At 42.9% G+C, this 100,933-nt stretch overlaps 2 protein-coding genes across 2 annotated transcripts; one reads left to right on the forward strand and one right to left on the reverse strand.

Annotated features, from left to right (window-relative positions):
- Positions 1 to 2,220: 2,220 nt before the first annotated feature.
- RDX (radixin) lies at positions 2,221 to 42,024 on the reverse strand. Its single transcript, XM_084520169.1, has 14 exons — positions 41,814 to 42,024; positions 33,953 to 34,024; positions 23,909 to 23,992; positions 19,140 to 19,235; positions 17,207 to 17,481; positions 14,627 to 14,710; positions 13,995 to 14,141; positions 12,442 to 12,538; positions 11,647 to 11,810; positions 10,882 to 11,012; positions 7,975 to 8,135; positions 7,215 to 7,307; positions 5,613 to 5,855; positions 2,221 to 4,628 (listed from the first exon to the last, which is right to left on the reverse strand). The coding sequence occupies exons 2-14, from the start codon at positions 33,962 to 33,964 to the stop codon at positions 4,464 to 4,466; spliced, it is 1,752 nt and encodes a 583-aa protein (XP_084376295.1). The 5' UTR covers positions 33,965 to 34,024; positions 41,814 to 42,024; the 3' UTR covers positions 2,221 to 4,463.
- Positions 42,025 to 62,647: 20,623 nt separating this feature from the next.
- FDX1 (ferredoxin 1) lies at positions 62,648 to 78,436 on the forward strand. Its single transcript, XM_084520175.1, has 4 exons — positions 62,648 to 62,991; positions 67,668 to 67,792; positions 71,297 to 71,426; positions 75,966 to 78,436. The coding sequence occupies exons 1-4, from the start codon at positions 62,819 to 62,821 to the stop codon at positions 76,078 to 76,080; spliced, it is 543 nt and encodes a 180-aa protein (XP_084376301.1). The 5' UTR covers positions 62,648 to 62,818; the 3' UTR covers positions 76,081 to 78,436.
- The last annotated feature ends 22,497 nt before the right edge of the window (positions 78,437 to 100,933 follow it).

Raw genomic sequence — 100,933 nt, forward strand, 5'->3', positions numbered from 1 at the left:
GCAATCTCTACTCATAAGGCAAAAAAAAAAAAGCAAACCAACTCAAAGTTTCACTGATCTCACTTCAAACAAAAAGTTTATCAACTCCAAATCTGCAGAGAGTAAAGTGAATGCAAGCGACAGATTCCAACAATCAGAAGAAAAATCAGCTGGCCTGCGCCTACAGATCTGGACTCAGCTCTGTGGAATGAGAAGTGCATCACTTTCTAATGAACCAGCTGCTGAATCTGCTACACAACGCTCAGAATAAATTTCTGGATGCTGTAAGAACAAACTGATGAGGCCCTGACAATAAATCTGCCAGTTAAGGACCCTACCTCACCACGTGGCATTTCTTTTCTAACAGCCCCCTACCACCGTGAACTTTCACTATCACACCGCCCCTCCCAGCCCTGAGATGCTGCTGGCAGGGTCCCCAAATTGGGCAACAACCCCGTGGTGTAAAACCCACCTGCTTGCAGACCAACAGGCTAGGGTTGGAGGGGTGCTGCCTGGCCTGCCTGGGGGCAGAGCGGGCAGACACTAACCTGGGGGGCACCCACGGCAGCCAGAGCCAGCCCCTTGCCCAGCTCCCAGGTGACAAAGCAGCACAGCGCCCCAGCCGGGAGGCAGCTCCGCTCACCTCTAAGCACAGCTGGAGGAATTTGCTCTGACGTGTCAAAAAAGTATCAGTTTGTATGTTGATCCATTGACATTTACTATATTTTCAAAAAAAAAAATCTTATCATCCAGATACTTTATGTACGTTGTGCATATGGGAAGGCTTCTAGTAAGAAGTGAGCACTGCATCAGGCTCTTTTGAAAGGAAGCTTCTGATTTTCTTGTGCTGACAACCCTACCCAGAAAACACCCTTATGAAGGTCAGTCTCAGCCACCTCACTCCGTGGGAACACATCACCTTTGTTAAAAACCCCAGTTCTTGAAATTAATTTGAACAAGATATTTTGGATGATCCACACTTGAAGACATGGAAAATGCTTGGATAGAAGTTCCTTTTCAAAAGCAAAAGGTTTTTAACTGATCATTTTAATCTCTATGTTGTCACAGAGAGAGAGAGAGAGAGAAGTATCTTTGTAAGTTTAGTCTTCTGTTTAGAACAGCCGTCCTTTCTCCTCAGAGGTGGTTAAGCAAGTAACCTGAACAACCCTGGAGAACATGTTCCAAGAAAAAGGCAAAAGCGCAATACTGCTTCCAAACTCTGCTTAAAAATGCAGGCACAAGTTTTGTTACATTTTGGGCAAAATAAGTGGATTAAGAAACACTTACTTGAAGACCCAACTAACAGAAAATCCAAGTTTCGATGTGTACAGGGACCTATTTTAAAAAGACAAAATCTCTTCTTTTACGCTGAAGCATTCGAAGTGATTGTGTTAGTCTGGCCTTTAAACAGCAACACTTTTTTTCCTCCATCTCAAGAGCATGTTTAAAGAAACCACTTCCAGCACACTTACCTCCCCTTTCAAGCACAATACTCTCAGTTACATAGCTACGGCAGAAGCTAACAAATGAGAAACTTCAACTTAATCTCCAGCAGAAGGGGCTTAAAGAAGAAGGAAGTGTAAGCTAAAAACACAGAGTTAAAAGCATCAAGTACAAGTGTTTTAATTCATGATAATAATTCTACCATACAGAGTAACAAAATTGAACAGAACGTCACCTGAGAGGAGGCCTCATTTACGTGACAGCAGATTAATTTGTAGACTTATTTATGCAGGACTGCTCCTGCCCTTCTCCTAGCACAGTAGAGGGGTGAGAAATTACAAACTTGCCATTACAGAAAATATACAGCTATGCATGTGTTTGACAGCATTGTCTAAAATAATGTGTAATATCATAAAAGTTTGTTCTACTGTTTAAGACTTTGACTTAAAATTAAATTTCACTTATCCTGGGGCTAAGCAATATGTAGGCAGTGATTGAAAGTTCTTACATTATGTGGCCAAACCACCCTCAGCTCAGAAGAACCAATATGCTCTGATGTTTAAATCCCATTCTGAATCGACAATCACCACTGCTTTCTCCCAGCTGCCTGTGGCAATTTCATGAGTACCATTCTCTACGGACAATTTAATAATTTATTTTTAAATTTCGATTTGACCATCCTGTGAAACAAAAGACTGATTACCAGCGTTTGTACACTGCTCTGAAAAAAGCCTACTACAGTGCATTTAGTGACAGAAAAAAATGTGCTGTAAATAACAACAATGGACCTCGGAGAAATTAACTGTATCTCTTTATTGTTAACCAATGAATGTTATCCAAAATAGTAGATGTAATTGTAGCTTAATTGTACAACACAAAACAGGATGCTAAAGGAAAAAGCATGTGGAAAATTACTTCACCAAGTAATCATTAAATGTATTCTTAGTACTTCTGCACCAGTAAGTGTTCCCAAATGCTGGTGACAGCAGCTATTACCACTTTGTTCATTGTGAAAATCCATAGTACAAATGGTTGTTCCTGGTTTTTAGAAAAAAAATCACACAGCTTTATAAATGGATCTAATCCATTTACCCCTATTCTATATACTGTAGATTTATGAACAGCAAACTTTACTGGTATTTTTCCCCAACACTGAACCTGATGTATCAACGGTAGTGCACACTTTCCAGGAAGAAAAAAGAACTCCTTGGAAGCACAGTGTTTCACCTGCTATGGCAAACTGTTCCAACACCTCGGAAATTTGCTCGTGCTTCAGAGTGTGAAGCCTGTGAAACAAGAACTGTTCTTACAACGCACCGCAAGCAGAAACACCAGCTTCCACCAAGCAGCATCTTGAAGCACGTGTACACCATCTGCACATCAGTCCTCAAGGTTAATGAGATATGTTTAGCCCCACAAACCAAAAATATATTAATGTATCTTTATTTTATTTTCATGATGTCACCCCACATAGCCAACCTTTAACTGCAAAATAAAAAAAAAAAGCCTTAGTCGGACTGTTCATAAGAAAAATTAAACCTATTGTGCATGAAAAAAATGTTTAATAAAATGGCAAATTTTAATAGATAAGTGTAAATTTATGAGTGCATAATATCAAACAGAAAAGAGCTGAACCATCCTCAGAGAAAGCAGGGTTCATCCATTGTACATATTTACTAGGGTACTGCAACAGAAGGAACAACTGCAGCTCACATTAACTGTGAAGGTATCTCTAACGTTCATTTTCTAAGCAGGTTTCTCAAAGAAAAACACATGAAAAAAGAAGCAAGTCTCCTTCTCAAGAGAGAAAGGACTTAATGATTGACATCAGATATGACAATTACAATAACAGCTTCAATGAAAACTGAAGCTACAAATACTTTTACTCCAACTCTGGGAACTTTCATTTTTATTTGGAAACCTAAAACCAAATTAACTCATCAGCACCTTCTACACCCCTCCCAGAAGATAGTATACCAGTGACAGGTCACAGTTTTAAAAAACACACGATGTTTTTACAACTTAATCTCAACAAAAGGCAGTTAAATAGCATTTAGCACTGTAAATCCATCTTGAATTCAAAGAAAATCCTAGGAGTGAGGGCTCCTAGCATTTGTGATATGACTGAGTAGTGACAGTCAGTTTAAAGAGAGCTTTTTCCCTGGTGTTTGAAGGACCAGTCATCATGTATGTAGTAGTGAGGTAGGATACTGTCCCCTCCCTGGGACTGATGTTTTCATATGCTCCCTTGCCAGAAAGGTCCAGGTCTCCCTACTGCAAATAAAATAATTACAAGCAAATAGCTTACAAAGCTTTTTTTTATTATTATTATTATTTTATTTTGCTGCGTTAGAACATTTTGCGCATCTAAAATAATCACCTAGGCAAAGCAATACTTATTCAAGCCTATCCGCAGCCACGTGCTGCCCACAGGTAGTGTTCCATTTAAAAAAACATCTCCTGGAACTACCACCTGCCATCCAGACCTTTGTGAACAGGTAGGCAAAGAAAACCATCAATGATGACAGGACATGAAACACCAAAGAATTTGACTTGGGAGGGGGAAAAAAAAAAGAAAAAAAAGGAAACTGAAAGTCAGTGATATCAAACTCTTAGTGGTGTAGCTACATTGGAAAATGTGATTTCAAACTTCATCATACTGAAATAGTACCTATCCAGTTTAGGTTCAGCTCCATTATTCTTTCTATTCCTTAAGGTTCAAGCAGTATGTACACTTGTCAGTCAGTATATACTTCACATCAGTTTTCAAAGAAAAAAAAATATAAAACAATAAAACTGAAGACGTGATGGGGAGGAAAAAATTGCTATTATTCTCCATACCCTCCCCCCGCAGAAGTTAGGATGACAGACTGCCTTACTGTTGAATAGCTTCCCATAAATTTGTCTTCTGACCACTGTAGTCACACTGGTATTAAGTGCTTTGGCAAAGTGGGGTGCAATCCATCAAATCTGCAAAGCCCTGCTTTTATCTCTGTTGGTGGTTCAGCTTTACGAGGAACATATATGCAAAATAACAGCTCTCACATTGCTTCAAACTCATCGATACGCTGCTTTGTATTGCCTTGTCGGATTTGTCGAAGTGTCTTGTACTTATCACGGCCTGCTTTAACATTCTCAGCATGAAGGACATCATTTTGTGTTTTCTTGGTTTCGTCTCTGGCTTGAGCCAACTCAGAACTTAAAGCCTGTTGAATAAAATATTTGCATTTGAGTGCTTTCACTAATCTTTTTAATGACTCTGGAATTTCTGATAACATCTATTTCGCAGCTTGGAATTTCTTGAACGCCAACTAATGAAATACTTCCTGTAATGTTCAGTAACTAAAGTTGGGAGGTCTATCAGAAAGACTGCAGAAGGAAGAGAAGAGCAGCAGCAGCAGCAGAGGATTCTTTCCTTACAGAAGGGTGAACATCAAACTAAAAAGAAGGCCTCATACCCTAACATCTAAGAAAAGAGGGACCAGCAGGAAAAGGCAGCAGAATGATCTTATTTCTATTTCTGCTTGACTAAAGACAGCACAGTCATCTCCCTGATTCTGTCAGTGACTGTTCAAGCAGAAAAGATAAATTACCGAATCACACTACTAAGATACTGCTGCCAAAAAAAGAAGCAACTTCTCATTTATTTCCTTTCCAAGCAGACATTTCTTAACTCAGCAAACTGTTACCACTGATATTAGATTATTATACTTTGAGAGATGCTTTTAGAGATAGACTAGCCTACAAGTAAATGCTCTTTTTCAGGGAATTAAGATTCATCCTAAATGGGCATATTTCAGTTTTTGCATTTACAAAGTCTGAACAACTGCAAATAAACCCAAACACCATTAAGGATCTGTTCATACTGTTCATACTGCTTAATTTCAGTAATTTAAAAAGGAAAGCATCATGTCTTAGCATTCGGTGTCCTGGGCATTATAATAATTACTAGAAATCTTTACTGTCCAACATAGTAGCACTTCTGACAACATAGTAATACTTTTAAGCTATAATCTTACATCCAGCCTTCCCCTTTCTTCTGTTGCTAGAGCACTATGAAAGATATTGGTTAAATAGTAATAAACCAAAATAAGTAAGAGTGTTTTCATAACTTCAATGAGATTTTTGACGAATACAGAATGAAAACCCAAAGCCTGAATTATGTCGATGCAACTGTAAGTCTTCATTACCTGGAGTTGTTTCTTAACACGTTCGTTTTTCTGTGTTTCTGTTACCCGTTCTTCCTCACTCCTGTGATTCATGACACCATCAGAAGACAGTTCTGCACTGGCTTCAGCATTGTTCTCATCATGTTCATCGTGTTCGTTCTCTGTTGGAGGAATAACTGGTGGGGGAGGAGGTGGAGGAGGAGCAGACATCACAGATTTCAGTTCTTCTTTGGTCTTTTCCAAGTCCTCCTGGGCTGCAAAAGCCTAAATAAAGTAAACACCACTTAGCATCTTTAAAAATGATTTACAAATAGTCAGAAACTTAGAAATAAATATTTGAGCTGGTTTTAGATACATGGAAACCGCCTCTATAAATGACACAGGAAAAGATTAGAGGCTGAAAGCTCTCAGAGAAAAACAGGGTAAAAGAGGTACGACTACAACCAGCTTTACTATAGGTCCCTTCAGTCCACCCAATTCCAGCAGTAGCCATAGAAGAGGGAGAGAAGAGTCAGAGAGGGCAGGAATATATTGATTACAACTTTTCCAGCCTCCAGAAATTTGAGCCTCAGGGACTTCCTAAACAAAGGTGATGTCCTTGAATTTCATATTCAACCAGAACTTTTATAAGAAATTGTTCAATTACTTTCTGAATCTGTGTATACAGCTAGTATTCACAATCCACAGTCAATTACAAACTGTGACGAAATATTTTCACAGAATCACAGAGTGATAAGGATTGGCAAGGGCGCCTGTAGGCCACCTGGTGCCAGCCCTGCCCAAGCAGGGACACCCAGAGCAGGCTGCCCAAGCAGCTTTTGGAGCTCCCCAAGGAGGAGACCCCACAGCCTCTCTGGGCAGCCTGTGCCAGGGCTCCGTCACCCGCCCAGCACAGCAGTGCTGCCTGGTGCTCAGAGGGAGCCTCCTGGGTGCCCGGCTGTGCCCATGGCCTCCTGTCCTGGCACTGGGCACCACTGAGCAGAGCCTGGCTCCGGCCTCTCTGCACCCTCCTGTCAGGGATTTAGGGACACGGATGAGATCCCCCTGAGCCTCCTCTTTTCCAGGCTGAGCAGCCCCAGCTCTCCCAGCCTCTCCTCACAGCTCCAGTGCCTTCATCATCCTGGTGGCCCTGCCTTGGGCTCTCTCCAGGTCCCTCTGGTACTGGGGAGCCCAGAACTGGACCCAGCACTCCAGGTGTGGCCTCACCAGTGCTGAGAATATTATCTTAAAATGAATTTTTATTTGATGTACCTTTGTTCTAATTCTGGTTCCTCTTTTTCACCACCACTGATAGTGTTTTATACCTCTCTTGATGTGCTTCTTTTCCAGCACAAAGCTCCGATCTATTCCATTGCCACACATACAGAAGCCACTTCAAATCTTTGATCACACCTTTGTGGTGAGAATTCCCCCTCCCCCCTTTTATGTCTATCTACTACTAAGAGATGACATATAGAAGTGTAAACTGACTTCAGAAGACTGGAGAACAAAAACCTTTAAGAAAAGCTTCTCTGAAGCCTAAGGGAGTAACAGACCCAACCCCACGGACTTCCACTGGTATTCCTGCACTCATCTCCCTCAGTTTCTTTGAAGTTCTGACTTCACACAGCATGAGCTCATTACTTTGTGTTGCCATTCTGAGGCTTCCTCCTCTTTTTTTTTCTTGGCCTCCTCTAGAAGTGCAATCTTGGCAGTGAATTCAGCAAGTTCTGCTGCCTGAAACAAAAGCAAACAAGAAAATTAGTTCAATACTATTTTGGTTCTGCCTTTGACTATTTTCACGTTGGATCACAGCAGTTAGCCATCACTTCTCTGCTTATTCTAAACAGAAATTTTAAACATACATGACAGAGGGAGAGAACCAGTAATTTGCCTGATAGGATAAAGTCCAGAGACATACATACATACACACACACGTGTATTTTCTGCACTTCCAGACTAGTTGGGAAATAAAGAGCTGCAGTTACAAATTACCATTTGGCACTGTTTCAGTTTAGTACAGCTTTAAAGGTTCCACCAAAAACCTGGTGACTCTGGATCACATTCTCAGCCCTATCAAGCTACACCTTGCCTTCAGCATCGTGTGCTGACTTCACAGACTTTTTTTTAACTGTTTTATAGTTGAAAAATACTCAATACTCTCCTGAAATTTGTGCCTCTCAGTTAGTACGTGCAAATCTTCAAACAGAAGCCATCTAGCACAGAATATAAGGCAATGCTGCAAAATCTAACATAAGGGTTTTATTATTATTTAATACTAAGTCCCACAACAATCTGTAACAAAGCATAGAGCATTTCACACAGCTGTCCATTTTCCAAAATAGACGTAACCAAAATCAACTGTATTTTTCCATTTGTTTAACGTAGGGTTAGAGATTCTTACTAGTTGCTCCTGGTTCTTCATTTGATCAGCTGCCTGCTTGGCTAGAGCAGCTTTAGCTTCTTCAGCTGCTCGACGCTCTTTTTCCAGGCGCTCTGCTTCTTCTTTTGCACGCTTTCGTTCTTGATCCAGTTCTAGAGCTCTTCTGGTCTGTTCCTCTAGCTCTGCCATAGGGAAAGTTTGCAGACAATACATGGTTACTTAACTCCTACTCATACGTAACACAGACAACAGCCGCAACACTCAAAGATAGAAAACTGACAAAGATTTACAAGGCTGCCTCAAGTTAGCCTGACTGAAGCCAAGAAGAGTTGTTATCACGTTCCCCAGGGCTACACTCCAAGTCTGATTTTTATTCTCCATTTGAAACATATGTTGGCTATATTTCATCTCACTTGACTGACAGCCCAATGTTTCAGAAAAGTATCAACTCATCTTTATTAATTTAGTTCTATCACTAAATGTATACTCCCTCTCACTTGTGTGAGAGGTTTTTATACACAATAAATCATCCCTGTTGCCATAAAAAAGCCAGAAACTCACCTACTCCATTAAAATGCTTTGAACAATAACTGCAACTGATAATTGTCAGTTTAGGCATGCACCTCCAAAGTGACCCACTGGAAAGGTCTGAGAACAGAGCCAACTTCAAAAAGATGCAAAGAGGAAAACCTTAATTCAAGGAAGGGGTAATAGTTGTCTAGCTGCCTGGTTAGCAAGACGTTGCAAGCTAACGGGCAAAACCCTGATGTAAGAGAAATAAGAGAAAACAACCATCTACCAGTTCTGTAATTTCAAAGGAAGATTTGCTCAGGGAACTTTGTTTTTTCTGATAATCCAAATTTGAAGGCCAGAATCAGGGGCACGGCATTACAAATATGCTGAGTTGCACAAACGCAGTACTTACAAGATGAAATAAAATGCATGAACATTTAAAAATACTATTCAAAAGGACAAAGTCTTCCAGTGAAGATGGAAAACACTTAACTACCCTATCAACTACAGAACAAAGGCACCATTCATATAAACACTAGTCCGTATAGGAAAAGAAGGCTAAGGACACATGACCATTATGTACTGTATCGGAAAATAAACTATGTCCTATTAAATTTACCAGAATATAAAATAATTTGTTCAGAATCGTGGAATTGCTTTTTGAAGGTCAAATATATGCTGTTTAACTCAATATAATGAGACGATTCCAGGCCAAAAAAAAATAATCCTGATTCCTATCCCTGAATGACACAGACACACTCTGAACAAAGTTAAACTTTGTAAGTTTTCTTTGCTAACACAGCTCTCAAGAACTCTAACCTCCAGTACAATTCCTGTCAAGTTCTCCAAAAATTAATGGTTGTGATATGCTTAACACCAATTCTGATGTCCTGTCTTTGGAACGTGACCTCCAAGTCAGAGTAGCTCTGGACACACTGCTTATTTTCAAGGTTCCCTGATGTCTATACTTTCACAAAAAAATATTTCAGCTGACATTTTCCCTGCTGAACATTCTGCCCAGGATTGCTTTTTTGTTCATTTAGAATTTAGACCCAAACATCAGATATATTTATTTATTTATTTTTTAATAAATGAAACATGAAACTTATTTCATCAAATCATCAAAAAACCCAGAACACAAAGCCCACAGAATGAAAAGGTTTTAACCTTTTCTCAGAGCAGCTCTGTCACACTCATGAATTTAAGCAAGGGTTGGAATGTGCAGAGGGCACCCGTTACACCAACAGCAGTGCCTTTTCAGTGCCTGGTGAAAAGTTTCTGGGTTTATTCAAATTACAGACGTACACACATCTTTCAAGGACTTGCGAGGCGTACCAGCTACTCACTGCTGTTTACTGAAAATGTGCCTGTGGGTTTTTTTTTGCCCTAGCAGAAGGGCAAACACCTGACGTCAGCAGTTGATTTAGTGATGGAGACACAATAAGATGACAGTCAGGCGAGCAGCTCACCGTGCTGCTGCTGCTGGTTATTTCCATGATACCAGGCAAAACAGCACCAGGAGATGCTACCAAGCACTGGAACTCACTATCCACACAATTAAACCTTCACAGTCACCCTGACACTGTGATGTCCTGGGCTAAAAAACTCTCCTTTGAACAATTCCAAAGCCCAGCTTGTATGTCAGCTGCCTGGGTGTGTCCAGCCTGTTCTGCACTGAAATACTCAAAAGTACGGAGGTTAGAGCTAGAGAGCAGTGCCAGGCACACGCGATTTATTTGCAAAGATGTAGCCAGAGATTCTCTTTATCACACTTGAAGACACCAGTTGTCAACAGAAGAGAGAAGAATGGAACTTTTATGAATATGAACCAAACCTTAAGCAGAAAGAGAGTATGGAAAGCAGCTGAGGCAGACTGTACAGAGTAGTTCAACACAGAGAACCACGGTAATTCACACTAAACATAGCTTATTCACTAAAATCTGGTAAGATTTTAGGTTTTAAAATTCTCAGATCTTACAAGGGAATGGGAAAATAAAGGGCTAATGAACTTTTCATCTAAAAGTTCAATTCAACAAAATCCTAGAGGAATTACTTTGAATCTTCACCCCCCCTCCAGCCTCAGGTTTTCAGCATGCCAAGTACTTCACAGGTTGGAAGTAAACTGTATACTCATTAAGTTCCATTTTATTAAAAAGCACTTGCTAAAATCAGAAATTGCTTTCATATGATGCACACATACCCACACACCCCAGCTTGCAACTTTTAACATTGAAAAGAAGAACAGCTCTTCTTAAATCATAAACACACCACTATGTCTTGCTGTTATTAAAATAAGTTGGAAAAAAAAAAAAACAAACACAAAAACATACACCAAGAGAACTGTGGAACCTCACTACCCAAATAAACTAAACAGTGTAATCAGCTATAACAAATCCAGGACCAGTAAGAGCTCACCTTTCTGAGCTTTCATTGTTTGCTCTTCAATTTGTCTTAAGCGTTCCATTAATTCTTCCTTTTCACGCTCTATTCTTTCCTTTTCCTTTTCTGCTATCTCCCTTTTCTTCTTCTCATTTTCTAGCTGTGCCCTGAAAATAATACAAGTTTTTTTTAACCTCAAGCAGATTAAATTCTACTCTTAGGATTTTGGTAGCATATTATTTTAGTTTACTCAGCTAGTATAGAAGTACAGAATTCTAAACGTTTTGAATTCATTTTACAGTAAAAACAGAGGAACCAAGTTTCATTATTTCAAAATGCTGTACAGAAAAAGAATTTAGGAACAAGAATTGCCTAGCAACCTTGGTTATGGTTCAGCCAGATAAATCCAAAACTAGTTACATTTTTACACAACTGATGTTTCATCTGGGCTAGAAATAGCAACCGTCTTTATTTTTAGAGTATACAAAAAGTAAATCACAATATTCTTCACTGAACTTGCTTTAACGGTTCACCTGTAGAGGATAAAAGTCCCTAAGAATCAAGCGACAGAGACTTAAAAGTGTTTCACAAAAAGACCTAATGAGAAACAACGGTACAGCTACTATTACTATGCTGAAAGCTCAACAAGGAGACGGCTTTCTATTAAGACAGGTGAAGCATGTTACAGAAAGAAAAGCAGACATCCTTTCTAGAATGCTAGGATGCCTGCTATTCCATGACTTAGTTTTCTTAAAAGGATAGAAGAATTTGTCTTCCGTTTCATGAAAGTTTGTTAATTACCTTTCCAATTGTTTCTGATGTTTCTCCTCTCTAGCTTGGGCCTTCATCTGTTGCACTTCAATTGTATCAGGTTTCCTCCTCCTCATGTACAATTCATGATTTCCCATACACAGTGCCAAAATCCGCTTGTTAATTCTCAGACGAGGTGCATAAAAAACAAAATCCTAGAAAAATAATTGCAGCATATCCATTAAACACTCAGTTGTGATGAGACTCAAAGTATCACTGCACACCTGCAATTTTTAAATGTAAATTTACAAACATTTTGACTTTTCTCCTGTGAGCAATTCAACGCATTAAGCCTATAAACCTAGTTCCTGCAAGGAACCTGCAAGATAAATTCAAAATCCCATCTGGTTTCCTCTACGTAGAGGTCAGCTATTTTACCCAACATTATTTATTTCAACTTCTAAATGTAACACTATTCTCTACTCTATTTCAGTAAGTTAATGTTTTGCCCCAGAGTTTCATGAAACGTGCTACTATAATGCAAGCAAAAAAAAAGAGGGTACAGGGATTTTAGCATGCTACACTGCAGCTTTTCAATTCGTCACAAAACGTTAGTTGGTTTAAAAAGGAAAAGGAGAAAAGAAGAAGAAATCTTATCAGACTGTCAGCCAGAATGAAGAGAAGGAAAATAAGCATACCAAACTTCGCAATTAAGACTTGTTATTGATTACCAACACAAAAAATAAATGCCATACAAATATTTACTCTTGCCACAGTGCCAGAGCAGGCCCCTTAAGGCTTAAAACTCTTGATATACAAAGGCATGCTATTCTACAGAGTACTTACAGGGGCCTTTTTGTCAATTGGCTTTATGACAAACTTTTTGTCATTAAAAGAGATGTTTCTTATTTCACTCCATGGAAAACCAATCTTGGGTGTCAACCTTCAAAGAGAAAAAGTTTTCATTAAAAGAAGTGCATTTCATTTACATCCATTAATGCGTAAGGTTTAATTTTGTACTGTTTTGACTGCCACACAATCACATGCACAACAGTTTAAGGACATTTTGGTAGACAATGCCATATACTTCTACATGCCCATCAAATTAATGTTTCATATTAATGCAGCACTTCAACAGGAGGAATTCAGAAATCTTAACTGGTGATTTGTTCTACAATCATTAAATACATGCTAAACATCACAATCTCACACTGCTTCTTTATAAGTCATTGACAATTTCCCCTTCAGTATGGAAGCTACCTATTTTGATGTGCATATACTCTTAGAAAAGTCTGACATCCCAAAGACTGAAATTAAATTAGCCTTCAGTAATGCTGCACTTTGTTTTTAACTCAGCTCTAAGATACATGTTCTTACATTCCCAAAGTTCAAACTGAATTTCATCCACTTGCGTTTTAAGCAGAATTAAGTTCCGGAACAGTTCCAATGCTTTGCACCAACTGCCTAACTAAATATTTTTCTCCATGGGCACAAAAAGGTTTTTTTCAGTTTATACTAACTACAAATATTTAAAGATGTTTAAACATTTGATTGCTAACTATCAGGAGTAAAATAATTCCAAAAATTAGCTGATCATTCAATCTGACCTGAACATTTCCTGAGTATTTTCTTCATCTTTCAGGAGTTATGTTGCCATCTAATGGCAATTAAGGCTTACAGAATTCTGATAGGGAGTATATACATCAGAGAGCATGAAATTACAGTTCAGCTGACAGCTCTTATCTGGTGTTGATACATCATGTTTTACTTCAAATTACTCTGGAAGTACTGTTAACATCAGATACTAATAATAGAAGCGTCTGGAAAGAAACAAAAGAATGAGTCTGTTCTTCATTTTTAAGACTCTTAAGTTTTGCACATTTTAGCTTTATCCACCTTCAAATAGGAAAGAATTTGATCTCTTTATCAGAATCCAAGATCCATCTGTTTTCCCTGATGTCTAAAAGGTTTTGCTTTTAGAGCATGAAAAAAACTTTGAGTATCTAACAGCTCTAATCCTAATAGCTGTTCTTGCAAAATGTTTCTCAGACATATTGTTCAGCTTTTTGGTGTCCTTTTCATTCTGACTGAAAAGGAAGACTTGAGAGAGTGAGAAGTACAGGAAGAACCCATATAAAAATGCTCAAGCTATCATAAATTTATGTTGCTAAATATGGATGTAGGTTTACACAAAATTGTTCTGCCGTTCCCTGCTTTTGCATTGCTATTTCTTCTTTAAAATTCAAATATTTCAGCAGATAATTTCTATCTTTTACATAGATTAGAAAGTCTTTGAGAATCTGTTTTGCTGATGTTCCTGAAACATGATAAGGTATTTTTTGTATAATCTCAGATAGGATCTCCAAGGACAGAATGGAAAATGAGTATTAGCCACTTACTTGTCATCGTGTTCATAAATATTCAAACCCAAAGCATCAACTCCTAACCACAACTCAGTTCCTTTTTTATTCTTTATTTCAAAATAGTTGACTCCATACATTTCCAAATCTTGTGCTATCTTAAGGTATTCCATCATAGAATCTTCCCTGATGAAAAGAGGAGAAACAAATGTAAACACAGTGTGGACAAATCAGAAGTACACTGTAAGAATAAGGGAACTGCAGAGTAACTAGTGTGATATTTTGTTAGGCACCAAACCTCCCTTCCTTGAAATTCACATCTAAGTTGATTTAGGTACTTGTAGAGGTGGACACCCTAATACTCAAGTACAGTTTAAATAACTGTACTCTGTATTTTCAGACTGTGGACTAATAAAATACTAAATATATTTTAGAGGTAGGCAACTGCAGACAAAAGCAGTTGACAGCCTTACCAGAAGTCATGTAGGTAACCAATAATCCAACTGGAAACTCAACTCTGACCTAAGCTTTCATGGAAGTTTTTGATAACTGGCTATACCAGCCAGAAGAGAATAAGAAAGACGTTTCCAAGCAAAAATAGCACCTCAAAATATATTCTAATAATAATAATAACGAAGTCCTAAAAGGTCTTGGAACATTTAAGCAATTACCTTAGCATTCCCCTGTGCTCTTCGTGCCAGTTCTGTATTCTTTCTTCCCACTGTTCTTTTGTCAGTTTGTGCTGTTCTAATACTCTGTGAATAGAAATTGTTATTAAATTACACTGGCAACCTTTTTTTTTTTTTTAAACCTTGTGGACTAACACATGCTTTAACTGAGTAAGTTTAAACATTACTTCCTATATACTCACCTTTTTAACCCAGACCCAGAAGTTTTGAATTTCAAAAAATACGTATTTTAAAATAGTGTGAACTCACTTTTTTCATTGTATTCTACTCTTTGAATTATAAAAGTGACAGCATGGCATGTCTCAACTTTCAGTAAAGCCATAAAGCGTAATGCTGGAACTCCCCAAAACACAAACCTATAAAATCCTCATAGAACAATACCACAGATTAATCTCTATATATTCCCAGACACATTCAAGCTTTCATTCTGCTGTCATTTGGAAGAAAACGTAGCACATTTAAACAAGTCAGCAGGCTACATTTGTTTTTTGTTTTTTGTTTTTTTTTTTTTTTAAATCTACTAAAATCAGTAGCAAAGCAGTTTCAGGAATTTGATTATAGAACTACAGCAGGCTGCAATGATGGAGATGTATTTTGACCTACCCAGAACTTGTAACATACGACTGCAGTAAGAAATCAAACGTGTATGGTAACTTTTTATGCTTTTACTCTATGTGGCTAGCTTCTCAAGCTTGCCTTAGAGAAATTATTTTTAAGGGCTATTAAATAAAAGGAAACTAAGACATTCTTACTAAAAGAAGTCAGAACAGTTGTTTTTTCCTTCCTTTCTCTTTACTCAGGAAAAAAACAATTTACTACTTTTCCCTACATTTTTAGGGAACTACAATAGGGAATAAACAGGGTGATGCAAAATATACTGATGCAGTATTTCTATTATAGGATTTCTCTCACTCATTTTGCAACTCTATCGCACATCTAAGTACACATCATTTGGTCCCCTCCACTCTTTCTTCACATGCTCCTGATGAAACATGGCTAGCAGGTAGGCAAGTACTACTAGTGTGACAAAAATAAATCAACAAGGAATTTCTGTCTTGTTGCTACCCAGCTCATTTCTTTTGAGCCAAGAAGCATGATCACTGGTCAAAACACTTCACAACTCTATAGTTAAGGAGAACTGCAGGTCTTCTCACCTTTTGCAATAAAATTTTGCAATGCTAGTCTACTTCTGGAAATGAGTATTTTTGTCATTACATTGTTCTGAAGTACCTTAATTATGTACCTGTCAGTTTTCTGGCAAATCTCTGGTGACAGGAGGCAAAACAGGAATAATTGTTACAATGAATACAAAAGATGTGTGTTCACCCGGTGCAAACTGGCAAACTATTGGTTGAAAACATGCTGGGAAACCACCTGAACGATTGTCTACCGAAAAAGAGCATCCTAAGCATTTCAATTTGTGTTGTACACAAGCACTCCGGTGTTCACAGGCAGTCATCACAACTAAGCAAAGACCAAGATCTGTGAACTACCACATTCAGCACGGAGTTGTATTGGTTCTGAATCTCCTTGCCTTCCTAGTACAGTGTATTTTTCCAGAAGCGTGTAGACCTCACTGTCACAAGAAAGTATGCAACCGACACCAAACTCTTACCCAGAATTTTTAAAAACCTGAAACGTTTTCAGAAATATTTTTTTCAACACTTCACAATCCTTTGAAATGCTTTTTTGCTAGCTTGAGAGTTCAAAACTTAGCTAATGAGCTAATTCCTACTGTAAGTTCTCACAAAAACAGAGCATACGGATTTCAAAGAAAACAAATTATTCCATGGTTCTCATCTCTTTGAAGAGGCACTCGTGTTACACATTTAGTAAGTACACATTTGTTGGCAATACATCATCATGGAATAATTTACATTAACAAAACTATCTAACTTTGTGTATTTGTGTTGCAATGCTTCTCTTGCTGCCAACACATGTCAGGAGCATGGTTTCAGCTGTGAGGGGGAAAAAACAGAAGTATAATCTTGGTGCTTACTTTTCCTAGCTACTTAGATGTGTGAGTAATACAAAAAGGTTCGTGCTCAACAGCAATGGCAACAGTTGATTTTCTAAATTTTCTCCCTAGTCATTTTTCTGCTCTGTATTTAACTTATAATACATTTTAATGATTTTCAGGAATTTATTATTATTTACCAGAACTTGCATAAAAACATCAAGAACTGAAGAAAAAGAACAGATATTAAATAAACCTTAATGACTTATATTAAAGGACTTTGATTTTAAGCCTTTGGGAATGATAGATCATTTTATCTATTTTGGAATATTTTGGAAATTTTCCACTAAAACTGTGCAGCTGGTTGTGGACAGGACAAGAAATAAAACCCATGAAAATCTCATGAAACCATTGGCTGAAATACTTTGATATTTAGTCAGAACTGGGATATCATTTCCTCCTAAATTCTACTACTGCAACATGCATCTCTTTGAGAAAGTTACCATTAAATGCACATTTTCACTTAATATTCTCACAATAAGAAGAATGCTGCAAGTTTATATATGGCAGATGATGCAAAAGCATATATTTATGGTCTGTCTCACCGCTGAGGGAGGAGTCTGTCATTGGCTAGGTAGCCTAGTTTATGTATCTCCTTATTGTAATCTCCATACTTGGACTGGACAGCGTAAGAAGCCAGAAGAACTGCAGTTTCTGGTGGACAATATATCTCATCGTTTAAGATAGCTTCTTTGACTTGCAGAAAGAAAAGTCTCTGTGTTATTTCCTGAATTAACTCTTCAGATACATCTTCTGGAAAGAACTTGGCCCTGAACTTGAACTGCAAAGGATTCTCTTTCCTTACATCCTGCTGTGTTACCTAAGGGAGGAAAAAGAAAATACAGTAAATAAAAACATAAAAAGACCAGTAGGTGCTATATTAAATACAAATAGCTTGGCTGTAAGCTCCTGTGCACTGAAATCCAGCACTTCTTGACAAGCCCACAGTACAACTCATTAAAGATTCACAGGGCACTGCATCAAGTACACCAACTTGCAGAAATTAGAAAATTTTGAAACATTACTCAAAGGCTGTGGAAGTGTTTCTTGTAGTCTTGTGTGTATTTATCACAGTAAAGATATGAAAAAAAAAGCTGTAAATACATACAAAAAAGCTATATCCATGGACGAATTGTAATAAATATCAAATTAGGTTTAGTAAGATTTCTTTAGCAAGAACTAGGGCACATTAAGTATAAAGCTGGATTTTTTCACAAGAAGTCTTTGAACTATTGAACATGTGCTTTGTGCCAGTGGAAAAACCACATGTATTCATCACATTTTTCTAGAACTTAATTGGTATGCCTTATCAGGATTTTGGTGAAGAGATCAGATGTGGTCAGCTTACAAGTTTTAAACAGCTGTCTACTTCAAGATGTCATTTTTCAAATTTCTAAATGAAAAATAGGTTTCCTGTTTTATTTGAGCTCAGCCTTCAGGACTCACTGTGACTAAAACAAAAAAATCAAACGTTACAGTAATCCTAACAGTGAATACTGTGGTTATTAAAAGGTGCATTGAGAATAAATCTCAGACGTCTCAATTACACAAGCACTTTATTATGCATTTAATCTTACATGCACAAGTAGTCCTTTTAGAACTTCACTACGCATGAAATCGTTTGTTTGCTCAACTCACAGGAAGTACCAAAAGTTATAAATAACAACCATTGAATCACGTACCTAAGGCAACTTAAGCACTACATTTCAGATGTTAATTTTAAATCTTTTGCTCGCTTTCATTCTTCCCCATAGAGCTCTGATTTACATGTACTATATATTACTTTAAACTCACCAACAATTAGGTGGTTTGGGAAAAATTTGGGGAAAAAAAATGGGAAAAAATCCCAAATTATTTCCTAAAATTCAAGGCAACAAAGGTATTCTTGATTAAACTTCAAGAATCCCTTTATTCAGCAGTGCTGCTAATAATCTGACAGCCAATATTAAAAAGTGACAATCAAACCATAGATAACATTTAAAATAAAATGACCTGGCTACCAATAGATGTTCTGTGCTGTTGGGGAAAACAAAATAGAAATTATCCTACAAATTGAATGTTGGATTTTAGATACCTAAACAGAAGATTAAGAACCTATCATTGGTGCCTTGTTCAAAAACCTACAGCTATATACATGCCAATTTCTGAAGTTCAAATACTTTTATAATTTGCCACCAGAAAACAAGACAATCATATGAATGGAAGTTTTCTTAAATGCATACATCACCATGGTCCTGGAAATACAGAAAGTGATTTTCAATCGTTCTCAAATTAAACACCGATGCAGCTTTGCAATATGATTCTGTTCTTTTATAGCTAATCAAACTGAACACTGCATTTTGTCATTTGAAGCAAATGAAAAAAACAACTTTTTGACTAGATTTGAAGCCAGGTATCTCACTCACAACATCGGAGCATCAAGTCTTATAAAAGCCTATTTAAAACTATCCATTTGTCTAAGTGTCGGGAAAACATTACCTTTTTATTTAGCTTCAGCCAAGTTGAGTAGCCTTTGCTGTCCACATACTGTAGCCCAAAAAACCAGACTTCACGAAGACCAACGGTTTTTACCACCTAAAGATAAGCGACCCAGAATCATCAGTAATCTGTACAGCAGGAATCTCTTATGGTTAAGCTGTATAAACAACCTCAAATTGAAATACAATGAAGTGTTTAACATAAAAAACAGTAACAAAACATGTTCTAGATAAACTCAAATACCATGTTGCCAAACTACCAGCTGGAGCGAGCAGCTTACTGCATGTATCAACCTCAGCACCTAAGGAGTAAGGCAGCAAACAGGACCCTGATCTTTGAAATCAGGTCTGGGAAGGGATTTGCAGACCTACAGACAAGTAAGTCCACTTCAACAAAAGACAATCAGCAAAATTATATTGAAGAATAATACTTGGGGACAAGTATGATGTAAAGAGGATGAATCACCTCCTTCAAATATTTTTGAGATCATCTGAGTTAATGATAAAAGGGATAAGAACAATCTGGCTGACAAATCATAAGTGGATTTCCTGTAAGATTTCTGATCAATCCTATCACCAATGGCTATTAAAGAAACAAAATGTCCTTAAATAGAGGAAAGGCTTTTTTATGGATACACTAATTAAAAAGAAATAAGCAATTCCAACAACAGACACTTGTAGTGCAACCATGAGGGAAGTCTTACAAGACTTCATATGTGATCCTGGTATGGATCACATATGGAAAAAAAAAAACACACCTGGTATGACAAAAAAAACACCTGGTATAACAAAATCTGCTGTAGAAAACCTCCCATAAAGATCTCTGAATGAACAGTGGGGAAAAAGATTAACTTTTATCAAAGATGATATTTAATAAAACTAAAATACTGTGCATTGAACACAACAATTTTAATCGTGAACAGAGTACTTGTTGCAAAGGAAAAAAGCTACAATGATGTCGTGTTGTTATACAAATCTGTGGTTTCCCACATCTCTAATACTACATACAGAGTGGTCGTGTCACTTTATAAAAGGATGTTGCAGCACTGGAAATGTTTCAGAAATGTTGAAAGGAATGATCAGTGACATGGAACATCTTCAGCATAGACGAGACCAGAACTAAATCTACAGACATGGAGAAATGAGGCAGGGGGGAAGATGATGTGTGTCTTTAACACTTGCATGGCACGTAGAAGGAAAACAGAGAATGATTATTCATTATTTCTCATGATGTAAGAACAGAATTAATGGAATCAACTGAAATCATTAGACAGCAGGTTCAAAGCAAACAAAAAGAAGCACTTTTACTACACAGCGTATAATAAAACTGTGGAACTATCTTGCAAGTCTTTGGCACAGTGAGAGTACACATGGATTCAATAAGCAATCAATCAGAAAGGTCCAGCAAAGATTATTAAACAAACTGTAAACTCTGGCTCCAAAAGATGCAGTAGGGCAGTACTTACGTATGTTCTCAGGCTGGACCATGCTGGCAAGCTGGTTTACTGAAGGCTGTTTTATGGAAGCATTCAGATGCATGTGAAATAGAATTTTACACATAGATCCTCCTCCACTTTTAAGTAGTACTAGCGGGTTGCAAAATTAAGATTTGGAAAATTAGAAAAATGTCACAATTAAGGCTGCTGTGCAAACTTACTTCTGATCCCTTGCATGTGTGTATTATTACTTAACAGTCACTCAAGTGCACCTTTTCTTTTTTCTTTTTTTTTCCATCCTCTACCCTTCCACCTTCAAGCTCCACCAAGGCACAGAATGGACAACGTTCGTGGATCCAAACTGATCCCTTAGTGAACAATTCTTTGCTGTAAATTCCTACATTATACTCCTGCTTTGGAACAACCGAGCAAGTTTTTGTTTCTGCCATTGTCCTGAGCTAAATCTGGTGTCCTGCTGCTTCTTTTGGCACAGATCTTCAGTGTGAGGCTGATTAAACTACTCATGGCTTTCGCAGATGACTCCTAATGCTCTTTATTTTGCAGCTGTCCGAGTCAAACCTCGGTACCTACTCAGCACTCTGAGCTGCAACATCAGTCAGTAACAACTGCAGATGTTCAACAGCTCTGCCCGTAAGGCATAAGGAGACAAGTGCTTATGCTCCTGTCCAAACATTTCACTCTCACTGCTAGCTGCTGCCCTTCAGCTGAGAAGCACACTGCACATTATTCAAATACACACAGGTTGCCTTCTGCAAAGTTACACGTGTTTGTAGATCAATACTGAGCACAGCTCACATATGAGCTTGTTTTACCTCAGGACATCAGGAAAAAGCATGGTCTGTCGCTGCCTCTCAGCTCAAAGAAAAGGCTTTCTGAAACTTTGCACCACGATAATACAAGCACTTATACACAGCAGTGGTGTGATATGAGAAGCACGCAATGGGAAACTTAGGAGTTTGATTTATAATTCAGGCTCAAAAGATTTATTAGGTAGCTTCAGGCAAATTTTCATCACATCTGTAAAACAGATTTATCCACCATCGTATCCCACAGCTTGACAACTAACAGGTAATAAAACCTCTCAGAGAAGAAAAGTGACTAGAAAACAGATACGTGTTTTGGCAGATCAAAACATTCACATGAAGAAAACCTAGCAAGATTTCCATTTAGTCCACCATGGAAAGATCGATCTAGAGGAGGTTTCTGAGATACCCAGAAAGGAGAGCTGGGGGTTAACTTGAAATAAAGGATACAATTCTCCCATTCCTCCTGAATGGAAGCTACGGGAAACCAGCCCTGCTGCTTGGTGCTAACACCCTACTGGAAAGAACAAGGCAACCCCCACCTCTGCCACCAGACTGGACAGGCACCCACCCCAGGATCCTCTCTCCCAGGAAAATCAGAGATGATAAACTGGTTGAAAAAAGGAGGACAGAACTTGTCCTGCCCATCCTAACCACTGGCAGGATGGACAAAAGGACTAATGATAAATATGTTAAGGCACCTCCTGAAATAGCATGAGACACTAAAATAAACTGGTTTGTGCAGTAAGAACTTCACTACGTTTCACAATGGAGGAAAAAAGAGAAATAGCGTAGTTCTTCCTAGAGAAATAGCGCAGTTTTTGTATGGAAGTGCTATGCTAGGTGTGCAATACAGTTCACCTCTTGATGTTACTCTGTGGAAATCATGTACGGATTTAAGATCACGCTGAAAATATTTCCCTTGTTACACAAAACCATGCTGGTTGATTTTGGCTGACTTAAATTTTCAAATTCCACCAGTTGACTGTAAGAGCTTGTGAGATGTCAAAAGCCACACAGGGAGTCAAGGAACAAAACTGCAGAGAACACGAAATGTGCCAGGGCAGAAAAAAGAACTCCCAGCTGTATCTTTGTTCCCTGTCTGCAGAAGCCCCAATTTGGATGAAGCTGATTACCTGGGCACCAGACATTACACAGCAGAAGGCCACCCCACCCAGAGCTGCAGGGCGGCAGATAGCAAAGGTTGGCAAAAGAGAGACAACAGTTTTCAGGCTGCTGTGCCACAGAATACCACCCTTTTTATTTAATGGTGGGGTTAGACAAAAAGCAGGACAGCTGCCCATGCATCTGCCCCCCTTCCTTCAAGATGATTTGCAGAGTCACGAAGTCTATGTCCAAGCTGATGCTGCAGGTAGACTGCTAACAACGTTAGCTAAAGGAGCAGGGGGTAGAAGTGGGTCAGATTTGTTCCTAACAAAAATGGCAAATAAAACTAATAGAAAGAAAAAAGCTCAGTGTTACCAAACTAAGAAGTTATCTACCTTACATACTAAGACATTTAACTGACCCATTAAAGAACTCTCTTTATACACATCACTTTCTCTAAAAATGCTTCGTGCCACATACTCTCAGCATCTACAGTGGAGTGGACAGAAGTGAAAGTCCTGCCAGACCAGATATTTGATATATGTACACTGCTTTTGAAAAATAACTTGGAATATTTCTGCATTTTTAACTAAATGCATGCATCTTCTGCCTAGATAACGTACAGTAATTTAATTCCTCACTGAACAAAGAAATGACACAATGACAAGTTTCAGTTCTCAACATGATCTAGAACACTCCACAACCTGGATCAAAAAAATAATAGTTCAAGGTTCTAATGGCTAGCAACACACAGAATGAATGCAAGAACAACCTTTCTAAACAAATCATTCACTTAGCTGGTTTAAGATAAAAGCACCATCAAGTGAGAATGCAGTGCTGATGGGACTGTAAACCTAAGGCACATTAAAGGCCATCACTTGCACTTTTGCACTCTGAAATTCAAGTTAAAAAAAAAAAAAAAAAGAGAGAATGGATCATAGGCCAGCATTACTTTTCAAACATTTGAAAACTGAAATAGCATCTACAGATTCAACTCCTGAAGAAAAAAGATTCTAGCTTTGCTTAATTTTTGTGTAACGTTTGTTTTCAAACAATAGTGAAGGCTATTTGAGTTTCTCATACAAGTAACTCTAACACTTTTATTGCAGCTGTAACCATCCTGCAACACAAAATACCGTTACTTAAAGCAGTGCTACACACAAGATTCAGCTGAGGCCCCATTGTTCATCTATGTATGCAGAACTGTCTTTGAATTTAGTGCACTCCATTAGGATGAACAACAAAGTTCAAACTAATTGACTGTTTGGCTTAGATCGTTACAGAAAATGATGGAAATCTATACAAGAGAACACTTCTGCTTTATCAAACGATGCTTCAATAACCACAACAGCTTTATCTGATGTGTTTATACAGATGGATACACACAGACACGTGTAAGTTACCTGATCAAAGAGCTGCTTGCCTGTTGTATTGGGTTGGATGGCAAATTCCAACTCTGCATCCATTGTGGTCACTCGGACGTTGATCTAAAGAAAACAACAAAAAAATATTTATATCACAGTGTACCAATGTAACGCTTCTGTATACTGCAATTACCTTGCAAAAAACAACCTGCAGAAAGTAAATTCAACAACTGCAATGGTCTTGTAGATGTGCAGAACACATCAGACAAAAATGTAAGATTTCAATCCGAAAAAAAATCTTACCATTAATTTTGTATACAAGCATACTTGACGTAGTACTTAATGTTGGGTTGGAAGGTCAAACCATGGAATAAAATTCAAATAAAATCAACTTAATGGGATGGCTGACGCTACTTCTAAACACCTAAAAAGCACTCTGGCATTCATCTGTGGGGCACTACCTTCTGATGAACTTCCCAAACACATGCAAAATAAAGTTTAAGTCGCACATCATTATTTCAAAGTATTTATATTAGTACAATAGGCAGTATAAAAAGCAAAGCAGTCCCCTGCCCGACCGTTTCCAATATTAAGAGGCTCAACTTTTTTTAATGGGTCTGGGACCAGTGGTTGGGACAGCCTAGTAGCAGCTTTTACATCACTGGCAGGAAGAACTGTAGAGGTTGCTCCCCTTACACTGATCCCATCTGATCGCTTCGCTACGAGGCTGGAAAAACCACCGGCACCCAATGAGCTTCTTCCCCCTGCTGGAATGGAAACCCATTTTCCAGACGCCTCCTGACAGGCACTGTTTCTATCTGCTCCAAAGCAAGCAGTCAAATGCTCTGGCTGGATCTGGAAGCCTGCCTTCCTTGGAAAAAGTGTCTGTTCCAATTTCTCCTCAACTGGTACATGCAGGAGCGGGGATTTTCACAAAGCAGAACCAAGCACTAAATACACAGCGCTGGCTTCTCGCTGCTAGAATGGCCCTCTGTCCTACCGCTAGACCTATATCATGTTTTATTTGTCTTTAGTGAATTATACAGCATTAGAGGTCAAATTTATTTTGCTATAAATGCAAAACCAGAAGCACAAAACTTATTTAAGTCACACACATACTGTAATTTCTCTCTCTACTGTAAAATACGGAGCAGGAATAAATTAGGGCTTGTATTACAGGTTCTCACACTACTTGACCCATGCCTGTGTAAATCATTTCCATTAGCTGTTTCCCTAATTTTGCCACCAGGTGGAATACTTTGAGAAGTGAGCCTGGAAGAGTCTCAGTAAGACAGAGCACAGAAGACACGTAAAGTGTGAAAAAGAAAACCCAAGAGAAGTTTGTCCCTGTGTAGCAGTTTAATCTTGTTCACCCCTTTCTTTCGTGTCAGGGTAAACAACTCTGGGCACGAGCTGGATACGCCAGACAAGAGTAGCGGGAGGCAGAGGACCTCTAGGTTATAGACCTGCAAACAAGGAAGATAGCAGGGGGTTGGCAAAACTTCTGCATGCAAGGACTGATAAAGAACAAGAGTTGAAGGCTTCGGAGGAAAAGATAGTAAACTTTTATTGGAAAAAAAATAGAGGGTGTGCGTGTCAAGAGGAGAGAAACGAGGTGGTTTCTGCATATTCTGCTCCTCTGTTTCAAGATAAAGCTGCTTTCTTTTAAAAAAACTCTTCAACTTTTAAAAAAGGAAGCCTCCTGCTTTAGAGCAGCTACAAACAAGTTATAAAGGATAAGGCTAAAACGTAACTTTATTAAACGCCAAAGCACTCTTACATAACAGCAGCAATGCCAAAACACGAAGTGCCACAGATCTAGAAAGCACAGAAGGGTGAACTAATTGCAGCAGACTTTTTAAAGTTGCAGCAAAGACTTCTTAAATAAATATCCTTGTAACAAGTGGTATTTTACAGAAATGGAGGACTTACTACCTGAAAGTCTGTACCCCTTGAAAGCTAAAACATTCAAAATAAATGGTAAAATAATAGAGAAACAAAATATAGAGGCAAAATGAACACAAACTGTAGACTCTGTTTCCTTCTGGATATACTAGCTGAAAAAAAAAAAAAAAAAAGGAGCAGAGTGCTGTAAGAGTGTTATGAAGAGGCCTACAAAGGCAATCACACTCTTGATTTGAAAAAGAAAATTGTCTTCCTCCTGGATATACTTAGACCAACTTTGATTTCGGTGTACAAATACTGAGCTTGTACAACCTTATAACGAATGCCTGAGGTGGGAAGGGCCCTCTGCGTCCATCTGGTGCCCCCCCTGCCCAGGCAGGGACACCCAGAGCAGGCTGCCCAGGCCCACGTCCAGGCGGCTTTTGGAGATCCCCAAAGAGGAGACCCCACAGCCTCTCTGGGCAGCCTGTGCCAGGGCTCCCTCACCCTGTCACAGCAAAGAGGTTTTTCCTCATATTCAGAGGGAACTTCCTGCGTTTCAGTAACATTGTTTCAAGGCTTCAGTTATTCTGTCCGTGGAAAACACAAAAGTTATGCTGGCAAAGCCTGAGACTGAACCCAGAAGACCCCGCAGTACTCAGAGAGCTGACCGATGTCATCACAGAACCTCTCTCAATTATTTTTTCAGCAGTCTTGGGAACCTGGACAGGTCTCAGTTCACCAGAAGCTGTCAAATGTGGTCACAGTTCTCAAGAAGGGCAAGAAAGAAGATCCTGGCAATTACAGGCGTGTCAGCATTACTTCTTTTACTTTTCTGGTAAAATTATGCAGAGAATTATTCTGGGAGTTAACAAAAAACACCTACAGGACATTGGTCAGAGCCAACATGGGCTCACGAGGGAACGTCATGTCTAACAAACTTTATTTCCTTCTATGACAAAATCACCCAGACAGTTGAGCAAAGGAAGCCAGTCAGTGTAATCTTTCTGGATGCCAGGAAAGCTTTCAATCCTGTCTCTCACAGCATCCTTCTGGACAAGATGCCCAGAACCCAGTTAGATCAAAGCACACTAAGATGGGTGAACAGCTGGCTGATGGGTCGGGCCCAGAGGGTTCTGGTAATGGGGTTACAGCAGGCTGGCGACCTGTCACTAGTGGGGTTCCCCTGGGCTCCATTTTAGGGCCATCTTTTTTTCATAAATGATTTAGATGAAGGACTTGTTTTTGGAGCAAGTTCACAGACGATACCAAACTGGGTGGAGCTGCTGACTCTGCTGAGGACAGGGAGGCCTTGCAGAGGGATCTGGACAAATTAGAGAGCTGGGCAACCACCACCAGTGTGAATTTTACCAAGAGCAAGGGCTGGGTTCTGCACCTGGGCAGGGGCAGCCCTGGCTATGTGTACGGCCTGGGGGATGAGACGTTGGAGAGCAGCCCCACAGGAAGGGATCTGGGGGTTGTGGTCAACAGCAAGCTGAGCAAGCACGACATCCACAAATTATGAAGACAGGCACTAGTCTGAACATAACTGCACGGTGCCAACTTTATCACAGCAACACGCAAACAGGGTGGACCTTTCACAATGGTGAGAAGTGTGTGAAAGCACATGGTGGAGCACCACCACTCCTGGTACCACAGGGCTCTTACTATGCTGTTTCACTCTTGCTCTCACCAGGATTACACTTCTTCTACTCTTCAGGAACTCCCACAGAACATTTGACAGGACTTGGGTGATGATTTCAGCTCCTCAGTTGTTTCACACATCCAGTTCTGCTGTGCACAGGCTCACGGCAAGAGCTGCAGCAAGTCTCAGGACACCTGCATACAGGGCATCTGCTCAGCTCCCACTTCAGGTGTACAACTACACTGATCTCCACCCAGTAAAGTTAGCACAGTTCTTGTCCTCTTGTGCTGGGAAGGGGGGCATTTAAAAAAAAAAATAAATAAAAATCCCACAACCCATAGGCAACATACAAATGCCATTGGGGTTTGCCTTTTTCTGGCAGAATTTCACCCTGAATGTATTGCCTCAATGTAATTCTACATTAAATTACATAAATATAAGGGAGACCTCATTGCTCTCTGCAACTGCCTGAAAGGAAGCTGTGGGGAGCTGGGGTCGGCCTCTGCTCACAGGTAACCAGTGATAGGACCAGAGGGAATGGCCTCAAGTTGTGCCAGGGGAGGTTCAGGTTGGCAATGAGGAGACATTTCTGCTCAGAAAGAGCAGTCAGGCACTGGGACGGGTTGCCCAGGGAGGTGGTGGAGTCACCGTCCCTGGGGGTGTTCAAGGAGAGGTTGGACGTGGTGCTTGGGGACATGGGTTAGTGGTGACATTGGTGGTAGGGGATGGTTGGAGCAGGTGATCTTGGAGGGCTTTTCCAACCTTTGTGATTCTGCGATTAAGGCATTCTATGATAAATCGAGCACCTAGACAAGCACAGGCTGTATTTAAAAAGTAATACCAGAGAAGATAAAAAGGGAAAGTTGAAGAGTTATTTTAAAGTCTTTTTAAGATGCCTAAGAAGAAAAAAGCATTTAGCAGTAAGTTTCCTTCAACTGGCTACTTGTATAAACAAAGACACTGCAGGAAGGTATAAAAAAACCACAGTGCAGATTAGCATACCGTAACATTTGCTGGACATTTCTCTTGCAAAGCTCTACCTTGGAGCACTAAACCTCTAGTTAGAATACCAAGAGTTATCTCACAGCTTCTAAAGAAACTAGGTTGGCTCACTCGCCCACAGGTAACAATGTAATCAAGTGGCCAGGGACAGAAACCTTTCACCAGAAAAAGAATGGCCAGACTTTTGGAAAAAAAATTCTGCAAGTATGATTTTCCTTTATTCTCACAAAACGGCTTTGCCACAATATCTTTTTATTTGTTTATTTAAAGTTTCAAATCCATTGAAGCATTGCATTCTGACAGGGATTCTCACCTTGGCATCAGAATTAGTTGACTGAGTTTTTCTGTATTTTACCCCACTTGCTTTACAGCATAAATACGGTCAAGGAGAAGGGAAGACTGTGTATGTAACATGTACAGGTCAATTATTTGAAGAATAATGCATGGAAGTATTAGAATGAGCACAGGGGACACGGAAGTAATAGAATGAGTGCAGAGGAGCAGGGCCATGAGGATGATCAAGGGGCTGGAGCAGCTCTCCTATGAGGACAGGCTGAGGGAGCTGGGGTTGTTCAGCCTGGAGAAGAGGAGGCTCCAGGGAGACCTTACAGCGGCCTGCGAGTACCTAAACAGGCCTATGGGAAAGCTGGGAGGGACTCTTTGTCAGGGGGTGTAGGGATAGCACAAGGGGGAATGGCATTAAACTAAAAGCAAGTAGGTTTAGATAGATAAAAGGAGGAAAGTTTTGACTCAGAGGGTGGTCAGGCCCTGGCACAGGCTGCCCAGAGAAGCTGTGGATGCCCCATCCCTGGAGGTGCTCAAGGCCAGGCTGGATGGGGCTTTGGGCAGCCTGGGCTGGTGGGAGGTGTCCCTGCCCATGGCAGGGGGGTGGCACTTGAGCTTTCATCAAGAAGCCCAGAACTGAGTAGGCAGCAGTATTTAGTAAGAACAACATTTAAAATTATACGGAAAAGATTTTCTGTGGTTGTGGTCTGTTTTAATGAATACAGTATGAGTCGGTCACATGCAAAAGCCAGAGAAACCAGCCTAATTCTTATCTGTAATCAAACTGCATGTAGCAAAAAAGGGGTTTTCCACAGTAAACAGCTGATTATTATACTCTCTTTACGTTATATTATTTGTGTTAGTGGAGGAGCAGCATGTTGGTCCCACGGCTTTCTGCATCACACAAGCACACACGGCACACTCTGCGCATCAACCTCAGAGCAGACACATGAAGAGATGCAAGAGAACAATCAAAGAACAAGATAAGGTAAAACGCTGAGGATTAAACAGCATTAGGAACGGAACAGGCTACAGAAAAACAGCCCACAGATTTTGATAATACTGAAAGACAAAAAAAAAAACACCAAACCAGTTCTCCAAACTGACTTCATTCGTCTATTTATGCTGCAGCGATAGATCATTTATTGAAGCTGTAACTCAAACACTACATTACACAGCTCAAACATCGCCCCGCAAAACAATAACATTCTGATAAAAACTGGATTTATGATACACAGCATCTCAACACCACCACTTCACTGAAATTAACTTCATCTTGTAAATATTAATTTGAATTTTAAACACCCAAATAATTCCACAATCTGACAGCTCTGGATACACAACACCACAAAATGCCAAAGTAGTCCAAAAAAAGGATTGCTTTTAAGCTTAGCAACGTTGACATTTAGTCCCGTTACTCCATAGCATAATGCTTTCTCTTTCGTGCCTTGCAGTCTTGCAGAGAAATGCTGCAAACTATCAGCAAAACAGCTGGGAATTTTAACTCCTCTTACACCCTATAAATGCAAGTAAAATTTCAGTCAATTACACCTAATCTTCTTAGCCTATGAAATGATTAACAGTTATGCAACTAATGATGTCTAATTTTAGTCCCCAGGTTTCTATTTTTGGTGAAGATCTGGGAGAATGGCACACAGCTAAGAAACATTTTGTATCTGTTCTTTTAGGAAGAAACTACCAAAAAAAAGTTAAGATTCAACAAATACCCTATTCTTCTCTAAGCAGAGAACCAGGCACGTTGCAAATAGCCCTACCTAGTAGCAGCTCCAATTTTGATTACAGCAACGAAGACCTAATTAAACAGCAGAAGTCAGCATTTATTTATTATTATTTTTTTTTTTACATAAAGACCAGAACAAAAATTAATTGCGACTTAATTTCACCCTGACAGACAGAACTGAGAACATGAAAGTCTCAATATTATTTTATTTTGAAAGTAGAGGAGCTGCAGAAAAAGAACGGAGAGCTACTTTGTTCCAAATACAAAGTAAATAGATTTTTCTGCTGAAGCAACAGAACAAGAAAATGTTTAATAGTAGATATTTTTCAGACACTTATTACCTTAATATCTCAGGACAATGCATTAAAATCATTTTAACCCTTTTCAAAGCACCCTTTCTTACTCATGCTATTTAACCCAGTAGCCTCAGAGAAAATCCCAAACACTCACAGAAGAACAAGGTCCTTTTACTACCACATCTAAGATCATTCACAGTGGCACAAACCTTATTTCAGACAGAGGCTTAACCTCCAGGAAAACTGAAAAAATTGTTTTAAAATTCAGCTATGCTAAGATGCTTTACTGGTCCTCATTTACTTAGTTTTGATTGGCATACTGCATAAACTTTCAACATGAAAGCAAAAAAAAAAAAAAAATCTATTCCATTGATTTTCCTGTGATTAAGTGTTTAGTGATTTAATTTAAACTCATCTTTAACTTCATTATTTGTTACATACAGCATCAAAACAAAATCCATTCCAAGCTGCAGTGTTTAGTTGTATGCACTATTCCCTTGTTTATACAAACATCGGATTTCGGATTTTCTGACAACTATCATTACCGCAGGACCTGGGAAAAAGGAAATATCTGACCATGTCAAAGTAACACAGGGAAGAGATCTACAAAATAACACCAGCCAAATTCTCCCCAATTATGTTAACGGGTTTTTCCCAGTTCTATACAACAGCTTATTCACAATTCCTTCATTAGTTTTCAGGTTAAAAGACATCTAAAAATAAAGCTACAGAACAGTGACAGTTTTATTGCACAGCTGTCAAAGATGAAGAACAAGGAGTTTAAGCACCAAGTAGTTTCTGGGCTACATTTTCTTTAAAAGACTGGTAAGAGCTGTAATCAACATCCAGAGCGAGAAACCTTCCATGGCCCAGTGCTACGGAGCCCTGGCAGAACCCAAGCAAGGGTCTTCAAAGAACAGTGGCAGATTTATTGACCAAAACCTAGGACTGGGTTGTTAAGAGTCCCCAAAGGAGGGTAAAAAAATAAAATAAAAGGAAAAGCTTCAAAGCAGTTTATCATTTAAGAAGCCACCAGAACAAAACCTGAGGTTTGAGTTTTACAGGTAAAATCAGTTAATCTGTGGCACGTGCACTACCACTGCATACACAGATTACAACTGATAACCACAACAACCTGAAGTTTACAGGAAAAAGATCCCTTTGACATTTTTCCTGAGCAGTAATCAATTTAATTTCGCTTCATGGCTCCTTTCACTTGGTTTTCTTCTGAGATCTCACATTGTCAGTAGGAAAAAGAAACAACACATAAAACTCATATAAAGCCCTTCAGAAAAGCATGGATATATATTCTCTCACTTTTGGCATGACTCCAGCTTGCTTCCTAAGATCCAGTAGCTCGTTTCCATTCCTAGGGTGGACTGTGAGCCCTTTTAACACTTCTGCAATCTCAACTCTAAGGAGAATTCTTTACTTTGAACCATCCTAAAACTACATTTTCTGTGATTGTCTCAGGTCCCTAAAGCAGTGGGAGCACTGCCTGCCTAAGTTTCATGATTTTGATCCCAGAACTTAAACAGAGAGAACCTCACACAGACTAAAGTGTTTGTTTTTCCTACTGATCAATTGCAAGGTCCTGCATCTGGGCTAGGGCAATCCCAAGCACAAATACAGGCCAGGAGGAGAATGGCTTGAGAGCAGCCCTGAGGAAAAGGACCTGGCCGATGAGAAGTTTGACATGAGTGAACCTTATCCTGGGCTGCATCAAAAGCAGCGAGGCCAGCAGGGTGAGGGAGGGGATTCTGGGATTCCTCCCCCCTGCTCTGCTCTCCTGAGACCACACCTGGAGCCCTGTGTTCAGCTGTGGGGCCCCCAGCACAAGGACAGGGAGATGTTGGAGCAAGTCCCAGAGGAGGGCCACAAGGCTGGAGCACCTCTCCTGTGAAGACAGGCTGAGGGAGTTGGGGTTGTTCAGCCTGGAGAAGGCTCTGGGGAGACCTTACAGCAGCCTTCCAGGGACTCTGTCAGGAGGTATAGTGATGGCACAAGGGGAAATGGCTTTAAAATAATTACTCATTCTAGAAATGAGTAATTGGCTACAGACTACTCATTCTAATTTCATAAAGTGCTAAAATACTGTCCCAAATCACCTGGGGGAGGGTCACACGTGGGGGAAGAAAAATGACAGAAACAAAATGCTATGGCCAGGCTGCCAGGAGCTCTGAAGCTCCAAGCAGAACTCGCAGCCTCTGGAGAGTCCTGTGCTCACATCACTCATTCAGCTGTACTGATTCCAAACACTGGGGTGCAATACTAACTACTGTAATTTCTAATTAATAGCAAAAATTTTATACATCCACAAATATATATGTGCACACAGACTTATGCTCAGCAGTAGACAACATTTTGTCCTGGTCCTGATCTCAATGAAACATCAGTAAACAAAGGAAGCCCGCAGGCTGTTACGTAAACCAATTAAGAAGAATAGAAATAATCTCCTCTGACAATTCAGTTCCCTTTCTGCATACTTTGCTCGCTCAATGTAAGTGGAAGAGACAACCAAAAATTGTTTAACACATGGCAGACAAAAACTCAACCATCCAATATTCCACCACCACCAAAAGATCAAGCTGCTGAATAGTTATATCCTTAAAGAATTCCAGAACCAGGATGGAAACAAAAATCTGAGGTTTCTTTTTTCCTCTACAGAAAGTGGATGAGCCCTTATTTTAGCTGAAATGAGATGAATAGGAGACCACAAATATTGCTCGTGTCCTTCCTTCACACTTACCTTCCAAATTATACCCCCAATCACAGTAAAAATACCTCCTAACAGTCTTGTTGCTGTCACCGACACTTCATGTGTTCTGCCTTTCCCTGACAAATCCTGCAGCAGATCCTTTCACTGATTCTAACAGATGTTGAGTCAGGCCTCCATCACCCACTGCATGCCACCTCATCCCAGAGTCTGCAATTCCTGAAAAGTTGTTCCTCCTGCCAGCCAAACGGGCCCTCAGTTCTCTGCAGCTTGAGCTCTGCCCCCTCTGCAGCTGTACACACACAGCCGTGCTGCACACAGCTTCTAGCACCAAGATTTCAGGTAGTTTAATACCAACATGTGGAAAAAAAGCTCAAGAACTCTGACTGTACCTTACCAGATCTTATGAAACCTAATAAGGGCAGAGTCAAAGTAACTAGAGCTGTTTTAAGATAACTACTCTGAAAACTGAAAATCCCATTACGTTTTAGGGAGTAAGAAAAGAGCTACTTACTGGTTTCGGCATTTTGCTGGTTTTCTTTAGTCTCTCGTCCAGTGAAGTCTTCTACAATCTCTTTGTCCCCTTCTGTCAAAAACAAATGCAAAAGGCTCGTTTTTAAATTAATCATAACAGAGTTCACACACATTGCAGCAAATAGTACAAATTCCAACACAGATAAACAAGAGCTCTACATGTGCAAAATGCACTTTTCAGTAGATAACATCCATTTAAAAAAAAAAAAAAAAACAAGTTACCCACTACCAGAATCTACAGGTGTCTAAAAAGTAACCTCCTTCCCAGTTTTTACAGAATACTAACCCACTAACATTAGGGAAAAAAAAAGATCCCCAAAAACATTCTTTTAAAAAACTTTGATATTAGACATCTTCCAGTACTGAAAGATTATACATTATTTGAGAAGCAAAAATTTGAACAAGGAACTCCAAAGCTTCAATTTAGTCTGTTGATGCTAGCCAAATTTGAAGCTTCATGCAAACAAAGAAAAAACTAACATTATTTTTTAAGCATCAGACTGTATTTCGTATCCATAGAAGCATCCATTTGTCTCAGGGAACAAGTCATGAACTCAATTTTCCCTAATGAAGAGGAATTCCAGTTGTCAGACCATTACAGTAAAAAAGGAGAAAAATCTGTACTGCTTATTTTTTATTTTTAAGCAGAAAGGCTCTAAGTTACATCTGTGCGGTAATGAAATTAATTACTATCATCTTCTGCAAGTTCAAAATAGTCTTTATGCCTCGAAAAAAGAAAGCTTGTAATTTCCTTGGTAGGTTGCATCCTGCCTTGACTCAACTCATGTCAACTCAGAAAGCAGAAGAAACCAGTCACCTTCTTGCATGCTTTTAAAGTAACAGAATCTATGAATCAGTTCTGCAGCGTACCAAAAGTGGCATTGCCTCCAAAATAATATAACTAATTACTCTGAGTAGTATTTGTCTTGGTGTGAATATAATCTGAGATTTCAGTATTATAATTCCATGACTACATCAGACAGATAAAATGTTCAGAAGTGCTTGAGGAAAAAAGTATAGGCACAAAATCAAAATGTTTAAATCAATTTATTTATCAAAAGCAAACTTCTGTATCATTTTTTTAATTCATCAAAAAAAGTGTCATGTATTGTTATGTTACATATATTTAGAAAAGTTCTTTTTCTTTGCTTCTTGGCAAAAAATACAGTAAATAGATCAACAAACATTTGCACGGCAAGCTAAGGTACACTTGCTTTTTTCTTCTACTCTGTAGAGATTGTTTGAAAAGAGGGACTGGAAAAAAGAGATAAAGCTTGAAAATAACTTAAGAAATATCAATATTGTTGGCTGGTAAAGAAGAATGAATGACTAAACGTTACAGAAAGAGATCCTACGTCATACTGGGGATACGGAACAAATTTTGTTTAATCACAAATCAGCCTGAAATTAAAACAGTGTCTTTAAGGTATATTCATTATGGCACAATTGATGTAGAACAATAAAGGTATAATGCAATACATCATAGTTTGTCCAGCATAATTACAAATACATTCAAGTAGGATTTTTTTAAAAAAACTTGCTTTAGGTATGAATTTTGAATTTTTTTACTTCGGTTTTGAATTTCTGAAGATATTCTGAAGCATTAGACAGTATCAGTAAGTCTATTTTACCATTTGAATATATAGTCTGATAGAATTTGTAAAATATGAACTCACTTTTCCATAATCCCCTTTTTTTTTTTTAAAAAAAATATTTTTACCCAAAAAACTTTCGAGGGAAAAAGAGATGAAACAAACGATGTTTCTACCAGGTTTCCTGAGACCTTACAACACTGCCCTTTGATACAATTCCATGGCACGTGTTCAGCTTGCAGAAGACACTGCTGCCTCCCCTCCTTCCTTTCTCTAGCTCAGAGAAACCCAAGAGCACTAAAAAGCAGAACAGGCTTGGCTCTGACTCCTGCTACCTGTACGCAGGGCCCCGAGCTGCAGCAATCCCCGTGCCCACCTGGTTGCCAGCAGAGGCTCATTGCCCGTACTGCTGAAGGCAGGCAGAAGCCCTGGAGTTAAGCTCAGTTAACAAACAACATAAAAGCTAAACCAGGTTCCCATCCACCATTTTAGAAGTGTGCCAAGTCAGCAGTGCTACAAGGAGTGGGAAGCAGCACAACTGCTTTTATGTGCCTGTAGTAACATTTGCATTGACAAGAGGAGGCACGGGGAGAGGAGCGACACCGCCTCAGAGCAGCCGCTGGGAAACAAACGGGAGCAGATGGCTCAGGGCTGAGTCCGGGGCGACCAACTGGCTCCTGGCTCAGGGCTTCCCAAAAGGCAGCGTGTCGAGCTTTCTGAAGGGGCTGCACCAATCCCTCCGATGGTCTGTCCTTGCCAGTTCTCCCACAGATGTATCCTGATTTGGTGGGATTGGTTTTATGGAAACAATTCGTTAAACTCCTATCAACCAACCCTAAATTATGATTTGAAAACATGCTCTTAAAAAAAAAAAAAAACAAAAAAAAAACTTCAGGTTTTAATCAAAAACATCACTACAAAAAACTATCCTGTAAAATAACAAGTCATCAAATCCCAATTAGGAGACAAATAATTTAACCGAATTTACAGAATTGACACATAGCTGATGTGCAATGAATCAAAGTTATCAGCTAAAATAAGAATCCTCTTGTCCAAAACCCAACCCAGATGAACTGTGCCCCTGACAGCCCCACAGATCTCAGGGGCCTGGGAAGTGACCACAGTAAGTAAACAGAAAAAAAAAATATGGAAAACAAATATAAACGATATTTTTCACTGGATGTGCTGCAGTAATTTTAAGTCTGTCATTTCATTTATTTAAAAGGAAAATATTTCCTAAATTTACTCAACTAGGCTGAAGGTCGCTTCTATTTCAGATGATGAAAACCATGTGGTTATTACAAGAAAAAACACACTAAATGTTACACCAATGTTAGTTTAAAAGTTACATTTGTAAGATGGAAATAATCTGCGCATAAAGAAAAACCAGCCGGTGTCTATATGCTTTCACACTCGAGGTGCTAGCAATTTCAGCACAGTATGCTCGCACAAAAGCACTGCAACCAAGCGTGATCTCTACAGAAAAATCAAGAGCTTCGCAGACCTTAGAACTGTGCAAGAACTGAAATCAAAAAGTAAATAAAAAAATAACACCATCTTTCCTGAGCACTGGCATCAGCTAGCATTAAAACACAGCAAACATGGAAACATTTGTCCAAAAGAAACCAAAACCTCACTGCCAGGGGAAACAGCGTGCGCCTGCACTGCTGCTGCTGGAAGGGGAGCTCACTTCTGCCACTCGCGTGCCCAGCAGCTTTACACTCGGTTCAGTTTTACTCAGCTTTTAGCTCTGACACAGTCCATTACTTATAGCTTTATCTTAACGCCCACGTCAAATGACGCTGTGAACAGAAGAGCACATCCAAGGGGATGGGGAACGACTTCCCGTATCGCTCCCGCGGTTTGAGGCCTGCCTGTGACCTCCTGCACGCCGCGGCGACCCCAAAGGTGCCTCCTCCGAGCCAGGAGGATTAGCAGAGCAGGTCGTGACTCTGCAGAGTTCCTGCTGCTACAGCACTCCGCTCCTCGAGACCTTCGTGGCAAATGCTAGGAAGCTGGACCAAACTGCCAAAATATCAGCTGGCTCCACATCCCAAACCAAACCAAAAAGATCCGCCCAGAAGTACAAAAATTCTCTTAAAGCGAAGGATTGCAATTCCAACTCCTTCCACGCCAAGGCAGCTAGATTTTTAAATCATCATCATCATCCATGTTTCCAGTTATGCCACAAAAGGCAACAAATAAAGCAATTGTTGGAAGGCAACAAAGGAAGCTTTATGCAGAAAATGATGGTGCACAAAGTGCTCGATGCCAAAATTCTGTCATGTAATTTATGCAGCAGCTGTTTTCAAAAGAAACATTCATGCACACAGCCCTGGGGCTGAGGTCAGGTGAGGAAGGCGACTCGAGCAGGGCACCCGGATGGCAGAACCCAACTCTGAAAAGCAGCAGGGTCCCTGTCCAGCTTCGGACCTGTCCCCAGAAGCAGCCTCTTAGCAGCGTGCCTCTCCAGCTCTGTGAAGAGGCTCACCCTCAGCTTTTCTGCACACGGATGGCAGGGACCCCACAGCTTTAACCAAAGCAACGCCACCCTCTAACTTGTGTATTTAGAGGAATCACCAAACAGTTTGGGTTGAAAGGGACCTTAAAGATCATCAAATTCCACCCCGCCGCCATGAGCGGGGACACCTCCCACCAGCCCAGGTTGCCCAGAGCCCCATCCAGCCTGGCTTCGAACACCTCCAGGGATGGGGCATCCACAGCTTCTCTGGGCAGCCTGTTCCAGGGCCTCACCACCCTCTGAGTAAAGAACTTCTTCCTAACATCTAGTCTAAACCTCCCCCCTTTTAAAGGCATTCCCCTTGTCCTATCACTCCACCCCCTGACAAAGAGTCCCTCCCCAGCTTTCCTGTAACCCCCTTTAGGTACTGGCAGGCTGCTGTGAGGTCTCCCCGGAGCCTTCTCTTCTCCAGGCTGAACAACCCCAGCTCCCTCAGCTGGTCTTCACAGGAGAGGTGCTCCAGCCCTCTGGTCATTCTCAAGGCCCTCCTCTAGACTCCAACAGGTCCCTGTCCTTGTGCCCAGAGCTGAATGCAGGGCTCCAGGTGGGGTCTCACAAGAGCAGAGCAGAGGGGGACAATCCCCTCCCTCACCCTGCTGGCCTCGCTGCTTTTGGTGCGGCCCAGGGTACAGCTGGCTTTCTGGGCTGCATCAAAAGAAGGAACTTCTTAAAACTAAACGCACTTTTTCTTTTCAGTCTTGTACCGTTCCAATTTTTGAGGTGCCTAATAGCTTTAGAGGCAGCAGCAGGAAACGTACAGGCCACTGTACCTGACTGACTGGTCTCAGCTTTCTCCCAGAACATTTTACTCCAAAGCCGCCTGCGAGTACCTGCAGGGCAATCATCTTTTCCACTAAGCCTAACAGCTCCCTAATGACACGCTTGCAGAAGTCCAATAAAGAAGTTAATTCACCACAGGCTCTACCTCCGCATACATCTTTTTCAGACAGCCGAGGAGATGCGGTCTGCACAATTGTCTCGGAGGTAGGCAAACCCGCAAGCTATCTCACAAAAAAGGGGAGAAAAAGCTGAGTTCTGTAACAATAAAATAGAGACGTGACCATTGCTGGGTATGACAGAGTTCTCCATACCACCATTTTGAGTACTGCACCTACACCTTCCTAAGAACACCATTTCCTCCCAATTCTTCCCCCCAAGATACTAGAGACGAGCTTCCTGGGTCTCTGATAGATAATTCCCATGCAGCCAGTGCAATTGTTATGCCTTGAATGTATTTATAGCTAAATATATTTTGAAGAGGCAAGCGTTTCTTCCAAATGGGAGATCCTGGTAACTTCAAAAGCACAAATGGGAACTTGGCAGCACCGCAGTCAAATAGAAGGGAACACAGCCCAGCCAAGGAGTATTTATGCAATGCTTGCAGTTTTACCAGTCCGTGACAGATGTGCTGTATAACTTACATACTAATCTGAATATAAACTCCCATCCTCACATTTTAAAGTGCTCACAACTGGAGCAAACGAAATAACTGTAAGATTTTGAAGAGTTCTACAACTACAACGTCCACTCTTCCCACATATTTCTGACAGATGAGTAAAAATGGAAATTGCAGAATGTGGCCAGTACAAGTACTCTGTTGTTTCAATAAACTTCTCCATGGAAATACCACTGGCAGGTGACTGTCAGAAGTAAAATCCTGGTTATATCCCATTCCAGGAGCAGGTACTGTGTTTTCTGAATAAAGCAGGTAAGTCTCTTAGCAGCAGCTCCACAAAATAAAGAAAACTGCTAACACGAACTTGCCATTCGCATCAGCCTCCACGTGAGCTGGCTCGAGTTCTTGAGTCCAACTGTTCTCAAGGTGTTCACTCCCTGGTTGGGCCACTGCACTATTTGTTTCTCCTTGTATTACACGACTTGAAAGACAGAATAATTAATAAAGGTCTAAAACAAAGAAAAAAAAAAATCAAAGCACAGCTAAGGATTAGACTACCGGTGAAGTTGCCCCCCAGATGCAGCCCCTCAGTGCTGAAGGCAAAGAGTTTATTTACCAGGTCCCTTCAGCTCTGGAGAAAACTGGCTAAGTAAGGCACCCAGCGCTGCTTTCATGTACCGGTATCTTCTGACAATCAGGTCTTTCTCCACAAGTCTGTATAAAGTTTTGGTTACATTTACAGACTTGAAAATCCTCCCTTTCCTCTACTCCCACACACTTTTAATGCAATACAAAGCGATAGGACAGCTTTGATGTATTTAACACATCCAATACAAAGAAGTAATACCTTGAACAACTTTCCTTTTAATCCCTGCCAACAAAAGTACCCCTTCTTAAAAAGCTGAGCAGCAATTTAAGATCTCTGAAGAAGAAAGGCCATATACCTAGCCTAACAATGCCGCAAGTCCCTTTAGTTGCTTTATTTACCAGGATCTGCCTTCTAACGTCACAACCTTCTACATCTCTTACTCCCTAGCCTTGCACCTTGTAGATGAAGCCATGCTCATCCTACAGCTTTACCAAGTTTCCCATGAACCAACTTTTTTCTGGCAGCTCTGAGTATCTTCAACGCCTGCAATGCTCTCCATTGCAATTGCAGGAGTAGGCAGTGACAAGAACCCTTCTCGTCCTCCCGACAGACACTTTCACACTGTTTCTTTCAGTCAGCAGTCAATGAAAACTCTCTGGACAGCTCCTGACATGTCACACCACGTCCTTTTCCGTGCGTTTTTTAAAGTTGTTTACTGTACTTTTGCTCCCTCGCCTCCCGAGCTGATGGAAGAGCTGTGTCACCCAGCGCAAAGCTTGGAAACACGCCACTGCCATTTGCCAGGAGGGCTCTTATCTGGGAACACTGCATTGACCTACAGTTTATTTTTCTCACAGTCCCTCTTACGCTGAATCAATGGATCGATGGAGACGAGCCCTACAATCCCATACAGAGTCACTACTTTCCCCTTCATCGATTGCAAACCCACCTCGTGGCAGTTGCCGTAAGGTTTCTGCGTGCCAGCTCCACGCCTGCCCTCGCCACGCAGCACCCGGCAGTGCCGTGCCAAGGTGCTGTGTGTGAGCTTGAGGCGATCGTGGCATTTCTGTGGGCACCTGAGCAGGGTTAGTGCCGTGCAGGCTGGCGATGAGCCCTCACAACGCCGCCGTGGCTTACGAGGCAACAAGCGAATGGGAACTGGCTGGGTAAGGTGCAGGGACACCTCTGAGCCCTGGCCCGAAGCAGTCACAGAGACACAATGGGTTTAAATGCAGAAATGTAGCTACTAAAACTAAATAAGAAATTATTTTAAAAGCCTGGAGAGAAGAAGGTGAAATAATTTGCTGGGATGCCAGACAGCTTCGTACACCTCACGACCAGTCGAGTTGGCAGGGCGTCCAGAGAGAGAGAGAGAGCCCTCCCCGCGCTCAAATTAAGAAAAAAACGACAAAAACCAACCAAATCCCGCAGAGCTGAAGCCCGAAGCCCCTCGCTGCGCCGCCCTCGGGGCGCCCAGCACAAAGCCGCCCGGCAGCCGCACAAAGGCTCGCTCCGGGCCCTCCTGCACCGGCCGCGGGCCGCGCACAATAGCGAGCAACAGCTGCCCGCAGCCCCCTGCCTGTGAGGCGATCCCTCCCCTGCCCTCCCCGCTGACGGGACACAAATAACGCCGCGGGGCCGGGGGCGAGCTCCGGGGACCCCCCGCAGCCCCCTCCCGCCGCCTGAGGGGAGCCCGGAGCCGCCTCAGCGCCGCCTCAGCGCCCCCGTCCCGCCTCGCCTCACCTGGGGCCGCGCTCCCCCGGCCGGCGGGGGGGTCTGGGGGCGAGGCGCTGCCGGCTCCGGAGGGCTCAGGGCGCTCGCTGCCCACCCCCGCAGCCCCCGCCCGCCGCTGCGGGGCCGCCCCGGTGCTGCTGGCGGCGCCGCCGGGGACGAGGCGCCGAGCGCGGCGGGCGCTGACAGCTCCGCAATATGGCGGCGGCGGCCGCCGGGCGCATCCCCCTCCTCCTCCCTGCTCCCGCCTCCCCGCCTCTGTCGGGGGGTTCGCGGCTCGGGGCGCAGCGCGCATGCGCGGCGCGGGGGAGGGCGCATGCGCGCGGCGCGCGGGCGAAGCCGCTGCCCGCAGTGTGCTGGCGGAGGGGCACGGGGCCGGCGGGGCGCGGTGAGGAGGCGGTGCTGCGGCTTTGAGGGGGCGGTGGGGTGCCGTGTCCTGCCGCCGCGCTGAGGCTGGGGGGAGGTACCCCCCGCGGTCCTCGGCCCTCAAGAGGCTGCCAGGAGGCGTGATGCCACCCCTCGGTGTCCCGGGGGCGTGAGGAGCGTCCTCCCGTAGAAAAAAAATAAATAAATAAAAGTAAAAATGAAATAAAAACTGTTGTCTCGCCCACTTGAAGAGGCGAAACGGCTCCCGCGTCCGTGCTGGCGCAGGGCGGTGGGACCCTCACTGCTCCATCACTCCGAGGAGGAAGGGGCCGTGCTGCGGTCACGCGTGGCTTCCCCTATTCACACTTTTTTTTTTTTTTTTCGTACGCGAACCCTTCAAAAATCCATCCACAAACTTCTCGTGGAAGGACGAGGAAATTCTCCCAGTAGATCCTCCCAATCCTGAGAGACGAAGCTGAGGTGGTCCCAGCCCCCCCCCCCCCTCCTCACCCCCCCCACACCATGGACTTGCATTTTATTTTATTTTATTTGCAAGTGACTAGAGGTGCGCCCTGAGCTCTGGCAATGCAGCCAGGGAGGCCAAACAGCAAAGGGATCCACTTGAGCTCCCAGCCCTGAGTCATGCAGCTGCTATTAATACACCTCGCCCTCTGGCTGCCTGATAAAGAAGGAAAGGTTGGGGGAAGAACTGGGAGGAATTGCCAATTAATGTCCCTTCAGAAAGAATAATTAGTTTTAGGATGAATTGGAGGTGGAGAGCTAGGGAAGAAGAGGAGAGAGGCTCGGCAAGCCACAAGGAGTAATATCCCCGTGAATGTGTGGGAGCTGCACTGACTAACTCTTTTTGCATTTGTTTGGACAAAATCTAAAGAACATTCCCATAAACTAGATGACTACATACTGCAATCTGTGATGAAATTAAATTTATGTAAGACTGGGTATAATTGCTTCTTCTAGAAGCATTTAATGAATTTAATCTGTGATGATTTTATAGATTTTATTGTATATGTCAAAGAGGCATTTATTTCTCTCACAGTCATCACCACAGAACCCAAACATCTCAGTCTATTAAAGATAGATTCAATTTCTTCCCATGGGCTAAAATTTCAATTCCAGCTTTGTTTTTGCTTTTCTGTTCCAATGAAAAAGTGACCGTGGCTGGTTCCACCTGCTCTCTGTTGTTGTTGCTTGTCCTCAAGAACATCCTGGTTTGAAAGAGAAAATTCTGGAGCACGTTAAACTTCTCAAGTGTCCTGCAGCCTCTGCAGATGCATGGTTGTTTCCACTGATCATCGTCAGTATGCAACAAACTCTTCCCCATTTAGGTGGCCTTTTTCTGCATGTCAGAGCAAGATCCAAAGGCAATCAATAAAAGCTCTTCCAGGGAAAACAAGACCTTAATATCCATTCAATGACCTAAGGGTAGGAACTTTGATTCAGACCAGAAATCGTCTATGAATCAGTGCAGTAACAGATAAAAATATCTTCACTTTAGTTGACTGAATTAGAGGCTGGCTCTTCCTCTGACAGAGTCCATCGTGGACTGGCTCAGGTGTAGGAGTATTGCACTAGGACATGGGTCCGTGCTGATAGCAGGTGTAAAGAAAGTGCCTTTCAATGTGCACATTATCGTCTTAAGATATGCTTTATCTCTTATAACGGTGCACGAAGAATATTATTCCTCAAAAAAGTCAAGCTAAATAACATTCTTATCTACCTTGTCAACAGTATAATGTGGTTTTATTCTTGCCTTGCTTCCTTAACAAGGTGTAAACTCGCAGTGTGGCTGATAAAGCAGGACAGCAAAAAGAAAAGTGTAGTTAGAGATCGTACCCATTTTAGCCATGACACTGAAACTACAGAAAGAATTACAGCCAATAAAGAGAGCTTTCAGATATCCATATCAGCTTAAATTGCACAGTTATTGAAGAGGTAGGTTATAAAGATAAAGTTAATGATAAGAATACTGTAACTGTTATAAAGATAAAGTTAACGATAAGAATACTGTAACTGCATGATGTAAAAGTTTGTCTTCCAGCAGTAATGCCAACATGCAGCTCTTCATTAAAAAACAGATTTTAAACTTCCACTGCCCTATCTGAGGAATTAATCCTAGAATCGATTGTGACAGTAAAGGTTTCTGAGCCGTGACGGAGAGCATTAGTCAGTGTATTAGAAGTTTCTTCTACTAAAGCTAATCATGCAATCTGAGGGACATTTACTGGACAAGGCGGTTTGGAAAGGAGAACTAAAAAAAAAAAAAAAAAATCACTGAGAAATTTCCAAATTGTCTTGGCATGTTAAACGTTATGCAATACACCTTTATTTTATCCTGTAATCCAATCAAGAGTTATGCTGTCAGCTCGGATAGAAGCGTAGTTCTGCCCATACCATGCCACTGACATGAGAAGTTATACGTGGACGCAGCCTGCAAGTCTGCAACCCAGCTGCTCTTTCTGGGCATATTTATGCATGTGACTCAATACACACATATTCGTCTATTAATATGTTTACAGAGGCAGACCTTACAGCGCCAAGAATTATTGCAGGGTAGTTTAACTGTTACTAATTGTGCGGTCTAAAACAGAATTGTTTATTCTTTTGTTAATATTTGAATAAATATAATAGGATATGCTGCCTTAATGGACATTAATCACGTTTCTTTTTCCAACAAGTGTTGCCTTTTAAAGTCTCTACTAGAAAAAAAAATGGAATTGAAAGAATTTTGCAGTCATTAGATGAATCCAGTTCACAGATATTTTAAATATTTGGTGAATTTACAGTAAATGTCTGAAGTAATAGGTTTTGTGTCTGTTGTTAAATTTGTCATCTAAAATTAAATTTATCTAATTCCAAAAGTGTGTTGTTAAAATATGAAGTTTCAATAAAAATATGAAGATTCCAGTAACAACGCTGAACAATCCAAGTTGCCTTTACTTGAGTGTATTTCTATGGCCTGAGCTTTGATCAAGTTCAAAAGGCACGATGTGGTATGTTTCTGGGAAGGATTGGTCCTTTTCCTTTCTGAAATATTGTAGCTGTGTGGAGCACACTTAGGTGTCTTTCAACACCTCGGATCTCTGATTTGCAGCAGCTCCACAAACATTTATTGTTGATGGCTTCAGCTCCAGGAAGATGTCGAGGAGTCCAGTTCTGGAGATTCCCCTGTACACGTGTTGTGACGAGGGAGGACAGCCTCTGTGTGCTACAAGCAAGAGGGATTCTCTCTCCTCATCAGGGACACACAGAAAACAGAAAGGATAAACCAGGACCCCAAAGCCTGATCAAAGCATCTGGGAAACAAAATTCAGGATTATCTGCTACTGAACTGCTGTGCTGGCAGCTGGTTTGGTGTCAAACAGTTCTGCCTTTTGTTTTAACAACCTTGCTGAAAAGGCTTTAACCTTTAACATTCACACTGAAACCTGGCTTAACCTTTACCACTGAAAATCTGCAAGGTTGATTGCAAATGGTTTGTCCTGCAGCCCATTGAGTGCCTCCCAGTGAGACTTCAGGAAAACAGTGCTTCTCTCGAAGACTGCTCCCACCACATGCAAACAGATGGCTAGGGCCATGGGTCTCCCACTGCTGTGTCTGAGTAGCCCAAAAGCTTTGCTACCAAACATCTCTCACATATGATGACCTCCTCCACATTTTTCTCTTAGGTATTTAGCCTCTGATGCTGCAGCAAAGAGCAGCACTCTTGCAGTGTCAGCCCATCTCAGGGCCAAACTGTAATACCTATTCTGCTCAAGACTGAAAATAGCGAAATCACTTTTGAGGTCTGTTTAACAGTCTCAAATACAGATCTGAATTCATTTCAAGTGAATCACTACTTGCATCTCTGTGATAACAATTTGCAAATAATCTAATTTTTTCACACAAAATACAGATTACCCAGTTGTTATTTTTCATCTATTACCTCAGCCACCATTTTTATTTTATGTTTTTTTTTTTTTTTAATAATAGTTGGTAACTGCCCAAAGGGAAATTAACAAAGTAAACTGCTTTGCAGCTAAGGCTGGGGCAAGCTGTCTGATTTCTTGTATTCCAGCTGGGACAAATCTGTGCGTGTCACTGCTCCTGTGTCACGTCACCCAGACGTGCCTTCGCTGATACATGAGGTTGTCATCTAGCAGCTGACACTTAGCTGCAGTTCTGCTTCTGGCCACTTAATGTTTTTATCTCATTCATAGTTGTAATTATTATGACAAGTACAAGTTGTTCCGCAGTGACAGCGTTGTTTTTTTAGTGACAGTGTTTATTTTAGCTATCATATGGCTGTGGCTAGGTCTTAGCAGTGGAAATGAAAGCCATTGATAATCCTGGAGATATTAATTTCAGCAAAATAATGTTGAGTATTTATTGTGAAATAAAAGAAGAGGTAAGGCAATAGGCAGAGTTAAAGGCACCAGTCCCAACAACAACTTTTTTTTCTTGGATCTAGTTCTGTGGATGAAAAAGGGAACATGATTACCAAGGAATTGGATGCAAGCATTTGAAAGCTTAAAAAAAATATACAACTGTTAAAGTAAAAGCAAATGGTTTTGATTTCCACCACCCACCGAGGCGCATGTAAGCTGTTCGGAGATACAGCCGTACAACTCAGTGAATAAACAAAATCATATTAAAATATAGAGGTTTTTACTAGGAATCAGTCACTGAAGTATTTTTAGGTCCTCCACCCTCCTGATTTTACTGCATTCACTTGCTGCCTTATTAAGAAGCAAAAAGAATCAAGGCTGTGAGAGTTACGAGTTTTCAGCCAAAATACAGTCTCGAGACTGTGTCATCTCCTTGCCCTGCCAAACTGGACACGTCAAAACCTCAGAAGGGAAGTCCACCTTTCCCCTCAGCCCTGTCCAAATAGAGTGACTAGGACTCCTTTTCTAAAAGGGGAGTTTCCAGGAATGCTTACATATATTTAGGAAAGAAAAGCGAAAGCTGTTCCATTTTGTGTTTTCTACATATGGGATATTATGTCAGTAGCATCACAAAAGGTGGAAAAAATGCCTGCAGAACCAAAGGAGGCACCCCATCACCTCTTCAAGGGGATATTCCACAAAAGTCTCCCCAGCCCACTCTTACTAAGAAAACGTTCCAGTTAGAAGAAAACAGATGGCAATTTTTGCTGACGTCATTTTCATCTAAATTATATGTAGCCCTTAATCATGAACTTCCGCTGGGAAAAAAAAAAAAAAAAAAAAAAAAAACCAATTGCAAAAAAAAAAAAAAATCCACACCATGAATTTGATGTAAAGTAGCCAGCAAATACAATTCCTTCTTTATTTTACCACTCTGCTTCCCTTGAAATCAGTGGCTTATTTCAGAGTTAATCTGCTTGTACAGAGTAGCAAGCCAGCAGACTTCTGGGCTTCTGAAGGAATTTAAGAACAAAAAGGCTGAGCTAATACTAACAAAAGCATGAGTCATTAAAGCCAGCTACCACTCTATTGCTGAAGTGCATGTCTCTGCAGATTACTCCTTTTTTCACCTCCCTAGCACAGCAAGTGAGGCGTGTATCAAGGTTCTTCGTTTGCAGAAGCCAAATTAATCTCAAGGCTCTCTCATTAGCACACCTACAAAGATGCAATTTGGAGTCTGTAAGGTGATTCGGCCTTAAGAGGGCATGTGCTCTTGCAGCAGGTATCATGTTCCAATTTAATGTTATCAGAAGAAATCACCCTCAACTAAAGTTCAGCAAAGAGAACCATAAGGAAGGAAAGAGAAAGCTTCTCATACCTTTAAAAGCTGTTTCATTTTGCCATGTGTGAAGAAGGGCTGGAAAACTTAGCCGTATTTACTTGCTTTTAGGAGAAATACTGGAAGATACAGGCTATGGTTATCCTTAAGGAATGTTGGTAGTTGAAGATCCAGGTGAGTTAGGATGTTACAAGGGTACCAAAGCAATGAACTAGGATAAAATTGAAATGAGAAATGCATTTTAGACTCCTTTAATGTCTTCCTATTATAGGTCATTCATGAAGTTTAGAGGTGAAGAGAGGATGAAAGGGTGGAACATAAGGACAGATTTGGGACTTCAGATGCTGCTGAAATTAAAATTATAAAAACAGGTAAGTTGCTCCATGATTTTCCTAAACAAAGCACACTCCTGCTTGCTCCCACTTAAGCACCCAAGAGGAGTGTTACGCTGGTTGCCCTGATGATGGCTCATCATCGGAATTTCTTCTACTTGGAGCCAGTCAAAAAAAAAAAGTCAAAAAAATTGCATGAAGGTGGAGGTTTGCTAAATTGAAGGTCTGCCCCTTCTCGCTTCTTTACATCATTTCCTATCACATAAGTAAAGTTGAGCATTTTTTTCCTCATTGCTGCAGCTGGGCCCTGCAAACCTTGTTTCTGTGGTCAGTCTATGACAGATGGGAGGGAGTCCACCTATGCTGAGATACAGGGAGCACAATGGCAAATGAAGTTTACACAAGGTAGAGATGGTAAAAATGACTTAATCTTGCACATTATGTGGTAACAATTTTGTTTCCAGAAATATGGCTCTAGGTCATCCTGCTTGAGTAGGGCACAGTAGATGACCAACAGAGATCCCTTCCAACCTCAATCATTCTGTGATTCTGCAAAAAAAAAAAACACACACAGCTATCAATTTAAGCAGTACAATATGTTCCTATAAACAGCGAAATGTTCAACTGATAGATGTACGAATATCCAACCTGAGCTGAAATATTGCGTGCAGATCTGATCATTGGTGGTGGCTTAACCTAGGTGAGCTGCCAGGTGCCTATCAAGCTGCTCCCACTCCTCCTCCTTGACAAAACAGGAGCCTAAAAGACTACAGAACTAAGAAGACATTTGGAAATGGTGAAAGGTCATGGAAAAAAAAAAAAAAAAAGCAAAAAGGCAAAAAGACATCTGATTGAATTAGAACTTTTTGCCTAAGAAATGTAATTAATGAGATTCAAACACGTAAGCCTGAGGCTTAGGAGGGGAAAAAACAAACAAACAAACAAACAACAACAACAAAAAAAAAACAGCAGTGTATAGTAATGGAAAGCCAAGAGGGGTTGAGTGCTCTGCTGTCATCTTTTGCATAGAAAAGGAGCTGAACAGCAATGGGCAGGCTTGAAACCTTCTATTCGTACTTTGTGCTTTGTTCTATTCCTGTCAAGAAGTCAGCCACCAAGAAAAAAATGTTATAAAGTTGAAAAAGTGATGTAATTGCAGTAACATGTGAAAAGCCTGGGCAAACTAATTAGGCATAAATGTGCTTGGGGTTAGCAGTCACTCTGTTCTAAAACCACACTTTCAGCCTGTGGATGCAGAAACTCCTCAAAAAGGAACAGAAAGCTCTGAAAAAAAATCTTCCTTGGGCAACAAAGATTGTTTGTCTTCATACGTGATCTCCTGTGGAAAAGCACACGATCACTGATGAGTGACTAACAAAAAGGAATAGCTGGTAGGATGAAAGGGCAGCAGGTGACGGGGTGCAACTAACTGAAATGGCACAGTGACATTTCAACGTACAGCAGCCTAAACTGAGGTAGGTGGTAAATCCACAGGACTTGACACAAAGTACCAGTAAATAATGTATTACCTAAGGGGGTAAATAGCTGCCACCTGCCCTAAGAAACCAGAGCACATCCCTAAATTACTACTGTGCTTTAGAAAAGAGTAGTTGCTGTCCCATTTCTCTTCCTTTACTTCCCTAGTTTCAAAGCTCTGTCATATTAAGCCATTGGATTTGCTGATATAAATGGGCTGTATGGTATTTCTGTGGTCCCTTTTTAGTAAATAATCCCTAGAAATTCTGGGTCAAGATCTAGTGAAATGCTGGCAAACATAAAAATAGAATAGAGAACATGTTCATGAGCTTTCATATCCTTTGTCTTGTAATACAAGAGGAGGCAGATCATGAAGTTGAAAAGTAGTGTATTTGAAACCAAGTGTTATCTCTTCATCAGAGAACAAAATGGACTGAAAATCACTGCTACAGGATGTTGCTGAAGTGAAAACACACAGCAAGCATCTAAGAGGGAGTGCAATATTTTCTTGTCCTGAATTATTGTATTTCTGGATATTTTTGTTATTTATATGCGGTATTGAAAGAGAAAGCCAGCTTGAAACACAAGTTAGTAATTAAGTTGAATTCTCCAGCACCACACTTCTGCTGACAATATTTTTGGGTTTGTTTTATTTTTGTATCTTCTCAGCAGCACTGGGAAACAATGGTTAGATGTACACAATCGGGCTAAATTAACATAATGCAGTATGGCACGTTATATGCTCCAATGAGCTCAACATTGTCTGAGAAATAAAACTAGGTTTAGCCCACAGAGAGAGCATGTCAGTGATCAAACTCTACATGCCTTGAGGAAAAACGGGGAAGAATCTCTAAGGTTTAATTCTATAAAGCAAGGTTGCAAAGCAACTGCTGAAGTGCACATAATTGCTCCAAACTCTCTCTTTCTGAAAGGTCAGTTCTTAGTTCCCTTTAGGAGAACATAAGAAATACAAGTTACACAACTGTTCAGAAAATCCTTAATTTGGGTAGAAAGTCAGTTCTTCTACACAATTCGGGCTTTGGGAAAATTCATTTAGGCAGAAACTCATTTCAGGTGTTACTGTACAACAGTTAGGGCTCAGAAAACCTTGTTCCCAAATGCAACAGACCATGAAAATGTTGAGTTAGATTCCTATTTGCAGCTCTGCTTACCAATTAAAATTTATATGTTAAAATGCAATCGCCAACTGTTAAGAACCTCGAAAGTGCTACCATTCCTCACGGAAGGCTCTGTCACAGTACCATCCAAGATTATTAAAACTTCTCTGTATTTACAAAGACTGTTTTTAATATTCATTCTCTCACGTACACCAAATTATGATGGCAGTAAGTTCCACTATACAGCTCTCTGTGGAAGAACAGAATCCAGCTTTTAAGGTAACTTGCTCATTTTTCAATAGTAGCCTAGTCACGCTCCTCCTGCTAATGGTAGCAGAGCAGAACATAACATTTCTACTTAAGTGTCTTTTTCATTAGTAATTTTATGGTCACGCTGAAACACCACATCCTGCAAGACATAGTACTCACACTGTAAAACTCAGCAACAGAGGCTGTTAAGGTGATTTTACAAGGAAAATGAAGATATGCCCAAAGCCTGCACAGAGACTTTTAATCCAGACATTGCAAGTAAAGCCAGCAGTCATACTGTCACTGAGATGGACGTGAGTTCTGTGTTCAATTTTCACCATGCCACATGGGCATAACCTAATTCTTCTCGCCTTTTCCATTCAGAGTGGGTTTGAAATGGTAGAACAGCTCTGCTGTTGTCTCTGCTTGAGCTTGTGCCACTGCTGCTACTGCAGTTGCATAGCTGAGAACTGCTCCTGGAATTTTTCATCAAGACACGACCCTTCAGAATAATTCTACATAAAGGGTTCAGACCTTCTTCTAGGTGTTAGTATAACCAGATATCATTTGCTTCTCACAACATTTTCACCCCCCCCCAGAAGGGACTTTTAATTGCCAACAGTTTTCCTTATCAGTTGAAGGTATCCAAACTGCTAAATTGTACATAAATATAATCAGCAATCGGTCTCAAAAATATTTGTGTAGTACCTGAAGTAATCCCTTACTCAAAGGTTCACTACTTTCTACTGCAGTAAGTTAAAATGACAGCAAAGCTAGTCTCACAAGAGCTCTGAGTTCATACGCATTTTGGTTTGCAGAAAAACCCACCTAGATTGTTCCATATTTGGTGAAATCTAAACCACCAGACTCATATTCTTGCCGTACAGTGGGCAAAGCCACTGACAGATGTGTAGGACAAGAAAGATAAATAAATCATCAAATTAAGCAAGATAGATTACAACATATCATTTGCCCTAAACTAAGCTGGTACTATTACGCTTCTTTATACAAGATGGAAGAGCTCTAGCAAAAAGTGCAGAACACAGGATTTCTTCCAGAATATTTTCTTGCAAAGCAGAAGATGCACCGGAGGCACAGATGAGGATGTGGGGAGTTGTGGGTTCGTGTGGGCTGAGTGAGCGTACCTCAGCTGCTTCCTGGCGGCTGCTCGGCACGCTTCCTCTGGAACAGATTCACTCTGTCAGGCGTAAACCTGGTGGAGCACGGGGATCCGAGAGGAAGCAAACACACCCCCGGGGTTAGCTCACAGCAGGCACGGCTCAGTCATGGGTACCAGGCTGCATCGGCGTGGGACAGGCTGCTGTGGGCTGCCTGCGAGCCTTTCTGCAGCTGGCACACGAGAGATGGGCCACAGGTCGAGCCCCGGTGTATAGGGTGTGCTCTCCTACCTGCTGACTTCTCTGTACTTACACTAAAATATAAAACACCCAAATAAAAACATGGAATTCTGCATCATTGTCTTTGAACCTGAGTATTTTTCCATCAGTAAAATTTGCGTGCTTTGCAATAACACATGTAAAACTGCATTTTTGCTTCAGCTTTCTGAGGACATTGTGGTTTTCTATGCAGTAGGATTAATCTTTCAAACAAAACTCTTGATATGTTTGCAGTGCTGGAGATTTCAGCCTTTCATACACACCCTTTAACCCATTAACCCAGCATCGATAGTTATAAAAGGGAACAAATTCAGCCTAGTTAGTTGGCTGTCCCAGCTAACAAATGGCAGGTTCTACGGGCAGGCTGGCCTGCAATGACTGCAACAGTGCTGGCTCAGGAAATATCTCCCCTCTGCTACACAGCTAGCAATTGCTAGAAAAGCATTTGCTTCTCCATTATAGAGCTGAACAGTTCAAGCTTCTTCCATCTCAGGAAGCCACCAGCCCACACGTAAAAGCTATCGAGTGCAGCAAACACCTGGCTGAAATCTCAGCTGCCGGCACTTCAGTGAGAGCAGGATGGCACGACACAATTTTAAAAGACATTTGATTTTAAAGGGATTACTAAAAGCATCATGCTTAATCACATAGGGTATAAACCCTGGTGCTAGATGATCCTTTACTCATCTTTGCACAGGGCTTCTGCATCGTGGTGGTTAGCCAGGCTTTGCGTGGTGTACTGCAGCAAGGACTCCACCAGCTCCGCAGCTGTGCCCGTTTAAAACAAAGAATCTGGCCTATTTAAAAACCCAAGTGCTGCCCGATTCCATTACCCGTGCTCGTATACAGAAAACAGAAGTGTGTTAAAAAGTAATAGGGCAGAGCGCTACCTCAGCAGTTGGGTACTGCCACGGGTTACTAACTCCAACGCTGTGCCAGCACTTTGGCCGAGGGCCCTAAAAGCAGCGCAGGAGAAACCTCCTATGCAATATATATGCCCCAGCCTTGAAATGAGAGCCGCCTGGCAGAGGCAGTGCAGTACATTGGAAGCATTGTTTTATTGCTGCCTCACTGCTGGGATCGCTGAGCGCTCCCAAAAACCACCTGGCGCTGCTGCTGCTCTGCTCCAGCGGGACGCAGGCTGCTGCGGGGGGCGGCTGCACGCTGCCTCTGCTCGCTGCAGAGCAGCAGCTCGAGCAAATGCTAAAGGACTGGAAATAGCAGTTAATAAAGGAATGGAAATATCAGATGAGTTCCCTCAAAGCAACCGAGTCCGCAGCGGTCGGGTTGCTGCCAGCTAAGCTAGCGCAATTTAAAGTAAAGCCGAATTTCTGCACCGGCGAGCGTGTCAGATGCACCAAACCCACGCAGGAGCAGCCCCCCGCAGCCCCAGCTGGGCTTTGGGGTGCTTTGTTCATTTCCTGTGCTGAAGGGTTCCTGATTGCACACAGCAATCTTGGATTACAAAGGAGCACAGGCTCCATCTCGACTTGTTTTAAGTGCTGCCAAGAAAAAAAGGGGACTTGGGTAAAGCCCAAGCTAGCCAAGCGCAGAATTGCCAAACCGAGGCTTTCAATAAATCAGCTCTCAGAAAGTCATGAGACTGGCATTAAAAAAAAAAAAAAAAAAAAAAAAAAAAAAAAAACACTCATGAGCCTTTAATAATAGTTTGGGGCTCTCTTTATTTCTTTTCTGTGTTCTTATATTCAGGTTTCTGTTCCAACCTAGGAAAAGATCAGATTTTAGATTTTACATTCTCAGCTGCTGATCGCCTGATTTTGAAATGATGAAAAGAAGGCTTTGGTTAAAATATTACAAAAAAAAAATATATAAATAAAATTTAGCAGCTTTAAAAATACTTCTGTTCACATTCTGAATATGATAAATATGCTCCTAGGGTGCCAGAGAGGGTCATTGTTTTCAGTCACACTGGTGGAGGCAAAACATAACTGCTGAGCTTATTACAAACTAAAAGCTGTGTCATGCCAGATGTGTGAGTACCCATTGGTAAGTCTGTCACTGTTTTTTAAATATATTTTTAATATATAACAGGTATGATCGTTCACATGCATAAATGTTTGCAGCATCTTTTCTATGTGTACGTAACTGTATCTATTTGGAAAGGTCTCTTACACAACTGCTTATGTATATGTTAAGAGGCAGAGCCCCTGTATTGCTTTATACACTGATTCACATTTTTATTTTCAGACGCTAATTATGTCTTCCAATGAAAGTGAACAGCAGCAACAAGATTTATTTGAATTTCTAGCTTTGGATCAGAGAACGTTTTTGACACCTGCACATTTTATTACTTCATTTTCTTGCCAGCTCTACACATTCCCAGTTTTGCTCATTAGAAATCTCTCCCTTTCCTACTCTGGATGCAAAGTCATATGAAAACTTTCTCCTCCCTTCACTACTGCTGTGTTCAGTGGTGTGAGCACGGTGGAGCCCTAGCTTGCTGTGCCTCCTGGTGGCCACACAAACCTCCTGCCTTAATGCACTGCCCTCGTACACTAAACTTTCTGCAAGAATATTACACTAAACTCTTTCTCTTGCATAATTGAGCTGCTTCTCTTTACGAACTGATAGTCTCTCGTTAAATATGAACTCATTCCTTCCTAGCAGGCTACCCGAGGATGCATTTTTCAAAGGTAGTAAAGAGGAGGACCTCATACTTTTCTCACTTCACTTGCAAGTGGCAGTACAGCAGGGTTTGCAGAATCTACAGCAATCAACATCTTTGCTTAATGGAGAGATTTTGCTTCCCCTTTGTTGCATGTGTTTTTGAGAAACATCTGTAAGGACTGGGAAGAGAGTAAAAATATATTACTGATAATTCATGTCAGCATTATCCAGAGAAGAGAATTGGGCACCAATAGGCAACAGGGGTATCTGTCTATATAATTCATTGTCAACATGAATCTCGTGCAGTCAGAAAATGTCTTTCTTGTTTAACTGGAGCCTCTAATTACAGTCTAACTACTATCAGGAGTTGGGACATGGGTAGCAATGAAAACATTGCCCAAATTCCTTAGGGAAGGTCTGGTGGATTTTGTTCCTCAGCTCCTGTCCTCCAGTGAGAAATCTGCAGCCACAGCTTCAGGGCATTATATGCCAGAAAATTAGGAAGGAGTCAGACCAAAGAAATGTCCAAAGGTGCCTCAAGCCCAGTATTTTGCCTCCAGCAACTGAGAAAGTCGATACCTGGGAATAAATGTGAGAATGAAGCAAGCACAGATTTTCCCTCAGCGTTTCCCCAGCTTCCACCAATGTGCACATCAAGGATTGCAGACGTGTTAGACACTGTGCTCTTATATTTATCAGCCTGCAGTGGATTTCACTTTCATGAACTTGTACAGTTGTATTTTGAGCACACCTTAAGATACCATATTGAAGGAGACAAACCTTCACATCGGTAAAAGTTATCGCCCTGCTGGCTATGACTATGATGGCAAATTCTGCTTTGTTTTGAAAATTTCATGTTAAGCTGTCCACCACTTTCTCAACTTATCATAGGGAAGAGCTATTGCTATGAAATGTTAGGGATAACATGAAGTAGAAGAATTTCAGAAAATCAGAAGAGTAAGAAAAGCTTTCCTGTGAAAAACTCACATATTTTCCTATTGAACAGGATCAAGAGTTCCAGAAAACTAACTTTAAAGTCCCCTGGGCAGAGACGGAAATTGTCACAGGTTTTGCAGTCTCGTGTGTATGATGGATCCGTGGCTTTGGAACAACCAATTATTACCAGTTCAGCTGAATTCCAGGGCGGTAATTCACCCCCTTGTCACAGGACAGACCCACCTCCTCAGCTGTCCTCTCTGAGTGGATTCCCAGAGCTCCACCTCTCGGGATGACAAACTCCAAACATTTTTATCTCTTTCCCACTGTTTCAGGTACTGTACTGAAATCATTGAAGACAAAGCAATTGGAAGCAAAACACTCTCCTGCCCTGCTGTGCTGCAGTTATCGGATCCTCACCAACGGTGCCAAAATTCTCACATCCAAATCACCTTTTCACTGCAGAATTGCTTGGCAGCTACACACAGAATGTGATGCTGCTCTGATTATCCGCCTTTCACAGAAAAGCTTAAAAACCACTTTCATTCCCCAAATAAAAACAACCACCTCATGTACATTTTACCTCTCCATTTATCCCTCCTCCGCTGATGAGAACTCCTGCACATTCCTGCCTTCCTCAAGTTAGATCAAGGTCTCTAGTGCTAAAGTGCCAGGGGCAGGTGGAGAGAAAGACCTTGATCATTTGTATGGTCTTAGAACTAGAAAAATCAAGTTAAATAAATGTCATAGTTGAGAAAAAAAAAAAAATTAGAAAATGATAGTGTGTCAGCAGCTCACAGGACTACTCCCGCCCCCAATCACATGCAAGTTGCCAAGATGAAATGATATGGCCTTATCCTCCTGTTTTTTGTTTTGTTTTTGTTTTTGCTTGTTTGTTTGTGAGGGCTTAGTTATACTGAATAAACCTCTTGTGATCAAGGAGCATCCATAGCCAGAGGACTGACCTGGAAGAGTGATGCCAGAAACCAGAGCAGGGAGTCCCAGGGTGTCACTAAGGACACTGCCCCAGATCAGAGTTTGTGGATGAGATGGTTCTGCACCCGTGACAGTTAACAGGAGGCAATCACTAAAAGAAAGCTCCATATGGATCCTCTCCTTTCCTTGGGTCTCCTCAAGTGATTCAACTGAAAGGGATAATTTGACTCCAATAACATTTTCCTTCCAATTAAATCCAGGTTAAAACACGTTCACACAGAACTTCAATAATGACCAGAAAAGATAATCAGACAGCAAAGTCACATTACTTGGTAGATTTATTTTTATTTGTTTTAAAAATCTTCTCAAAACAGCTGGACCTACGTTCTGGAGATACACCTTCGTGCCATGTCTCTTGTAGATAGAAAACCAGGAGTCACAGAGGTCATCCTTAGTAACTTATAGAGAATATATGCTGAGCATCTGTGTACATACATACCTGAACCTTGGGATTTTATGCCAGATAGAAGAATATGTGATACCATTCACCGGCAGCATAGAGCTGTAACTACAGCTCTCAGAATAAACCTTGTTTTGCACAAGAGGGCTGTAAGCTGATTGATGGAACTGAAATGGTTGGAAACAGCTTACTTTTTTTTTTTTTCCTATGTTGTTTTAAGCATAGATCACTTCTATGAACCCACTCCACACCTGTCTGAGTGGACACTAAACAGCAAAATGGAGGGAGAGGCAGGGAGGAGCAGGACTATAGCATATAGCATTAAGGTGCTCAATGCCTTCTTTGCCTCAGTCTTTAGCGGCAATACCGGATGTTCTCTGGATACTCAGTACCCTGAGCTGGTGGAAGGGGATGGGGAGCGGGATGTGGCCCTCATTATCCATGAAGAACTGGTTGGTGACCTGCTACGGCACTTAGATGTGCACAAGTCGATGGGGCCGGATGGGATCCACCCAAGGGTACTGAGGGAACTGGCAGAGGAGCTGGCCAAGCCACTGTCCATCATTTATCAGCAGTCCTGGCTATCGGGGGAGGTCCCAATCGACTGGCGGCTAGCAAACGTGACGCCCATCTACAAGAAGGGCCGGAGGGCAGACCCGGGAAACTACAGGCCTGTCAGTTTGACCTCAGTGCCAGGAAAGCTCATGGAGCAGATCCTCCTGAGAGTCATCATGCAGCACTTGCAGGGGAAGCAGGCGATCAGGCCCAGTCAGCATGGCTTTATGAAAGGCAGGTCATGCCTGACGAACCTGATCTCCTTCTATGACAGAGTGACGCGCTGGGTGGATGAGGGAAAGGCTGTGGATGTGGTCTACCTTGACTTCAGCAAGGCTTTTGACACCGTCTCCCACAGCATTCTCCTCAAGAAACTGGCTGCTCTTGGCTTGGACTGGCGCACGCTTCGTTGGGTTAGAAACTGGCTGGATAGCCGGGCCCAAAGAGTCGTGGTGAATGGAGCCAAGTCCAGTTGGAGGCCAGTCACTAGTGGCGTCCCCCAGGGCTCGGTGCTGGGGCCGGTCCTCTTTAATATCTTCACTGATGATCTGGACGAGGGCATCGAGTGCACCCTCAGTAAGTTCGCAGATGACACCAAGTTAGGTGCGTGTGTCGATCTGCTTGAGGGTAGGAAAGCTCTGCAGGAGGATCTGGATAGGCTGCACCGATGGGCTGAGGTCAACTGCATGAAGTTTAACAAGGCCAAGTGCCGGGTCCTGCACCTGGGGCGCAATAACCCCAAGCAGAGCTACAGGCTGGGAGAGGAATGGTTGGAAAGCTGCCAGGCAGAGAAGGACCTGGGAGTGATGGTGGATAGTTGGCTGAATATGAGCCAGCAGTGTGCTCAGGTGGCCAAGAAGGCCAACGGCATCCTGGCTTGTATCAGGAACAGCGTGACCAGCAGGGCTAGGGAGGTGATCGTCCCCCTGTACTCAGCTCTGGTGAGGCCGCACCTCGAGTACTGTGTTCAGTTTTGGGCCCCTCGCTACAAGAAGGACATCGAGGTGCTTGAGCGGGTGCAGAGAAGGGCGACGAAGCTGGTGAGGGGCCTGGAGAACAAGTCCTACGAGGAGCGGCTGAGGGAGCTGGGCTTGTTCAGCCTGGAGAAGAGGAGGCTCAGGGGCGACCTTATCGCTCTTTTTAGGTACCTCAAGGGAGGCTGTAGCGAGGTGGGGGTTGGCCTGTTCTCCCACGTGCCTGGTGACAGGACGAGGGGGAATGGGTTTAAGTTGAGCCAGGGGAGTTTTAGGTTAGATGTTAGGAAGAACTTCTTCACTGAAAGGGTTGTGAGGCACTGGAACAGGCTGCCCAGGGAAGTGGTGGAGTCACCATCCCTGGAAGTCTTCAAAAGACGCTTAGATGTAAAGCTTAGGGATATGGTTTAGTGGAGGGCTGTTAGCGTTAGGTCGGAGGTTGGACTCGATGACCTTGAGGTCTCTTCCAACCTAGAAAATTCTGTGACTCTGTGATCTTCACCTCAAATTCCTATGAACTGCCATGGGACTACACCCCTTTGCCTCAGTGATGAAGCTGAGGACAGAGCACTGTGTGAATACACATGGATTATTTTGCAGAAACTGTTTGCCATCTAGTGGTTTGTCAGCCTCCCGCAAATAGAAATTTAAAAAATAGTAAAGAACTGGAGGTCATAGTGGTGAAAAAAATACATGTTTCCCAATATGCTTGAACCTATAAAAACACATAGGAAAGATGAAGCTCCTATTGCAAAATGTTTACTGTTAGAAGGAACATGTTGTGGAGACAAGCCAGGAAAACTTGCACACAAGCAATGTGAGATTCCAGGAGATGTCAGGTATATACCGTTAAGAATTATTGGCTTTTATTTCAGTCTGCTACTTTCCATCCAGGAATCCTGACATAATTTGCTGCACCACTTTGTCCAAGCTTGCCCACCCAAAAGCATGCATTATATAGAAACCAGGAAGGAAATAAAGGAAAAAAAGGAAGGAGGGTAGGGGGCTGGCAGGGAGCTGGCAGCTCTGCGGGGAATCTAGGCATGATACCAAGGCAACAGGAGCGGTCACCTCATGGCCAAGGAGCCAGGATGTGGAGCAGCAAACCAGGGTCAGGACTGGGCTAGGAGACAGTAGTCAGGATCAGATGGAAATACAGCTGCACGAAAGGCCAGCACAAAGCCTCAGCTTAAAAGTGGCTCCCAAGGGAAAGGAGGGGCAGCCCCTCGCTTCTGGCTTTTTTCACAACAGCTCTTATCAGTGGAGGAGCTGACCTTGGACTCTGCCGATGAAACTTCTCCACAGGGTAATGCACTCCGGGCAATGGCAGTGCGAGGGCTGCAAACGAGCTGTGGAACGTGCTGAACATGGGGGTAGAGTAGGTTCCTGGAAATGGGCTTATTCATGAAAAGGACATATGAATGAAAATCCCACATGAAAGGAGATTGAAACAAAGTCCAGAGCGTACTGTGTTCAGTTTGGGGGAATCAAGAACTCTTGTTGTTAACTGTGGCTTCATTAGTGAGAAGCAACAATCTGGTTGCTTCAATCTAACTGTTTGCCCGTGTTTAACACGGGTGAATTCAAACTTGCGTATGCATAAATGACTCAGCGGAAGAACCAGGAGAATTACACAAGAGTTTTCTGCCTTGTGAAAGTGGACTCATAAAAACAGAGCCTAAATAAAAGGGCTGGAGGGGGTACGACAAATAGTGGGGTGAAAATCAAAAAGAACAGAAAATATTAAACTCATGGGCAGCACTGGCCAAGGAAAAATAAGTATCAATTATCCTATACTAAAAATTAAATTGATAAAATGAACTATCTGAAATAATTGGGCTCTCTACCCTTCCAAGGAGTGAAATTTCTGTACCTTTTTTTGTCAGTGAGGTTAATACCACCAAAAAACCTTTAAGAAACAGATAAATAGTTTACATTTAGTGACTTGAATTGCATGTGACAGCAAAGGTTTAAATTGGAAGGTCCAGAGGGTCCCTTTCAGATTTATTTCCTGCATTAACCATTAATTTATGATGAGCAGCCTTCTGGTTAAAGTCAGACTAGATTATCTGATGCACTCTTTTGACCGTACAATATTAGAAATCCACATAACGCTGAAGTATTTAGCTATATACTGCCTTACATATATGCATATATGATTCGATGCTGACCTGACAATGCTGAAATAAACTATATCCTTTGCAGCCACATTCTTTGGTGTTGCAAAAGAGAGAAACCTAATGAAACAGAGCTCTGCATGGGTGAGAGGATACCAGCATACAAACTGAGGATCTGGCCTCCTGCTGTTTATTTCAGTGACTGTTCTATGATATGTTCCAGTATGCTGACTTTATTTATGTAAATGTATGATTTAACAAATATATACTGTGCATTGGTTTCAGTTATATTTAACAAATGTCACTCTATGAAAAGAGTATTTGAACAAATGCAATTACTTTGCTAGTAATCAAAGAACAACTGAAAGGGATTCTGCTTGTATTACACGGTCATAACCCAGCTGACTTCAGTTACTTGGAGCCTCCGTGATGGTTATTACTGAAATTGCCTACAAAAAAAAATGGTCCTCCACCTGCCAGATGAAATTTAGAGATACACTATGCATCTAAGTAACTGTAACACTTCTAAAATCCCATCTTAAAGGTAAATGGGGACAGACAAATATTTGTTTTATAGAAAGAATACTAGATTATAAAGGATAACAACAATAAATAAATTTTCCAGAAAACTGGCACATATAAGTCACTTGGTTTATGGACAGAAAGTTTGGTGGCTCTTTACCTTTCCACCACAACCTTCTCCTTTACTTAAAGAAAATACACCAGTGTAAATTAGATTGTATAATGTCATCTCCCTCATTGATCTGACTCTGATGCAACAAAAATATACTCCTGAAATCCTAAGGCATCAGGAAGAATCCTGTGTACCTAAGAGCACTAGAAGTAAACAATTCTTCCTTTTCCCCATTTATTTCCACCCCTGTTTGAAAACATTATTTCAAAGTAAATACCGTATTTTTTAATTTTTTCACTCTCCAATCTAAGTATGTTAGGATGATCTACATAACAACATAATCAGATCTTGTAGGCTGATGTGTATATTGCAGGGAGATGACTTAGGTCTATGCGTGGTCTGTACAGCTGAGGATATCTCAAAATTTCTATACTGATATTTGAGTTCTCCTCCTGCTAAAACCTCTGATATCTTTGCCGTCCCTTTGCTGCTGGCTGGGATTTAGAAGTTGATCTTCTGACAGAAGAAATAGCAGTGAGGACCTGGGAACTTCTCTGTGATCCTGTGTGGCCAGCACAGAGGGTAGCTGAGAGCTCTGAGCCACCACCACCAACACCATCATCACCATCACCACCACCACCATCACCATCACCACCACCACCATCACCATCACCACCACCACCAGCACCACCACCAGCACCACCACCAGCACCACCACCAGCACCACCAGTACCATCACCAGCACCACCACCACCAGCACCACCATCTCCCTGCCCACAGATCCTAATCCACCACACATCAGGCTTCAAAAAACACCACTGCGGATTTATTAACAACTCCTTGTGCCAGCAGTGCCTCGAAATCCCCTCCAGCCGGCGCCGGGGCGGGCAGGAGGACACCCCGGTCCCTGCGGGACCACCCTCAGGGGGCGGCCGCTGCACCGAGCACCGCCCAGCGCCATCACGGCGCGGCGCCACGCACTTTGCGTAACCCCGCGGCTCTCGCGGCGCCGTCCCCTCCCGACGCCGTCAGCAGTGGGCGGGCAGCGCGCTACGCAGGCGGCGTAAACCCGTACGAGAGTCGCCGTGGACTTTGCCTCCTCTCCGTGCCACAAGATGGCGGCCCCGCCGCCCGCCCGCCTCCTCAGCCTGCTCCGCGCCGCCGCCTCCTCGCCCTCCTGCCGCCGCTGGCTCCTCTCCTCCTCGCCGGCAGCCGGGACGAGGCCGGGCTGCGGCTCCGCTGCCTTGTCGGCCCGGCCCTTCGGCCTCTCCGCCCGGTCGGCGCGCAGGTAAGGGCAGCGGAGCGGGCACGGCTGAGGGCAGCGATCGGGGGCACCCGGCCCCGGGCACCCGGCCCCGGCCCCTGACGAGCCCTGAGGGGCTCGGGGCAGGGCCCGGCCGGGCTTCGTCTGTCAGGGGACTGCCCCTCGGTGGGGGGCTTGGGGCTGGTATATTCTGTTTTTTGTGTTTTTCGTTTTAGTAAAACTGACTAGATCGGTGGTGGAGGCGCAGCACGTCGAAGGCAGCACAAATCTGAGGATCTCCCCTGCTTGTGGCACAGTTTCTCTTCAGGATATAGGTGTTTAGGGCCCCTCCTGCCCTCAGCCGTGCTGTGGCATGCTCGAGCCCTGTAGGCACCGATATTGCACGGTCCACGGCTACAGATTGGCAGCACTACACGTAGTCAGAAACTTGTTTGTGCGTGGCCTCGGAGACCATAACCTGTGTATCCAAAGGTCTGAGCCCGCAGGTAACTTCCAGTATTCAAAATGCACCTTTAAAAGGCAAATTAACTTGGTTGTCAGAGGAGTTTCTCTGACTAAGAGCAGAACCCACAGTGGGCTGCCCAGCATCGGGGCAAGCCTAGCCTCTTTCCAGAGGGCTGGGTAGTGCCCTTGCCATCAAAGTCATTTCAACAGTTTGGTTTTAAGCAAGCAGTCCTGTAGGTGCTCTTTACTTTGTCCCAGCAGATACTTTTAATAGAGACAAACAAACCTGGTAGTTCAGGACTCCTGTACAAGGCATGTGTGGGGCCTGTTTAGGTTGCTTCTCTGAGTGACTCTAATGCCTTAATAGGTAGGTCTCCACTAACCTGCCCAGACCATCATTAATGTTGAGGTCACTGAAAAAAACAAAACAAAACAAATAAACACGCTTTGAAAAACACTGTCAGGACTCAAAAAAAAAAAATAAAAAAAAAGTATTGAAGTTATTGAACAGGGTCAAATAGGATGAAGCAGCTTACTGAAAAGGGAAGACATTTCCTTACCTAATTGTTATATAAGACCAAGAATCCTGCAGGTCTTTCACACAGACTGAATGCAGGCTTGTAAACAGACCAGCCATTTGTTCACACATATTGCACAAGCAAGCATTTCAAATGTATTGTTTAAATAATACATGTTATAATCCAGCTAAATGACTTGGAAGGAGAAAAAAAAATCCTGGTTTCTTTCATACATCAGTAGTTCCTCAATTTACATGCAAGTTATTTTTCTCTAGTCCTGCTTTTATTGAGCAATGTATTATTTGAGACCCAGTTCCTGAAACTGGTATAGTCAATGTTAGTCCAGTAAAAACATTCATTCCTCATTGTTTTTACATATAAAATTACCTGTATTTGTGTCTAGAGAATGAAGGCCTAATCAGGTAAAATTGTCAGCAGAAGAGATTCTTGTGAGCAGAGGTTTCCAAAGGGGTTCAGTGGGGAGCCTTATGTTTTCCTTCCCAGTTTTGTTATGTTTCTTCAGTCTATTTTTTCCCCCGTTTTCCCCACTTTTCATTTTGTGATGAACAGCAGTTATCTAAGAATTTTTTTATAGCAGTTTAGATATTTATACAGTATTCTTGGTGTCACTACATAATTGCTGCATGGTTAAGGATTAGTTCAGGTTTGTAACTTCCGTATTCTAAGACTTGTGTAATAGTTTAATGAAATGCTACTGGCAATTAGGGCTGTTGAATGAACCAAAAAAATCTGGAAATAATGGAGTATGTCTGTCCATGTGCAACAGAAGGAGGCAGTTACCTTTTTTTTTTGTTTGTTTGGAGGAATATGGATGGTACTTAGAAGTCATGGCCGAAGATCCAGAAGGGCACCTCTTTTAAAGGAGGAAAAGTGGCTGTCAGGATTCTTGCAGTACATTTTTGCACAGGAGGGACAGCAAACAGCACTTAGAATTCTTCAGTGCTCTTCAGTTTGTTTGCAGTATGCTTAATTTAGGGTATCTTTGTGTAGGTTGGTAACAATGGTGATAGGACTGTAGCAACCATATGAAGAAATGAATTTTACTTTACAGCCAGCTTAAAAAAAAAAAAAAAAAAAGGTTAATCTAAGCATGAATTGGGATGTTTTATGCAAATCACATAAAATATGTTTGGTTCTTTCTGGTAATCCTGAGGCTATTTATGCTTGCGCAAGACCTGGCATTTGTTTCACCTTAATTTTCTGTGACTGCTTTGCAGGATGGTGTGTGTGGTTCCCACCCCCCAGTGCAGATGTAGACAAAAAGCCATGTTGCTTGAAACTCATAAACCCTAAATATCATTTCATGTAGATGTGGCTTTTCTTTTAACAGTATCTCCCAGTCATTAAAAAGATCTTTACAGAGTGTGTTTTGAATGTCTGACTGGCCTGATTATTTATTATGTACATATATTTCTGAAAGTATTTTCACCAGTCGGGCTCATGCACAGTAAAGCCTCGGTAACTTAAACTTTTTGAATTAAACTTTTTGACTGTGTGAAGAGTAGCAGAGATGGCAATAGCAGAAAAATAGATCCTACTGGAAGACTAGGAAGGTATCTTTAATGTTGTTACAAATAAATACATTTCAGTTACTAACCGGAGTGGATTAGACCCTGCGGAAGAGATTACTTCTTGTAATGTTCTTTAACAAAAACTGGGGACTTAAAGATGGTGCTTCCCTTTTCCCCTGCCACATGCAGCACCAGCGGAGGGTTCACAGCCACGGTGCTGTTCCACAACTGGCCGGAGCTTGTCTAAAGTTGTGGCTTCAGGACGGGAGATCCCGTTTTTGTTCCTCATTTTGTGGTGGGCAGTGGCTGTTCTGTCTGTTGGGTTAGCTCAGGGTGCTTTGTTTTTGCAGTTGGTTTTCAGCCAGATTACCAGACTGAGTTGACTTGCCCATGCATCATCCTTAGACCAATACAAACCAATACATCGTGTTGACAGAAATATTGTAGTGGTTTCCCTTGGCTGTGTGAGTAGGAGCCTACGCCTTTCCAGATGCAATCTAAACCCATCAGCCTGAACCTCCAGTGAAGCTGACGTTTGGTAAAGGTGGTGGATGTTGTGCTAGCATGTCTGAGAAGTGGGTGCCCATCTCCTGGGCTGTGCTGTGGGAGCACAACAGAGGGGTGAGAAGAAGAGCAGAGTGGTTACTGCTCAAACCTCGGCAGGATGGCTTGCTGGAGGTGCTCCGGTGACATCAGAGGTGCCTGTGTGACATTAATGACATCTTGTAAACATACATCTTCTAAGATTGCTAAATTTTATTGTTTTGCATGCTCCAGTTGAACCATGCAGATCTGCAAGGTCAGCCCTTCATTATTGATTATCATTTTGAAATGAATTCGGAATTAACAGTAGCCTGTGGCTACCCTCCAGAGAATGGGCTGCGGGACGGTACGACTAGGAGTGAGCAACTACAGCACCGTAACGCATCGCGGCACCTCCTGCTGCCAGCTGCCTTCCAGTTGTGGCATGTACATCAAGTCTGGAGCAACAAACGTGTTTGTTGTTCAAAACAAACTTCAACTTTAATTGCTAAAATTACATTTTCTTTTATAGGTGGTTCCAAAAATAATCAACCTACTGATGTTTCAGTAAGGCCACTTCTAAATTTTTGTTTTAATATTCAGCCTTACAGATTTCCTTATGAGTTTCCTAGGGGGTGACTAGATTTTCAAGCTTGTCTGCTTTCTGTGTCGTAGATCACTCAAAGCCCACAATTATGAAAAAGAGGTAGTGTCAAGCATGCTGTTCTTAAACATGGATTTCACAATGAAATAAACATGTTGCATTAGCTTCCTTTTTTTCTCTATCTCTCTCCTCTCTTAGATTTCTTCCCCATCTGCCCAACAAGTTTTTCTTGTTTTGCTTTCTTACTATGAGAAAGAGAATAGTCTGTTTAAACAAACAAACTCTATTTTGTTTGCTAGTATGTTAAAAACTTTCCTTTTAATTTGCATGTAACATGAAACACCAAAAATCCCTGTTTTTTCCATATAAAATATGGAAAAGTCTTAAGAAATTTTTATGCGGAGTACAAGGAAAAAATTTTCTTAAATATACACAATTGTCTGAAAAGCAAAGCAGGAAACCTTTCTTCTGATGTCCATGTTGAAATTTCAATGACCTTTGCTAGAATAAATATTTACAAAGTGAAATCCTAAGAAAACCCTTGCTCAACAAAGCAGAATGCTTTTGGAGTGCTTCCATTATTGTGAGGAGTGAATTAAATTTCGGAGTTGATAAGTTAGAATGCCTTAAACTTGAAGCAGAAGTGGGAAGACCTTAAAGTTGATCTAGCAGATAATGGTGAGAACAAACAACATTTCATAAATGCAAAGCAAGAGTCTCCAGAAAGGTGTGAAGAGAAGCAGTTGAATTAGCTGTTCTATTTGGCAAAAATGCAAATAGAGTGCCTAAAATAAACTAGCTCTGACTCTCTTTGGTGAAAGGTGAAGCATCGGGATTCTGCATAGCTTCTAGTGACAGAACATAAATGAGAGGTTGTCTTGTTGTTTTCATGTCTCAGGTACAGCAGTGAACGCCTCTACCTGTAACAGTTTGTAAAAGTCAGTGACTTCCTTGGGTCACTGCGTCTGCGCCTTTAAAAGTTGGTGCTGGTTACTGTCGTAGTAGTAGTCAATCAATTTTAAAGGTCTAAACAATTTTTGTTTTGTTCCTTTGGTTTTATTACATGCTTTTCTTTTTCAGCTCAGAAGATAAAATAACTGTTCACTTCATCAATCGTGATGGTGAGAAACTAACGGCCAAAGGAAAACCTGGAGATTCGCTGCTGGATGTTGTTATTGAAAATAATCTAGACATAGATGGTTTTGGTAAGTAGACGGCTCGAATACCGTATTCAGTGTCAAGAAACTATGGTGTTTCTTCAAAAAGTTTATTCAAAAGTATTTTTAAGTTTATTTGTAAAACCTAGATGTACTTTATTTGGATTCTTTTCCCTGTTATTTTCCTGCAGGTACATAGAATATTTTGGATCAAGTTCTAAAAAAATTATTTGAGGTGAGCTTTGCTTGAGTGTTAAAGGAGGGCAACATGGACAGAGTGCCATCAAAGTGGAATCTGAAAGATCACAGCAAGGTTTGGGTTGGACAGGACCTTAAAGACCGCCTGTTCTAACCCCCTGCCACGAGCAGGGACACCTCCCACCACACCAGGTTGCCCAAAGCCCCATCCAGCCTGGCCTTGAGCACCTCCAGGGATGGGGCATCCACAGCTTCTCTGGGCAGCCTGTGCCAGGGATTTACCACTCTCTGAGTGAAGAATTTCTTCCTAACATCTAATCTAAACCTACCTTCTTTTAGACTAAAGCCATTCCCCTTGTATTATCACTCCACCCCCTGACAAAGAGTCCCTCCCCAACTTTCCTGTATCCCCCTTTAGGTACTGGCAGGCCTCTGTAAGGTCTCCCTGGAGCCTTCTCTTCTCCAGGCTGAACAACCCCAACTCCCTCGGTCCTTCATCTTGGAGCTGCTCCAGCCCTTTGATCATCCTGATGGCCTTCCTCTGGACATGCTCCAACAGCTCCCCGTCCTATTTGTGCTGGAGGCACCAGAGCTGAACACAGGGCTCCAGGTGGGGTCTCACAAGAGCAGAGCAGAGGGGGACAATCCCCTCCCTCACCCTGCTGGCCTCGCTGCTTTTGGTGCAGCCCAGGGTATGGTTGGCTTTCTGGGCTGCAAGCACACATTGCCAGCTCATGTTGAGCTTCCGACCAACCAACACCCTAAGGGCTGCTCTCAATCCACTCTCCACCCAGCCTGTATTTGTGCTTGGGTTTGCCCAAGATCCAGGACCTTGCACGTGGCCTTGTTGAGCTTCCTGAGAAGACCCACTTCTCAAACCTCCCCAGGGCCCTCTGGATGGCAGCCAACCCAGTGTCACCCCCAGTCTTGCTGAGGGTGCACTCGATCCCAGTGTCCGTGTCGCTGACAGAGATGTTAAATAGAGCTGTTCCCAATTCAGACCCCCTTAAGAACTCCACTCCTCACTGGTCTCCACTTGGTCATTGAGACACTGACCTCAGCTCTTTGAGTGTGTCTATCCAGCCAATTCCTTTCCCACTGAGTGATCCATCTCTCAAACCCACATCTCTCCAATTTGGAGACAAGGATGTCATAAAGGACAAAGACTCTGTGCAGCTCCAGGTAGAGGACATCAGTTGCTCTTCCCTCATCCACCAGTGCTGTAACCCCATCTGAGGAAGCCACCATATTCATACAGCAGTGTATGTTGTCATCAATCCCCTCTTTGTTTTCCATGTGCCTTAGCACAGTTCCAGGAGGATCTGGTCTGTGATCTTGCTGGGCACAGAGGTGAGACTGACTGGCCTGTTGGTTCCATGGTTGTCTCTTTTTTTCCTTTTTAAAACTCTGGGTTAGATTTCCCCTTTTCTAGTCAGTGGGAACTTCACCAGACTGCCACAACTTCTCAAATACAATGGATAGTGGCTTAGCCACTTCATCTGCTGGTTCCCTCCAAGTCCTCGGATGCGTCTTACGAGCTTCTATGGACTTGGGCACCTTCAGGTTCCTTAGATGGTCTAACCTGCTCTCCTGTAGTGGGAGGTTCTTCATTCTCACAGTCCCTGCATTTGCCTTCCACAACTTGGGTGGTGGGGCTGGAGCACTTGCCGGTGAAGACAGGCTGACATACTTGTAGAAGTTTTTCTTGTTGGCCTTGACATCCCCGGCCAGATTTAATTCTATCAGGGCATTAGCATTCCTAACCTGGTCCCTGGTTTGTCAGACAAATTTCTCTGTAAAGATGAAAGATGCCACCTGCGAGATCTTCTGAGCTGAAAGGTTCTGGAGGCAACACACAAATGGTGTATTTCTAACAGTCTCAGGTTAGTTCTGTATTGTTGTGTGATCTTAATTTGTTGTTTGCCTTTTTATAGCAGAAATTTTATGGTATTTGAGAGCTGAGTTGAAGGAAACAACCAGATACGTGCCATGTCGCAGGGAAGAGCAGAAAGGTTGCTGCTTATAAAAAGGGCTGGGGTAAAGGAGGCCAATGTGCTGGGGAATTCTAACTCAGTACAAGGTCTGGTCAAAATGAAAACAGGAGGAAGTTATAAAGCCTTTATATTCCTTCTAACCATGGGAAGTCCAAAGTTTGTTCCATGCAAGTTACAGGATTCAGACAGTGCAAAGCCAGCTTTCAGAACAGGTGTTTAAATGAACATGAGTTTATGAAATAATAGTGCAAAATAAAGCAGGAAAGGGAATTACAGTTTGTGTAAGTGAATACATAGCATGGGGCAATTACAGGAAAAAATAAGCACGTTAGTGCACTACAGCTTGAAATCTGAGGTATGTTTCATTGAAGTATGAATAAATTTCACTGCTAGTAATAATCTTTAAGACAATTTTACAGAATCTTGTTATGAGTTGTATACATTAGGGGAAGAAGAGTCTTAAAATTCTGTAACATTGTGATAGCTAGCTTTATGTATCATTTTATTAGGTGTATCATACAGGCCTTTGACTAGTCTGCTTGTATTCTACAGCTAATATCCTTCCAGTTTGTGTATGTATCAGCCATTTTAAAGCAGTGTGGTAAGGTAGAAAACTAATGCTCTCAGTAAACTCTAAATAATGTCCAAGGTAAATGTTTGACATACTGTAGCAGCCTTTAATTATAACATGCTGTGCCTATTTCAATAATAATTTGATAATGAAGCATCACACTAGGGCAGGGGAGTAATGCAATGGAGTAATGAAAAACCATGTTCTGTGTTTAGAGGGGAAAAATAATGAGGGAAAAAAGTAAAATGTAAATCTTACTTATTTACTTCTAGCACTAGAGGGCATCCCACGTGCAGTAATAAAGATAGAAGTATCTGTGCATGAAGACTTGTAAAACTGTTGTGATATTCAGCTGCACTCGATTCAATTCCTACAGCTGGCTTTACAATTGCAAAAACACCTTCCACTGTTTAAACAAACTGGTTGGTGTGATTTCTTTAAACTTATTTTTTTACTCATTACTATTTTCCCCAACATTGAGACACTTAAATTGTTGATGTGACAACTTTTTCATTAATCAGCCTTTAACATTTTATTAAATTCTCTTTCCACATTTGTTTTTATGTACTTGAAGACATGATACTGGATGTTGTAGCACAACATCACACTTGCTTTGAGTATGTGCTATTGATACTGTTATGAAGTATAACAGTGCAGTGCTTTCTGTGTGGTTCTTATGATCTGATGATCAATCCCTCTCTTTACTTTAGTAGCTGAAACATATATAAATTCTTCTGAAATACGGTAATTTGGAATTTGAGCTTTCTGTTACCTTGCTGTTTTCTTCAGGTGCGTGTGAAGGAACGTTAGCCTGTTCGACTTGCCACTTAATCTTTGAAGACCACATATTTGAGAAGCTAGATGCAATTACTGATGAAGAGATGGACATGTTAGACCTGGCATACGGCCTCACAGACACGTAAGGCACCCTAAGGCTTCCCTACATCAAAGAATGAAAAGGAGGGTTTGCGCATGGGGCAGTCCAGTGTTCTTAGAATACCTTAATCAGCTTTTAATGAATAACTGGATTCTGTTACATGGGACTGGCAAGTTTAACTGTTGTTTTTCTGAATTCATACTGATGTCAGTACGGTTGATGCCAATACTGTCAGTTTTTGTAAACTGAAGAGTGGCGGTTTCTAGCTCTTTTGTCTGATGCAGAAGTGTCAGATACTGAAGTGTGACCAAAACCCCAGTTCCTTCATCAAAAACTTTGCCACTGCAGTCCTGTGTGTGAATTTCCTTGTTCTTGTTTCCCCGTCTGTCTTCTGTCCCCATCAGTGTGTATCCAGTTAATGTATTTTATGGATATTTTTACATCAGTGTTTTATTTTGGTCAGATCTTTTTTTCACAGAACCACAAAATGGTTGAGGTTGGCAGGGACCCTTGGAGACCTCTGGTGCCACCCCTGCTCAGACAGGAACACCCAGAGCAGGCTGCCCAGGACCATGTCCAGGCGCCTTTTGAAGATCTCCAAGGAGGGAGATTCCACAACCTCTTTATTTTTTCTATGCTATTTTTTTCTGTGCTAGTGAAGTAACCTTCTGTTCCTCAGCTTCCCACTGTCACATGCCTTCTGACGGGAGTCACAGCCTCGTCACAGACCACGTCACTCCACACACCTGTTCCTCAGGGCCGCACTGCTTGCTGCTGTGCACACAGCCTATATCATAGAAAATAACCACGAGAGCCATAGGCAGCTACACTGAAAGGTTTCTTAAGCCCTTTCCTTCAGGTTTTAAAACAACTGCTTGTTGGAAGTCTTTGAGGATCTTTCCAGGGATTTCAGAGGGCTTTATACCTGGCCTGTATAGCATTTATTTTTTAATGTCTCTGCAAAGAAGTATTCTGAATTAACTCATTTATCTCCTTATACCGACAATGGGAATCCTGCACAAATGTTTTCTCTATAAGGGTATGTTTTCTCTAATTTCAGTCAGATCTTAATTTTTTAGGAGGTTGTGAAAGCAAAGAAGTAAAGCTGAGAAACCTGTTTCAGCTTAATTTTTTTCTTCAACCATCTTTTTAGTTAAAGGTTTAAAGCAAGGGTGTTTTAGTGAAGAACTGAAAAGCAGTAGAAAGCCAGAGCTCTCTGTTAAAACACTATTTTCTCTCAGATTCCTTCAGACTAAATTAAGTTTTAGACCCTCTGAAGGCACGTGCTGCTTGTGTTAGGTTCTCCTAACATCATATGTTCTTCCTATGGCCAGGGATCTTTCAGGTGTGTGAGAGGAAGACTTTTCTGGAAGAGAGTGCTTTAAGTGATTTTCATGTTTGCCATAGCTTGCCTGGTCTCATGCTGATACAAAGCTTTGTAATGGAGATGTGCTGCCATGCGCTGTCATAAGTCTGAGGATAAAAGTTTTTTTTCTTGTCAGTGACTCTCTGGAACTGGAAAGGTTTCAACTAGCAGCTGCTGTGAAAGTTAATGCCTCATAAAATGAGGGAATGATTGGAAAAGCTAAAACAAAATCATTTTGAATAACTGTAATATAATGGAGGTTCCTGAAAGTAATAAGATGAGAGGGGAGGGGGGAAAGTAAACCCTGGCAAATTAAATGTTTAGAAAGAATGCTGAAGGAAAAAGATTAGAAACAAGAATATTTTTCTACTTTTTAACAAGCTATTTCAGAATTAGCAGAAGCAGGAAGCTTGTCATCCCTGGAAGTCTTCAAAAGACGTTTAGATGTAGAGCTTAGGGATATGGTTTAGTGGGGACTGCTAGCGTTAGGTCAGAGGTTGGACTCGATGATCTTGAGGTCTCTTCCAACCTAGAAATTCTGTGATTCTTCATGAAGAGCTAATAGGTGATGTAGAAGGTGCACTTATAAATAGATACATAAAAGCAAAGGTGTTTTCTTTCTTCTTTTTTTGCATTGTCTTCCTGGAGATGTTACAGGATGTCTGTGCACTGGAAGCTTTCTTTTCAGGGGATTTCCTGGAAGATCTGTGCTAGATTTTATGTAGCGTTCATGTTTGTGAATGACTTGAGAGAAGAGATGAAGAGCAAGATGCAAAGCTTGTGTACAGTATTGTGTGACTCTGCAGTAGTCAGAAACTGGCTGTGACAGCACCTAGAAGGATCTCACGTGGTTGAGTGATGGGAAACAAAATTTGGTGGTAACAGATGCAGATTAATGCATATGGAGAGGCAGGTGGAACAGTGGTAACTTTGCTTACTTGAAATGGGATGGCAGCGAGCTAAGCCTTTTCAGGAATGTCAGTTTAAAGTGTTTTTTCATTTTTTTATTAAAAAAAAAAAAAAGTAAATGGAACATCAGCAATATGAGGTAGGACCAGGTAGAAAAACAGAAAATACTATTATATGACAAAATAGGGATTAACTGTATCTTCATATTTGTACAACTCTGACTTCCTGCCTCTTTAAAGAAAATAGAATGAGAAGAAGCAAAGGGAAGGCCTGTTGAAATGGTTAAAGGTGAATGGCTTTCAGGCAGGAATCAACTAAATCATTCTTTTTCTTTTTCTTTTTTTTTTTTTTTTGGAGGTGGCGTGGTCCAAACTTCTTAGGCTGTCAGGGGAGGGGGGAATCTGGTTAAAGGTCTGTAAAATTGCAAATGCTGTGGATGGAAGGTAGTTTGTTTCTCATGGTGTTATTTAGCTCTACCTAATGCTTTGTATTATCATGTAGCAGGCTCAAAAAAAGTGTTGTTTCAAATGAAGCTAACTCCATTGTCAACACTACAGTGTACGTATGCAGTTAGCTTTGGTTCTAACTGAAAAACAGAAATTTCAGCCAAATTAAGTCTTGCAAACAAGTATCGTAAATTGCATCTCTCTAGTGGATTATTTTTTAAAGATACTTTTATGCTTGCACATTCACAAGTTGAAGTCTTCTGCCAAAATATATATTTATGCATGTATTGCAGTACCTTGAAGCTGATGCATGCAGTCACTTACACTACTTTCAGGTGTAGCACTCAACCAGCATCTTTAACAGCTGCTCTCTACACGCTTGAAAGAGTTCTGTGCACATATTAATGTGGTATCTTTCTTATGATCTCTCTGCCTATGTTCCTATGCTGATTAAATTATTATTCAGCTGGTGACATGGAATATTGTACATCCTTGCTAACACTTAGGTATTCCTAAAAATGACCACGTATATGTTAAATTGGCTGAGTTCATTTAAAAAGCTGGGAGTAAGTCTTAGATTCCAATGTTAAAACAGCAAAGAAAGACACTGCACATTGCTGGACTAAAGAAGCAAAACTGGAAGAGAGGATTCATTGTGTGATAATGTAGTGATTACTGAGATTAAATATATTTTTCAAGTTCCTTATATCTGTCTCACCCAACATGCAAGCGGCATTAATTCACTTCTTTCTGTGAACATAATGTTTTGATTGGGTCAGTGAATTTGTAGGATGATAAACATGCTTGTCAGGATATATTCCTGTTTCCGCAGTGTTATCATCCACTCGGTCATGTTAAAAACCTGATCCAATTACCCTCAGCTGTAGTTTGCTTCTTTGTTTACGAACTGGTAAAAAGTTGGCAGGCTTCTTTAATATATGTAATTTCTGGCAAACACTGTGCTAAGCCTGCAAGGAGCGAGTTCTAAGGAGATCAAATTTTAGACTTTTTAAAGACCCTGTAGCTATCATTTGGACATGGAATAAGGTAGTTAATATGTCCCATGTGGTTCATGTGTACTCTCCATTACCTTATCATGGAGCTTTTTTTTTTTTTTTTAACAATGTTAGTGGTAGGAAGATGCTTCTTAAATACCTACTTAGGCAGCAGCTGTGTTAAGAGAAGGTTAATGGGAATTTTGTCTTGTAAATAATTAGGAAAAAAAGTCTAGAACTCCAGGTAGAAGTTGGAGGGGGAGGTCTGACTTGGACTTGAACTTGTAGAAAGATACGAGGGATAGAAATGGAAAGAAGTTCCTAATTTCTTCTCAGTCAGGTTGTATATAGCTTTTTTGACAAGCAGTAAAAATTCAACTAACCTAAACTGTCAGGTGCGTTGTTCAGATGCATGTTCAGTTTTCTCGGGCTGTCTTCGACCCTGGGTGGGTTAGGCTGTGCTTTTACTGAGGTTGTCCTTCAGGTTAATTGCTTTGTCTCTTCAGAGAGGCTGAACTCTCTTGGGAGATCAAGTGTCTGTCCCTACCCTTGACTGTGAACCACTGTAAAAGGAAGGGTCACCATCGCTGTGTTGCCTCAGCAAGTGTGAAGCACTTGGTGTTCCCCTTCCAATGTACTGAAGCCTGTAACCTAAGAGTGTAAATCAGTGACCGTGACTAATGCCACATATCTTTGCATTGATGCAAGCAGTTTACTACTGGTCTTGATTAAGACCGTGCACGAGGGGACTGTTTCTGGATCACAAAGTGTTTGGGATGGCCGAAGGTCCGGGAAGCAGGGCTGGCTGTAAGTACTGAGAGATGTGTGACTGGCTGGAGCTCAAGGCAATGTTATTTCCTTACAGATCACGTCTAGGCTGCCAGATCTGCTTGAAGAAATCAATGGAGGATATGACTGTTCGAGTACCAGAAGCTGTTGCTGATGCTAGACAATCAGTAGATATGAGTAAAAACTCCTAAAAGAAGATACCGTAGGAGTTTTAAAGAAGCTTAATTATTTTTATAACTTATTTTTAAATGTATAATTAAATATGGAAACTTACATAATTGTGAGTTATTTTATATGACTATCAATACTAGATTAATGCTATTTTAATTTTCTGTATAGAACCTCCTATATTTTTACGCATAAGATGCAATAATACTTCTAACTGATCATTGGACTATAAATGTTAGCAAGTGTATTACAGATTTCATAGAATATTAATCTGCCAAAACCTTTAATGATGTTTGAAAACTGAATCACTTCTACGAGACCTCTAAAACCCCTGGGCATTGCTGGGTTTCAGACCTAGATCTGTTAAAGAGCACAATTTGTAAGACTGCACGGGGTCTGTTTAAGTGATGCCATTAAAGGTGGTGTGCTCAGAACTCACTGATTCACTTTCTCACTAATGATGATACTTCCTTAGCAAATAGCGGATTTTCAGGGTAGGGATTTTACAAACTTTAGGAACTCATTGGAGACGTGACAAATTCTGTCTCACAGAAATACTGTTAAAATCACAAAATCTAGGGGCCAGTAAAGAATGTGGGCACCTGCCGATTAATTATTGCGGTACGCCACAGATGTGGAGATCCACGTGGCTTAGAGTAAGGGCTTGGAGCTGTCTGACCGGCACAGCCAGAGGAGGTGAATGCAAATTCTTGCCATTCTCTGAAGCTTGGATGGCTGAGTTGGGGCTGAAGAAAGCAGGGTTTGTCAACGTAATGTTTGTTCTGAATCATTGTCTCTTGTTTTTCCCATTTTGAGCTTGTTCAGGAGGCAGCCTGATGTTAGCTAAGGCATTCAGTATGAAGAGAGTCCTGCATTCTGTGCCTTGCTCCCAAATCATTTCAGTGATTGATGTGAAATGACTAGGTACATTTTTTTCCATAAATATGCACTCGGTTTCCCAGAGATCCCCATGGTGGGATATCGTGTGGAGTGATGATCAAGAGCCTTCAGTTGGGTCTGGGCTTAGTCATTCTGAAGGAGGGCTAAATGAAACAATGTCTCTAAGACTCTATTAGTTTCTTCTTTTTTTTTGGCCAAAATAATTAAATGAAATGTCTGTCATTAATACAATAGAAGATCAAAGAAGATTGTAGTTGTTACTGTTACGATTTGGGGCATATGCTTATGTCTAGATCATGTTTGTTTATGTTTGAATGATCTAATGTATTCATCAGTGCTTTAACTGAACTGGTGACAATGACACCTAGACGTTGTTTCTTGCATTATTATATTTATGGGAGAGGGGTAAAATACTATCCAGTGTTGAACATTGGGATTATTTTGAGCTTCATAAAGCAAAATAGTCCCTCTTACAAAAATAAAGTATTTTCTAGAACTGTATTGAAAATCATAGATGTAGCTTGGAATCCTTGATGTCCTCTCTGAGTAGGTATTTCTTTGTTTTGTGGTGGTTGCTTGGGGCCTCCCCCTAAAGCAAGGTATGCTGAATGCGCTCTGCTCAGAGAACTTAATCGTTAGGGGTTTCAGAACTCACTTGGTATCTCATCACATTAAAAATGTGACTTCAGGGTTTCAATTTCCTCACTTTTTGAAAAATGAAGAGAACGAGGTTGGGTAGAAAGGTGGAAATAAATGGAAGAAGTGGTCTGAAGATACTGCTGCTTCCTTTGTAACTGCTGTGAGTTAGCTCAGAAGTTACCCCTCCCACCATAAATTGCCTTCCAGTTTGTGTTGCCTTTATCCTGAGTTCATTCACATATAGCAGTTCTTACTAAATAATGAATTTTTGATTTATTTTTTTTACATGAGACACAGATCCTTAGCTTCCAAGAGAGAACTCAGGTCATAACCAGATGTACTGTACGTCCTTACACAGGAAAGAAAAGAAATGTGAGGTTTCACTGTAGCTGTGGCATTTGGGATGGGGCATGTTTGGTTGTGCGGCTTTTTTGTTGTTTTGGTTTGTTTTTAAACTTACAGCACACAGCGCTTGTGCTTGTGGGAATCCTGCAGTGCTTAATGCTGTGTTAAACAAATGTGAAACAGCCATCATGCAAGCTTTCCTTGTAAACTGAGGCGGTTCCGTGTGATAGCTTCTTGTTAAAAGACTTGGTGAGTCTCCCATAGTGTGCCTGTGGAAGGAATTATGTAGTACAGCAAGGCAAAAAAAAAAAAAAAAAAAAAGACACTTCAAAGCTCATTCTGAATTCTGGAGGTGTCCCATGGTGCATCTAAATGGAAATCTCAGAAGGCAAAAGAGCCGTCACGTAATCCCCAAGATGCACATCCAGGATGTACTTGTTTCCTTATTGTCAAAATGATTTGCAAATAAATCTTATTTTATACTACTTTGACACACCTTGTTTGTGTGGATTTTTTTTTTGTCCCTTTGAATGCATTTCTGGGTGTAAAATGGAACTTGACAGTGGTGCACATTCACATACAGATACGGATTACTGCTCAATGACACAATTAAAGCATCAAAGCTAGCCAAGTATGTTTATTGCTTACTTTGCCCAAGTAAGGATGACAGGTAACTGGCTTGCTAAACACACCCACTTTGTGTTGAAACATTGACTCAATGGGTCTCTCCTGTCTCTAGTCCCCTCAAAAATGAGGAGAAAATCAGAATTGACTTTGTTCCCTGTTTCTAAGCTTCCTTATGTGCTTCAGCATGTGCCTATGGTCTGGGGTAGAAACAGATCGTGGTGTCACTAGCAGTGGGGAAACTGCCTGCAGCTTCTGCTTGGTGTCTCGGACCTGAAGGCCTCCCACTGTCACACCCCTGCTCATCGTCCTGACAGGGGAAGTTGCTGTCGCATGGACTGCAGGCTGTCGCCACCAGAGGAGAAAGCCAGTCCTGCAGGTGAGTTTGTTACTCTTCCCAGTAAGAAAAACTCCTAATTTATAAGCTCACCAATTTGGCTACAGGGCTCCCAAAAATTTAAGGCAGTTACATCCAGACTTACTTCATCTCCGTGTTGGAGGCAAGTTGAAAAGATCTGGTCCAAAAAGGCAGCAGTGAAAGGGGCAGTGCTGCCCCCATACACTGGGTTAAGCCCTACAGCCCAAGCTGGTTTTGCCCATGGAAAGGACAGGGCCTTGTATGAAAATAAACCACGAAATCCTCAGCCCTGGGGAGGAAAAAGGAGAAACACATCTTCAAGGGAGGAGGGGGAAGAAGAGAAACTTGAGCTGAGTCACGAAGGCACCAAACGGCAGAAAACATTAGGAAGGAGCTGCAGCTGCTGTAGATGACTCATAACAATTTCTCCTCAAATGATCCGAAAAGATAGGAAGGGGGGACGGGGATTTCCTGCGTCGTGCAGAGACGAGGAGCGGGGCTGTTGTCTCCGTGGGTGGCCCTGCATCCACGTGCTGCTGCAGCCGGGAAAGCCTCGGCTCTCCTCTCCCCCGTGCTGCCTGCAGAGCAACAAGAAGCACATGTTGTACGGAAGAAACAGGCAGTAAAGGGAACTTTTGAGGTTAATTTTCTAGCCTACTGGATGCCACCACCTTTTTTAATGAAGCTAAATGTGTTGTTTTGATGTGGACCAGCCCCAAATCTAAAGGTCTTGTTAGAAGTAATTTCTGGCCGGCACTGAGCTAGCATTTGCAACTGGGACGTGCTTTACCTAAAGCAGTGGCCTCATTGTGTGCAGAGAAGCATCACGGGGAGGCCATTCCACGGCTCTGGGAGCTCGACCTCAGCCCAGCACAGCCGCAGCTTTCGGGTGCGTGCTGGTTGTGGTGGTGCCAGCTCGGATGCCTGTAGCTGCCATAGATGTGTACGTGGTGTTTCTGGTGAGGTTACCGTGCCTGTGGTCATGATGAACCTTCATTGAACCACTAAGGTTGGAAAAGCCCTCCAGGATCATCTGCTCCAACCATCCCCTACCACCACTGTCACCCACTAACCCATGTCCCCAGGCACCACGTCCAACCTCTCCTTGAACACCCCCAGGGACGGTGACTCCACCACCTCCCTGGGCAACCCGTCCCAGTGCCTGACTGCTCTTTCTGAGCAGAAATGTCTCCTCATTTCCAGCCTGAACCTCCCCTGGTGCAACTTGAGGCCATTCCCTCTGGTCCTATCACTGGTTATCCGTGAGAAGAGACCGACCCCCAGCTCCCCACAGCTTCACAGCAGGCTAGGGCTTGCTCTTGGTCAGGCGAGTGCTTGTGGGGTTTGCTGGTGGCCACCTGGGAGAAGGACGCTGCCTTCCTAGAAAGCTCTGGCAGGCGGGGAGGCAGGGAAGGAGCGCGGGCGCGGGCTCACCACGCGCTGCAGCTGCGGCCTCCTGGATGCAGGGGCGAGCAGCCACGCACCACCCAGGGAGCTGGCGGTGGGGCTTGGCCAGGGATGAAGGTAGAAGGTCTCATCTCGGAGGAATGTCGAACAACAGAGGAAAAGAGCTGTAAAAGAAAACAAATGGTGTCATAGAGAGCAGGCATATGGGAGCTGGGGGCGAGGGGGAAGGCTCGCTCAGGTTGTGGTTCGGTGCCAGGGGCCTGATGACTGTCAGGAGCGGAGCTCGGCGGGGAGGGCTGGAGCAGGAGCAGTTCTGCTTCAGATTTCAGCACCTTTTTTTTTTTTTTTTTGTCTTCTTCTGGCCTAATTGAGTTGTTATGACCATCTCGGTCACTGGATTTTTGTCAGAAGATCAGGCAAAACGCATGAGTGCTGTGCACAGCGAGCATGATTCCAATCCAAGCAGCCCCCATCTGGGCATTGCCTCAGAGGCTTTCATGGAGGAAAAAAAAAATCAAAAAAAAAGCTTTTTAATTTTAAAAATCCAAGTAATTGTGTTGAAATTCAAAGGTTTAAGGAGTCCCTGGAGAATGCAACAGATTGCTACCTGCCCGTGTCCCTGATGGGGATCTGGCAGCCTCAGACTGGGGGGTAAGAGAGCTGCATGACCCTCCCGTCCCGGATGGATTTCGGGTCAGCCTGCCCGAGCGTTGGTGCTCAAAGTCCTTCAGGAAACAGACTGTGTGCTCCTGGGCAGCATGAGCTGACCTGCAGCCCTGGCACCGGTCTTTGTGCTCCAGCGCAGTGCTCCTGGTGAGGTATTTACCCCCGGTAAGCAGGGCGTGGGGAGTTTCCATCCCGTGCTGCCTGCTGCAGTGCTTATTTCCAGAGGTACCGAAAGGAGGCACAAGGCACCGGAGACCTTAGCAGAGGCACACAGAGACAAAGGGGGAAAACAAATTACCCGGCAAGGGAAATTAATTCTTAGAATAAAAGTACGGAGCGACCGCAGGGTATTTGCTGTGGCATTTCACTGCTTATGTAAGTGGTTACTCACTGCTGTCAACTGACCAGCTCTGGGCCGCTCCTGGCTTACCATAAAGCACTGTGCTCACCATAAATAACGGATTTAATACATTTCTGCTTCCTTCCAGCTGAAGCTCCAGGCTCTAGATCCCAGCATTTTGTAACGTTAACCTTCCTCCAAGAGTCAGGTGCCAGAAATTCCGACTCTCTGGCAAAATAATTCCCCCAGTGTTTCGCTAGCAAGTGAAAGATGAACGCCAGCTCCAAGCCTCCCATTGCTCATGTACCTGCCCTGTGCTGTCACGCTGCATCCTGCAGCCGCTGGCTAACAGCTCCCAAAATCAGGCATTATTTACCAGAACCTTGCGGCTTTTTCTCCTCCTTCAAATACGGAGCGCATTCAGAAACACACAGGAAAGAGCTGAAAAATTGTGATCGCCTCCAAGCCTGGAAGGAGACCCGTGTTATTTAAGGAGTTCAATCCTGGGAGCAAATTTCGGTGGCTGCTCCTCTGAGAGTTGACCTGAATCTGTAAACACTTGACCCAAATCCAACGAGGGAAGAAAAAGAGCCTTCAGCCTGTCCTCGCGGCTTGCTTCCCACCTCTCCAAAACAAACAGACCACGATGGTTTGGCTTAGCAAAAATGTTGAAACAAATTGCATTTGCTATAAGTCACAGCGCTATTTCAGAAGTGAAAGCTGCAGTATTCCTTCCAAAGCACGCTGATTCTTTACATATAAAAACAAACCACCCGGCCGGGTCCTGCTGGTCCACGCACTGAGCTCCCAGACCTCTCCTCTCTTAAGCCCTATGTGGCTCCTGCCTCGTCTTCTCCACCTCCTTACTCTGATCCCACGATGTACTCGTGCCCAGTGAATACATCCACTTGGCTCTTTTTTCCTGCTTGGTTTATGTACTTGCTGTGTTTCTTCATCAGAGAGACACTGGATATCCTGCAAAAAAAAAAAAAAAATCCTTTTTATTACACAAGTCAATATTTGTATAAAATGCAAACTCTGCTAGTTTTGGTTAATTGCTAAATTCTTCATTTTTCTCCTGTGCTGTGAGTAGCCGTGATGCCTGGCATCCCAGCAGCTCAGCTGGTGATAGAAATAAAGCAAGCAGAGCACCAGGCAGTCATGACAGAGAGGGGACAGGAAACTACAGCTCTTGGGGAGGGAGTTTGCTGTTTTGAGCACCCAATGGCTCCCCCCCAAAGGGTTTCCATGAAACCAGGCTGACAGAGACAATGGGAAAAGGGAGTAGGAACAGCTCAAGACTTCAGTGTTATGTTTTCAAGCTCATTTTCTGGCTTTGGCCCATCTTATGTCTGGTAGGGGCTGCACAATCCCTGAAGGAAGCTGTTCAGAGGGAGCCTCCTGGGTGCCCGGCTGTGCCCATGGCCTCCTGTCCTGGCACTGGGCACCACTGAGCAGAGCCTGGCTCCGGCCTCTCTGCACCCTCCTGTCAGGGATTTAGGGACACGGATGAGATCCCCCTGAGCCTCCTCTTCTCCAGGCTGAGCAGCCCCAGCTCTCCCAGCCTCTCCTCACAGCTCCAGTGCCTTCATCATCCTGGTGGCCCCGCGTTGGGCTCTCTCCAGTGTGCCCAGGTCCCTCTGGTACTGGGGAGACCAGAACTGGACCCAGCACTCCAGGTGTGGCCCCACCAGTGCTGAGGAGAAGGAAGGATCACCTCCCTTGACCTGCTGGCAACACTTTGCCTAACACAAACTCTGCCCAGAGTGCCATTTGCCACCTTAGTGACAAGGGCTCAGGCTCCCAAGTCAGTTGTGCACCCGAAGAGAGAAGCACCACTGCCAGGGCAAGCACACCAAGTCAGAGCCGCATTTTGCACCTCCCAGGGCTTTACCCGCATTGCAGGGTCTACTAGAAACCGGGCACTGCCCCTGCTTGCATGCAAGGAGCACGCCACGCATTTTTCAGAGCCGTGCAGTGCCAGAAAGCCTCGTGTTTCTGCTCAGTGACCTTCACCAAGCTCATTCCGCAAAGTGCTGGAAATGTGTTGGACGCCTGAACTTAGAGCAAGAGACAATTTAATTAGTGACTACTTGGAAACCTAATGTCTGAACAGCTTCATACAGCGTTGTAACCTTCGTACGTTGTCTCTGTCAGACACCGCTTGCTCTTCAGTTGCTATTACTTTTAATGGCTTCCTTTAAAAAAAATTATCATAATTACTTCTGAAGAAATGAAGCAGCAGACATCTCGAGCCTGATTCCTCCATTTTCTGCTTGGTTATCTGCTGCTCTTATGCTATCTGTTATGTCAGTGTACTCTATTTCTAATTTCATAGCCTTGATATTAGTGATTTTTTTTTTTTTAAACAGAAAACAAAAACACAAACAAACAAAAACATTGCAGATAATTTCTCAGCACACTGGCTGGGACCTGTTTGACTTCTAAACTGTACAGGAAATTACAGACTAAGGTATTTTCAAAATTATCATTTGTTGTTGTTGTTGTTTTCCCATGGAAAATGTGCAACAAACCTCTGTATATTTTTTTCTTGAAAAGCATAAAATGCATTTTTCTTTTTGTATTGCTCCTCATACCATGAAAGCTGATCATTTAACAGAACACTTAAAAAAATGCTGATGCTAATTCTCTTGGTTTGTTCATGGTACTTCTTAATTCTGGTAAGCTTGTTCATAACATTTTCCAAATCTGATAGTCACTGAAATTGTTCTGAAATATCTCTATACTACCTCTGAAAGATCTTTTTTAACACTATATTTTTTCCCAAAAATGACCAACACAGGCCAATAAAAACAGGATTTTTGGCCAGAGAACAACATACTCGGTTAGGCAACTGCATAAACTCTGTGTATCTGATAAGCTTACTGTGTAAAATTTTTTGATGAATTTGAATTTATTGAAATCTGGTGTGCTTTCACAGACATCATACATAATATACTCCTTATTTTTGGAATTTTTCAATGCAGAGGAGTCTCCCTCCTTGGAGATCTCCAAGCAAGCTAAGAAACACATGGAGGCTGTCTGGGTAAAATGAGAACAGAAACAATTAGCTTAAAGGAGGGAGCTGTAGGTCTGAAATCTTGCAGTGTAAGTCAGTGGACATTGAGGCAATTTGTATAGAAAAAGTTCACAGAAGCATGTATCAAACTGCTGCTTATCAACAGCATTTGTTCATAAGGAAATAGCAGGTTAAGAAATCTAAAATTTCTCCTAAGCTATAGTCAGTAATTTTGTCCCAAGATGGTTGGTAAATTTGGAAGATTTGGGGCTGTGAAAATGTTGTTTTTGTTGTTTTAAATGTAGTTTCTACAAGCAAGGATTTACTTGAAGAGTTAGTTCAAGGGTTGCTTTTAAGATAGATCTTCTAGTGTGATGAGTGTGGGCCTGACATGAGCTGTGTGGCTGCTACAGGAACATGTTACTTAAGGAAGCAAAACTTGTGTCCTAAGGCAAAAAAAAGAGAGAAGAAAAAACAAAATCTGAAAAATCTCTTCAGAGATCAAGGCTGAGAAGGAGAAATAATGCTTGTTAGCAGACCACCTAGTTGGAAAACCACCATGTTTATAGAGACCCAGTTCTTCCCTTGGATCAAAGCAGAAAGTTGCACACGAAAGCTTGATCAGAGCAATGGCTTTACTCCAAACTAAGGGTGTTACTCAGCTGGACAGCTTGAAACAGTAAGACTAGTTGAAATCTGTTGGACCTTGAAGAAGATCCAGATGCACAGAGTTGATCAGATGCTGGCCAGCTGAGGAGCAGGTAATTAACATCTGTGCACCAAAATGCAGAAGGCGGTTGATAGGAGACAATCTTAATGTGCCATGCAGCCTGTGTTTCTAATAAAACCATGATATTTAGTGTCTGAAGTAACTATGAATTTCACTTCCAAGTTTCACCTTTTGAAGGTGTTTGCAAGCCACCCTTGAGAATCAGAAGAAGAGAGACAGATAATAAGGGGTGCTGTGAACACACCTCTCTAGCTGGTAACTGGGTGCTTCTGGGTCTTCAGTGAGGTCTCCAGCTTAGTCACTTCTGGTGACTAATGATCATTTGGTTTTCACCCAAATCAAAGAATCATAGCATGATTTGGGTTGGAAGGGACTGATCATCTCATTCCAACCCCCCTGCCATGGGCAGGGACACCTCCCACCAGACCAGGTTGCCCAAAGCCCCATCCAGCCTGGCTTTGAACACCTCCAGGGATGGGGCATCCACAGCTTCCCTGGGCAAAATGGTCCAGTGCCTCACCACCCTCTTGAGTGAAGAATTTCTTCCTAATATCTTATCTAAACCTACCCTCTTTTAGTTTAAAGCCATTACCCCTTATCCTAGCACTCCACTTCCTGACAAGGAATCCCTCCCCAGCTTTCCCGTAGGCCCCTTTAGGTACTGGCAGGCTGCTGTGAGGTCTCCCCGGAGCCTTCTCTTCTCCAGGCTGAACAACCCCAACTCCCTCAGCCTGTCTTCATAGGAGAGCTGCTTCAGCCCTTTGATCATCCTCATGGCCCTGCTCTGGACTAGCTCCAACAGGTCCCTGTCCTTGTGCCCAGAGCTAAACGCAGGGCTCCAGGTGGGGTCTCACAAGAGCAGAGCAGAGGGGGACAATCCCCTCCCTTGCCCTGTTGGCCTCGCTGCTTTTGATGCCGGCCAGGATATGGTTGGATTTCTGGGCTGCAAGCACACATTGCCAGCTCATGTTGAGCTTCTCATCAACCAACACCCCCAGGTCCTTCTCAGAGCACTCTCCACCCAGCCTGTATTTGAATGATTTCACAGAATCATAGAATATCTTCTGTTGGAAGGGATCCACAAAGGTCATTGAGTCCAAATCCTGGCTCCACACAACACCACCCAAAAATTGGACCCCAATGTCTGAGAGCACTGTCCAAATACTTCTTGAACTCTGGCAGGCTCGGTGCTCTGACCACATCCCTGGGCAGCCTGTCCCAGTGCCCGAGCACCCTCTGGGTGCAGACCCTTTCCCTAACCCCCAGCCTGACCCTCCCCTGTCCCAGCTCCATGCCGTTCCCTCGGGTCCTGTCGCTGTCCCCAGAGAGCAGAGCTCAGCGCCTGCCCCTCCGCTCCCCTCGTGAGGGAGCTGCAGGCCGCCATGAGGCCCCCCCTCAGCCTGCTCTGCTCTGTTCTGGACAAACCAAGGGACCTCAGCTGCTCCTTATATGTCTTTCCCTCTGGACCCTTCACATTTTTTGTAGCCCTCCTTATGATACTCTCTAATAGATTTGTGTCCTTCTTGTATTGTGGTGCCCCAAACAGCACACAGTACTTGAGGTGAGGCTGCACCAGCACAGAGCAGAGCGGGACAATCCCTTCCCTCAACAGGCTGGCAGAGCTGTGCCTGATGCACCCCAGGATATGGTCGGCCCTTTTGGCTGCCAGGGCACACTGTTAACTTACATTCAGCTTGTCATTGACCAGAATCCCCAGATCTCTTTCTGTGCTCTCCAGCCTCTTGTTCCCCAATCTGTATGTATATCCAGGTTGCGCCTTCCCAGGTGCAGAATCTCACACGTGGTCTTCATAAATTTCATACTGTTGGTGATTTCCCAGCCTTCTAATTTGTCAAGATCCCTCTGCAAGGCCTTTCTACACTCAATGGAGTCATCAGCTCTTCCCAATTTAGTATCATCTACAAACTTATTCAAAACACTTTCAAGTCCTACATACAAGTCATTTATGAAAACATTGAAGAGAACTGGCCCTAAAATGAAGCCCTGGGGAACCCCACCAGTGACTTGCCACCAGCCTGATGTAACCCCATTTACTATAACCCTTTGATCCCAACCCCTCAGCCAACTGTTAACCCAGCTCATTATGTCTATCTGAATGCTGGATATTTTATCCAGAAGGATACTGTGAGAAACAGTGCTGAAAGCTTTCATGAAATACAAAAAGGTTGTGTTCAGCTGGGAGTTTATTATTACAGCAATCTTGGTCCTCCAACACCATCATCGGTGTCAAAGACAGAGACAAAGAAGGCATTAAATGACTTTGCTTTGTCTCTGTCCCTATTTGTGAGCTCACCATAGTCATCAACATGCGGACCAATGTTTTCTCTGGCCCTCCTTTTGCTGATAACTTGTTTTAAAAAACCCTTTTTGTTATCCCCCACAGTACCAGCCAGCTTCAATTCTACTTGAGTTTGGCCACATAAATTTTCTCCCTCAGTATCACTGGTAGTCCTCCTGTGTTGCTCGAACTCACTTCCCATGGCCATATACATTTTTTTCTGTCTAAGCTCTAGAAGATCCCTGCTTAGCCACTCTGACCTCCTGCCACACCTGCTTGGCTTCCAACATTTTGGAATTGCCTGTTCCCATGCTCCTAAAAGGGAGTTCTTATAAAGTGACCAGGACTGATGGACCCCAATGTCTTTAAAAGCAGTTTCCCATGGGACCTTACTAACTAGTTTCCTCAGCAGCCTGAAGTCTCCCCTCCCCTTATCCAGGCTTGAAGATGTGGTGGCAGTTTTCCTCCTATCACCAAGAATTTAAAACTCAACTACTTCATGGTCACTATGGCCAGGACAGCCACCAATCACCATGTCACCCATGAGACCCTCTCTGTTTATGAGCAACTAATCTAGGAGGGCACCTTTCCCTTAGTATCTGTACCAAGAAGTTATCATCAGGGCGCTTCTGGAATCTCCTGGACCTGTCTGTATCAGCTATGTGATATTTCCAGTTAACATCTGGCAAGTTGATCTAGAGGTATCTCTTAGTTCCTCAAAGAACAATTTGTTGATGTCATCAAATGTACCTCATTCTACCCAGCACCTTATGGAGCAGGCTGAAGGATCTCAATAGCATTCAGTCCCTTGAATTTTGGTGTCCTGTTCCGTACCTTATCACTGGTGAGCCTGGTTTTATCCCTTCCCATGAAAGTGTTTTGGTTGAGCATGACAATCACCCATGGTTTTTGGTGTTTCTATCATAAGGCTGCATCCTGGAGCTGTATTGGCTGGTTTTGTATTTGCTCTGGCAAGATCCATCTCCATGTGGTGTTTGTCGGACAAGAGGTATCTTGCTTCTGGGATTGGTATGGGTGGGAGGTGGGTGGAGGGCTAGAGAGGTTGTCGGTAGAAAAAGGTAGTTCTAAGAAAAGTTATTTCAAGGTCTGATCTTTCAAATAGGTTGTAATTATCCAGTATTTTCCAAGATATTTTCAGAAGGAGGAGAAATCTTATGATCTTGGGTGGGAAGCTGTTTTTTTTTTTTTCCTGTCAGTCTGCACAAAGTACATAAATACTCAGATACTATCGTTTCATCATATCAAATTAAGGAAATTAGAGTGGGAGGATTAGAGAATTTTTTAATTACCTCTGGCTCTGCATCCAAGGATTTTTTCCATGATGAAGACAAATATGTTTTTCACCACCACCTCCACAGAGAAGCTCCAAGATCACAAGGAACTTCTCTGCTGAGCTTCAGACAGTGCAAACCCCATGGCTGTGGCCAGATCTGCTTGCTGCAGCTGAGTTATTGACTCTTAATCTCTTCAATTTAGGATCTTGGGTTGTTTAAATTGCCTGCATATAGTGAGGTTGGTGCTGTGCACCTCAGCTCCCTGGGCTGTGTAACCTCTGCCTGCCTGCCTGCCCTTGGAGGGATGCTGCAGCTCAGGGACAGTCCGTGGGCACATTGACAGCCTTGTTATCATTAAGGCCTTTATGTAAGGTTTGGTGTACTGCAAATGTCCCTCCAGCACCTTCATCTGGCTATGTCCATAATGGCAATGCAGGATGAGAACTGATCTGGGGAGTCTTTATGGTTCATTTCTTTCCCTGTCATCTTTACTGTCAGCCTTGTTTTTTCTTACTTTGTTTTAGGTCCAGCTTCACAACATATTTATCTGCTTCTTTGGGGTTTGCTGTGTCTGGCTGTGGTTTAGGGTGGTTTTACATCTTACTTTTGATGGATCTCTGAGGTAAAAATATTTACGAATCCCAGCTCTATCAGGGACTATACAACCAGGTACATTAATTTGTCTTCTCTGCTTATTCTTTGTCCTTTGAATGAAACGCGAAGATCCACCCAAACTGACCCATGGTCTCTTGTTTTGTACAGTATACATTTATAATTGACTTGTGAGGTCTCAGTGTGTGTGTGTGCTGCTTTCATGTTTTCCAGATTATGACAACCCCGTTCACAGCAGAAACTCTTTCTGTCTTGGGAAATGATCTTCGGAAGAAGTCCTGAGAGCATTTAAATAAGGTAGAGTTGGACATAGAAATGTGACCTTCCCTTCTTGGGCCAAACATCAAATGGCAAACAGGGAGTAAGAAGGGCAACACATTAATTGGGTTGTTTAAATGTATTTAGTGGGTGTTGCTGATGGGTAGCGATGACATTATTGGGAACCTTTTGTTACAGGGAAAGATGAAAACAAAATTAATGGCTCCTGAAGGCAATTACTCTTAAAAATCACAGCTTGTTCCCTGTCTCAGGAGCTCAGTGGAATGATGGAGCCCTTCTATAGGGCCAGAAAGGCTGAACATTAGAAGACCTGACGCTGTTTTCTCCCTGATAAATTCCACCAGCCCACTCACTCTTTGCTCTTTCCTCTGTTAGACCAAGAGAAGGTCACCCCTAGGCATCTTGAGGGGTTCCCAGGACACCTACACACAGGCAGGAGCCACCTCAGTAGTTCAAAGCAGGGTTTACGTGGTCGTTTGTAGCTGCTGCTGCCAAGGGGTGGGCTGCAGCCTGCTGCTGGCAAAGAGCCTCTGGGGTGTGCAAGGCACAAAAATCCTTCTACTTCCCCCCACTATGCACAGATCACTTCTAAAGGGTTTGTGAGTGCCCTTCAGTGCACTGCATGCAGCTGAAACAGAGATAACCGTGGCTGGAGCCAGTCCTAAATCCAACCTTTTTTTTTTTTTTTTTTTTTTTTTTTCCATTGGTTCACTGCACAGTGACCAAGAAGGGGCAGCACCTAATGTGGCTGGTCTAAATTGCCTTCTGGAGGCACCTGAGCTCAGAGGATTACCTTCTTGTGGCCTGGATTAGACTCAGGAAACTGAGTCCCCACTGGCTGTGTGGGTGCCTTGGTGTCCTGGTACCTCTTGGCTGTACTTGGAGCTACCTTCTGACGTGCCTCCATCCACCTGGTGGTGGGACTAGATCAGTGGTGAAGGCTCCTTTTTAGGGGTGGAGGAGGAGGCACTCATTTCACCATGAAGAACAGCTTGGGGTGGCAGGAAGCACCTCTGAACAGTTCCTCAGATACAGAGAAACCCAGCACTGATCCCACACTGCTTCTCCGATGGCTGGAACCTCACCCAGGCTATAGGGGAGTGGGTCACCCCCTTTCCTTCCGTTAGCAGCCTGAAACTCAGACACAAGCAGGCTTAAGGCAGACGCCCAGTCAGGGTGTAAACCACCTGCCTCTGTGGGGAGAAGAAAGCAGCAGCTGTGTTTGGAAACTCCCTGCAATGAGCCTCTTTTTTCGTCTGATGGGGGCACAAATAAAGAAAACGCATTTTTGCATGCTTAATGGTTAAACATTAAGGCTTTCCCTAGCTCTAATTTGGGACAGCCTGTGTGATTGTCCTATACAAAATTAGTAATCATTACAGACTTGTAAGTGATCAGCTGGGACAGGGAGCCTCCTGTACCATTCAGGACAGTTCCTGGGCAGTCATGAGTGTCCTGTCCCCATACCCTGGTCCCTGAGGCTGTTGTGCATGGCAGCACCTTGGTTTGCAGCTCTCCTTAGGCAGCATTTTCATTAAAAAAGGGTGCAGGGTGACTCAGAAGAAAATCTGAGGTGCCCATGACCAAATGGCCTGAAAAATGTGGAAATTACAGATGGAAATGTTTCCGAGTCCTCATTAGCTCTCTAGTGCATGGTACCTTCGGCAGCCTCGGTTCTTTGTGTTGCAGTTTGCACCCTCTCAATTATCACACACACCCTGTACCGAAACCTGGAGTCTCTGTCACTGCTCTCTGCTCCTTTCTGCCTCATTTCCTTGTCCTACATACAAGCACCTTTCGTAGATGTCTGATCTCCACTGTTCACGAGTCATGTAAGGAAAGACCTCCCCGCCAGGCAGGTGAACATCACCCCTCTCGTGCACGTGGTGGCTGACTGGCTTCAGTCTGGGCTCAAACTGAAGGGGATGAAAATTAAATTGGTGGGTTGTTGTTGGAGCTGGGGAAGGGGCACAGGCTCACCTTGCTCTCTGCACCGCTGAATGGCATTCCTGGACATTAATGAGCACTGGAGCAGTTCTGGCTGCAGAGAGTCCCAGAGACACCCTGAGAGAGCGAAACCTGCCCTGGGCTTAATGAGGAGATGGGCTGGAAGCATCGCGCTGCCGCTCGCTCATTAGCCTGCGATGGGGAGAGAGAAAGCCAGAGATTCGCTTGGTTAATTCTGCAGCCAAAGCCATTGCAGGGTTTCTGAAGAGAAGGAAAGGATCTGAGAAATACAAGTAAATTGGATTGGTGCGGTTAGTCAAGGGCATGTTACAGAAGCATTTGACAATTTCCCTGGAATTATCTTTTAGAAGAAAAAGTTTTGGGGCGATTACAAGACTGACAGACAAAGAGTAAGTGGCTGCATCTCCACCGCTGGCTGCTCACTCCGGCACAGCCACACCACATCAGCTGCTTCCCTTCCCCTTCCCCTTCCCCTTCCCCTTCCCCTTCCCCTTCCCCTTCCCCTTCCCCTTCCCCTTCCCCTTCCCCTTCCCCTTCCCCTTCCCCTTCCCCTTCCCCTTCCCCTTCCCCTTCCCCTTCCCCTTCCCCTTCCCCTTCCCCTTCCCCTTCCCCTTCCCCTTCCCCTTCCCCTTCCCCTTCCCCTTCCCTTTCTTCTTCCTTTTCCCTTTCCCTTTCCCCTTCCCCTTCCCTAGGGGCACACAACCCTGTGTGGGGATCTGCTGAGCAGTAAAGCCTGCAATGGAAGCGTCTCTCCCGATGCATTCCTCTCTGGTGTGGAGACACTCCAGCTTTTCCCCCTGTTAGGTTCTCTTTGGTGCATCACCAGCTGCCGAGGGCAGAGACTGATGTTCATTGTCGAAGCATTTCCTGGATGGCCTAATTAAAAAGGAAGAGCTCACTTGATTAGACAAATAATTAATAAAGCCTGAGCCTCTGGTCTGGTGAAAAGTTGCCCAGAACATCTGTGAGGAGAGAAATGATGGTTTGGGGAGCAGGGTGGGTGTCCCCTGCCCAGCCCACCCGAGCCCTCCTGCACACATGCTGCTGGGAGCCTGCCTCTCTCCTGCTCAGAACCTGTCCACTTCAAACACAGACAGAAATTTTTGGGGAAAAAATATTTAATTGAGAATAATCTATTACGAAAAATGTTTCTTGTCTGTCCTATAAGTAGTTTCCTTCCCTTAATTTCTTACTTTTGGAGTCACCTGGATAGCAGGAGGTTGAGGAGACAGAGGATGCTCTATATCAGGACTTCTGGTGCCAAATAACACAGCAGGCTTACAGGAGACACGAAATATGCCATGGACAAAAAGCTGCACTCCAAGGGCAGTCACCAACAGATGAGAGACCCCCGTGGCTGTCTGCTCTGGAAGCAGCTCTGTGGGGCTCTCTCCTTCCTCATTCACCTGCAGACCATTTGGGGAATGAGCTGAGAGGATGCTTTTGCAGACAATGCCAAGGTGAAAGGGATGGCAGGCTGGGATCTGGGCTGGAGGCAGGCATTTGGGTGCCACCAAGGTTTAGGGGTGTATGCAGAGATATACTGACAATACTGGAATAACAAGACATCAACTGAGCAAAATTGACGTGCACTTATGAAATGTTTTGATTTATCCCTTGTCTTCCTAGAGAAACACATTCTGGCCACAGATCCCCACCCAGTTTTGTTTGTGACCCACAGCATCACCTGCAAGGAGCTCAGGGTGAAGGCAAGCTGTGCAACCACCAGACACAAGCCTCGTGCCCCCCTTTGTCGTGCAAAAAGCTGCTCTCGAGTCACTCCTGCAGCAGTAATAATAATTGCCAATACCGCCAAAAATTTGCATTTCTGGTTATCTTAAAGCCTGGCATTTCAAATGAGAGATTTCACAGAATTAATTAGCACACAGGCTCATTAATTGCTAGAAAACGCTCTAGGTAGACGGAGCATGCAGGCTGTTAACCCATTTCCCAAAGGCAAATGCATCTCTGCCTCTTTAAGCTTTACCCACAGCGACATGAAACCTTGAAGCCACTCGGGAACGCAGCTCCTACCATCGACCTGATTTTGCCTGTGTGCTGTGGGACCCAGACGCTGCGTTATGGGGTGGTGGCACGTCCCCATAACCACACCGCCTGCCCACGCAGACTTGGAGCTGGCAAAACCGAGCAGCGAGCCAGGCTCAGCAGAGGAAACCCAAGGGGTGTGGGAGCAGCTCTGTGCTCACGCTCGCTCCTGACTCTTCCTCAGAACTGCCAGAGCTGGCTGTGGCTTTTTGTGGCAGTCAGTGAATGATAGTAAATAATATTTCTTTGTGCTAGGAGTGAAAGTGCCCTCTATTTGGACATCGTTGTGTGATAACGCTTTGTATTTCATTCAGCTTCATGGCAGAAGCGCACTGAATAATTCATTGCAAGTAAATTATCTGAAGAATACAGCCCTTTCTTGCCATTTGCCAGCCCAGCCTGCTTCCTTTGATGCCCTTTTCCGCAGCCAGCAGTGTCTCTTCAGCAATTTGGGCAGCCAACACTCAGCACGCGGCTTTTGTTAATTGTGAGTGCGTGCCTGCATGTGCCGGGGGGGGGCAGGAGGAGGGTGACGGCCTCTTTGTCTTGCTAACGGGATCAGAGAAGCTGTGAGCGGGAGAGATGACAATAAGTAATGCTGAGCGTGTTCTTCATCTATGAATATACAGAGTACACATGTGTGCACATGTGTGTGTAGCTTTTCATACACACGGCTGTTCAGAGGGCACAGGTTCCCGGTAAATCCCGTGGTGAGTCTGCACAGAAGGGATGCAGATGACACCCTTTTGGGCTGATTTTGGTGCTCTGTGTTACCTATAAAACTCATCTACTCCATATTCAGGCAAATAAAAACTTCTTGTACACAGCCACAGCCAGTAAAAAATCCCTGCTGAAAGCAGAGGGATGTCCCCAGGCTGTCCCCAAGGAAGGAGGCAGAGCTGGTGTCATCTCCAGCCCCAAGGCTCCCATGGATGCTCCCACCAAGTGGGCAGCTCTGTCCTCATGTTCCTGGTTCCCACCTCCAGAAAGGGTTGCTGCTACAGGAGATTTTGCCAAAAAGCTTTAATTTCATCAGCACTTGATGTTTCTGGCAGCGGATTCCCCAGGTCTGGTGGCACGGGGCAGCCTCTCAGGAGTGGCTCCACACGGGGCCCATCAGAGCTGCACTGGAATGGAAATTCCCCTGTTGGCAGCCTGAACGCTGGGCAGGTGGCAATACGTTATTAAATCTCGAGTTTGAGTCTCATGGAAAATGAATGCACAAAAGAAAATCATGAGTTTTCCAAGCTTTTCACACAAAAGTTCTGCTTGCCGATTTCTGTCATTTTGCCTATTTATTTTAAAGAATAAGGGCACCTTTGTAAAAAGGGAGTGATTTTCTTGTTAAAAATATCAGTGTAAGTATTTTTTTTTCCTTTGGAAATAGCTAAGCTGACAGAAAAAGAAATCTTAGATTCATGTTTTCAGCTATTCCTTGTAATCAATAACACCCACTTAAAAAGCAGAAATTAAGCATCAGCAAGGGAACGGGCTGGGTCCGTCACATTTGGGCTGACCTATTTAGTAGTCACATTTGCTAAGGGGGAAAATGAATCAAAGCAATCCGGTCTCCTGACCCAAATCTGATGCATTACCTTGGGTTGGTTGGGTGTTCACACCAATGCCCTCCAAGCACCGTGTGAGGACAGCACCCAGATGCCTTGGCTGTGGTCCTGCCATCAGTGGGGATTTTCAGGAGATGTAAGAGCTGGGGAGATGATGTGTGGGGACGTGATGCTCAGGAGATGCTGAGAGCTGAGTTTCTCTATCCTGGGAATAAGTCTCCTAAACCTGCTCCTTCCTGAGGTTCCTTCAATAGACCCGTGTGGGATGTGAGGTGTTTCCATTTTTTGGTTTGACTTGCTAATGTATGGAGATTCATGGTAAAATGGGTGTGCTTCTCCCCATGGATCTGCCTGCTGAAACCTAACCCCAAACCACCGCGTCTGGCACACGCAGCCACGTTGTGGAGCTGAGCTCTTCTGGTGTCACCTGGATAGAAAATGGAAGAATTAGAGACAGACAGAAATAAAATAGCAGAGGGCTTTTAATAACAAAAGGACAGTGAGTTCTTTCAGTGAAGATGACACGTGATGTCTGAACTGCTCTTGAAAAGCAAGAAGTGTCGGGGGCTGAAGGCTTGCTGCTGTGGTGGCTTACACCACAGATCCTGATGACTCCAGGTGTGGTAGACACTGTCCTCTAGGAGACAAAAGATTCACACTCCATGAGACAGTTTCTGCCTAAAAAACAAAAGGTGGGATCAATTTTCTCCCAGGGATTGGGCATATTCTTTATTCATGATTTTAGGAGAGCAATGAATCACTCCACCTCTAGCCAGCGCCTGCATTGCCGATACATGCATGGAGAGAAGGAAGTGTCCGTGGAGCTATTCAGGGAGAGCGTGTCTGCTGAATTTAGGTGTCTAAATATAGGCAGAGAGGATCTCCCCATGGACTCCCTGTAGGGCATCTGCTTCTTCCTGCTGACTACGCTGGAACTGCAGGCACTTTCCCAAGGGGAAGGCTGCATTAATGCTGGAAATGTACATGAGCAGTGTTAGTTTTTTTTTTAATAACTGCAAGTAAAGCAGGCTTGTGAGGTTAGGTGTTGACCACCACCATGTCACTGGAGGTCACCATCTCCCAGACATAATTTTGGGGGTACTATTACCCAGAGCAGCCTTCCAGGCTAACCTTGGGCTACAAGTGGGTTTGCACCACCTCCTGCCTGACCTCCTGTCTCCCACCATGGTACGGCCTCAGCCTCTTCTCCCCTCATGGACACAGGGAGCATGGGCAAGGACCTGCCCTGCCCAGGGGCTCCTTCCAGCCCCGTGCACGCGCTGCTCATCCCTGGCACTGCTGTGCCAGAGGCAGAAGTTATTTGCTCAGTTCCTTGCACAGAGTTGCTGCATCAAACCCCATGCTTTGGCTGGCTCTGCTTTATTTCAGGGCCTGATTCTGTGCCAGCCATGGAAGAAAGTCAGATTTGAGAGCATTCATCACTTTATGAGAGTCCATGAATTCCTAACCGAAAGCTAAGTAAATTCATATGCGGAGTGTATTAAAGCTATAAATATTTCGGAGTGATGGGCCCAGGTTAACAGATCATTTTACAAGGGAACCTGTTGTGCACCCACGTCGTGTGGGTCTCCCGACCACGTGGCGGGGTGGGATTTTGTTCCCAGGGACCTGTTTGCAGACTTGTGGCTTTTACGGCCTTTTTGAAGGTGAGAAAAGTGAAGAATTTGCACAGTAAAAATTCCTGGCAAAGTCAGAGCCTCCAGTTTCTGCGTAATAAACTAATTACTGTGCTGTTGAATTTACACACCTCAGAAAACTATACTGTAAAGTCATGTCCCAAGGTAAAAAAATGCAAAAAATTCAGACTTTGGCTTTGCCAAACAGTTTATTGGACAAATTCTTCATTTTTTTAAATCTAGACAGGACGCAGAAGTACTGAATACTTTTTTTTTAGTCCTTACCACACTGAACAAATATTTTCAAAGGCTCTACTTTTCAAAATAATAGATAGATCTCTGTAACAGAAATTAAAATTGGAAATGGAAACTTGATAGGGAGCAATTTTTCCAGCAACACAAGAGTAGCTGGTATGGTTTCTGATTTATTTAGAAAATAGGCACGTGGTCTCCAGTCTAGCAAGAAATATAAGCACATAAACAACTTTATTGGACTTCTTTGGGACTATTTGCACATTTAAGCCAAGCCCAAGCCCAGGCATGTTGCTGAGGTTCACCTTGAAGGCTCCTTATTCTATCGTTACATAGAGAAGTACAATGTCATTCGGATGCTCATACATGGACTATTTTCTTGTGGGCAACAAAAACTTATCAGAGCTTGAATAGCTCTTGGAAATAATTAATAGAATAAAATACATAGAGCAGGTTTTGCACATTTCTGAAATTATTTGGATATTTAGTAGAGGGACAGCAGTGACATGGAGGTATTCAGATGGGCCTGAGCAGCAAAGTGCGTCTTTATCTCCCCTTGGCTTCAATTGCTCTGATCCATGGAGACCAAGTTCTGCTTGAAAAGGAGTTTTTGGGGCATGGAATTCCTTGGCTGCCTGCTCATTGAGGCAAAGGTGTTTCTGGAAAAGGGATGGTGGTGTCAGACGTGCGTTTCATAAGCAGCTGTGCCAATAAAGGACCTGACCATGTTCCTGCTACCCCACCAAGCTGGCTTCCCCAGCTCTGCGAGGGGACAGCCCGTCTCAGTGCTTTCAGGGGTGTTTCAGACAAAGCTGGTTTGTTCAGGTAAAACACTCGCAGTAGGTCACTTGCATTTACAAAGCTGCTATTGCCTGTTCTGAGGCCAGGGGTTCACATGAGGGGCTCCCGGTACCAAATGGTATGGAAAATGGGCCTCTGCAGGAGGAGGAGGAGGAGGAGGAGGAGGAGGAAGAAGAGGAGGAGAAGGAGGAGAAGGAAGAGAAAGAGGAGGAGGAGGAGGAGAAGGAGAAGGAAAGGGAGGAGGAGGAGGAGACGGGGAACTTTCCTTCTTCCTTCATGGGTAATTTCAGAATTACAGCTGCCTTTGAGAGTGGATTTGTAGCAGTTTGATGGAAACTGTTTGTGACAAGAGAATCGAGTGCAGAGAAATAATTTCTGCATTGGAAACACCTCTCTCACATAGGGTCACTGAATGGCTAAATTCTGAAATATTTAACTTAATGCAGCTGGCAGTAGCTACCAGACTACTTGTCCTCGAGGAACTGCTGACATTTGCAGTGAAGCCATTAAGAAACCTCAACAAAATAAGGCCTGGAGCAAACCTACTACTAAGAAAAAAAAAAAAAAAAACCCACACTACAGAGTGCGTTGTACATATTTATAAAACACAAGTGATGACCCAAACCTTTAGGTCTTCAGTGTGGCAGCCATGCCTTAACAGGAATATTCAGCACCTTTAACCAAAAAGTATTCCCCCTTGGTGGATCAATTAGTTTATCTCCACAGCGGCCTCCATGCAGAGGCATTGTTAGCTCCTGAGAGTAAGGGAAATCATGCAAGCACTCCTGTGAATGACAGAAAGCTGCCTGGGTGCCCTGAGGTGTTACTTAGGGCTCGGTTTGGCCAGCAGACGTCCTGCTCCACCACCCTCTGCTCTTGGCAGGAGCGGAGGCCTCCCCCATGGGGACGTAGCCTTGCACAAATGCCAAAGCCGAGGCCTAGCACAGGAGCTTGCTCCCCTCTTCCCAAATCAGCCCTTGCTGAGGGAGGTTGGGTCCTCCTTTAGATGATTCCTCAAACACATGAGCACATCAGGTTGCCCAAGGGTGTCACTGAGGTTATCTCCCTCTTTTATTCCAGTATTTTGGGTCCAGGATATGGGGAGATGTTAAATATTGAGGGAAAACATGTATCATAGACATTCAGTCCTAATATAAAGACAACCTAAATATTGTACATAAGACTACAGCTTTTCCTCATATTTTATAATTTTTTGAAATTCTTTAAAAAATCATCACCATTGTCTGTTACAAAAGGTTTTATTTAGGTGTCTAAGCCAGCTACCTTTTCCTCAATTTCCCATCCTGATGACTAGCAGTGAACTGCCGAGGCATTGCTATCTTTGCTCCAGACATGAACTAGGTGGAGTTGCAAGCCCTTGTCTGGAGGTTGGGCCAGAGACCTCCTGAGTTCCCTTCCAGCCTGAATTATCAGTGCCCCTACATTTTTATGGATCAATATGAGTGTGTCTGGCTCTATCAGACTCCAGATCTGGGGGGCAGCAATGGGAACAGCCATCACTGTTTGCACCCTGCCGTGTCCTGCTTAGGGTGAGGGGAGGTTTTAGACAGGACTTCAGGAAGAATTTCTTCATGGAGAGGGTGGTTAAGCATCGGAACGGGCTGCCCAAGGCAGTGCTGGGGTTCCCACCGCTGGAGTTGTTAGAGTCGTGTGGACATAGCCCTAAGGGCCACAGATTAGTGATGGGACTTTGTAGGTCAAGCTGATGGTTGTACTTGATGTTCTTGAAGGCCTTTTCCACCCTAGATGATTCTTTGAGTCTAAGACCAGTCATGCGAATAAAAACAGGGAATGGAGGAGGCAAATAAGTCAGCCAAATGCCACAGAGCAGAATGGGAACAAAGCTGGAAATTAATTGTAGACCACCAGATCCTGAAGCAACAGTACATCTCCGGAACAAGGAAGGAGTTGGACCAGCAGGTATTAACAGAAACCTGGTGGTTGGAGGCATGGATATAAGGACACCTTCAGTTTAAAGGCCACGCTTCAGCCCCAAGACCTATAGTCTATACTAGTTGAACTCTATAAACTGCTTTAAGAAGAGAATGGATGATACATCTTCCCTCTTCCTGAACTGGGAGAGACAAAGCTTGCAGGGAAGAAGCAATATCATTTATGAGACTGACAAACAGATTTGAAAGAGCCCTTACCAAAAAATACCATGAAAATTCAGGCACACGGTTCCTTTACTAGGGCTAAAAACAAAGTCAAAATTTTTCAATGGAGGTCGAGAACAAATTGCCCTAACTTTATACTATATTAGTCTCTGAAACGACCCAAAAGGCAAGGTGGATAGTACTGATGAAACACGTAGGATGCTCATCATTTACAAGCTCAAGAACCCCGCTGGGACAGAAAGTCCAGGCGAGAGAGGCCATTAGTCAATTTGCTTCATTTTGTTCTTGACAGCAGCAAGTGGGGAGTCACTGCCACTGCTTCTTCCCTAAGTCTTTATTTGTTTATTTATTTTTCTGTGAGGCATTGCTGCTCCAGGAAGGAAAACGTTGTGGAAACGTCTCACTGACCACTTGTCACTAAAACTCAGGGATCTCCTCCAAAGCAGTCTCCCTCTACTGCCAGTCGAGGGAGGCTGGTGGCTTGGGAGACTCCTTGAAGCCTCCTGCAGAGACCGGGCAGGGTCCTGGGCATGGACCAGTGTCACTCCTCAGGGCTGAGAGGCCAGCCTTAGCCTAAGTCTTTCATGGGCCATAAGCAATGTCATTTGAAAAGTTTTCAAATTTTCAACATTTTCATTTTAATATTCCCCAAAACCCAGCCCTCTGGGGTGCTCAGGGGAAGGAGCAGCAGGGACCCGTGATCCACTGATGTCTCCCCAACAAGAGCACACCTGGAGCCACTGCATATTGGAGTCCTCAAGGGTGCATCTGACACTCTGGAAAGGCTCAGTACAATCCATTTTGGCTCTTAGCAGCATTTAATTCCTTTAGTAAGCACTGCAGACAGTGATCTTCTCCATTAGTGCTCGTTTCTGTGCCTGTCACTGAGCAAGCCTCACACAGCAGCAGGGTGCATGTCTTTCAAGACAGGAGTGCATTTTAAATCGTACTGGGTC

The sequence above is a fragment of the Aythya ferina genome (assembly GCF_964211825.1).
Source record: "Aythya ferina genome assembly, chromosome: 1".
Taxonomy (NCBI): domain Eukaryota; kingdom Metazoa; phylum Chordata; class Aves; order Anseriformes; family Anatidae; genus Aythya; species Aythya ferina.

Bases quoted from the DNA above. Each gene is read 5' to 3' on its own strand.
- RDX (XM_084520169.1), bottom strand. The intron at 17,482-19,139 runs GTAATGTTTTCC...TTCCTCCCTTAG, and splicing joins GGCTGAAGCTAAATAAAAAG to GTAACACAGCAGGATGTAAG. The intron at 12,539-13,994 runs GTAAGTGGCTAA...TTCTCTTTGAAG, and splicing joins ATTTATGAACACGATGACAA to GTTGACACCCAAGATTGGTT.
- FDX1 (XM_084520175.1), top strand. From the start codon at position 62,819: ATGGCGGCCCCGCCGCCCGCCCGCCTCCTCAGCCTGCTCCGCGCCGCC. The intron at 62,992-67,667 runs GTAAGGGCAGCG...TTTCTTTTTCAG, and splicing joins TCCGCCCGGTCGGCGCGCAG to CTCAGAAGATAAAATAACTG. The intron at 67,793-71,296 runs GTAAGTAGACGG...TGTTTTCTTCAG, and splicing joins TCTAGACATAGATGGTTTTG to GTGCGTGTGAAGGAACGTTA.